Here is a 144,179-nt window from a genome sequence, read left to right on the forward strand (position 1 = left end):
AATATGTTCCAAGACTCTTACTTTAAATGATCTCTTTGTTTTCCCTATATACTCAAGGTTACAGGGACATGTGGCCATATAGATCACACCCATAGTGTTGCAGTTGGCAAAGCTGCGGACGTGAAATGTTTTCTCGTTCGAGCTATTCTGAAATGTATTGCCTGGAGACAGAAAACTACAGGCCTTACATTTCCCACACCTGAAGGTGCCCACTTGTCTATTTGTAAGCCATGTATTTAATACTGGGGGGTCAAAATGACTATGTACCAGAGTGTCCCCTATACTGCGTCCTCGTCTGAATGTAATAGACGGATTCTCTGGCAGGACATGTGTCAAATCTGGGTCCGTTTTGATTAAAGACCAATAGCGACTCAGAATGTTCCGGACCTGTTGGGACTCGGAGTCGAACGTACCAATGATTCTGATCGGTCCTGGAGTGTTCGTCATTTCTTTTTTTGTTGTTGGAGTTTGTAAGAGGGAGGGGCGATCCCTCGATTTGGCCCAGTTCCAGGCCTCATAAAGGCAATGGTCGGGGTACCCCCTTTCTTTAAAACGGTGGAATAGTTTTGAGGATTCCCTCACAAAGGTTTCCGGGTCCGAACAATTACGTCGCACCCTCAGGAATTGACCTTTGGGGATGCCCTTTTTGAGGGACCTTGGGTGGAAGCTCTCCCACCGGAGAAGACTATTGGTGGAAGTCTTTTTTCTGAACAACGTTGTTTTAATATAATTATTTATGTCCCGTTCGAGGGTCACATCTAAAAACGTAATTCGACTATGATGTATTTCTGACGTGAAAAATAGTCCTATCTGATTAGAGTTCAATGTATCCATAAATAGATGAAATTCCTGTTCTGTTCCAGACCATAGAAGCAGGATGTCATCTATGAATCTGGACCAAAGAGATATATGTTTGGTCCATTGATTCATAGTTTCAGAGAAGACTATCACGTCTTCCCACCAGCCCAGGAGCAAATTTGCATATGTCGGTGCACACGGGCTACCCATAGCGGTGCCCCTGAGCTGGTGGTAGAGGCGACCATCAAAAACAAAATAATTATGTGTTAAAACAAACTTAAGTAGTTCGAGAACAAAGTTATTGTGATGAACCATGTTATTGGATCGAGTCTCCAAAAAATATTTTGCTGATAGCAGACCTTTATCGTGGGGGATCGAAGTGTAGAGTGCCTCTACATCAATCGAGGCGAACCAGGTGTGCGGTTCCAGAGAGATGCCTTCTAGTCTTTTGAGCAAATCCGTGGTGTCGCGAAGATAGGAGGGTAGAGCGGATACAAATGGTCGTAGGATGTAATCAATGTAGGTCCCTACATGTTGGGTGAGGCTATCAATACCAGAGACAATAGGACGTCCCTTCAATGGAACTGTTCCCTTATGGATTTTTGGAAGTCCATAAAAGGTCGCTATTTTTGGATTAGTTGGTAGCAAAAATTCGGATTCTTTTTTGTCTATACATTTGTTGAGAAGGCCCCATTGTATGATTTCAGTCAGTTCAGCTAGATAGGTTGGTGTAGGGTCATTTTTCAAGCGTTCATAACTTTTTGTGTCTGATACAAGGGTATAGCACATGTCCCTATATTGTTGGAGGGAAAGAATAACAATGTTTCCCCCCTTATCTGACGGTTTCACAACAATGTTACTATTTTTATTAAGATTTTGTAGTGCTGTCATTTCAGAATAAGTATAGTTTTTATGTATATTCTGTTCTTCAAGCTTGTGTAGATCACGTGTTACTGATCTCAAAAAAGTTTCAATGTTGGCATCATTAAGGGTTTTCGGTGGCATTTTAGTGCTTCTGTTTTTAAGAGACGTGAACGGGCCTTGTCCACTGGGGCGTTCATTTTCATCTAGTAACTCAGTAAGATTGTTCAAACTGTCTAGATCTTCCCTATTGATCCCCAGTTCTAGGCATCTTTTTTGATCTGTTGTGGCAAAAATTTTATGCCAACGAAGTTTTCTAGTGAAGAGATTTAGATCCTTGATCCAATTGAAACAATTGTAACGTGTAGTTGGAACAAAGGTCAGGCCCCTTCTTAAAATGGACAATTCGTCTTTGGATAATGTAGTATCTGAGAGGTTAATAATAAACATGTCAGATGAAGTACAGCTTATTTCTTGTTTAGTTGATGAGGTAGAGGGCGATCCCTCAGTCCATAGATGTTTCCCTGTGGTGGGCCTAAAAAAGGCAAGGAGTTGGAAGTTGATGTACCAGAGTGTGTAGAGGGCCCCAATGTACAGCCATCTGAAGTGTATTCCTGCCTTCTGTCGTCTCGTGTTCTGTCTCCTCTCTCCTCCATATTTTGTGACTCCCATTGTCTCTGATATTGAAAGCCTGTTGATTGTTCCCCCCTACCGGTGGGTCTGGGTCCCAAATATCTGCTCCGTCCCCTCCTGCGACCTCTCCCTCTCCAATTAGTTTTTGGGTGGGTGTAAGTCTGACGGTATGTAGTGGACTCTGGATCAGAACTCTCTGCCTCAGAGGCAGATGTGTCAGTGACGAAACCCCTTTGGTCTGTTCTTATATTCGTGTAGGCTGTGTTGCTTCTAAATTCTGTCAGGTCTTTGGTAAATTGGCGGTGTTTCCTTTCTACCAAATTATTCCTAAATTTTTCGATGTTGTTTTGAAGTTCAAGTTCTTTTTTGGGGAATTCAGTATGGTCTTTGAATTTAAGGGCTTGCTCGGTTAGGTTTTGTTTACGTTTCTCTAGTTGTTCAATATTGTTTTTTTCTTGATCTAGTAATAAACGCATAAACCTGACTGAGCTCGCTGTGGCCTCAGCCTCCCATTTCATCAGTAGTTCAGCGTTACTGATGCGTGCGGCTGGGCGTATGAAAATTCGAAGGCCCCTTGGTACAATTGAATTTTTAATATAGTTGTCTAGTGATTGAATCTCCCACCAAGTTTTGATGTATTCTTTATGAGTCTCGTATAGATCTTTAAATGCAGTTTTTATAGATGGAGTCGCTATTGAAGGTAAACTGAGTTCCTTCTCTGAAAAAATCTCTGTCGCTTCTAATAGCCATCTATCCTCATTGCTTTGCGTACTAAGAAAACCGGCCATATCAAGTCAAATAATTGATAATAGATATAGGTTTAAGTTAAAATTCGTTCTAAAGACGGGATTCACAGACTGAACATACAACCCTGTTCACGGGATTATAGTAGAATTAGGTCAAATTTACAAACGGGTGTCACAGAGGAACCATTTAATTCTAAAGCTTCACTTTTAATATTTATATTTAAAATTAACGACCCATAGTGTATAAGAAATATATAAACAAAAAGAAAATAAAGCAAACATAAATCTATCTCACTTGACTTCTTGGATGTAGGAGATCAAGTGATTGATGAATGTGGGGCAATATCCCTAATGGATTCCCCTACAATTAAGGCCCTGCCTGAAAACGGAATGGCCGCCCCGATAGGGGCGATCCCGTATCTCGTACCTCCTGTAATGCCCTGGAGGACCCTGATACAGGTGACCGAAAAAATGATCCTATGGGGAGACCAGTACTAGTCTACAGGTGTGCCAAAAATAAGAAATGCTTTATTTATACAAATAACACCCCAACCCCCATATAGTAGAGGTAAAATATGACAAAGACAAAGTGCAATTGTGATGTGTTTGTATAAAGCGTCCCTACGCGTTTCGCCCTGTTGATATTGGGCTCCTCAGGGGACAAAAACCAGAATAGCACACGGGGTGTGTCACATAGAATTACAATTACAAGGACAGCAAAGCAGCCACCAAAAATAATACTAATCAAGTGACTGAATATAGTATGATAGACTAGTCACTTAATTATGAATAATTATTAGAGAATAAGATACATATAACTCCAGTAGTGCAGTGAGGCAAGAGGTATGCCAGACAACACAACTGGAGGGTGATGATATATCCCTGATCACAAAATAATGGAAAAACAATCACAGTAGTGACATATGTCCTATCTTTTGTTAATAATATGGATGGACAATTGTGTAGATATAACAAGTGATCGCGGTTAATTCCAACTATAGTTATAGCTGAGAAATTGAGTATAATGATATTATTATTAGTAGAAGGTCTGTTAGTATATCACAATGGTCTATACTGAATGTATATAGAGCTATTGATATATAGGGATTATATATCCCCTTTAGCTGTATCGACAGTCAGACCCCAATATTTGCATTATGGCGGCATGTTAAGACTAAAACAGACCGATCAGCTATTATGTAGTGGCAATACACATGGAAACTTGCGTGTCCGGGAGATGATAAAGATTATTCCATTGATGTCTGGCCCACACCGGTAGGTAAAGATGTCCTGATGGTGGAGGGCTGCAAGGAATGGTGTCACGGAGTCTCGGCGTGACCGCTCGCCCAGATGAAGACGCGGCCGCGACTGGAGAGCGGCGTCTGTGCTTAAATCAGCGCCACTTCCGGGTATGACGCGCGGACATGTGATCGCAAGGCAGCGGTCACGTGACTTATCAGTGACGTCATGAGGACAAGGCCCGCATACTGCAACGGCAGCTAGGTGAAGACGACTCTTGCGATGCGAAAAATCGATCGCTGAGCTGTTAAAGCTTGTAGTCTATAGAATGTTGAGTGTTAGTATGCGGAGGCCCCATGTACAGATATAATTACATAAGGTCGCAGAGGGGACATCAGTATCTATATCTATATCAGTTTATATTAACAAATATATATGATTTTGATCCAAACACAATCTGGTATCTGATCTTATTTATTTAATATTAAGCAAAATATTATATCAAATCCTGTAAGGGACATATATATACTGTGATTTAGATACAAAATATATAATGTAATGCAGTAATTAATCTGATAAATGCCGGTAAATACAAGGCAGATAGATGAGGTTATCAGATTATAGTGTCATATATGATAATCATCACCTACGTCCTACTCATGTTATATAGTCGGCTAGTGCTCCATAATATAATTGGAGACTGTTGTTTAAATTAATGGGTCCAAAATAATAAATAAACAGTATTTGGATAAAAATGGAGAAAATTATCCTCTATTTGATATGTTGGTATAATACCACTGGTCTCCAGATTACCAGTATTAAGATCTCTATATGTTTGACTTGTGACCTCTTTATAAAAAGCACGCATAATCGATGTGTTCGTTTAGTCCAGCCGGTGTAGTGGTATTGAGTCTAAAGATCCATTTAGATTCTTTTTGTTTTAGGAGTTTATCTATGTCTCCTTTTCTGGTTGTGAGTTTCAGTACCTCAATCACTGAGAATCGAACACCTTCAGGATTCCCGGCGTGATTAGACCAAACATGGCGGGAAATTGGTTTATCACGTCTTTTACGGATATCTCCAATATGTTCCAAGACTCTTACTTTAAATGATCTCTTTGTTTTCCCTATATACTTAAGGTTACAGGGACATGTGGCCATATAGATCACACCCATAGTGTTGCAGTTGGCAAAGCTGCGGACGTGAAATGTTTTCTCGTTCGAGCTATTCTGAAATGTATTGCCTGGAGACAGAAAAATACAGGCCTTACATTTCCCACACCTGAAGGTGCCCACTTGTCTATTTGTAAGCCATGTATTTAATACTGGGGGGTCAAAATGACTATGTACCAGAGTGTCCCCTATACTGCGTCCTCGTCTGAATGTAATAGACGGATTCTCTGGCAGGACATGTGTCAAATCTGGGTCCGTTTTGATTAAAGACCAATAGCGACTCAGAATGTTCCGGACCTGTTGGGACTCGGAGTCGAACGTACCAATGATTCTGATCGGTCCTGGAGTGTTCGTCATTTCTTTTTTTGTTGTTGGAGTTTGTAAGAGGGAGGGGCGATCCCTCGATTTGGCCCAGTTCCAGGCCTCATAAAGGCAATGGTCGGGGTACCCCCTTTCTTTAAAACGGTGGAATAGTTTTGAGGATTCCCTCACAAAGGTTTCCGGGTCCGAACAATTACGTCGCACCCTCAGGAATTGACCTTTGGGGATGCCCTTTTTGAGGGACCTTGGGTGGAAGCTCTCCCACCGGAGAAGACTATTGGTGGAAGTCTTTTTTCTGAACAACGTTGTTTTAATATAATTATTTATGTCCCGTTCGAGGGTCACATCTAAAAACGTAATTCGACTATGATGTATTTCTGACGTGAAAAATAGTCCTATCTGATTAGAGTTCAATGTATCCATAAATAGATGAAATTCCTGTTCTGTTCCAGACCATAGAAGCAGGATGTCATCTATGAATCTGGACCAAAGAGATATATGTTTGGTCCATTGATTCATAGTTTCAGAGAAGACTATCACGTCTTCCCACCAGCCCAGGAGCAAATTTGCATATGTCGGTGCACACGGGCTACCCATAGCGGTGCCCCTGAGCTGGTGGTAGAGGCGACCATCAAAAACAAAATAATTATGTGTTAAAACAAACTTAAGTAGTTCGAGAACAAAGTTATTGTGATGAACCATGTTATTGGATCGAGTCTCCAAAAAATATTTTGCTGATAGCAGACCTTTATCGTGGGGGATCGAAGTGTAGAGTGCCTCTACATCAATCGAGGCGAACCAGGTGTGCGGTTCCAGAGAGATGCCTTCTAGTCTTTTGAGCAAATCCGTGGTGTCGCGAAGATAGGAGGGTAGAGCGGATACAAATGGTCGTAGGATGTAATCAATGTAGGTCCCTACATGTTGGGTGAGGCTATCAATACCAGAGACAATAGGACGTCCCTTCAATGGAACTGTTCCCTTATGGATTTTTGGAAGTCCATAAAAGGTCGCTATTTTTGGATTAGTTGGTAGCAAAAATTCGGATTCTTTTTTGTCTATACATTTGTTGAGAAGGCCCCATTGTATGATTTCAGTCAGTTCAGCTAGATAGGTTGGTGTAGGGTCATTTTTCAAGCGTTCATAACTTTTTGTGTCTGATACAAGGGTATAGCACATGTCCCTATATTGTTGGAGGGAAAGAATAACAATGTTTCCCCCCTTATCTGACGGTTTCACAACAATGTTACTATTTTTATTAAGATTTTGTAGTGCTGTCATTTCAGAATAAGTATAGTTTTTATGTATATTCTGTTCTTCAAGCTTGTGTAGATCACGTGTTACTGATCTCAAAAAAGTTTCAATGTTGGCATCATTAAGGGTTTTCGGTGGCATTTTAGTGCTTCTGTTTTTAAGAGACGTGAACGGGCCTTGTCCACTGGGGCGTTCATTTTCATCTAGTAACTCAGTAAGATTGTTCAAACTGTCTAGATCTTCCCTATTGATCCCCAGTTCTAGGCATCTTTTTTGATCTGTTGTGGCAAAAATTTTATGCCAACGAAGTTTTCTAGTGAAGAGATTTAGATCCTTGATCCAATTGAAACAATTGTAACGTGTAGTTGGAACAAAGGTCAGGCCCCTTCTTAAAATGGACAATTCGTCTTTGGATAATGTAGTATCTGAGAGGTTAATAATAAACATGTCAGATGAAGTACAGCTTATTTCTTGTTTAGTTGATGAGGTAGAGGGCGATCCCTCAGTCCATAGATGTTTCCCTGTGGTGGGCCTAAAAAAGGCAAGGAGTTGGAAGTTGATGTACCAGAGTGTGTAGAGGGCCCCAATGTACAGCCATCTGAAGTGTATTCCTGCCTTCTGTCGTCTCGTGTTCTGTCTCCTCTCTCCTCCATATTTTGTGACTCCCATTGTCTCTGATATTGAAAGCCTGTTGATTGTTCCCCCCTACCGGTGGGTCTGGGTCCCAAATATCTGCTCCGTCCCCTCCTGCGACCTCTCCCTCTCCAATTAGTTTTTGGGTGGGTGTAAGTCTGACGGTATGTAGTGGACTCTGGATCAGAACTCTCTGCCTCAGAGGCAGATGTGTCAGTGACGAAACCCCTTTGGTCTGTTCTTATATTCGTGTAGGCTGTGTTGCTTCTAAATTCTGTCAGGTCTTTGGTAAATTGGCGGTGTTTCCTTTCTACCAAATTATTCCTAAATTTTTCGATGTTGTTTTGAAGTTCAAGTTCTTTTTTGGGGAATTCAGTATGGTCTTTGAATTTAAGGGCTTGCTCGGTTAGGTTTTGTTTACGTTTCTCTAGTTGTTCAATATTGTTTTTTTCTTGATCTAGTAATAAACGCATAAACCTGACTGAGCTCGCTGTGGCCTCAGCCTCCCATTTCATCAGTAGTTCAGCGTTACTGATGCGTGCGGCTGGGCGTATGAAAATTCGAAGGCCCCTTGGTACAATTGAATTTTTAATATAGTTGTCTAGTGATTGAATCTCCCACCAAGTTTTGATGTATTCTTTATGAGTCTCGTATAGATCTTTAAATGCAGTTTTTATAGATGGAGTCGCTATTGAAGGTAAACTGAGTTCCTTCTCTGAAAAAATCTCTGTCGCTTCTAATAGCCATCTATCCTCATTGCTTTGCGTACTAAGAAAACCGGCCATATCAAGTCAAATAATTGATAATAGATATAGGTTTAAGTTAAAATTCGTTCTAAAGACGGGATTCACAGACTGAACATACAACCCTGTTCACGGGATTATAGTAGAATTAGGTCAAATTTACAAACGGGTGTCACAGAGGAACCATTTAATTCTAAAGCTTCACTTTTAATATTTATATTTAAAATTAACGACCCATAGTGTATAAGAAATATATAAACAAAAAGAAAATAAAGCAAACATAAATCTATCTCACTTGACTTCTTGGATGTAGGAGATCAAGTGATTGATGATTAACATGAGTAGGACGTAGGTGATGATTATCATATATGACACTATAATCTGATAACCTCATCTATCTGCCTTGTATTTACCGGCATTTATCAGATTAATTACTGCATTACATTATATATTTTGTATCTAAATCACAGTATATATATGTCCCTTACAGGATTTGATATAATATTTTGCTTAATATTAAATAAATAAGATCAGATACCAGATTGTGTTTGGATCAAAATCATATATATTTGTTAATATAAACTGATATAGATATAGATACTGATGTCCCCTCTGCGACCTTATGTAATTATATCTGTACATGGGGCCTCCGCATACTAACACTCAACATTCTATAGACTACAAGCTTTAACAGCTCAGCGATCGATTTTTCGCATCGCAAGAGTCGTCTTCACCTAGCTGCCGTTGCAGTATGCGGGCCTTGTCCTCATGACGTCACTGATAAGTCACGTGACCGCTGCCTTGCGATCACATGTCCGCGCGTCATACCCGGAAGTGGCGCTGATTTAAGCACAGACGCCGCTCTCCAGTCGCGGCCGCGTCTTCATCTGGGCGAGCGGTCACGCCGAGACTCCGTGACACCATTCCTTGCAGCCCTCCACCATCAGGACATCTTTACCTACCGGTGTGGGCCAGACATCAATGGAATAATCTTTATCATCTCCCGGACACGCAAGTTTCCATGTGTATTGCCACTACATAATAGCTGATCGGTCTGTTTTAGTCTTAACATGCCGCCATAATGCAAATATTGGGGTCTGACTGTCGATACAGCTAAAGGGGATATATAATCCCTATATATCAATAGCTCTATATACATTCAGTATAGACCATTGTGATATACTAACAGACCTTCTACTAATAATAATATCATTATACTCAATTTCTCAGCTATAACTATAGTTGGAATTAACCGCGATCACTTGTTATATCTACACAATTGTCCATCCATATTATTAACAAAAGATAGGACATATGTCACTACTGTGATTGTTTTTCCATTATTTTGTGATCAGGGATATATCATCACCCTCCAGTTGTGTTGTCTGGCATACCTCTTGCCTCACTGCACTACTGGAGTTATATGTATCTTATTCTCTAATAATTATTCATAATTAAGTGACTAGTCTATCATACTATATTCAGTCACTTGATTAGTATTATTTTTGGTGGCTGCTTTGCTGTCCTTGTAATTGTAATTCTATGTGACACACCCCGTGTGCTATTCTGGTTTTTGTCCCCTGAGGAGCCCAATATCAACAGGGCGAAACGCGTAGGGACGCTTTATACAAACACATCACAATTGCACTTTGTCTTTGTCATATTTTACCTCTACTATATGGGGGTTGGGGTGTTATTTGTATAAATAAAGCATTTCTTATTTTTGGCACACCTGTAGACTAGTACTGGTCTCCCCATAGGATCATTTTTTCGGTCACCTGTATCAGGGTCCTCCAGGGCATTACAGGAGGTACGAGATACGGGATCGCCCCTATCGGGGCGGCCATTCCGTTTTCAGGCAGGGCCTTAATTGTAGGGGAATCCATTAGGGATATTGCCCCACATTCATCAATCACTTGATCTCCTACATCCAAGAAGTCAAGTGAGATAGATTTATGTTTGCTTTATTTTCTTTTTGTTTATATATTTCTTATACACTATGGGTCGTTAATTTTAAATATAAATATTAAAAGTGAAGCTTTAGAATTAAATGGTTCCTCTGTGACACCCGTTTGTAAATTTGACCTAATTCTACTATAATCCCGTGAACAGGGTTGTATGTTCAGTCTGTGAATCCCGTCTTTAGAACGAATTTTAACTTAAACCTATATCTATTATCAATTATTTGACTTGATATGGCCGGTTTTCTTAGTACGCAAAGCAATGAGGATAGATGGCTATTAGAAGCGACAGAGATTTTTTCAGAGAAGGAACTCAGTTTACCTTCAATAGCGACTCCATCTATAAAAACTGCATTTAAAGATCTATACGAGACTCATAAAGAATACATCAAAACTTGGTGGGAGATTCAATCACTAGACAACTATATTAAAAATTCAATTGTACCAAGGGGCCTTCGAATTTTCATACGCCCAGCCGCACGCATCAGTAACGCTGAACTACTGATGAAATGGGAGGCTGAGGCCACAGCGAGCTCAGTCAGGTTTATGCGTTTATTACTAGATCAAGAAAAAAACAATATTGAACAACTAGAGAAACGTAAACAAAACCTAACCGAGCAAGCCCTTAAATTCAAAGACCATACTGAATTCCCCAAAAAAGAACTTGAACTTCAAAACAACATCGAAAAATTTAGGAATAATTTGGTAGAAAGGAAACACCGCCAATTTACCAAAGACCTGACAGAATTTAGAAGCAACACAGCCTACACGAATATAAGAACAGACCAAAGGGGTTTCGTCACTGACACATCTGCCTCTGAGGCAGAGAGTTCTGATCCAGAGTCCACTACATACCGTCAGACTTACACCCACCCAAAAACTAATTGGAGAGGGAGAGGTCGCAGGAGGGGACGGAGCAGATATTTGGGACCCAGACCCACCGGTAGGGGGGAACAATCAACAGGCTTTCAATATCAGAGACAATGGGAGTCACAAAATATGGAGGAGAGAGGAGACAGAACACGAGACGACAGAAGGCAGGAATACACTTCAGATGGCTGTACATTGGGGCCCTCTACACACTCTGGTACATCAACTTCCAACTCCTTGCCTTTTTTAGGCCCACCACAGGGAAACATCTATGGACTGAGGGATCGCCCTCTACCTCATCAACTAAACAAGAAATAAGCTGTACTTCATCTGACATGTTTATTATTAACCTCTCAGATACTACATTATCCAAAGACGAATTGTCCATTTTAAGAAGGGGCCTGACCTTTGTTCCAACTACACGTTACAATTGTTTCAATTGGATCAAGGATCTAAATCTCTTCACTAGAAAACTTCGTTGGCATAAAATTTTTGCCACAACAGATCAAAAAAGATGCCTAGAACTGGGGATCAATAGGGAAGATCTAGACAGTTTGAACAATCTTACTGAGTTACTAGATGAAAATGAACGCCCCAGTGGACAAGGCCCGTTCACGTCTCTTAAAAACAGAAGCACTAAAATGCCACCGAAAACCCTTAATGATGCCAACATTGAAACTTTTTTGAGATCAGTAACACGTGATCTACACAAGCTTGAAGAACAGAATATACATAAAAACTATACTTATTCTGAAATGACAGCACTACAAAATCTTAATAAAAATAGTAACATTGTTGTGAAACCGTCAGATAAGGGGGGAAACATTGTTATTCTTTCCCTCCAACAATATAGGGACATGTGCTATACCCTTGTATCAGACACAAAAAGTTATGAACGCTTGAAAAATGACCCTACACCAACCTATCTAGCTGAACTGACTGAAATCATACAATGGGGCCTTCTCAACAAATGTATAGACAAAAAAGAATCCGAATTTTTGCTACCAACTAATCCAAAAATAGCGACCTTTTATGGACTTCCAAAAATCCATAAGGGAACAGTTCCATTGAAGGGACGTCCTATTGTCTCTGGTATTGATAGCCTCACCCAACATGTAGGGACCTACATTGATTACATCCTACGACCATTTGTATCCGCTCTACCCTCCTATCTTCGCGACACCACGGATTTGCTCAAAAGACTAGAAGGCATCTCTCTGGAACCGCACACCTGGTTCGCCTCGATTGATGTAGAGGCACTCTACACTTCGATCCCCCACGATAAAGGTCTGCTATCAGCAAAATATTTTTTGGAGACTCGATCCAATAACATGGTTCATCACAATAACTTTGTTCTCGAACTACTTAAGTTTGTTTTAACACATAATTATTTTGTTTTTGATGGTCGCCTCTACCACCAGCTCAGGGGCACCGCTATGGGTAGCCCGTGTGCACCGACATATGCAAATTTGCTCCTGGGCTGGTGGGAAGACGTGATAGTCTTCTCTGAAACTATGAATCAATGGACCAAACATATATCTCTTTGGTCCAGATTCATAGATGACATCCTGCTTCTATGGTCTGGAACAGAACAGGAATTTCATCTATTTATGGATACATTGAACTCTAATCAGATAGGACTATTTTTCACGTCAGAAATACATCATAGTCGAATTACGTTTTTAGATGTGACCCTCGAACGGGACATAAATAATTATATTAAAACAACGTTGTTCAGAAAAAAGACTTCCACCAATAGTCTTCTCCGGTGGGAGAGCTTCCACCCAAGGTCCCTCAAAAAGGGCATCCCCAAAGGTCAATTCCTGAGGGTGCGACGTAATTGTTCGGACCCGGAAACCTTTGTGAGGGAATCCTCAAAACTATTCCACCGTTTTAAAGAAAGGGGGTACCCCGACCATTGCCTTTATGAGGCCTGGAACTGGGCCAAATCGAGGGATCGCCCCTCCCTCTTACAAACTCCAACAACAAAAAAAGAAATGACGAACACTCCAGGACCGATCAGAATCATTGGTACGTTCGACTCCGAGTCCCAACAGGTCCGGAACATTCTGAGTCGCTATTGGTCTTTAATCAAAACGGACCCAGATTTGACACATGTCCTGCCAGAGAATCCGTCTATTACATTCAGACGAGGACGCAGTATAGGGGACACTCTGGTACATAGTCATTTTGACCCCCCAGTATTAAATACATGGCTTACAAATAGACAAGTGGGCACCTTCAGGTGTGGGAAATGTAAGGCCTGTAGTTTTCTGTCTCCAGGCAATACATTTCAGAATAGCTCGAACGAGAAAACATTTCACGTCCGCAGCTTTGCCAACTGCAACACTATGGGTGTGATCTATATGGCCACATGTCCCTGTAACCTTAAGTATATAGGGAAAACAAAGAGATCATTTAAAGTAAGAGTCTTGGAACATATTGGAGATATCCGTAAAAGACGTGATAAACCAATTTCCCGCCATGTTTGGTCTAATCACGCCGGGAATCCTGAAGGTGTTCGATTCTCAGTGATTGAGGTACTGAAACTCACAACCAGAAAAGGAGACATAGATAAACTCCTAAAACAAAAAGAATCTAAATGGATCTTTAGACTCAATACCACTACACCGGCTGGACTAAACGAACACATCGATTATGCGTGCTTTTTATAAAGAGGTCACAAGTCAAACATATAGAGATCTTAATACTGGTAATCTGGAGACCAGTGGTATTATACCAACATATCAAATAGAGGATAATTTTCTCCATTTTTATCCAAATACTGTTTATTTATTATTTTGGACCCATTAATTTAAACAACAGTCTCCAATTATATTATGGAGCACTAGCCGACTATATAACATGAGTAGGACGTAGGTGATGATTATCATATATGACACTATAATCTGATAACCTCATCTATCTGCCTTGTATTTACCGGCATTTATCAGATTAATTACTGCATTACATTATATATTTTGTATCTAAATCACAGTATATATATGTCCCTTACAGGATTTGATATAATATTTTGCTTAATATTAAATAAATAAGATCAGATACCAGATTGTGTTTGGATCAAAATCATATATATTTGTTAATATAAACTGATATAGATATAGATACTGATGTCCCCTCTGCGACCTTATGTAATTATATCTGTACATGGGGCCTCCGCATACTAACACTCAACATTCTATAGACTACAAGCTTTAACAGCTCAGCGATCGATTTTTCGCATCGCAAGAGTCGTCTTCACCTAGCTGCCGTTGCAGTATGCGGGCCTTGTCCTCATGACGTCACTGATAAGTCACGTGACCGCTGCCTTGCGATCACATGTCCGCGCGTCATACCCGGAAGTGGCGCTGATTTAAGCACAGACGCCGCTCTCCAGTCGCGGCCGCGTCTTCATCTGGGCGAGCGGTCACGCCGAGACTCCGTGACACCATTCCTTGCAGCCCTCCACCATCAGGACATCTTTACCTACCGGTGTGGGCCAGACATCAATGGAATAATCTTTATCATCTCCCGGACACGCAAGTTTCCATGTGTATTGCCACTACATAATAGCTGATCGGTCTGTTTTAGTCTTAACATGCCGCCATAATGCAAATATTGGGGTCTGACTGTCGATACAGCTAAAGGGGATATATAATCCCTATATATCAATAGCTCTATATACATTCAGTATAGACCATTGTGATATACTAACAGACCTTCTACTAATAATAATATCATTATACTCAATTTCTCAGCTATAACTATAGTTGGAATTAACCGCGATCACTTGTTATATCTACACAATTGTCCATCCATATTATTAACAAAAGATAGGACATATGTCACTACTGTGATTGTTTTTCCATTATTTTGTGATCAGGGATATATCATCACCCTCCAGTTGTGTTGTCTGGCATACCTCTTGCCTCACTGCACTACTGGAGTTATATGTATCTTATTCTCTAATAATTATTCATAATTAAGTGACTAGTCTATCATACTATATTCAGTCACTTGATTAGTATTATTTTTGGTGGCTGCTTTGCTGTCCTTGTAATTGTAATTCTATGTGACACACCCCGTGTGCTATTCTGGTTTTTGTCCCCTGAGGAGCCCAATATCAACAGGGCGAAACGCGTAGGGACGCTTTATACAAACACATCACAATTGCACTTTGTCTTTGTCATATTTTACCTCTACTATATGGGGGTTGGGGTGTTATTTGTATAAATAAAGCATTTCTTATTTTTGGCACACCTGTAGACTAGTACTGGTCTCCCCATAGGATCATTTTTTCGGTCACCTGTATCAGGGTCCTCCAGGGCATTACAGGAGGTACGAGATACGGGATCGCCCCTATCGGGGCGGCCATTCCGTTTTCAGGCAGGGCCTTAATTGTAGGGGAATCCATTAGGGATATTGCCCCACATTCATCAATCACTTGATCTCCTACATCCAAGAAGTCAAGTGAGATAGATTTATGTTTGCTTTATTTTCTTTTTGTTTATATATTTCTTATACACTATGGGTCGTTAATTTTAAATATAAATATTAAAAGTGAAGCTTTAGAATTAAATGGTTCCTCTGTGACACCCCTGTGTAGGATCTTTACCTGATTTAGGTAAGACTTTAATATATGCCGTGTTAGAATGTAGTGGCATGTCTGTTCCTTCCATGTATCGCCCATATACCTGTTGCAGTAAAGCTTAGGTTTGTTTATTTAGGATTTTAAAGAATTCGCCAGTATAGCCATCTGGACCTTACCCAGAGCCAGGTTTTTAATAGTTATCTGAACATCTTCTACAGTTATAGGAACATTTAGGTATCACCTCAGATGGTTAGACAATGTAGGTAGAGGTATGGAGTGTAACCACTCCCTGGCACCCCCTGAAGATGTTATAAAACCGGAATATAGTTGTTTATCATAGTCTATGAGAATATTATTTATTTTCCGTGGTTCATGGTATAATGTACCTCCTTTTGATTTTAGTGCCAGAATTGGTGTAGGAGTAAAGGGGCCATGCACAAGTGTGGCAAACATCGCCACTTATAGAATGTCTTTCTTGTCTGTACCTCTTCCCCTCCCCCCTCATCCTCCCATCAGCCCTTGCTATTGTCTGACCCCACCTCTCCTTGTACCATAGTAATCTATGTATTGTATGTAAATGAGGCTGTTGGAGGTTTGAAAGCAGGTGCACATGCCTAGTAAAGTCAGTTGACTCCCAAACTGTGTGTCGTCCAGTCACTGGGGAAATTGTCTCTTGAATATTGACCTGTTTCTTCAGCTACAAGGGGATTTAAGTGAAGATATTGAGGGTATATCTTCAAGCTCCGCAACAATTGGTGGCAGCGGTGGGATTCAAACCGCACAGCAAAGCAGCAGTTCGTTGAAACAGCCATTCGGATATACCGGAGTTCAAGAATATGTGCAGTCATTCGAACGAACAGTGAATGGAGACGAATTATGCAACATTGAAACGAACTACGTTAAAGGAATTATTGGAAGCAAGGGGAAGAAAAGCCAGCAACAAAACCAAAGCTACTCTTGTGGCCGAACTCATGGAGGGGGACAGAGCGACCACTGCGGCAACTCCACAGGAGACAGAGCCAACGGAATTTGCAAGAGAGCTCAATAGCAGGTTAGCTTTTTACCCAAACACCCCCTCCGTGGAGACACTAGAAAGACTGATAGCAGATGTACACGAGTACATTGTAGCTAAGCAAAACGCTATTCAGCGAGTTGGGGAAAGAGCCCCAGCGCCCACCAGCACTACCCAGGGAAAAGCTAAGATTCCCTACCAAGCTTTTAAAAATTACACAGAAGGAGAAAGTGATATTGACGAATACCTACAGGATTTCGAAAGGTTGTGCCAGCTACACGACATCAGCCCAGCCGACCAAGTACCCCTGCTGGCAGGTAGATTGTCAGGCCGCGCCGCAGAGGCATACCGAACCGTCCCAGACGAAGACATCAGGAATTATCACAAAGTCAAACAAGCCATCCTAGCACGGTATGCCATTACCTCTGAGGCATACCGACTCAAATTCCGGGACATCAAGAAACAAACAAAAGACTCACACACTGAATGGGCACACCAACTACAACGAGCCGCCAAGGGGTGGATGGAAGCGACACGGGTCACCACTATGGAAGAGATGTTCCAGTTAATAGTAATGGAGCAGTTTTTTAATGGACTAACCACAGAACTGCAAAATTGGGTACGAGATCGCAAACCCCGTACCCTACCAGAGGCAGCCAAGCTAGCTGACGAGTTCCAAGACACCAGACGAGACCAACGCACACCACACCGGACCACGTATGGATCTACCACCCCTCTGCCAGCAGTGACTACCTTGGCTCACCCACGACCAGCCGCGAGCCACAACCAGTACCCTCCTAGGTACAATACCCGACCACCGATCCGCTGCCACACCTGCAACCAACAGGGGCACATCCAGAGAGACTGCCCACGTAACCGACCTCGCCAGAACTGGAACTACCAGGGTCCTTCTCCCCCCAATCGGGCTGCAGTACACTGCTGCCAAAGAGAATCTGTGCTCCCAACATCCACAATCACCTAAATAGAAGAGCCTCTGGGGATCCTACACGAGGTAAACCCCATACAAGCCGCCTCAGACAACCGTCAGGGGCACTGCCAGGTGGTACACATGGAGGGGAAGAGTATACAAGGATTACGTGACTCTGGGGCCACGTTAACCCTGGTCCGAAATCATTTGGTGCCTAAGCACACCCTCACCGGAGACTGTGTAGCTGTACGGGTGGCAGGGGGAGCAATTTACAAAGTTCCCACTGCCAAGGTGCATTTGAATTGGGGGGCAGGGCATGGAAACGTGGAGGTGGGAATTATGCAGGATTTGCCCGCTGATGTTATTTTGGGCAACGACTTGGGGGAGCTCACCTCTGCTTTTGTCCCTCAACCAACTATCCAAGAGGCCTACCCGGTTGTTACCCGGCAGCAAGCACGCACCACGGCTCCATCCGATCACTCTAAGGCTCAGGTAAACAATATGCCACACACCCCTCCTATTCTCCCCTGGGATGCCCCCCTGGAATTTGGCAGTGAGGTGGCCCTAGATCCCTCCCTGCAGGTATATAAAGATAGGATTAACAAGGACCAAGGAGGGTTGGAGGGAGAGAGATATGCTTGGGATAAAGGTCTCATATACCGCTATGCAGAGAAGGTAGTAGCAGGGTCCATACCCGTGCCCACTAAGCAGTTAGTGGTACCCCGAAAGTATAGACAAGAGTTGCTGCGCATCGCGCACGATATACCATTATCAGGACATTTAGGAATCAGCCGAACGAAACATCGGCTGACACAGAACTTCTTCTGGCCAGGTATCTCAAAGGATATTAGACAATACTGTCAAACGTGCGATACCTGCCAGAGGGTAGGGAAGAGAGGGGATCGCTATAAAGCCAAACTCAGATCCCTGCCCATAATTGAAGAACCCTTCAGTCGAGTAGCCGTAGACATAATAGGACCCCTAGCGAAACCCAGTCCCTCCGGTAGGAAATACATCTTGACCGTGGTGGACTACGCCACTAGATACCCAGAGGCAGTGGCGTTGACCAATGTACATGCAGAGACTATAGCCGATGCCCTTATGCAAATATTCTCCCGTATGGGATTTCCCCGGGAGATTATATCGGATAGGGGCACCCAGTTCACTGCAGAGGTCGCCCACCAACTATGGAAAGTGTGTGGGGTGAAACCGATCTTAAACTCCGCCTACCACCCCCAGTCCAACGGGCTCTGTGAACGGTTTAACGGAACACTTAAACAGATGATCCGCACGTTCATAGACACTCAAAAAGACTGGGAACGGTTTTTGCCCCACTTGCTCTTTGCCTATAGGGAAGTACCCCAAGAATCCACGGGATTCTCCCCTTTTGAATTATTGTTCGGGAGGAGAGTGAGGGGTCCCTTAGACCTTATCAGAGAACACTGGGAGGGAGGGGTAACTACGAATGGTACCCCTATTGTTCCATACGTGCTGGAGTTTAGGGAACGCTTGGAGGCTCTGACCCAGGCGGTACGTACTAACCTCCAAGCGGCCCAACAACGACAGCGCAGATGGTATGATAAGGGGGCCAGGGACCGCAGCTTTCAGGTCGGGCAGAAGGTGTTAATCCTACGGCCAGTCCCTAATGACAAGCTGCAGGCCTCCTGGCAGGGCCCATACAAGGTGGTGGAGCAAATCTGTGATACCACCTATGTGATCGGCCCGTGCGCTGGAGCAGGGGGCAGACGCATGCTCCATGTGAACATGCTGAAGCCCTACTACGAGCGCATAGAAGAGGTGACTGCTATTTGCGCCTCTGCCGCAGAGGACTTTGACAATTTACCTCTCCCAGACCTCCTAGAGAAAGAGGGCCAGAAAGAGGACCTGGAAGAGGTTCAGTTAGGTGAACGGCTGAGTCCCCAGGAAAGGGCGCAGGTTCATAGTCTAATAAGGGAAAAAGGAACCACTTTTTCTAATATCCCCGGGTACACCCCGTTAGCCACCCACAGAGTAGAAACACCAGGGCAGACCCCTCTCCGCCAACCTCCTTACCGCATACCTGAATCTGTAAAGGATAATATGCGCAAGGAAATTGAAGAAATGCTAAAACTAGGAGTTATAGAGCACTCTGAAAGCCCTTGGGCCTCCCCAGTAGTTCTGGTGCCGAAGCGGGATGGGACTACCCGCTTCTGTGTAGACTACCGGAGGCTTAATGATAAGACCATATCCGATACCTACCCTATGCCCCGGATAGACGAGCTCCTGGACAAAATGGCCAGGGGCCAATACCTCACCACAATAGATCTTTGTAAGGGGTATTGGCAGATTCCCCTAGCCGAAGACGCCATCCCTAAGTCGGCGTTTGTCACCCCGTTTGGCCTGTACCAGTTTAAGGTCATGCCATTCGGGATGAAAAACGCTCCGGCTACTTTTCAGAGGATGGTGGATCGGCTATTGGATGGGTTCCAGGAGTACGCTTGCGCCTATCTAGATGATATAGCGATCTTCAGCAAGTCCTGGACTGAACACCTGACCCACATAGGAGCCGTACTAGACCGTATTAGGGAGGCAGGATTAACTCTGAAACCCAGTAAGTGCCATATAGGGATGGCAGAAGTCCAATACCTAGGACACCGGGTAGGGAGTGGCCAACAAAAACCTGAACCGGCTAAGGTAGAGGCTGTAGCCAAATGGCCAACCCCTCGGACCAAAACTCAAGTACTGGCATTCCTAGGTACCGCAGGATACTACCGTAAATTTGTACCCAACTACAGTACCCTGGCCAAACCCCTCACCGATTTGACCCGCAAGAATCTTCCTAAGATAGTAGTCTGGACCCCAGAGTGTGAGCAGGCATTCCAGCAACTAAAAACGGCTCTTGTGAATGCACCTGTACTTGCCGCCCCTGATCCAACTAAACGCTTTCTTGTCCACACAGACGCTTCTATGTTTGGATTGGGGGCAGTACTGAGCCAAGTCGGAGAAGATGGCGGCGAGCATCCAGTGGCTTACTTAAGCAGAAAACTTTTACCCCGGGAAGTAAGCTACGCCGCCATAGAAAAAGAATGCCTGGCCGTGGTATGGGCCCTTAAAAAGCTGCAGCCCTATTTGTATGGACAACCCTTTTCCTTATTCACAGATCACAACCCGCTGGTGTGGCTGAACAGGGTGTCAGGAGACAATGCCAGGCTGCTGCGCTGGAGTTTGGCGCTGCAGCCTTTTGACTTTACCATCCACTACCGCCCTGGGAAGCAAAATGGCAACGCCGACGGGTTATCCAGACAAACTGAACTTGAAAAGTGATCTGTGAGCGCTCCTCCGGACATCCCCAAGCCGATCCATTGGGATCAGACTGTGTATGCCGGCTTGGTTCTGGGGGAGCATTGTGGCAAACATCGCCACTTATAGAATGTCTTTCTTGTCTGTACCTCTTCCCCTCCCCCCTCATCCTCCCATCAGCCCTTGCTATTGTCTGACCCCACCTCTCCTTGTACCATAGTAATCTATGTATTGTATGTAAATGAGGCTGTTGGAGGTTTGAAAGCAGGTGCACATGCCTAGTAAAGTCAGTTGACTCCCAAACTGTGTGTCGTCCAGTCACTGGGGAAATTGTCTCTTGAATATTGACCTGTTTCTTCAGCTACAAGGGGATTTAAGTGAAGATATTGAGGGTATATCTTCAAGCTCCGCAACAACAAGTCTAGATAACAATTTTCAAGCCTTATTTCTGTATCTGTATAATTAGGCCCCCCCATTGGGTACGGTAAAGGTCTTCTTTTTTTTGTAACCAATTTTTTCATATTGAGATTTGGCTTCTTGCCATGCCTTTTTGTTTGGCGGTGTTGGTGTAGAGATAAAAGCTACATATGCCTATCTCAGTTTTAGGCTGTGTTGGGCTAGTTGAGTAGATGTATATTTTTTCCTATGTGACATATAGGAGAGCAGTTATCCCCCTATCACCGCTTTGCCCGCATCCCATAGTACATGGGGATCTGTTATGGTGGATGGTGTTATTGTCAAAAAATTATTGCCACCTTCCCTTCAGTTTAGAACAGAATCCTTTGTCTTCATAAAGCTGAGTTGGGAATCGTCAGATGTAATCAGCTCCCTTAGGAACATGATCCTGTTGTTCAGTGTCAGAGGAGCATGGTCTGATATTACCATGTCCTCAATATTAGTTGCTAGACTACGGGTTGCTAGAAGAGGTGACACAAGGATGTAATCTATCCTGGACCAGGAGGAATGGATGTGTGAGAAATGTGTATATTCTCTAACTTCTGGATGTAAAGTTCTCCATGGATCTATGTTTTGTGAATCAGTCATTAGTTTCTATTGTACCTGTTCTCTCCTTTTCAGACCCCCTCTAGTGTCCCCATTTTGCCTTCTATCTTCCGCTGGATTAACCACTGTGTTCATGTCCCCTGCAATCGCCTTGCATGATATCGGGTCTTCTAGAACACGCTGTGTGAGGCTTTGGAAGAAGGAGTCATTGGACTTGTTTGGGCCGTACACATTGTAAATACTAATTTCATCTGTCAGGGAACAAAGTAGTAAATAATGTAGTCTGCCCATGTCATCTGAGTGTTTAGACTTTTTTGTGAATGGCAAGTTTTTTCGTATCAGTGTGATCCAACTGCTGATGAGCCATATACCTCACCCACCCACAGTCTTCACATTCTAAAGAAGTCCTGCTGTGTCAGGTGTGTCTCCTGGAGCAGCGCTACATCCGCCTTCATCTTCCTCAAGTGGCGCAGCACCATAAGACGCTTGTTAGGGGACCTCAGCCCCTTAACATTACATGAAACTACCCTCATAGACCAAACATATTAGAGCCATTTTCTGTCCAAAAGACTTGTCTCTGTTCTGTGTCTACATGAGAAAGGTCCCCTTAACAGTAATTTCCTATATATAAATTCAAACAGAAATATTAACATATAACTAAAAAAAACAGACATCCCAGAGGGTTAAAAAGTCAAAATGCACCTCTAGGATTAGATGTCTAAGGACTTCACTTTTTTCCATCACAAATAGCAAAACTATGATAACAGATATGGGATCAATAGCACTATTACATCTCCTCTGACAGTTAAAGGGTACAATTAAGTTATAACTGCAGGCGCGTGTCCATTTAAACACATATTTTATCAAGGTCCTCCACCACTCTTTTCTTTCGTGCATTTTTCCTTTGGGGCCTGTGACACAGTGAGAGATTTGGTTTGGGAAAACAGGTATTTTCCTCCCAGCATGTGAGGTGAGGTCAAATACCAGACCGGATTTTGGCAGAACCTGGCTGTCCTCAAATAGGCAGTTGGGCTCAGAAGCCAGGTCTCTGTATTGGGATCTGGGAGCCTTCTTTTGATGATTGAAATGCTTTCTTTTTGTCAGTTATTGCTCCCTTTACATTCCCAGTTGTTTTTTTTTTTTTTTCTTGTTCCTCGCCCTTTTATTCCCATATGTTTTGTATCTCTCACAATTACAGTTTAGGATTGGTCACTATTGCCCAGGTGTCTCCCAACCTGCACGTCTGTTGTTCTGTCAGGTCTATTGGGTAATACTAAGTCCAGTATGGCTTTCCCTCCAGTTGGATCTTGAACCAGTTGGAAAAGGTCATTGTCTTTTGTTATTGCCAAGAACCTGTTTCCTTTATGAGATATATAGGTTTCAGTTTCCCAGTCTATATCTGGTTAGTCGAAGTCCCCCATAATAAAAACCTCATTATGATTTGCCACATCATCTATTTCCCTTTGTAGTAGTTTCTGTGGACTCTGCTTTATTAGGTGGCTTATAACAAATTCCTATCAGTATTGTATTATTGTTTTAAAAGGTATCATAGGATAATACTTCAGTCTCTATAGAAACAGCTATATACAGTTGCAAGAAAAAGTATGTGAACCCTTTGGAATGACATGGATTTCTGCACAAATTGATCATAAAATGTGATCTGATCTTCATCTAAGTCACAACAATAGACAATCACAGTCTGCTTAAACTAATAACACACAAATAATTAAATGTTACCATGTTTTTATTGAACACACCATGTAAACATTAATAGAGCCGGTGGGAAAATGTATGTGAATCCTTGGATTTAATAACTGGTTGAACTTTTTTTGGCCTCAATAACTTCAACCAAACGTTTCCTGTAGTTGCAGATCAGACGTGCACAACGGTCAGGAGTAATTCTTGAGCATTCCTCTTTACAGAACTGTTTCAGTTCAGCAATATTCTTGGGATGTCTGGTGTGAATCTTGAGGTCATGCCACAGCATCTCAATCGGCTTGAGGTCAGGACTCTGACTGGGCCACTCCAGAAGGCATATTTTCTTCTGTTTAAGCCATTCTGTTGCTGATTTACTTCTATGCTTTGGGTCTTTGTCCTGTTGCAACACCCATCTTCTGTTGAACTTCAGCTGGTGGACAGATGGCCTTAAGTTCTCTTGCAAAATGTCTTGATAAACTTGGGAATTAATTTTTCCTTGGATTATAGCAATCCGTCCAGGCCCTGACAGAGCAAAGCAGCCCCAAACCATGATGTCCCCACCAACATACTTCACAGACGGGATGAGGTTTTGATGTTGGTGTTCTGTGCCTCTTTTTCTCCACACCTAGTGTTGTGTGTTTCTTCCAAACAACTCAACTTTGGTTTCATCTGTCCACAGAATATTTTGCCAGTACTGCTGTGGAACATCCAGGTGCTCTTGTGCAAACTGTAAACGTGCAGCAATGTTTTTTGGGGGGACAGCAGTGGCTTACTCTGTGGTATGCTCCCATGAAATCCATTCTTGTTTAGTGTTTTACGTATCGTAGATTCGCTAACAGGGATGTTAGCATATGCCAGAGACTTTTCTAAGTCTTTAGCTGACACTCTAGAATTCTTCTTCACCTCATTGAGCATTCTGTGCTGTGCTCTTGTAGTCATCTTTACAGGACGGCCACTCCTAGGGAGAGTAGCAGCAGTGCTGAACTTTCTCCATTTAGAGACAATTTGTCTTACTGTGGACTGATGAACACAAAGGCTTTTGGAGATACATTTATAACCCTTTCCAGCTTTATGCAAGTCAACAATTCTTAATCGTAGGTCTTATGAGAGCTCTTTTGTGCGAGGCATCATTCACATCAAGCAATGCTTCTTGTGGAAAGCAAACCCTGAACTGGTGTGTCTTTTTTTTATAGGGCAGGGCAGCTGTAACCAACACCTCCAATCTCATCTCATTGATTGGACTCCAGTTGGCTGACACCTCACTCCAATTATCTCTTGGACATGTCATTAGTCTAGGGGTTCACATACTTTTTCCACCTACACTGTGAATGTTTACATGGTGTGTTCAATAAAAACATGTTAACATTGAATTCTTTGTGTGTTATTAGTTTAAAGTATAACTGTCATTTTTTTTTTGAGTATTGGATTGTGGTGATTAATATCTCCCTAGTTCAACTTTTCACTGTGTATTCAATTACCCCTTAATTCCACAGTTTTGTTCCTTGTACTGACTATTTTTACTGGTGCTTAAAATCAGGTTGCTATGCAGGTCCTCTATGTGTTGAAGGATGGAGGACTCAGAAGCAGGCTGCCTGCAAGGTCACATTACTGACAGCCAGGGACTGTAAGTAAATGATTAAAGCCAGGTCCTTCCCAGCAGCTGATAACAGTGCCTGGGCTGTGTGCACTTCTCCCTGTCCCTGCGCTTGGCAGACGCTCCCTCACTCAGCAGACTGGGACAATGCAGAGCCGAAGCAGCGCAGAGCAGGGAAGGGAGATCTGCCGTCTGCTCAGTGTATAAATGAAAGCAACATGTGGTAAGAGGACCCCTTTGTGCTGCAGGAGATTAACCCTTTAGGGAGGAGGGCTCTGGTTACTGACACTTTTGGGGGGCTATTGTTACTGGCTAATGAGGGCAGGCGGGATTAGCCTCAGGGTGAGGGCAGTGGCGGCCATCTTAACTGAATAGTGAAATTGCAGTTTTATGCAGACTGGTTGCTAAGGGCTGAATCCTATTAAATATGGGGTAAGTCAGTCTAATAGTAACTGATTCTGGAATATCATGTTATTAGTAACTACATATTTGAAAATTGAAATTAGGGTCTAAGTGTGACAGTTATCCTTTAAGCAGACTGTGATTGTCTATTGTTGTGACTTAGATGTAGATCAGATCACATTTTATGACCAATTTGTGCAGAAATCCATATCATTCCAAAGGGTTCTTGCAACTGTGTGTGTATATATATATATATATATATATATATATACACAAAGGACAAAAAAAAGGAAGGCAGCACTCCAACTAGTGAAGAATGGTGGACGCTTTATTCACCCAACCAGCAGCAACGTTTCAGCTCTCACAATGGAGCCTTTATCCAACTGAGTAACATGTGCATGATAACATATATAAATAGTGGCAGTGATTAACACAACATACATTCATTCATAATACAATAAAGTGCAAATGCTTGAACAGTACAATCACAGTAATAGTATAATCCATCCATAGTCGTGGTATAAGTCTGTTCATACATGGGTAACATCATATCAATTCCATAATAAATTCATACAGTGTAAAACACTCGATAACTTCCATAATTAGTGATCAGTGTGAAGTGGATACAAGTGATAACAATATAAATAATTGAAAATTCATGTTAAAAACCTTTGAATGGATCGATGTTGGTTGAAGAGACATAATGGAGACTGGTGGCGTCCGGAAGAGACAACAGCGGATGCGCCGCTGGATCTATCATCGCGAGAATCACTGCTTCTGAATAACCACAACAAAGATGGCCACTATGGAGGCATTACCTCAGGGCGCATGCGCAATCAGCGCGGCTGCCCACACAACATCAGCAACATCAATTATGTCAAAAGAAACACTGCAGTACATAGCAGAAAGAGCTGGTCCATAGATCGGGGACCAGCAAATCAATGCCAGTCACCGAAAAGGATGTCTGTATGTGCAGGGGGGCGTGGTTGTCACGCCACCGTCACCCTGCATCCCAGACCTGCCAGCAAATCCGCTCCGTGTCACCTCACCACGTACCGCGTGGAATCCACATGTGAATAAACCACACAGACACAGGTGGGAGGTGCCCGGATAGTCTGCATCAGTGAACAGTATCGAAGTAGATAAATAGATTTGTCAGACACCCGTAAGTCAGATGCTACCCGAGTCCCAAAGGGGGCTGGAGTCGCACCAGATTCAGACAAGGAGGTTGGCAAAAGTGGCTCATCGAAATGTGGAAGTATAACTATATATATATAAATAGAAAAAAAGAAAAAGGATCGCCGACACAGTTCCTCCATTCTTCACCATATGGATCCATTCACAGTACAAATTCTTAATATTGTCCTATACAGGAAAAGGAACAAAGATAAAAAACAATTAGTATATGGCACATGCTGTTTTCCTATACACAATCCACAGAGAAGAGGACATACATGAACGGTAGTTAGACAACCCTAAATTCCACATTTAATCCCCGTGGCTTCAAAGTACCAAGGGTATAGATCCAGTAGAGTTCACGTCTCTTTAATAATTTGACTCGGTCACCACCTCGTCTAGGGGGGGAAATTTGTTCCAGAATTCTGAATCTTAAGTCATTTTGTGTATGCTTCGCCTCTGTAAAGTGTTTCGACACCGGGAGATCCATTTTTTGTTTCCTGATGGAATAACGATGTTGGTTGAGACGGGTTTTGGCGTCCCATGTGGTCTCACCGATGTAGAAAAGATTACAGGGGCAAACCAGCAGGTAGACAATGTACGAAGAATCGCACGTTAAGTATTGTCTAATGTTAACCCTCTGTCCTGACGACGGATGGACAAATGAATCACCTCTCAACATCAATTTACAATTGACGCAATTGTAGCAAGGGTAACAACCCTTCCTAGTCGACCCAAAATAGGTCTCACATGTCTCTCTAGCTGTAGCTATATCCGACTTGACTAATCTATCACCGAGATTACGGCTACGTCTATATGAACAGAGGGGTGGGGATTTAAATTCCTCAACTTTTTCAAAGCTACTGGTTAAAACTCGCCAGTGTTTTTTGATTATGGCTGCAATATTCGCACTGTTGGTACTGAATTCTGAGACAAATGGAATCCGAGGCTGAGATCGTTTCAAATCGCCTAGTCCCCCTTTAATAATCTCTTTAGTAAGAGGTTTAACACGATTAGTGTGCTCTCGGATCAGATTTTTAGGATATCCTCGTGTCTGGAATTTAGTACCCATTTCTTGTAATCTGTCATCTATCTTTGCTGGGTCTTGTACAATTTTCTTTACTCTAAGGAGCTGGCTGAAAGGAAGTGAACTTACCATAGGTTTTGGATGATGACTCTCATAACGTAATAACGTGTTTTTATCTGTGGGTTTCACATATAAATCCGTTATTAGTTTGTCATTTTGAATGCTAACCTGGGTGTCCAGAAATTGTACCATTTTATCAGTGTGTGTAAGTGTGAACTTAACACTGGGATCAATGGTATTAAGAAAACAGTGGAAGGCGATGAGGTCCTCAGTGGCGCCGACCCAAACCAGGAAAATGTCGTCGATGTATCGCCACCACCCCAGCACATGCTTGAAGTGGTGGCACACATAGATGACAGACTCCTCAAGATGGGACATGTACAGATTTGCATAAGTCGGCGCCACATTGGACCCCATCGCGGTCCCACGTAATTGCAAGAAAAAGTCATCCTGGAAAAGGAAATAATTCCGAGTCAGGAAGAACCTTAACAAGAAGCTCAGGAATTTCTGGCATTCAACACTATATTGTTTCGTATATAAAACTTGTTCAATGAATTGTATGCCTAATTCATGTTCTTTTGTTCTTTGTCTACATTTGGGACCTTGGTCTCTGGTCCCCCAGGAGGATTTTTGCACCGCCATATCATTGTCACGACCCCTGGTCATGGTCGTGACTCCTTGGGTGCCGCATGCTGTTGCCCGCGGTTTGGGAGTTCGTCAACCGCAGCTGGGGCACTTAGTTGTTTGCCTCAGGTGCGGTTGCCGCGGACAACAAGTGTGCGTGCGGTTGCCCTTGGCAACGTGTTTTATGTGCACTCCCTTTGTCGTTTTGTGGTGCACGAGGTTATGTGTTGTATGCACGTAGACACCTCCCTTCACCTGTGGTTGTCCGCGGCAACGTCTGTTGTTGTATGCATGTGGTGGCAGGGTTTCGGCCTGCGGGCTGTTCCCCAGAACATGGTGGCCACGCATGCCGTTGCTGGCGGTAACAGGTGAGTGGGTTGGTGTGGGTTATGTATTATGTGCACTTCCCCTTATATGTGTGTTTTCCCTTCTGTGTGCTGGAAGGGTTAACTTCCTTCCCAGTGTGTGTGATGTCACTGGGTGTGGTTGATCGTTGGGTGGGGCCTCTTGGCCTATAAAGCCTCAGTCCCTGGCTGGGCTCAGTAGGTTGCTCTCAGCCATGCTGGCTGGAGCAGCCTCCTGTCTCCTCCATCTGCCTGGTGAGGACCATCCTTCTGGTCATAAAACCTGTGTTGGGAATTTCTATGTTTCTTGGTGTTATCTAGGTGTGTGTGGGGTTATCTTGTTAGTGCAGCTTATGGTTTCCTGGTTTCCCTTGTATGTCTGGTGTGTGCTGTGTCCTTTATGTTGCTGTGGACATCAGCACTTGTTCATGGGTTCCAGGTTTGTGTGTCTGTGGCAGGTAAGTGCAGGACTAGTCTCACTTACCTGTCATTTCCATATGTCTGTTGATGTTTCCCCTGTGTTGCTTGGCCGTTGAGACTCCTGCTCCCCCGTGCCTAGGAGAAGCAGGTCGTCTCACTCTGTCCCCTAGTACAGGGCCGACTTGAGGGCTCGTAGGGACTTTAAGGTTCCGGCGTATGAGTCCTCCTACCACCAAGGTCGGCTCATACAGATAGGAGACAGGGTCAGCGTTAGGGATGCAATAGGAGGTGACCTGCTCCCTAACTCTGTGGTCCCGGCCAAGGGGTAACCCTACCATCTCCTGGCACCGCACGGCTGGGGGTTTTCCCCACCGCCAGCCGTGACAATCATTTTTTGTGTGCTGCTTCTTTTCTTTTCTTTTCTCTCTCTCTCTCTCTCTCTCTCTATCTATCTATCTATCTATATATATATATATATATATATATATACACACACACACATACATAGATACTATAGATTTTGTGAGGGAACTTAAAAGGTTTCTCTAGGAATTAAGAAAATGAAAATATTACTTTATAATAAATTTATTCCCAAATACATTTCATTAGTTATAATGTCTTGCTTTGTCTAGGGATCAATCATTAATGGAAATAAAATCGCCGCTGTCCTATTACGCACACAAAACCTGAGCTAATCACACAGCAGGACAAGTTACTTCACAACATTGTGGTAAAGAGCTGCCTCAGGGATTATGATCCTAAATACAGCTAATAAGAACTTTCGCTGAATCTCTGGGGAATTTAGTTTATGAGGAGACATGAAGTACAGAGAAGACAGACAGGACAGGCTGTGGTGATATGGAGCTCTGGAAATGGAGACTGCATACAAGTGCTGCTGCTCATTAGCCACATTCCCAACCTCCTTTCATGTCTCATTATCTCAATGCCCACAGAGATTCATCTGTATTCAGGATGATAATCCCTGACAAGTTGAGCAGAGAGAATGACGAGCCAGCTCTTTGGCTCAGTGTTGTGAAGTAACTTCTCTTTCTGTGTGATTAGGACAGGTTTTGTGTGTACTAATAGAACGGCTGTGAGATGGGGAAACAGCTCTCCTTGTCTGAACACTGTTTGTGTAGATTAAATTAAAATGATCTGGACTGACATTCTGCGGTTTGGCCTAAACACAGCTACACACTGCATAGATGTCCATATTCAAGAATGGTGGGGTTACACAGAGCCTGGAGAGGAAGAGAAAGAGAGCAGTTATCTTAGAGGGAGCTGAGACTGAGGAACTGTGTATGCAGAGGAATCTGAGAGCATCCCTCAGTGACCAGAGCTGCAGGTAAGTGAAGCAGATTGTGTCCAAGACCCTGATCCTGTCTAGAGGAATGAGGATTGCTTCCAGGAATGCTGACGAGAGCTGAGGAGAAAAGCTACATACACTGTATCACCGCATGCTTGTTGGCGAGGCATTTGTTCAGCTCCGAGTCACCAGCGGAGGCAGAGTAGACCCAGGTCGGTAATATCGTGCATGCACCTCATCACAGTGTTGTCGTCTAGAGATTGAGACAGGGCCTGTAGTTAGTTAGGGTCTCTGTTTGTGTCAGGCCACAAGTGTTGTTATTGTTCATTGCAAGGACTCCATAACTTAAAGTGACATTTCACACTGGAGAGCTGATAAACTTCCCACAAACTGAAACCAGGCTGGCGTTTTGCTCAGAAGGAATACTCAGTCACGTGCTATAGGACCAGTTATGGAAGGGGGAATTCTATAGAGTTTTGTAAGATTGTAAGCTGTTGTGCTGCACCGCAGGCTAGCCCGCACCACACGTCCATACAGTTATTCTTGTTTTTTAGAGTAATAACAGGTAAGGTGTGGTTTTCGTCATGCCCGCCAGTAGGTAAATTAACCCACTATCCTCCTGAATCTATTGGAGGGCGTCGTGAGGTGCAGCACAAGGGTCTTCATCTTTGGGCTGGGTGTATGTAAATTTATTGTTTGTTCCCAGCATTTGTGGTTGTGTTCATTACCACTTTTAAGTAAAATTCTGTTTTGGCAAAAGCTGGTAGTGTGGTTGTTTTCCTCGTCCACAACTTTGCTGTATCCTGAGGAGCCCACTACGGTGAACGGCTTACACGGCGGCCACTTTATTTCTCCTAATGATTGCTCCCTAGACAAAACTAGCCATTATAAATAATGAATGGCATTTGGGAATATATTTATCATAAAGTATAATATTTTAAGTATTTTCATTTTCTTAATTCCCGGAGAACCCCTTTAAAAAAGATCTTTCACCAAAAAATTTAATGCAATCTGACAGCACCATGTTATAGAGAAGCTGAGCAGATTGATATATAGTTTTGTGGGAAAAGATTTAGGCGCTATTGGTACAGGGAGGTGGAGTTATCAGTGATTGATAGCATTGTGTGTATGAGTGTGCATAGAGAGATAGCTGTCAGTCACTAATAACACCTCCTCCCTGTACCGATAGCACTTATTAAAAATTACAAGTTTTACTGACTCTTTTCCAACAAATATATATATATCAGTTTCTCCTCCTTTATAACATGGTGCTTTCATATTGCATTGCATTTTTTGGTGACAGGTTCTCTTTAAGGAACAGCAAAAAGACTTAGGTGGGTGAAGTTAGGCAAAGTCAGACCCAGGGAGGATGGACAGTGGAAGGTATGGTAGAACTCAGAATCCAAACACCACGACGTGTGTTTGGATCCTGATAGCGAGGGTTCCAGAAGAAACAAAAAAATGGATGGAAAAGAAAGGGGTTGAGAAGAAGGTGATGACTAGGGTTAAGACGGTGTACTGTGATTATATAAGCATTTCACAGCAGAATTGGAATTCCTATAAGTCTGATACGCGCATCTCAACCACAGGTGCCGCAGCCCACTTTCGCTCCCTTTGTATAACTTTCTCCTCTCGCTGTCACACCACAGCCACCGATGGGCTAAAATAACCCATTTGAACGCCAATTGCTCCAATCTACCCTCTCCCCCTTCCCCGTTACAGAGGGAAAATGTAAGGGAACGATAGGAGATCTTACTACTCAAACCAACAGAGGATGTAAGGCCAAGAGCTAGATGCTAGGGCCCTGAAAAGTGTAGTCAATCGCATAATCAATCTAATATCACCAGATCACCCCCTAATCAGGATATTTAGTTAGGGATCTGTACAGAAAACAAATAACACCCATCAGAAGAGAGGTTTTGCCTCTCCTCTGGTGAACAATGCCCACACAGAGGTCCCATAAAATGTTTGACAGCACAGGAATTGAACTCTCTCCCCACAGTACCTCCCAGCTAGTTAGAGGTATCCCAAGCTGCCATTCCCACTGCCCTGCATCCTCCAACCCCCACTAGCCCTTCTCTGTACCTGTGTTGTGTGCCCCACCCCTCACCTGTGCAATATGTCTCTATAGATCTGCCAGGTCTGGTCTTCTTGATCCTGTCAAATAGATAAATCTATTTTTCTGTCTCTGTACCAAGTCTGTCTGTCTGACCTGACTTTTGCCTGTGACCCTAATCTGTTCTTCTGCCTGTTGGCTGGATTCTTACCTAGTCCCATCTTCCCTAGCCCTGTCCTTTGAATGTATTCTGCCTGCCTGACCTCAGCCTGTATGTGTTGTCTGTTCTTCTGGTGCCTTGCACAGGTGTCGTCTCGGACCTCCCTGATTTAGCTGCCAACTAAACCGGGACTATTCCAAGTAGTGGCTGTCTGGTGGCTTCCCTGCAGCTAAGACCGGATCCCTGTATAGGGGTTAAACAGTGAAAACCAAGGGACTGCCAGGACAATGCCCTCAGGAATAGCCAGGTAGTTGGCACAGAGGTTCCACAACCGTTGTTTGTAATACAAGGTTCTAGAACCTTGCTCCCTTCCAATTTCAACTGCCTACTTCTTACCTTGTTGATGGGGCATTTATGTTGAGCATCACTGTCTTAACTGATTTACTTGTTTTATAGATGTGTTTTGTGAATTATCTACAAAATTACCTTAACTGATCATGTTCATGTCTTTTCCTCAAGGCCCATAAGTGATCACATGGAAACAGGTCTGGAGGATCTACAGCTCACTCAACCTAGGCACAAGTCGATCATCCCCACTCCCTTTTCCCAGGACAACAGCAGGAGATGCCCGGTGTGTGATGGATTGAACCCAAACATTGATATTTCTGTATATTGCGGAAACCCCTCATTATCATCCTCCAGCTAGTGGTGGGGATAATTAGGGCACGACAAGGTTCCAGAGGACTCAGAGACCTACCATCATGGGTTGCTGGGATCATAGGCAGGGGCCTAGCTCATGACCCTAAAATAGTACCAACAAAACTGCCACCTTATCCTGTAGTTTCCAAGATGGGGTCACTTTTTTGAAGTCTCTACTCTAGGGGTGTATCAGGGGGTCTTTAAATGTGACATGGCAGCTTAAAATTATTCCAGTGAAATCTGCTTTCCAAAAACCATATGGTGTTCCTTTCCTTCTGCGCAATGCCATGTGCCCGTACAGCAGTTTACAACCACATCTGGGGTGTTTCTGTAAACTACAGAATCAGGGCAATAAATATTGAGTTTTGTTTGGCTGTACACCCTTGCTTTGTTACTAGAAAAAAATATAGATTAAAATTGAAAATCCACCTAAAAAGTGAAATTCAGAAATTTAATCTAATTTGGGCCCCTTTGCGCATCTTGGCTGCAAAAAAGTGTCACACATGTGGTATCGCCGTACTCAGGAGAAGTAGGGCAATGTGTTTTGGGGTGTATTTTTACATATACCCATGCTGGGTGAGAGAAATATCTCTGTAAAATGACAACTTTGTATAAAAAAATGGGAAAAGTTGTCTTTTACAGAGATATTTCTCTCACCCAGCATGGGTATATGTAAAAATACACCCCAAAACACATTGCCCTACTTCTTCTGAGTACGGCGATACCACATGTGTGACACTTTTTTGCAGCCTAGGTGCGCAAAGGGGCCCAAATTCCAATGAGTATCTTTACGATTTCACAGGGCATTTTCTACGCATTTGGATTCCAAACTACTTCTCACGCTTTAGGTCCCCTAAAATGCCAGGGCAGTATAAATACCCCACAAGTGACCCCATTTTGGAAAGAAGACACCCCAAAGTATTCTGGAAGGGGTATGGTGAGTTCATGTAAAATTAAATTTTTTGTCACAAGTTAGTGGAATATGAGACTTTGTAAGAAAAAAAAAAAATATATATATAATTTTACGCTAACTTGTGACAAAAAATAAAAACTTCCAGCAACTCACTATGCCCATCAGCAAATACCTTAGGGTGTCTACTTTCCGAAATGGGGTCATTTGTAGGGTGTTTCTACTGTCTGGGCATTGTAGAACCTCAGGAAACATGACAGGTGCTCAGAAAGTCAAAGTGCGTAAATTCAAATTTTTGCACCATAGTTTGAAAACGCTATAACTTTTACCCAAACCAATAAATATACACTTATTGCATTCTTTTTTTTATCAAAGACATGTAGAACAATAAATTTAGAGAAAAATTTATATAGAAATGTAGTTTTAATTGAAAAAAATTTAACAAAGTGAAAAATGTCATTTTTTGCAAAAATTTCAGTAAATTTTGATTAATATCCAAAAAAGTAAAAATGTCAGCAGCAATGAAATACCCCCAAATGAAAGCTCTATTAGTGAGAAGAAAAGGAGGTAAAATTCATTTGGGTGGTAAGTTGTATGACCGAGCAATAAACCGTGAAAGTAGTGTAGTGCAGAATTGTAAAAAGTGGTCTGGTCATTAAGGGAGTTTAAGCTAGGGGGGCTGAGCTGGTTAAGGGGTTAAAATGCATCCTAGCATTCCCCATAAGTCTTTCCTCTTGAGGAAGCATCACGCGAAATGCGAGTCGGAGGGGTGTGCCATCTCCACTCACTAAATGGTATGTAGTTACATATAGCGATATTATTTATCATTGCCCATATCTCCTAAAACTCCGTTGTTAGTTTTTTTTTTGTTACATTACGATACTAGGGCTCATTAGTACAGAAGCACCGCTTTTTTTTTCCCCTAGTGGTCCTGTTTACACACTTCCATATCTGAGGTTTTAAGGATAAGGTGCAATATTGGTATTCCAGTATTTTGGGGTTTATAAAGTAAATTTGAGTGTTGAAGATTGTGCTATTTATTTGATTCGGCAAGTAATTTTATAGATTATTATAATAAATGTTGATGATTTTAAATGGGAACAGAGTTGTACTCAGTTATTTAGTTGGCTTAACGTCAGTAGTAAAAAGCAGACCTTTAACGTACAGACTCCATTCAAACTGTGTTTCAAAGCTCTCCGCACTGAGAGGTGTGCTATGTATATTTGGAGTCAATCAGATTTGTGGTTTATTATAGAAATGAATGGAATGTTCAGGGGTTCAAATTTTAACTGCCATGGATGATGTCCCAAGCAGTCTAACTACCAAACTATCTCACATATACAGCACATTCCCTCTTCGCTCTCACACTCACACACACTTTCAGCTCTTTTCAAACAATAATGTATTTCCTTTAAGAAATGCAAATCTATTTTATCTCTTTATTCCAAATATATGAGTAACATTTTCAAGTTTGCTTAAAGAATAAGACCACATCTCAGCTTGTTGGAAAAAGTTTTTTGTTTTATTTTTTTTTCATTTTCCAGCAAATAGTTTTCATTTTTTATATGAAATTTAAATTAATCATTTCATTCATACAATTATACCATTAATATTCAGTAGTTTAAAACCCCCAAATCATTCTATATTTTTAAATTCTTAGGGCTCATATTAGCCAGCTTTTAGTATGCAGTATTGTTTGGGACTGAACGCAGCTTAAAAATACAATACCTCTGGTTTACCTCTGGTAAACATTTAATCAGCTTGCATTCAAGCCTCAAAAAAAAGAAAACCATTTTACTTTTGATCTATCCCTTAGTTGAGTGAAAAACACTTGTTTCAATAGGGATCAATGAAATGCAGGTAAAAGCTGGAGAATTTAGAGCTCTAACATTATTCACACTAAGATGAATTAAAAACTAAGGGGAGATTTATCAAAAGTGCTGTAAATAAAAACGGGCTTAGTTGCCAACAGCAACAGATTTCACTTTTCTTTTTCCAAAAGAGCTCTGAAAAATGAAAGGAGGAATCTGATTAGTTGCTATGGGAAACTAAGACAGTTTTCCTTTAGACCAGTTTTGATAAATCTCCCGCTAAATCCTTTAGCATCAGATTTTCCAGAAACCTGTGCCTAATATAAATCTGCATTCACCCATACCTGGTTGCATAGAAAGCTGGTAATTTTAAATATACAGTATGTAAATGGAACCTGACTATCTTTAGAATGCCTACCCCACCCCACCACCAACCCCTTTCAGCTACTACAGCAAAAGATGTGAAAGGGAGTTATCCAAACGGTTTCCGAAGTCTTAACCACTGTGTCAAGGATAGATGGGACCTTGTTCTAGAGATCAGTGAGGATCACACAGGTGGGATGGGAATAGCCATATAAATCGTACCGATTACAAACCTCTTTTCTCAAATCAACATTACACACAGTAAAATTTCAACCAAAGGAGAAAAAAAAATGTGAAAAAATCATAGATGTATGAGCCTATGGCAAGCTGTGGCTGAAAAGGAATGGTCACATCGATATACATCATTTTATTTCTGTGTTTTTAATTGCAACCCCCTTCGACAATAGCAATGGAAAGATATCCCTTATTTTTTGCTCTTCATTGGGACACCTTCCCTCTTTAAAGTGTAAGTCCACACCATAGGACAGAAATGCTGAAGATTTTGTGGAAAATAAAGTGAGGCTTTAAAAAAATCTCATCCACATGCTGTATAAAATATCTGCAGCAGATTCCTCGGCCTGCAGTGTGGGTTTTAAATCAGCGGCATGTCATTTTATGTTGCGTAATTTCACTGTGCTTTTCACCAATTCAGAGAGTGAAATCAGCGGCAAAGCCACAGTATTTACACTATGAATTCCACAACCTTTTGCTGACCCGCAGCGGACCCATCCAATGTGGACATAGCATTAGACCAAAGGGCAGGAAAACCCAGGTCAGTTACGGAAAACAGACAAGAATGCATGCTGTGGGTTTCTGTGTGTTGGAAAACTGGAGTTTGAATTTATCATAAGTCATTGTGCAGCGGCTTTCTCTCCTCTCCAGTTCACAACACATTCATGCCCAGCTGAGCATGCATGTGCATGGGGGGGATATCTGGAGAGCAAGCTATCGAATGAACAAATGTGCAGCCGACAGTTATCTGGTGTCTGTGGCCTCCTTAAGCTCAATATATTTATCTAGAAAATGATGTTACATGATTTCATTATGCCATTCCCTCAGTACATCCATAGTACTGACGTATAGTACTAGAAATAATGCACTCCTGGATTTCCACTAGGAATTAAAGGAAATGTCTATAGATCGTAGGACACCTCCTGTCAAGTGTAATTCTAGCAGTAAGTGATCTTTAGGACACGCTGATGTCTGCTTGAACACATGGTCCTTTTAGGGCTCGTCTTCGTAATGGTGTCAGAACCTGAGCCCACCGGTGGATTCTCTTGTTCTCCGACAGGCCACTTTGACCTTGGTTCTGTCATTTAAAAATACTTGCAGGCCCATGCACATCTTCTGACTCTACAATGACTACTGTTTTTGTTCTTCCACATAAGCAACGTACAAACATACAATAAACCAATATTTTTTCTGTAAGGACCAATCACTGTTGCTTTTATACATGGTGCAAAATACATCTTAAAGGGAATCTGTGACCAACGACCTTCCCTATCCAACTGTTTGAAGAGACACATTGATGTGGTTCACCTAATTACTACTCTGTATTTCATTTGATGATCCAAGGCCCGTTCTCAAGTTCTGTTGTAACTTTTGCTTAATACGCAAATTAGCCCTTTGGTACAATGAGGGCGTTACCATTGCTCTTGTTTTACCAAAGCTCTATTCTGCTATGTCAATCAAAGCAGCGAGGGAGGGGCTGGCCACAGAAAGGAGCGGAGCTTGGGTGCAACAAGAGGACCGGTGACACCCTTATTGCACCAATGGCCTAATTTGCATATTAAGGGTAAAAAGTATCATAACTTAGGAATGGAGCCTCAGATCAATAAAAGAAAAACAGTTTTAATCAGGTGAACCACAGCTATGTGTGTATGCAAACAGCTGGATACGGAGGTTGCTGGTCACACATTGCATTGCTCAAGTGTCTGGCATTGGCTGTATAACTGCATGTTATATAATACCCTTTCATATGATATGAACATGTGTGACTGAAGAAAACTGAGCGCAGATCTCCTCCTTCTAATATCCTGAAATATTTTCTAAAATTGAACATTACACACAAATCACATACTAATAAATAAACATGTCAACAGCCATGTAGAAATCTGTACCGTTGTGTACAAAGGCACTTTTGAATATGGAGAGTAATGGTAAATGCTGGCAAGGCTTTCTGATCAGACGCAGTCTAACAGTTCATTCAAGTTAACCTGCCTCTGTGAAACACATCTTCCTTGCTTGGAGTTTTTTTTTTTGTAAACTTAAGAAAGTTGGATTCAGCCCCTTGTGCATATTTGTGGTTTTCAGACATTTTCTTCTACCTTTCGAACTTCCAAAGTTGATTTTTATCCAAGGCATTACAAAGTTGCATCTGCACATCTCCACGACCTTCTGATGTGCGATACGAACTAAGACATTTATCTGAATTAGGATGATATATTGTTCCATCCTGTACAGAAACAGAAGAGTAATTGTGTATAAGTTTAGTATTCAGGCACAAATATGTAGTGTTACATAAATATAAAACTACTATGCACTCCCTATAACCTTCCTCTCGGCATTAAAGGGGTTAACTATCCTCAGGTAAGCCACACTCAACAATGGAATTTTTTTTGTATTGCCCTCCCAATTCTAAGAATTAATCAATAAATTATATATTCCAAAAGTCAACCCTTTCTGAAAAACAAAAAATCATATAGCTATGCCGGTGTAAGATAAAAGTTATGGCTCTTAAAATATGGATGCAAGATAGCTATCCTAAAAGTCAATGTTAAATAGGCCTTGAGACATGACGTGGATAATAAATAAGCCAGCACCTCATCTGCAGACAGCTGTTTCGGGTCGATTGCCCCTCATCAGTGCAGAGCAGAGAGTACTGGGTGAAAAAGCTAGGTCAGGATTTAGGGGCAGTCTGCTAAAATGTAAAAAAATACAGTACTTATTTGGTATCACTTTATTCAGACTGTTAACTTATTATTACCACATAGTAATAATCCACCAAAAAGTGGAATTTCTGCCCCATCTTCCAAACTGCAGCACAGCTAAAAGGAAAAAAGCATGTCTGCTGCTGACTTCCAAAGCAGCAGGAGCCTACAGTAGTGCAGTTTGGAAGTTTTAGGTTTAAGCGCTCTGTTTAGAAAAATAATGATGCTGCTTCAAAAAGATTACTCAGACACAGTTTACTGAAATTTTGCACTCGTCCCATAAAAAAAGCTATTAAAGACAACTTTAAAACATGGATAAAACAATAAAATGTAATGCTATTTAAAGGGGTTGTCTCACTTCAGCAAATAGTATGTATCATGTAGAGAAAGTTAGTACAAGGCACTTAATAATGTATTTTTAGCGTCCATATTGCCTTCTTTGCTGGCTTAATTTATTTTCCACCACATTAGACACGGCTTGTTTCTATGGTTATGACCACCCTACAATCAAGCAGGGGTGGTCGTGTTTGCACGCTGTAGGAAAAATCTCCGGTCTATGCTTACTGGCGCCTTTTCCATTTGTGTGCAAGCACGGCCACTGCTGCAAGATTGCAGGGTGGTCATAACCATAGAAATAAAAAATGTACAACACAAGCCAACAAAGGAAGCAATATGGATAATAACAATACATTAGAAAGTATCTTGTAGTAACTTTCTCTACATGATAAATGCCACTTGCTGAAGTGAGACAACCCCTTTAACAAGAACCGGCTTAAAACCCAACAGCTGTGTACTCACATTAACAGTAACACTACAGATAAATAGCATACAAAATTATTTATTTCAGTACTTACAAGTCGAAACTCCCAAATAATGTTTGGAGGGACTGGACTATCATCTTTAGGGCAATGCCTCATCCCTATGTATGTCTGGTGTTCTGGGACTTCTGCACACAGTTCAGTGACTGAATTAAAGCGAATCTCACGTTTTGTTGTGTATTCAAAAAACTGAAACAAAGTGTACAAATAGTTATGAAGACTGCTGCACTATATAAAAGAAAATTATATCTAATAGTCATTTAAATATTGAGGGGGTAATATTTCTGAGGCTGTGGAGTACGACTATCCAACCAACATCCGCAGATTACAAGCAACCCCTCTACAATGTATTTATGTCAATCATTAACAATTAAATACATTCCTATGCATATCACGAAATAGCACCCCCTAAATAAAAAATCTTATGCAAGTCTATACATCTGCAACTTCAAAGCCTTTTTCTAACAAATGAGATCATTTTATAGTCCTCCAAAAAAGTGGTGACATTCTTTTCAATGCAATTACATTTGAAAACTGTCGCAATTGCTTTGATAAATCTAGCCTAGTCTGTAAAAGAGTAAAATGCGAAAGAAATCCAAGTACTGCTGGTTTTTGCATTTAATTTTCCGTTATTTTATTTGCAGAAGTTTTGTTCATTTTGTCTGTGTCTTCCCTTCTCCTACCGTGTCTTTCCCTCCTTCTTCCACGCTTGATTGGTCTACCACTGATGACATGCAACGTACCCAACCACCGCCAGGAGATGGCTGAAGTCATAGTTTCCTCTTTCAACGTGAGAGGTCTGAATGAGCCATGTAAGAGGTCGCAAATCCTATCTCTACTGCAGAAAGATAAAGTCTCCATAGCATTCTTCCAAGAGACCCACTTCCGGTCGGGTAAGATACCTAATCTTCCACCCAAAAAATTCTCACAATGGTACCACAGCACACATGGTTCGGCTAGCAGAGGTGTTAGCATCGCCATTCACAAGCAACTACCCTTCGTAGTCTCAGCTTCTTCCTCAGACCCAGATGGTCGGTACTTGTTTGTGAAGGGCGTAATTGCTGACACTCAGATCACACTAGCTAATGTCTACGCTCCTAATAGGGGACAGGTCCAATGGCTGATTCAGACCCTCACGCTCCTATCCTCCTTCAAGGAGGGCATTGTAATTTTAGGGGGAGATTTTAATGTATCCCTTGATCCTAGCTTAGACTCCTCCTCCGGGAAGTCAGCTATTACGCACATACGTTTGAGGCGTTTGAAATTGGCCCTGAAAAAATTAGGTGTGTTTGACACATGGCGCACTCTAAACCCCTCTGGTAGGGATTATACCTTCTTTTCCCATGCCAAGTCCTCATACCATAGACTGGATCACCTCTTCTTATCCTCCAAACATGCCCAACTGCTCCTACACGCCAAAATAGGTAATATTACTTTGTCAGATCACTCCCCAATTTTTATACATTTCACCTTGACCTCTCTTCCAAAAAGGGAATGGAATTGGCGCCTCAATGACACCCTCATCTTAGATCAAGCCAACTCCCAGAAGCTAGCTTCCTCTCTGACAGAGTTCTTCCAGCGGAATAACGCAGGTCCCACACCTCCCTCGCCACCGATTGTATGGGAGACCCATAAAGCGGTGATCCGAGGTGAACTTATCGCCCTCGGCTCCCATGTTAAAAAACAACGTTCTCAAGCCATTGCCACCCTTATGTCCCAAATTGAGTCGCTCGAACTTACGCACAAACAATCACAGGCACTTAGTTGTGCCACTGAACTTAGTGATGCTAGAACTAAGCTTAAGAACTTACTAAATGTTACATCAGCCAAACTGCTCTTACGCTCTAGATTTAAATCGTACGCTCATGGCGATAAGGGGAACAAACTTATGGCAGCGCTGGTTAAAAAACAACATTCTGATTCTTTTATCTCTGCTATCAAAGATGCTAAAGGAACTCACCTGAAGTCCACCCCTGACATTGCGATGGCCTTTAGCACCTTTTATACGGAGCTTTACAATCTTCCTCCCCCCTCGAATCAGTCGCTCAATACCCTCACGGACGCCACGGAAAAATTTCTTTCCTCCCTACATCTCCCTAATATCACCCAATCCCAGTCAACTCAACTAGTAGCCCCAATAACAGATGCTGAAGCGCGGAAAGTACTGGCCTCTATTCCTTCAGGGAAGAGCCCTGGACCTGATGGCTTCTCCATTACGTACTATAAAAATTTTCAAGAGGTCCTAGTCCCCCACTTCCGCTCCATGTGTAACCACCTACTGAACGGTGGCCACCTCCCCCCCCAATCGCTTTCGGCCCACATTACGATTATTCATAAAGAGAACAAAGATCCTCTAAATTGTGGTAGTTATCGCCCAATCTCCCTCCTTAACACGGACGTAAAGTGGTGGGCTAAGATATTGGCTCAGCGAATTCAGCGGATTCTCCCCGATATCATCCATAGGGAGCAGGTTGGGTTTGTCTCTGGCAGACAGGGGAACGAAAATACCGTTCGCCTCCTTCACCTCATGAATTGGGCACGGAGCACTTCAACTCCACTGGCCTTGCTCAGTACAGACGCGGAAAAGGCCTTTGACAGGGTCAGTTGGCAGTACATGTCTGCGGCACTGTCAAAATTTGGCTTCCCTGATCAGTTTATCGCGGCTATTTTCTCTTTATACTCGTCCCCCTCTGCCAGAGTCAAAGTCAACGGCACTCTTTCCCCTGCCTTTGCCATATCCAATGGCACTAGACAGGGATGCCCCCTCTCCCCGTCCCTTTTTGTCATAGTTATGGAAACGCTGCTATGCAAGATTAGACAGGACCCCGCAATTGAAGGCATCAAGATGGGCTCTTGTATGCATACCACCGCGGCATTTGCCGATGATCTATTGATTATGACCACCAACCCCACGATTTCTTTCCCACGGCTCCATTATTTGTTCGAAGAGTTCGGGTGGATATCTAACTTCAAGATTAATTATAGCAAATCCATGGCCCTGAATGTTTCATGCAAATCATATGTAGTCAAGGACCTTAAACGCGCCACCTCCTTTGCTTGGGCCCCCCGTGATATTAAGTTTCTAGGGATACGAATCTCGGCTAACCAAGATGACCTATTCAGTCTGAACTATGGCCCCCTACTCAAAGATATTAGAACACATCTACAGTCCCTTAAACTCCCCTTCATCTCCTGGATGGGAAGGAAGAACTTCCTTAAAGCCTTCATTGTACCCAAACTTCTATATTTAATTCAGACACTACCAATTTGGCTACCCCGCTCCTTTTTTATGGAAATACGCCGTGTGTTCTCTTTGTTCATGTGGGCAGGCAAGTCCTCCAGGATAGCGTACTCAATATTGACAAGAGAAAAGAGATTTGGGGGCTTTGGTATGCCCGACATCCAAACTTATTACACAGCGTCGCTCCTGAACAGGTGCTTTTCTCTCCTCTCACGCCAACCCCCGAATCTTTGCGTACAACTGGAACGTGCTCTTCTCACCTACAAAGAAGGACTTATCCTATGGGGAATCCGCACATGCACCCCGAATAACGCGTTTGCCTCTCCCATTTGGAAAGGTATGCTGGTGGAATGGGCCAAACTGTATAAATCCCGAGACATCAGATTCCCTAATATCCACCTCCCCCTACATCTACTACAGAACTATATCCACCCCGATATACTCAGACCCTCCGGAGTCTGGAGCATACTATCTGACCTTACCTTACAAGATATAGCTTCCACGTCTGGGGACTTGGCATGGGACAAGATTCAGGTTCTGCCAAAGGTTAAAGCCCTCTCCTTCCTTTCTATTGGGGCCTTTAGCCGAGATGTTAAAGCCCTCCAGCTACCTTCCCCCGCTGATGATACACCTACTTGGCTAGAAAAGAAGCTTTGTGTTCCCGAGTTACCGAAAAAGCCCCTCTCGACACTCTACAGGGAGCTGCTCTCTTCTGCTCCTCCAGCACTGCACTTTATGTCTGCCTGGGAAAAGGAGCTCACAATCCAATTGACTGAGCCGGAGAAGGCCTTTATCTTAGCCCATTCACATGGCTTCAACCGATGCATCAAAATTCAGGAGAATTCCTACAAGTTACTGACCCGCTGGTACAAAACGCCAGAATTCCTACATAGGCTCAACCCTGACATTCCATCGCAGTGCTGGAGGTGTGGAACAGAAGTTGGCTCTTTGTCACATATATGGTGGTCTTGTAGTAAAATTCGCCCCTTTTGGTCTCAAATAGAGAACACAATTAACCGGATATGCGCCTCTAAGGTACGTCTGGATGCAAAACTAGTACTCCTCTGGTGTCCCAACGATTCCCTTACTCCTGCCAAAGCTGACCTCCCGACCATGCTTCTTACTGCAGCGCGTTTGTTGGTACCCCTCCTCTGGAAGAATGACTCACCACCCTCAATGTTAATGTGGACCGAGAAAACAGATCAACTGTTTAGATTTGAGGAATTGGCCCATTGGGAAACTCGCACACGTTCCAAGTTTCTCAAACTGTGGCGACCATGGGAGAAATACCGCAACCCCGAGTGAATTGGAAGAACTCCCTCTCCTCCTCTACCCACCCAATTCTACCCCTTCTCCCAACCCCCCACCCTCCAATCTTGTCTGTGTCTTTTCTTTCGTTGTTACTAAATTGTTTATACTCACTATGTTAGTAGATCTGACATGGTCTGTGAGAATATTGGCACCCATTATGCTGCTGCCATCTGCGAATGGCTTTATATTGATGCATGATTTTTTGTCCAGACCATATGCACTCTCAATAAAAAGAGTTTTGGTTAAGAAATCCAAGTACTTGAATTAGATGGGTAAATAGAGTTCTTTCATGTAATCACGCTTCATATGTGACATAAACACACATACACACGTGAAAGGCTTCACTATACATTAGCATAAAGATGACAATACACCAGTCTGCAAATGTTTGCAGGTTAGAAAACAAACATTACAGCGCGATACCTAATGCAAATCTACCTGATTGCCACCTTGTCCATGACACCCAAATAGTGAGAGATGAGCTCCAGTAGGGTTATGATCTGGTGCATTATAATCTAAGCACTCAGATGTTATGCCCAAGCTGCGGACCTGAAAAATATATATAATTCAATTAAATTTTATATTATGTTATTACACTTTACAATTACAAGTGAACGTGGGCAGCAGTGCTGTGATGGCATGGGACTGAACAATTTATCAACTTTCCTGCTCTCAGCAAAAAGTTTTTTAATTTCAAGAAACCCTTTACATAGCAAAATAAATGTAACTTTCGCAACCAGTGCCAGCCAGACAAATAAAATCATAGGATGTATTAAAAAGTGCATCAAGCGCACATGCAGAGTACAGAAATACTGTAGTTTTGCCTCTATTAAAGTCACTGGCTATACTGGCATAAAATGTGCAACGTTTTGTGGAGAATTTAAAATCTTGTGATCGATGTCCAGCAAAAGCCAAAGCAAGGTTAAAACTGGAATATCCTAAATCATATTAAAATACAGATGCACACCCTAAAAATAAGCTTTTTAGGGTGTATGTCTGTATTTTAACATGGCTCCATAAATGATAGTTTTAACCTTACCTTTGTTTCTGCTGGGTACCAATCGAATGATTTTTAATTCTTTTATTAGAGCGGAAGTTTATTGGGGGAAACTGTATAATTGAAAGGAGGCTCTAGAACCCTGTTGGGCCACCTCCAGCCTGGAGTCAAGAAGAGATATGGTTGTCCATAGAGGCATACAGGTTCTGCATGGCATTCTGGGGCATATTTGCCCACCGATGTTGCAGATGGGCCTGAGGATCCTGCACACTTATAGATTGCTCTAGTTGGCATCCCAGCTTTCATTGGAGATGAATCTGGAGACTGGGCAGGACAAAGAAGTGTTGCAGTTAGGCGGAGACATTCCTGGGAAACCCTTGCTGTGTGTGGAGCAGTGTGTCACTTCACAGCAAAGGTAGGATTGAAGCTCTCACCACCAGGCCTCTCTATTTGAACCCAACCATCGTGGGATCCCATACAGAACTGGATTCTTCACTAAAGTCAAGTCCTCAGCAGTCCAGGTTTCCCATTCACAACACCACTCCAAATGAAGGTGAAAGTGGCTGGCTGTCAACATCAGGGCATATGATGGGCACCTTGACACCAAATGTCCTTTGCCAAATGCCTGGAAATAATATGGGAAGAGATAGGGGTGTGTAATGAAGACGCCAATTGTGTCTAGATGGTGGATAAAAAAAACTGTGGGAGCTGTTCATAACTGTCTACAGATTAAATGATCCCCCTTTTGTGGTGGTCTGTCTGGGCCATCCAGAACCTGTTCACAGTGTCAGAAGGCTGAGATAGTGGGCAATCCATCAAAATGCCCACCCTGCTTCACTCTGTTTACTGATGCACCCCCCTTTCAAAATCTGTCAAATGGGGAAAATGTCTTTGAGTGTGTTGTAAAGGTATGTCTAGTAGCCAACAATCTCTCAAAAGAGGTACACTAATTAAAAGTAAGTTATAAGAACTTTTTTTATAAGGCAGAGGGAGAAACATTTTATACCCTCTTGGGGCAAGGTCAGTGTCTTTACATCTGTAATAAGAATCTGCCTGAGATATAACTGCATGCAGAATTTTACAGCAATTTGACATTTGTGGCTGGGTGAATTTTTGTCATTGAGTTTATATGAAGGGACAGTACAGAGACCTTTGTAACAATCTTTTTATACACAGACCCTTACAAAGGGGCAATGCTGTACATCTAGGGGAAATAAGGTTTAAAAAATAAAGTGGTTTTATGGAACGCAAAGCCACCTTAACATGCATGGCGGAAGTCCGGTCTTTAAAAATTATGCCCGCTTGCAAGTGCAGAAGGCTTCATAGCTGCTGGGTTTCTTCTGTTTGGACACTGTCATTTGCTCCACACGTTCCTTCTTGGCGCAGTCCTGGCTTTTACCTGCCAGGCCACGAACTGAAGCTCTGTCTCCCATTAAAAACAAAATTCTGCTGTGTCTCCCTGCCCCTAAGAGCAGAGAGAAGTTCAAGTGGTCCTAGATTCCTTCCTTGAAAGATAGTATCACAAGATGGTAGTCACTGAGGTGGTGGAAATTTGAATTTGGCACCAGTATATTATAAATGTAAATTATAAATTAATAAAGCCCTTAGTTGGTAGTCAATTTATAATTTACATTTATAATATACTAGTGTCAAATTTACGGGGTCAGAACAGTGGAGCGCGGGCCCCATCAAAGAAGGCCAGGGAGATTGAGTATTGGGAGCGCTTGCTGTGCTTCTTCCACGCTCCTGGCAACCGATGCAAACTAGTGCGCGCTTCCATAATGGAATCGCTAACTAGTATTCGCTTTATACGCATTATCGGTATATCGGCAAGGTTAGATGCCGATACCGGTAATGTACAAAAGCCTTAATATCGGACGATAATATCGGTACTTCCGATAATTGGTCGATCCCTAATTAGTACTACATTTTTTGGTATAGGTAATTGATTTAGTAAGGATTTTTCTCATAAGAGGCATCTGGCATCTCGCTTCATGAGGGGTTTTGTCTTCTAGAACAAAACTGTAGGATTATATTTTGGGCTTGATGGACCTGTGTCTTTTTCAATGATTAGAGCACAAATAGCCATAGTTATTATATGAATAAGTGTAACAAATACATATGCTCCACAACTGGTCACATTCCCAGTATATTGCCACAGTATCTTACACATACATCTGTTTTCTGTCATTTTCTCAACCAAAACAAACAAAAGTTGCCTTTTAAAAAAAAGTTACAAAAAACAACATAAAAATATAATTGCCGACATAAATTCTATGAATGGCATATATCAGAGCATCATAATCAGTATACTTGCCGCTCCATGCCAACCAGGACGATCTTCTGGGACATGTAGATCTGGAAAAACATTTCTCAAGTACCAATCAAAATTCTTGCACTGTAGTCGTTCTCTAATTATTTTCCGATCAGAAATATCTCCATATTTTTCCTAGTATAAAATATTAAACTGTAAGTAAAAGATCCTGTAAATTAATTTCATATAGCGTGCTATCATTATTATTTTTTACTATTTATTAATACACTATGAATAGGAGTTTTTTTATGGGTCAAGATCAGATACGCTTGCATGATAACAGAATAGTATGATGCGACTGAGCTTTTTGGCATCTACCGCATTTAAGAGTTTTTTTTTCCACACATACCTAGTACTGCTCTGGCCCCTTTGTTTACATGCAGTTTCAGTGCTGTAGGGGCATCTAACAACATTCTGTGAAGTTATTCTTGTGGGTGTCAGTCAAGATTGGCTTCCCCCTCCCCTGGCTTGGTTCTCTTTGCTGACAGATCTATCTTCTCGTGCTGCAGCTCTTCCCAGTAGACATTCTTTCTTCTGGTAGCTCTCCTTGCCAATTAAATCTAGCCGTTTCTTCCATTTCACCTGTTCCAGTCCAGTAAACCAACCTCCATCCTGTTATCTTTCACTGTGACTGTAATTCCTCTTCTGCTTATTGGGTTATAAAAGCTAATGCTAAGCCATTCTGCCTCCTGTAACGTGCAGGGGGGTTGTTACCTCCCCTCTATACCCTTATTGCAGACTACTACCAATTAATTTATAACTTCTAGTAGAAATAACACAGGAAAGGTACAATATAGAGCCATAAGAATAGATGCTCTATAAGTGTTATTACATGGCGAATACGTGAAGCTATTAAAACAAGCATGTCAGGAGTGGCGACAGGTCCTCTTTAATAAGGTGGCAGCCCACTACCAACTTTCTCATGGTAGAAGGGCTTTAGAGCTTCCTTTTAGCATTTTTATTTTATCATATGCAATGAATAGGGCATTTTAATGAAGTATTATTGCAATGTACATCCAATAAAAATATTCTTTGTTTTCTTATGTACATTTTTCTGCTGTTTATTCTTTTGGTCTAACTTCTCCTGCATTCTAACATGCTGAGTAGCTTACCTGTTCTTTCCCTCCCCTCAGAGCTGGAGAAGTGATTTCACAGTGAAGCAGGCCATACAACTCACTCACTCACCTACTACTTACTAGAGAGTAGAGATGGAAATTGTGGGGCATTACATACCATATGCATCTTTGGGGCTATATGTGCAGGACTATTTTGTATGCAGGGGAGGAAGGAATTAACAAGAGCTAATGCATCTTTAGTGATGCATGTGCTTAATGTCCTGCTGGCCACCCAGAGAAAGTAAAGAATCTCCTCCAGATAAACGAGTAAAAAACTTTCAAAAAGTTTTAAATCTGTGGGATAATCCCTTTAATTGATTCTGTGTACTTCTGGCTAAATGTTTCTTGTAGTATATGACAATCCTTATGATGGGCGTTTTAAATCCCTGTGTTTTACATAAAGTGTAGTAATATTTAATCAATCACTAAGGTATTTGATCACTGAGCCACCCTACTATTGCATGGCATAGGTTTATAATACCTTCAAACTTAATATTTGTTTTATATATGTGATGTCCTCTATACCTTTCTAGCCGGTGGGTTTCTGTTGTAGAAATGTTCCTTATAATCATCCATCCACACTTCAGCAGCACGAGCAGTATTCTGCAGGAAATTTGGTCTAGCATAAGGGGCCTTCTTGGGAAAAACATGCCCAACATGAGAACAAGGGTGGATCTCAAGAGTCCCACCACACTGCCAAACCTGTAAATGTTAAAGAATATGTGAAATAAATATAAATAAGGCCATACAGTGACATACTCAAACAGAATCCCCGGCACGCCCTGTCTTTCCTGTTAATCATCTTTATTTCAGTTTACAGCATACATTAGGACATGATTTGGCCCATCCCAACCTTCCTTAACTATATATATAGCAGCTGAGGAAGGCTGGGATGGACCGAAATGCGTCCCTACGTAGCCTCTCTAGGATCGGAGTGCTGGCTTCTTACCATTTCCTGTATACAATGGCATACATTGACACCGTTATAAAATGTATATATTTGCTTTGTCAGTGGCCTCATGTATATAAAAAAAAAATGCAGCATGCAACTCTTTTCTGTACATAGGGACATAGATTGAAAAAACAAAACAAAAAAGTCTTCCTCAAATTTAACCCTTAAATTTACATTTACAAAAGGCAGATACGCTGTGAAGGGTATTAGCGATTGTGCAACAATCAGCCCGTGTGGCTGTACCCTTCCAGTATACCTACCCAAGGAATGCTAAATGCATACTCTCGCCATCCACTGGCTGTATAGGACTGTGGATATGTATACTATATTTACAAGGAGTGCCTTCCAATACATACGCTGAATGTACAATCTAATCTATAAAAGTGTCCTGACATATGTATCAACTAATTAAAAAAAATCTAATGAAAAGAACTGTACTCTTTCAATCAGGCTGGATTCACACGTTTTGAGTCTTACATCAGAGGTGTACGTCTGGAGGACTTAAAATGCATATGGCTCAAACGTATACCACTTTATAGGCGTACAATGGGATACGTCCCCACACAGTCCCTCACTACTTTCCCTTCCCACTAAATTCTTTTGCAGAATTTAACCTATTGCAGAGCCTCCAGCTGCACTGCTTATGGTAGAAGGGCTTAAACTGTCACAGAAGCTCTCTGAGGCATCAGTTGATTGGAGGCTGGTGAGGGATGCCATACAGAGGTATCCTTCACCCATAAGCCAGTATGGCCACCATTAAACAGATTTGTTATACAGGACCCTGCAGGATGGGATAGTGCGGTCTACTACACTATTCCATCCTGCTTTTTTGCATTATACTGAAGTATAGCAGCTGGAAGGGGTCAAATAGATACTCTTTTGACCTCCGTCTGACTAATGGAGCCCTATGGAAATGTTTAATGTGTACGTCTGGAGGTTCCCGATGTACATGCTAATTGTGAGGGGAAAACGTAATGTGAACCCAGCCTTAAATTGACTTGTGCTCACAGTATAAAGCAGGATAAAAAATGGCCTTCATCCCTAATGAAGCATGGTTGAGGAATGAAAAACGGGTGGGGTGAAAAACAATGAAGGTAGATACCACTGTGAGACAATTATTGCTCATTGTCGGCATTGTCACATTTTGATGCAAACCACTTAGAAAACACCTGCCGTATCCTGTTTTACTCGACCAACCTGTTAACATAATGCAGACTACTGTTTAAAACAAGCCTTTGTATCACATCTCATTTTCTTAGCTGCCTGTGCTAAATGAGAAAAGTTATCAAACAGGAAAGGACACTACTTTCCACAAGTCCGTTCCACTTATCTGCTGGTATTCAGTGTTTGCATAGGCCAACAGAAGAGAATATGAGGACTACATATAAAATGTTCCTAAACCTAATAGGTATACGCTGATACATACTCTGAATGAAAGCTCCAAGTTTTCACCACCCCAGACTTCCATGCCCATGTCGTAAGTTCCAAGGTATTCAAAGTATTTCTTGCTTACAGCAAACAATCCACCGGCCATAGTTGGAGACCTGAAAACATAAAAGTAAGTAAACATCCAGAGAAGGAATATAAAGAACATACTCCAATCACAAATGTAAAACTATACTGTCAGTCCTCAAACATTCCCACTAAAAGCAGAACAATGTTATACCGTACAGTAATGCTATCTGCAGTCAGCGCCTGCTGTCTACGCCACATTCAAAGTTTAGGTTTAGTTACCGTTTAACTAAACAGGCAGAGCTTCTAATACCTGAACCACTTCACCAGTTCAATGGTGTCCTGGTCTTGAAATCTGAATTTTACATGGCTTTGTCATCAATACTGCATAGGATTATAAACCATGTTATTTGAGCACCTTGTTGTATTTCTTCAAGTAAAAACAAAAACAATAAAACAACAGGCAGTGGAGGTTGTGAAATGTATTTTCTGACTGACATGCTAGAAATGCCATACATGGGGGATATAAAGCCCATGAGCTCCACTAATTGCTAAAGCAAACGGGCAACAGTTCTCCTCCAATTAATGTTTTTCAAATTGCTGAGTCTCTCATTGAAACTTACCATTTAGTTCTAGGAGTCTATAAATGTACTCTACACAAATTAAATTTACAAATGGCTGTAAAAAAAAATACTAAATGAATGGCATGTGGCCAAAGAGCAAAAAAAGCCCAAGCATCTTTAAATCCTATATATAAATGCTAAAAACCAATGTCCGAGCAGGTACAGTAGGCCCCCTCAACAATGCTAATAGGCATAGATCTGCATACACAAAAGAAAAGAACTGATGTAGATGTGCTAGGGTGTTACTACATCATGTAATGTACTAAGCTGGCTGCATGTAGATATGGTGAATGAATCTGCACAGGCAGGGCGCCATAGGTACGTACTGCTGTGGTAGCCTTGAGCCTAAGAATCAAGGCTTTCAAAGTGAATTAACGGCTCCCTTGATTTCTCCACGGGAGAGCCATTCATCGAGCCTTGGGAACACAGAAATCCTAGGGTTTCACTGCTCAGATAAATTATCAAAATTGACAGCAGGCTCCCAGCAGCAATGGCGCCTGCTCATCTTTTGGAAGTACAGTTATGGACATTTGCGGGAATGGGTTTAAAGAACTCAGTTGAGTTATTTTTAGAGATTCTCTAGTGAATGGTACAGAGCCATGCCACTGGCGCAAGCTCAATGTGGTGCCCATTTTCAAAAACGGCTCTAGATCTTTCTGAGGAAACTGTAAACCAGTTAGCTTAACTTCCATTGTGAGAAAAATGTTTGATGGACTTATGGCATTATATACAGGAGCACATGACCATAAATAATATCCTAAGTGACAACCAGCATGGGTTTACCAAGGACAGAAGTTGTCAGACTCAGGCTACTTTCACATTAGCGCTCGGGGCTCCGCTTGTGAGTTCCGTTTGAAGGCTCTCACAAGCGGCCCAAATGGATCCGTCCAGCCCTAATGCATTCTGAGTGGACGCGGATCCGCTCAGAATGCATCAGTTTGGCAGCGTTTGGCCTCCGCTCTGCTCAGCAGGCGGACACCCGAACGCTGCTTGCAGCGTTCGGGTGTCCGTCTGGCCGTGCGGATCCGTCCAGACTTACAATGTAAGTCAATGGGGACGGATCCGTTTGAATTTGACACAATATGGCTCAATTTTCAATGTAAAGTCTGGACGGATCCGTCTAAAGCTACTTTCACACTTCACACAATTTTTTCTACAATATAATACAGACGGATCTGTTCTGAACGGATCCCATCGTCTGCATTATATGAGTGGATCCGCTCTGAACGCAAGTGTGAAAGTAGCCTAACCAGACTTGTTTTTATGAGGAGCTGAGTAGAAGACTGGATAGGGGGGCAGCTGTGGATATAGGGGGGATTTAGTTGACCATAGCAACCAGATTTCACCTTTCATTTTTCACAGCTCCTTTAGAAAATGAAAGGTGCAATCTGATTGGTTGTGATGGGCAACTTAGCCAGTTCTACTTTACACCAGTTTGATAAATCTCCCCCATAGAGTTCTTGGACTTTGAAATAGCACTTGGCACTGTCCCCCATAGATGTTTAATAGGTAAAACAAGGTCTATAGACCTATAAAGTATAGCTTGTAATTGGATTGAAAACTGCCTGAAAGTCCGCTTCCAGGGAGTTGTGGTCAATGATTCCTATTCAGAATGGTCCCTGGTTATAAGTGGTGTAACCCCAAGGTTCACTGCTGGGTCCACCATTATAGGTGTAGGGGGGCAATATCCTACAGCACTTAGTTGTGGAACTGTAACTCCCAGCATGGTCTACTCCTGTCTAAGAAAGTTCTTAGAATATCCAAGCAAGTGTTTATGCTGAGAGTTGCAGTTTCCCCACAGCTGGAGTTCCCGGATATAGAGCAGGGGATTTATAGCACTATTTCTATTTTTGCAGATGACACTAAGCTATGTAGTACTGACTAGTCTATGGAAGATGTCCATGAACTACAAGCTGACTTGAACACTCGGAGTGATTGGGCATCAACTTGGCAAATGAGGTTCAATGTGGATAACTGTAAAGTTATGCATCTTGGTAGTAATAATCTCCGTGCTTCATATGTCCTAGGGGATGTAACACTGGGAGTCACTTATAGAGAAGGATTTGAGAGTCCTTGTAGAGGGTAGATCAAATAACAGCATACAATGTCAATCAGCTGCTTCTAAGGCCATCAGGATATTGTCATGCATTAAACGAGGCATGCACTCGTGGGCAGGAATGCAATAATATTACTTTATAAAGCTTTGGTGCGGCCTCATTTGGAATATGCAGTTTGCGCATTAAAAATTCTTCATTGATAGACTTTTATGGCGTATCCACTATATGTTCGAAAAGTACTCTTGTTGGGGGTCTGACCACTGTGTGAGTGTTCAGCTGTTTCTGTATACACCATCGACTTTAACTGAGCGCAAACAAGATTTACTGCAGACACACATTAAAAATCTGCAATAAAAAAGTGACATTTTTGGGAAGGTTTTTCCAATGTTAAAGGGGCGATCCAATACTATAAACTGCCCCCCCCCCCCTATATGCTGGGCCCCTCACAGGGAATATACTTACCCTGCTCCATGCGCCGCTCCTGGTCCCCGCACCGCCACTGCTGCTTCTCCCCGTGCACAGATGAAAACATCCAGTGTTGGGGTGAGGGAGCAGCCGATGGCAGGCGGGGACGGTGACTAGCCTTCCTAGCATTGCGGGTGTCACTAGTGAGGCTTGTCCCTGTCCTCGCCTGCCATTGGCTGCTCACCCCCCCCCCCCCCAAACCCTGGATGTTTTCATCGGCGTACGGGGAGAAGCAACAGTCATGGTGCAGGTACCAGGAGCGGCACAGGGAACAGGGTAAGTATACTACCTGTGAGGGGCCCAGCATCTGGAGGGGGGGCAGTTTATAGTATTGGATAGCCCCTTTAACATTGGAAAAACCTTCCCAAAAATGTCACTTTTTTATTGCAGATTTTTAATGTGTGTCTGCAGTAAATCTTGTTTGCGCTTTAGTGGACACGACTCCATTTTTAACCCCTCAGTGACATCATTTTAGCCTTAAGACCCAATAAGTTTTTCTCCCTTTGTGTTCTAACAGTAATACAATTATTTCTTCTAAGTTTTTTTATTTTGCGGAATTTGTTGTAGTTTTTTTTTTAGGAACCATTTGGGGTTTCTATATATTTTTTACTAGATTTCCTTTCCTCCTGCAGCCTGTCAGCTCTGCAATCGCTCCCCCTCCTCCTCTAGTCTGAAGGGGAGGGGCAGCTGCGTTAGCTGCTCATAGCTCTAGTTTGGTAGCTTTGTATTGTTTGAAAGCTGGCATTCCAAGCTTTCAAACAATACCAGAATGACAGCATTATTTTCAGTACAGGGGAAGACATCACGGTTATAAAACCGGGATGCAATTAATACAGCTGAAAGTAAAAGCAGGTTTTACCCCCAATTATTCCCGACTTGATTTCTAACAGTGATCTCTCCTATTGAGCTTGGGCTAATTCTGTAATTTTGGAATGCCAGCTTTCAAACAAGATGAGTACCATGCTTGTAGCTGCTAACATTCAGTAGATAGCAGCAGCTAAAGCACCCCCCCCCCCCTTCTGCCCGAGCCCAGCTCCGGCAAAACAGTTAAAGGGGTATTCTCATCTGAGACAATAAGAGCATATCGCTAGGATATGCCCCCATTGTCTCATAGGTGCGGGTCCCAGCGGTCTAAACGGAGCAGGCAAAGTGGTGGCTGAAGGACCACGGTCCGGCCACCACCAAGCGCTCTCCCCATAGAAGTGAATGGGAGAGCACCACACTGTCACAGACGTTCCTGCGACAGGTGGCAGGACATCTGTGAGACTGGCAACACGTGGTTTGATCGGACATGTTTTCCTTTTGGATCAAATTGCAGTTGTGTTGTTCCTGGTGCTTGCCACGCCTTCTATCCCCAGGTGTTGCTATTGTAGTCATTTTACCTTCTCAATTTATTGTTGTTTCTCCCACTATGTTGTGCGGTTTATAGCTTCTGTTGAACTTGTGGTTAGCTTGTGTTTGGTTCTCGGCTGAGTTCCTGGTGCTACCAAAGCTTCATTGAAGATAAGTGTTTCCGTTCCCTTTTGTATTTTGTTTTGATATATATGTGTGTGTTGCCTTTCCCTGTTGTTTGTCATTAGGTGGAAGGGAGAGTCCTGATCGTCCTTCCCTTTGGAGGAAAATGTAGACTCAGTCCTGACATTAGTTCCAGGGTCCTACAGGGTGAGATAGGATTCTAGGTATCCGGTGAATGAACTTGCCTACCTTTGGGGCCTGTTCATACTGGTAGTCTGTCAGGACTAGAGTTAGGGTTTTCTCTAGGAGGTGTCCATCTTCCTTCCCTAGTTTCCAGGCCTTATTCCAGTGTCCACTTTCCCTTCTATGCTCTGTGTGGTGTTTTCCTCCCACACACGAGCGGGACATACGTATGACCGGCCACCGCTCCCATTCACTATGGGCCTGATGGAAATAGCCAAGCCAGTACTCTGCTATTTTTGGTGGCCCCATGGAAATAAATGGAGGGTGGCTGCGCATGCACAGTGCGCACTCCTCCACTTTCGGGGTTCCGTTTAGGGGATAGGTGCAGGCCCCAGCAGTGGGACCCGCACCTATCAGATAATGGGGGCATATCCTAGCAATATGCCCCCATTGTATCAGATGAGACAACCCCTTTAAGTACTTTAATACACTGTCATATCTGTGCACTTTTGGGAACCATATCCTGTGTATCCAAGTACTCTGTTTATATTTGTATATTATATATACCTGCTAAGTTGTAGTAGCAGGTGAATCTTCAGCCAGATTCAGAAGCTGGCTGCAGAAGGTGTTGTTCCAGTTTGACATGTTAAGATGCCAATCTGACACTAGCGCTAACCAAAGATATCTGAGCTGCTCATTGACAGATTTGCAACTCACTGATATCCAAGCACTACAGAGCTCTCCATTGCCTGGTTTTATTCATTTGATGAGTAATAGATGTGGTATTCGCTTAATTATATTGTGAGTGCAGAATATTTGTGTCACCGTTTTTTTTTCTAATTAATATTTGCCTCCAGAAATAGACTACCAGGCCTGAGTTTATCATTGGTATCATGCCTGTAGTTGTGCAACAGTTTTAATGTTTCCTATTGGTAGTGTTATTCTATGGTGCCCAGCATGTGTTACCTGTAGAACAGCTACTCGTCTAATATACTTTAAATTACAGTATCCATTTCTGAAACCGTTCAGTTAAAGCGGACCTGTCACTAGGGATGAGCGAATCGACTTTGGATGAAACATCTGAAACGTCAATTTGCATAAAACTTTATTCTAATAGTGTGCGTAGCAGGAGCTCCATACAGTATTAGAATGTATTGGCTTTGGCGAGCCGAAATGATTGCTTTGTGAAGTCTCACGAGACTTCACGCAATAACTTCATAAGTTATTTCTACTGTAAAAAACTATTTCCCAAACTCGGGTTCGGTTCCAAGGTACAAATTAATTTATGAAGTTATTGCGCAAAGTCTTGTGAGACTTTGCGAAGCAATAACTTCGGCTCATCAGAGCCAATACATTCTAATACTGTACGGAGCGCCTGCTCCATACAATATTAGAACAAAGTTCATGTTTCATCCAAAGTTGATTTGCTCATCCCTCAGGGGTGTGGAATAAAAAAAAAAACAACAACTACTTGTCGAAGGACTAAAGTGGGAGCTCGATGTACTTGTACCTCATGACAATCTACTTGTCCCGATACAAAAAATAATTTTAAATCAAAACCATATTTCAATGCACCGCCACTCTTCCTTATGCAGGGAGGTGGCTGGCTTGCGTTCCAGTCTTTGTGGTGTGAAATGACTCTAAGTTTAGTCCTCGTTCACACCAGATGATTCTGTCCAGAATGCACTACATCGTGGCTGGCTCACTATGTTGTGGGGCAGGAGGGGGTGTGACGATCCATTGAATGGTCAGTTACTCAGCAGCATTATACTTACATGCGCTGTGGCTGCCCGGCGCTACTTCTTTTTGTAACTGACAGGTCTCTGCGGCACATTGCTATAAAGCATAAGCCATGCGCCGCACAGACTTGTGAGTTACAAGAAGAAGGAGCGCCGGGTGGCCACAGCGCATGCAAGTATAATGCTGCTGAGTAACTGACCATGGCAGACAGCACTTCAGTAGCATCCTGGCTGCCATGGTAACTGATCGGAGACCCAGCATTACATTTCTGGGACTCCGATCGGAATGGTCGCTGCCACCAATGGTGGAGGGGGAGGGCGCCCTGCCCAACAATGATTTTAATACTGGGGAGGGCGCCCTGCCCAACAATGATTTTAATACTGGGGGGGGGGGGGGGGGGGGGCGCACTGCCCACCAATAATTTTAATACTGGGAAGGGGGGGGGGGGGCACACTGCCCACCAATGATTTTAATACCAGGGCGTCGGGCGATACGATTTCCACACCCTTGTCCCTACCCGTCACCTTTTCTTACGTCTGTTTTAGTAAATACTTGCATTCTCCCCATCCCCCACAATAATTCTGGATAATCTCAAACTGGTGTAAAGTAGAACTGGCTTTGTTGCCTATAGCAACCAGATTCCACATTTCATTTTTGACTGCTAGTTTGGAAAATGAAAGGTGGAATCTGATTGGTTGCTATGGGCAACTAAGCCAGTTCTACTTTACACCATTATGATAAATAACCCGATATGAGCCATTTCTCCCTTTATTATTATTAGCCTGCAATAGCGATCCATTTGGGTGTTACCAGATGAGGGTGTGTCCCTGCACACTCAAACTGGCAGCACTAATTGGATAGTATCAGTCTGTACAGGGACACACCCTCAATTAGGAACAGCCAGTTGGACCTTTATTGCAGAATGCTAGCAATGCATTCATAAACTTATAGCAATAATGGGAATAATAGTGGAACGGCACAACATTGAGTCATAAGAAAGATGCTCTAGAATTATTATTACATGAGGATTGCAAATAGTTACTAAAACAGACATGTTTTACTCCACTATAAGCATTTTGGTTCTGCCAGTGCCAAAACCCCAATCCAGAGGGCACATTTTCAAAGGAGTTGGCACACATGCACAATCACTCTCCATTAAAGGGAACCTGTCACCATAAAAATATAAAGTAAATCAGCAGGTTAAAGGGAATCAGTTACCATGCATGCACCATCGGTTCGGAAATTGCAGCAAGCAGCAGGGCTGTACTGCCCATGCGCAGAACAGCAAAGCGATGGCACATGTGCAGTAACATGGGTCCGGACAAGACTACATCACTGCTGGGGCAGCCAAGAGTAAGTAGTGTGGATTACAGTGCAACAGTGAAACCCTTGTTGCACCAAGCTGAACATTTGCATATGAAAAAATATGAATTTCTCTGAAAATGCAGGAAACAATCTGGATGGGAGAAAAAACATTTTATTCAGGGGACCTGGGCACACCTAGAAATTCATTTGGTTGGATATCAAGATATGAGGTAATAGACTGCCTTTAAAAAGGATTAATATCTAGTCAATGACAGGTCAGCATTCTTTTATCATTCATCACCTGTAATTTTCACAAAATGAGAGAATTATTAGAGGACCGGTCACCGCTCGAGACAAATCTACTTTGGTAATTAATTGTATTACCTGTTCTATAACAATCCAGGAACATCTGTCGTGATAGCTCTGAATTGTGCCGCTCTCTACACATTCTCACAATGTCTAATTAGAGATAATTGTGTAAGGACACACCCTGTCAAAAGGGGAACGGTAACACCTAGTTGATAGTGTATATTCATAAATGTCTAGAATGACAGAGTTCCAAGAAACAACGCTCCACCACTGCCTTTTTTTATTCTATAGGGAACATATATAGTTACTGTCAGAGGCATCTCAGCGAGATGGTGGATTTACATGTGCCAAGGAGCTGCCAGTTATTGGGAAGGAAGCGTTCCTTCAGTTTGAGAACGAGCAATCACTATATCGCTGGTCCTCATACAGCTGCGTTGTTTCTGGGCAGCAGAGCCAGAAGTCCAGAAAAGATAATTTCCTGCATGAGCAGCTTGACCCGATGAGCGAGTGTTTCACTTGTTCATCAGGTGATCGGCTGGATCTTTAGGGCAGATTATTGGGAACGATAGTTCACAGGAACGTCCATCCCCGATAATCTGCCCGACTATCAGGACGTGTGAACCCGCCACAAGATATCAGAGAAACAATGTTCAGTAGGCAAGTTGTCATTATACTTGTGCATTTGCTATGGGTACTCCCCAGGATTTGCTCCAACACTCCACAGGAATTCAGTCACATTGTCAGCATGTTTTATATTTTTATTTTATCTTGGATAGGGGGTATTCACGCATCCTTTTGTATTTCGACTTCCGCAAAATATGGATGACATCTGTGTTGCATCATATTTTTTGCTAACCTATTAAAATCAATGAGTCTGTGGTCCGAGAATAGGACATGTTCTATTTTTGGCAGAATGGACTTATGGATAGAAGTCAGCCCCTGCCCCATTCACTTCAATGGGACTGAGCGTGATATTTATATACAGCGCTGTGCTTGGTAAGCATGGAGAAGACCGAGGGGCTCACAGGAGCGCTGCTGCCTTCTCAAACAGCTGATCAGCAGGGGTCCCAGGTGTCAGACCCCTACCGATCAGAGTATAGGTCATCAGTATCAAAATCCCAGAAAACCCCTTCAATACCTGGTGGTCAGTCTTTATAAATCACAGGAACAAGCTCCTAATCTGCATCCTCCATCACTGGATACATAACACTCAGCAAGTACAAGGGATAATTAGCCACAAGAAATCTGATGCGTCTCAAAGAAAACAAGCAGAATTGTAGAAATCTAACCTGTCTGATCTAGGCTTGTCATAATACTAACATTTTACACTGTCCCTGCTGCCCTGTGCTTTGTGCACACAGCAGAAGGAAGCTTACCATGGCAGCCATGGATGGCTGCCATGGTAACCGATTAGAGCCCTACGATTTCCCTGCTGGAGCTCTGGTTGGAAGCTGCCGCTGCCACCAATGGATATATTGAGGAGGGGAGGGGATCCTGTCACCACTGCGCCACCAATGAATATAATTAACCCATTAAAACAAACGTAGGCTGCCGGTGCCGGCCATATCACACAGCCATCACCCGGCCTCAATGACAGGGAACCTGAGGGGTTAATTGACGTGGATCGCCAGCCCTATCATTGAGGCCGGGTGCCGGCTGAGTGATACAGCCTACATTTGTATTTAGGGGTAAATTATATTCATTGGTGGTGCAGTGGCCACAGCCCCTCCCCCCTCCTCAGTATTACATTTTCATTGGTGGCCAGCGGCAGCCGTGTCACAGTGGGGAGGGAGGACGGGACTGCCTCCTTCTCCACTGTGCTGCCGAGAACATGGTGTGCGCCCATGACAACGTGCACCATGTTTTTCTAAGGCTACTTTCACACTGGCATTTCTGTGTCCGCCTGTGAGATCCGTTCAGGGCTCTCACAAGCGGTCCAAAACGGATCAGTTCAGCCCCAATGCATTCTGAATGGATAAGGATCCGTTCAGAAGGCATCAGTTTGGCTCCGTTCCGCTCTGGGGGCGGACACCAAAACGCTGCTTGCAGCCTTTTGGTGTCCGCCAGACGATGCAGAGCCAAACGGATACGTCCTGACTTACAATTTAAGTCAATGGAGACGGATCCGTTTTCACTGACACAATATGGCGGAATTGAAAACAGATCCGTCCCCCATTGACTTTCAATGTAAGTCAGGACGGATCTGTTTTAACGGTATACTTTTTTTTTTTTTTTTAAGAATAATGCAAACGGATCCGTTCTGAATGGATACAAGCGTTTGCATTATCGGTACAGATCCATCTGTGCAGATACAAGACGGATCCGCAAAGAACGCAGTAGCGATACTAGGCTGTGCAGTAGCGCAGCCCAGTATTGGAAAACAGCAATTCCTGGTATCGTATCGATCCGGGTACAAAAGTATTAATTGGGAATCAACAATTCAATACCCGGCGCATCCCTAGTCTTATCACAGTTTCCCTTGATAAAAGATGGTGCACAAATCCTATGACCTGACATACATGAAATACTGTAGTGGGATCCACCAACAAAAATCTCACATTTTGGTCTCATAATGAATACAGTCCATATATGCTGTACTGCTTTCAAAGCTCCAGAATTATTACATGGGGAATGCATGTAGCTATTAAAACAGACATGTCAGGAGTGGTGACAGGTCCTCTTAACCCCTTAGTGACCAGCCTGTTTTGGACCTTACTGACCAAGCGTTTTTCTTCCTTTTTTAATCGACGCGTTCCAAGAGCAATACATTTTTATTTTTCCATCTATATAGCTTTATGAGGGCTTGTTTCTTGTGGGACAAGTTTTATTAACTCTTTCTGGGAGGGAGATGAGAAAAACAGCAATACTGCCACAGAATTTTTACGGCGTTAATTTTTTTCTATAAATAACATTATATCTTTATTCTCTGGGTCAGTACGATTACAGCGATACCAAATACATATAGTTTTTTAACGTTTTACAATTTTTTTGCAATAAACCCTTTATTTTTTTTATAGAAAAAAATGTATTTGCATTGCCACTTCCCAAGAGACAAAATATTATTTTTTTTTTATACGGAGCTGTGTGAGGGCTTGATTTTTGGGGAACGACTTATATTTTTCATTGGTATCATTTTGGAGTAAATGGCGCTTTTTCATCGCTTGTTATTATGTTTTTTTGGTGACAACTAAGAATAAATTTGCAATTCTGTCTTTTTTTTTTTACAGTGTTTACCGTAGGAAATAATTTACATGATATTTATGTAGTCCGGGTCGTTACAGACGCGGCAATACCAAACATATGGAGGAGATTTTTTATTTGTATTTTGCATTGAAAAGCGCATTTTGAATAACAATTGAATAAATTTGTTTTTGTTTTTTTTACTACTTAATAGTCCCACACGGGGACTATAACAGACAGCTTTTTGATTGCTTTTAAAATGCAATGCACTATCCCAATGCTATTGTGACATTGACCAGCAGGCTGCACCAGAGAGGTGCAGCCTTCTGGAAATTACTCAAGGCTGGTCTGGGGCCTACATCAGACCCCAAGGCAGCCTTCACACACATCGGCACCCCGCAACCGCATTTTCAATGTTTATTTTAATTTTGGGGTGCAATTAAAATTTTTATACTTTTAAAACTTTTTTTCCACTTTTTTTTCACTCTTTAATTAAACGTTCCCCTAGGGAACTTGAACATGCAATCATTAGATCGCTTCTGTCGTAGACTCCAAAGCATTAGCATTGAAGTCTATGGGAAATTTGCCATGTTCCTATGGAGCCCCGGCATGGGCAGGGTCTCCATAGGAACATATCTGTGGCAGCCTTGGATCCTTCAGAGGGACCAAGCCTGCCACAAGGAACAAACGTCTCCCCGATCACCACTAGGGGTAGCCGTTCCAGGCCTGGGAGTGCAGTGGTCCCACGTTTTCAGCACAAAGATGCCATGGTCACATTCCACAATGCCATCTGAGAGGTTAAACATCTGCGATCATCATTATCTCCCCGGTGTCTTCTATAATACACAGCAGGCACCTGGTGGCTATGACACTTGTTCTGCTCTGGAGTGGGCGCCATTTTAAAAAGACAACATTCACCATATGGCCATTACAATGTCATCAAGGTGTTAAAACCGTATCTAAAAACCTGATCAAAACCTGAGTACTGGCAGCCTAGTAGCACCGTTACAATGGATTCAGAGGTCACCGATTAGCCATGTATGGTACCAGCAAAGTGAATGAGAATATCTGAATTTCCATGTACATCCTGTGTAAAAAAATAAATAAATAAACCACACGACGCAAACTAATCTTTGAAACCTGAAGTATGTCAATTTACCCTACCGATATAACCTTTTGCAATGGAGAGGGTGAAATCTGCTGGCTTTTTCACAGCAAAAACCACATGTAATGCATGTGGTTTTTGCTGCAGAAACACAGCCCAAAAAAAAATAATGCAGATTTTTCTGCTGTATTTTCATTCACAGGTGAACCGAGCCTTAGGCCTATTGCACACGAACGTATGCCCTCCGAGACATATGGTCTGCGAGCGGGCCATATGTCCCAGAGAAGCATTGATCGTGCGCATGGGAGCGCACAGCATCATAGATTACAATAGATCATAAGATAATATAAGTGCAGGACAATAGCCCTGTGGGCAGGGCCGGTGCAAGGATTTTTGCTGCCCCAGGCAAGATAAAAATTGCCGCCCCCCCCTTTATCAGATGATCTGCCCATATCATGACATCACATATGTTCCACCCCTTTCTCAGCATTTAAATTAAAAGAACTGCTATGTCTCCCTTAGAGTTAATCAAGCTTCTTGTAGCCATGTCCCTGACAGCCGCTAGAGGTGCTTCCGCGATTCTCACTGTGAAAATTACAGTGGGAAGACGCGGAACATAGTTTTGAATGCGTGCGCATGCGCATTCGCAGCTGAGAGGAGGATCGGGGAGAGGAGTTCCCAGTGCCGGTGCTGGAACTGGGTAAGTGGCTGAAGGGGTTTTAACCCCTTCAGCCCAGTGGGAGGGGGACACGAGGGTGCCCCACTCCTAACAACTATATAGTGCCAGGAAAATGAGTTTGTTTTCCTGGCACTATAGTTCTCCTTTACCACCAGTACTGCACAGTGTCTTTTCTCTGCAGGAACAGGCTATAGACACCAGTACCACTACATTAAACTGTACTGGTTCTGGGACTATATTGTCCTTTTAATGTGAGGTAAATTAGTTTCCAATGTAGTATTAATAACTAAACAATTAAATAATAAACATATTGCATTGTCTACTTACAACCAGGACAATAAGATGATCTGGTCTCTGGCTGCAGTCTGGCTCTGGGGACTCCCTCGTCACTCATTCTCCCCCCTCCCTCCCTCGTCACTCTCATTCTCCCCCCTCCCTCCCTCGTCACTCTCATTCTCCCCCCTCCCTCCCTCGTCATTCTCATTCCCCCCCTCCCTCCCTCGTCATTCTCATTCCCCCCCCACTCCCTTGTCACTCTCATCATTTCCTCCCCCCCTCCCTTGTCACTCATCATTTCCTCCCCCCCCTCCCTTGTCACTCTCTTCTCCCCCCGCCCCTTGTCACTCTCATTCCATTCCCCCCTCCCACCTCTAGTCTAGCGTGGCCGAGCTCTGTTTGGTCCGCGGTACAGGAGCATTTGTTTCCTGTACCCGGCCGGACTGAAAGGAAGTGCACACTAAGTGAGCACTTCCTGTCAGTCTGGCCGGGTACAGGAAACAAAAGCTCCTGTACCGCGAACCGAACAGAGCTCGGCCACGCTACATTAGAGGCGCTTACCTCCTGTCAGTCCCTCTCTCTGGGCAGTCCGGCAGCCGCCCGATGTGGGGGAGGGCCCGATGCGGTAATCTATGATGCTGTGCACTCCCGTGCGCACGATCAATGCCGCTCATGGACCGTATGTCTCGAATGGCATAAGGTTGTGTGCAAAAGGCCTCAAGGTTATGTTGGTACGGCTAAAATCTATGGCAGAAAACACTGTAGCACACCTGTAGCAGAATCAGAAGCTGAAAACAAGTCAGATGGTGGCAGATTTGTAATTTTGTAAAGAGTATGTAGAGGTTGAGGGTATGTTCACACTGGAAAAATCCATAGCAGAATTAGTAACCAGGTTGTTCTGGTGGCAGATGTGTAATTTGGTGGCTTTTTGGTTGAGGTTTCTCTGCTGCCCCATTGACTTCTATGGAATCCACAATCAAATCTTCTTCTTAAACATGAACATGTCACTTGTCAAGTGCTTTTCCAATCAGCTACTAAAAAAGTAAAATTTCTACACTACTCAAAAAAGTAGGGATATTTGGAAACGTAAAAAGTTCACACTACAGTGATACTATATCATAAAAGTAGGGCATTTAAGCAGAATCATGCAATGGTGATTTCCTCATATCAAACAATTTATTGGAACGAATGCCAACAACAACGGTAGCTATACCCCCACAAAAAAAAGTAAGACGTCTCATGCTGTTCACAAGTCGACTTAATGCCTTCTGAGGCATGGAATCCCACTCTTCGTTATAAGCCTCTATACAGCGAGTGAGCTGATCCCATAGGTTTTCAATGGGATTCAGGTCTGGAGAAAGTGCAGGCCACTCCATTTGAGGTAGCTCAGGCGGGAGAATCTGTCCACAGGACAACTATTAGTCTTGTACTCCACGAATCAGGCATTTATGGAAGCCATTTTTAAAAGCAAGCTAGAAGGCTATTTTAACACTTCCGGTGTGAAACTCTGGCATGGCCGTTTTGGCAGACAACAAGCAGGGGGATGGGCTGGGCACAAACCGCAGCATGCAGCGGTTTACATCTGGCCGATTCTCCACTTATCTGCCAGAATGAGTACAGATCCGGAGTTCACCACAAGATGTAAACCATTGGTGAGGCTCAAAAACATGAGGGCCAGATTAGAGAGTTTGCCAAACGACATCTAAAAAAACCTTCACAGTTCTGGAACAACATCCTATGGACAGATGAGACCAAGATCAACTTGTATCAGAGTGATGGGAAGAGAAGAGTATGGAGAAGGAAAGGAACTGCTCATGATCCTAAGCATACTACCTCATCAGTGAAGCATGGTGGTGGTAGTAGTGTCATGGTGTGGGCATGTGTGGGCTGCCAATGGAACTGGTTCTCTTGTATTTATTGATGATGTGACTGCTGACAAAAGCAGCAGGATGAATTCTGAAGTGTTTCAGGCAATATTATCTGCTCATATTCAGCCAAATGCTTCAGAACTCGTTGGACGGCGCTTCACAGTGCAGATGGACAATGACCCAAAGCATACTGCAAAAGCAACCAAAGCGCTTTTTAAGGGAAATAAGTGGAATGTTATGCAATGACCAAGTCAATCACCTGACCTGAATCTGATTGAGCGTGCATTTCACTTGCTGAAGACAAAACTGAAGGGAAAATGCCCCAAGAACAAGCAGGAACTGAAGACAGTTGCAGTAGAGGCCTGGCAGAGCATCACCAGGGATGAAACCCAGCGTCTGGTGGTGTCTATGAGTTCCAGACTTCAGGCTGTAATTGGCTGCAAAGGATTTGCAACCAAGTATTAAAAAGTGAAAGTTTGGTTTATGATTATTATTCTGTCCCATTACTTTTGGTGCCCTAACAAGTGGGAGGCACATATGCAAACTGTTTTAATTCCTACACCGTTCACCTGATTTGGATGTAAATACCCTCAAATTAAAGCTGACTCTGCAGTTGAAGCACGTCTTGTTAGTTTCATTTCAAATCCATTGTGGTGGTGTATAGAGCCAAAAATTTTAGAATTGTGTCGAGGTACCAATATTTATGGACCTGCCTGTATATAGCTATCCATTGTATGGACATGTCCTATCCCTTGTGAACTAGATTAGACATTAATCCCATGACTGCATCAGACAAGAGAGGATAGGTGGGTCACTAGGACTGCTTTACAGGAGAGTTCACACTCACAGATGCACCTGTCATGTGCTTTTTAAAACAGACATGCTAAAGCTAGTTAACATATTTGCATAAAATGTCAACCAACATGTCTAAGTGAATATGACAGCCTTGATCTGCAGCTATTTTCCACTCTCCTACACAGAGAGTCAGAGAATTCACAGTTTGGGTGGAGTGATGATTACATGACTGCTAGAGTATGACGACATTGACCATGCACTGTGAAAAAATGTCTAGACAACAAAACGTAATGTATGTATTCCCTTAAAATGAGTCATGGAAAATATGTGAGGATCCCAAAAATGACAGAATTTTTTTTTATATATATATATATATATATACATATACACACACACATATATATATACACCAATAAGTGAAGGCTATATCCTCCTCTGCAACTATTTTCCTTTCGATCTTCCCAGTGCTTCTAAAATGAAGCAGTTTTGCAAATAGGAGTGATGAAAGTACTGTCTCTCCTTGTGGAGACCAGCTTTATGTGGAGATTTTGTGGCAGTGCTCCATTGGAAAAGGATGGATATCTCCCAGAGAAAGAGAACAGTCTCACTATTGCCACCTTCTGAAGTGCCCCTGTATAAGGTTACTTTCACAACTGCATTTTTAATTCAGGTATTGAGATCCGGCAGAGGAACTTAAAACCTGAATTAAAAGGATCCATTCCATTTAATACATCCTGATGGCTCCATTTCGGCCGGATCTGGTTGTATTAAATCAAAACTGAACAAACCTGATCAAGCATGAAAATCATTGTAAGTCAATGGGCGTCTGTACAGTTGCACTGTTTCTGGGCAACAAATCACTGTTTAGACAGCATGACCTGCTGCCCAGAAACAATTATTTAGCTGTCGGTAAAAACATTACCTCCAGATGTTGCCGAATAACTATATGAAATATTACACACAAAGAATACAAGCATTTTTTTTTTGTTGCTACTGGCATTTTTTGTTACTTAGGTGGTGTTTTTTGTGTCTCTGGAATTTGTTTAAAGAGGTTATCCTGGAATTGATAATGATGACCTCTGGGGTGCACAGCTTTCCAAACACAGCGCCATACATGTACAGTGGCTGTGCTTGGTATTGCAGCTCAGCTCCATTGACTTGAATGGGTCTGAGCTGCAACCAGGCCATGTGACCGGTGTACTGAAATGTCACATGGCATAGGAAGCGACAGTGGAGCTCATGGAATGCTGGCCTCTTCTAACAGTTGATCGGCAGGGGTCCTGGGTGTTGGACTCCCACCGATCTGATATTGATGACCTATCCAGAGGAAAGGTCATAATTATAAGATAACCCCTTTAAGAATGCTGCATGTTGGGGGGAAAAAGTGTCAAAGATGCTTAGAAAAAGTATATATAAACATGAAAGAGTCTTTATTTAACATACATTAATTTAACATATATAAAAAAATATACTTTGTAAAAACAGCAGCAAGGAAAGGGGAAACCTTCAGTGAGGAAAACCAACCCTAGAGGAGGCTGAGGGTCAACACACAAGGGTATATACAGTGGCGGAAATAATTATTTGACCCCTCACTGATTTTGTAAGTTTGTCCAATGACAAAGAAATGAAAAGTCTCAGAACAGTATCATTTCAATGGTAGGTTTATTGTAACAGTGGCAGATAGCACATCAAAAGGAAAATCGAAAAAATAACTTTAAATAAAAGATAGCAACTGATTTGCATTTCATTGAGTGAAATAAGTATTTGAACCCCTACCAACCATTAAGAGTTCTGGCTCCCACAGAGTGGTTAGACACTTCTACTCAATTAGTCACCCTCATTAAGGACACCTGTCTTAACTAGTCAGAGTTGCACAGAGACAGCCTCGAAACCTTAGGGATTTAGAGATGATCTGCAAAGAGGAGTGGACCAACATTCCTCCTAAAATGTGCGCAAACTTGGTCATCAATTACAAGAAACGTTTGACCTCTGTGTTTGCAAACAAGGGTTTTTCCACCAAGTATTAAGTCTTTTTTTGTTAGAGGGTTCAAATACTTATTTCACTCAATGAAATGCAAATCAGTTGCTATCTTTTATTTAAAGTTATTTTTTCGATTTTCCTTTTGATGTGCTATCTGCCACTGTTACAATAAACCTACCATTGAAATGATACTGTTCTGAGACTTTTCATTTCTTTGTCATTGGACAAACTTACAAAATCAGTGAGGGTCAAATATTTATTTCCTCCACTGTAGATTGCAGAGAGAAGCCACACACAGGCAGGCCAATGAGACATAAAAATCCTAAGTAAGGCATAAACAGACCTATGTGTGGAAAGGATAAGCAACTACCCAAGAATGTGTGTGGAACCCTCAGCCGCCTCCTCCAGACGTCGTTTTTTTTAGTTTTTTTTTTTAGATATGTTAAATTAATGTATGTTAAATAAAGACTTTAATGTTTATATATACACATGTGCTTGGTGCTAATTTGTTGGTGTATTTAGTACATTGAATTGTTTGGGCTGCTCTCAGCACTATATATTCATTATAACCTGGTGATCAAATCTAGTGGGTAGTGCTTAGAAAAATGGTTTCAATGTCAGTCCTAAAAGTGTTTCTCATTGCTCCCCCAATGAAAAACACGCTACAGTGTTTGGGGTTTGAGCAGTTCCCCCATATTTGCCACTATATTTCTGTGATTTTGTTTTATATGTATTGAATGTGCCTTTACCTGGCAGTTAAACATTCTTTTGCACCTGGTAGCCTCCATCACACGGTCTGATATGGCTGTGGCTTACAGTCTGGCTTTATTCACATTGCAATAGTTGTCCTGCTATGCGGTTGTGTGGAAGCTTGGCTGTGAGCTGGGTTACATCACCTTCAGACCGTGTTCACACCATAGTTAGCGTAGTGGTCGGACCCTTGCCATGCTGAGAGACCGTGACGTGGTGCATGATGGGCTCCGATATGTTCCTGACAGGAATATATTGGCAAAAGTCTCAGCTTTTAATATCTGCTTGTATGACTAGCTAGTATAGTCAGTGGCATATCCGTTTGGTGCATTTTTTCTGTAATTAATTTAAAAGGAGAAGTGTAATTCTGACTTGCTTGGCTCGACTGAGAGGGGAGCCTTCGTGCAAGAACAAAGGAGCGAGCACCCCGAAATCCCAAATGCCCAATCACTCTTTCTCCTGAAACCTGCTGCTGGGGGGAAGTTTGGATCCTCCTATATTCATTTGTTTGTTACTCAGGACCACTGAAATCAGCAGATTAGGCTGATGATCATCTAATGTGTCACCAGGATCTCAGACTATTTTTTGCAGTAATATATGAGCCATTATCAGCACTCAAGGCTGCGCTAAAATACACTGCTGGGACTGCTGTGCGCTTGCATAGGAGTCCTCTCCATTATGTTAACACAGCAGACTACTCATGCAATAGTGCAAATAATAGTCCAAGATCATAGTGACAGATTCCCTTTAAGAAGTTACTTGTATGGCCCTTCACATTAACACGGTAGCGATGTGTGTTCAGAATAGGGCGTTCAGGATTCGTTGTGGAACAATTTGTTATAAACCCACAATATAATCCAAAAAGCATACAATTAGACTAGCCACAAAAGACTGCAGTGTTGCAGGTTACCTTATAGGATCTATCCGAGACCTCCTTCTTTGACGCTCTTGTTCTGGTACAGCGTGCCACTGAAAAGTCAAACGCCAGTCAAATCCACCGATCATAGGTTCACCAGTCTGCATGTAAAATTCAAAGGTGTTCCAGTCAATGGTGTCAATGACAGGACAAACCACTGCAGTTTCATTTTCTCCAATCCTGCAAGAAAATATCAGAACTAGCAGTTAACAATCATCCACTGATGGATTGTGGGTTGAGGATTTTATAATCGTAACAGTAATTACAGCTTTTATTATCACATAAGTAAATGGAACAACTGATGCCAGATGTAAAACCATTTCTTCTCTATGCAGAATGTGAAGTGAACCCAGGTGAAAATCGGGATATCCTGCATAGAACCCTAACTAGGAGGGTCCAGAATGTGGTCGGTTAAGGTACAATATGCTTGTCTAAAGGAGGCTGTTTGACACACATACCTCTCAAGCAGTGGTTCCAGCCAGCCGTTGACACATTCACAATGGCAGTCCAGGAATGTCAGCACATCTCCAATTGCATAGGTTGCACCAATTAACCGCGCCCGTACAAGTCCTTCACGTTTTGTTGTCCGGACTAAACGCACTCTCTCCAGTGAACTAATGTAATCTGCAAGCTGGGACTTTAGAAAAACTATGAAAAAAATGTCTACAGTGAGAATCATACTTTATAATGCATCTCAATAAACATTTCTATAGATCATTTTTGCAAACAAGCTTTCATAATTTCTAATTATAAAAGGTCTACAAAAGGGCACCTTAAAAGTGGGTTTTCTGAGATTTTTATACTGATGACCTATCCTCTGAATAGGTCCTACAACCCTGCCGATCAGCCATTTGCGAAGGCACCAGCGCTTGCAGTAGCGCCGCGGCCTTCTCGCAGCTTACCAAGCACAACGCTGTACATTGTATAGTGGCTGTGCTTGGTGTCGCACTCAGCCCCATTCATGTAACAGATAAACATTTTATCACTAGGCCTAGGGAAAGCAGAGGGAAGGCTGTGGTGCTACTGCAAGTGCCATTGCCTTCTCAAACAGCTAATCGGCATGGGTTCTGGGTGTCGGACCCCCACTGATCAGATACCGATGACCAATTCAGAGGATATTTACGGTAAATCTCGGGGAAACCCATTTAACTGCCCCCACCCCCAATAATAAAAAATATCACGCATCTTATATTCATAACTTGATTGATATTTATATACTTTATACTGAAGTGACTGCATACAGAACAATCATAACTTAAAGGGGTTGTCCAGGTTCAGAGCTGAACCTGGACATCCCTCCATTTTCACCCCGGCAGCCCCCCTGACATGAGCATCGGAGCAGTTCATGCTCCGATGCTCTCCTTTGCCCTGCGCTAAATCGCGCAGGGCAAAGGCATTTTTCTGAGTTCCGGTGACATACCGGGCTCTCTATGGGGCTGACAGGCAGCCCGGTGACGTCACCGGCACTGATGGGCGGGATTTGGCTCTGCCCTAGCCAGTAAAACGGCTAGGGCAGAGCTAAAGCCCGCCCCTCAGAGCCGGTGACGTCACCGAACACACTGCTGGGCGGAAGTTACCGCCCGGCAGTGTGTTATTGAAAACACAAGAGCCTGTGCCCTGCGCGATCTAGCGCAGGGCACGGGAGCGCATCGGAGCATGAGATGCTCCGATGCCAGGCTCAGGAGGGCTGCCGGGGTGAAAATAAGGGTATGTCCGGGTTCAGCTCTGAACCCGGACAACCCCTTTAAACAGACAACCCTCATAAATATGCTGGACTGTTCCAATTGCCTTTTTTTTTTATGGATTACAGCCTTATATAAAAAATAATAATAATTTATGACTTGGCTTGCAGCGTCTTCAATTATCCACATGAGTCGTGTGTAGGGTTGAGCGAACCCGAACTCTAAAGTAAACTTTTGGATTTTTGGACCCCGGACCCGAACTTTTCAGTAAAAGTCTGGGTTCGAGTTTGGCGTTAGGCGATTTAATGGAGATTTCTGAACGGCTGCAGAGCAGCCAATCAACAAACATTTTACTAATGGCATAGCTGTGATTGGCCAGTGCAGCATGTGACCCAGTCTCTATACAAGCTGGAGTCACGTAGCGCTGCACGTCACTCTGCTCTGATTAGTGTAGGGAGAGGATGCTGTTGCTGTGAGGGAGAGAATAGGACAGAATCTTTAATCTGAACTCCAATTGAACTCAGTGATCTACATAGATTTTGTTTTGTGGGTGCAGTGCACAATCTCTTTACCCTGCCCTGAGCCCAGTGCCACAGAAAAATAACTTTTATCCTTCTGTTAGTTAGGTGGGCAGCGGCTGCCATCTTATGCAAGCTCAGTGCACCAGCACTGCATATGTGCATTTGTGACAGTCAAATACAAGCATGAAATACTGCAATTTTCTGGGTTTAAAAAACACCCAGAAAATTGCAGTATTTCTGCATTTGTTAGTGTGAAATACAAGCTTTAAAATACTGCAATAATATTCTAAGAAAATAAAAAAAAACACAAATTTTTGGCAATACCCTACATGCTGCCTTTGCAGCATTTGTTAGTGTGAAAGACAAGCTTGAAATACACCCATTTTGTGCAAAATACTAAATTTGCGGCCTTTGCTGCATCTGTCAGTGTGAAATACACGCGCTAGATACTGGTGTTATATTCTGTTTTTAAAAAAAACGAAATTTGCAGAGAATGAGGAGAGCGTTGAATAAGGGACGTGGCCCGGTCGTGGTGCTGGTGGAGCTCCTGTTGCAGGGAGAGGAAGTGGTCGATCTGAGCCAGCTACACGCACAAGTGAAACACCTTCCTCAGGTGCGAGTAGGCGACAGAACCTTCAGCGGTATTTGGTCGGGCCTAATGCGGCTCTACGAATGGCAAGGCCAGAATAAGTACAGGCGATATTAGATTGGGTTGCTGACAGTGGATCCAGTTCCTTCACATTGTCTCCCACCCAGTCTCCTGCTGAAAGATCAGAGTTGGCACCTGCAGCCGATATCCATAAGTCTTTCACCTCACCCCCTTGCAAATCAGCCAAGCAGTCTGAGTCCCAAGTCATACAGCAGTCTCTTCTGCTTTTTGATGACTCTGCTAGCAGGGTTTCCCAGGGCCATCCACATAGCCCTGCCCCAGAAGTGGAAGAGTGCACCGATGCCCACTGCAGCACGTCTCGGATGATGACGAAACACAGGTGCCAACGCTGTGGCTTTCTGCAGTGTGCAGACCGACAAGGAGTGCAGGGGTTTAGACTGGGTGGAAGATTATGTGGAGGACGATGAGGTCCTCGATCCCACATGGAATTAAGGTCACGCGAGTGACCTGTGTAGTTCGGAGGAACAGGCGGTAGTCGCACAGAGCCACCAGAACAGCAGAAGAGGGAGCAGGGTGCAAAAGCGAAGCGGCCATACCCTAGACAGTACGCCTGCTACTGCCCAACGCAGCATGGGGCCGAGCACACCAAAGCCAGCTCCAAGGAGTTCCCTGGCGTGGCAGTTCAGACAATGTGCTGACGACAAGACACGAGTGGTTTGCATGCTGTGCAATCAGAGCCTGAAGCGAGGCATAAACGTTCTCAACCTGAGCACAACCTGCATGACCAGGCATCTAAGTGCAAAACACGAGCTGCAATGGAGTAGACACCTCAAAAACAAAGAAAGGTCTCTGGCTCCTCCTGCTTCCTCTTCTGCTGCAGTCTCGGCCTCTTCATCCACCTCTGGGGTGACAGTGGCAGCTGCCACCCCGCAAACAGAGGATCTGCCAGCAACACAACCACCTGGGTCACCAAGCATCTCCACAACGTCCCACGGAAGCGTTCAGCTCTCCATTCCCAAACACTGGAGCGGAAGAGGAAATACCCCCCTACCCACCTGCGATCCCTGGCCCTGAATGCCAGCATTTCAAAATTACTGGCCTTTGAAATGCGGCCATTCCGTCCCACAGTACGTCGTGCCCAGCCGCCACTACTTTTCCAGGCAAGCCATCCCTTCCCTGCACAACCAAGTGGGCGACAAAAATCTGATGTGTACTGCGCAACGCCATCTGTGGCAAGGTCCACCTAACTACGGATATGTGGACCAGTAAGCACGGTCAGGGACGTTATATCTCCCTAACAGCACATTGGGTAAATGCAGTGGTGGCTGGGCCTGAGGAGGATAGCAGTTTGGCGCATGTCCTTCCACCACCGAGGATTGCAGGGCGCTTCAGTTTGCCTCCTGTTGCTTCCTCCTCCTACTCCGCTTCCTCATCCTCTACCGCCTCCTCATCCGGTCAGTGTAACACCTTCACCACCAACTTCAGCACAGCTGGGGGTAAATGACAGCAGGCAGTTTTAAAACGTATCTGGGGGAGAAACCAGACACTGTGCAGGAGCTGTGGACGGGCATGGAACAACAAACCAATGAGTTGTTGGTGCCAGTGAGCCTCAAGCCCGACCTGGTGGTGTGCGATAATGGGCAAAGTCTCGTAGCAGCTCGTGGACTAGCCGATTTGACGCACATCCCTTGCCTGGAGGATGTGCTGAATTTGGTGGTGCAGAGGTTCCTTAAAAATTACCCCGATATGTCAGAGCTGCTGCAGAAAGTGCGGGCCGTCTGTGCGCGCTTTCGGCGTTCTCACCCTGCTGCTGCTCGCCTATCAGCGCTGCAGCATAACTTCGACCTTCCAGCTCAACGCCTCATATGAGACGTGCCCACAAGGTGGAACTCCACCTTGCATATGCTGGCCAGACTGTGCGAGCAGCAGCAGCAGGCGATAGTGGAGTTTCAGCTGCAGCATGCACAGGTGAGTCGCTCTGCGGAACAGCACCACTTCACCACCAATGACTGGGCCTCCATGCGAGACCTGTGTTTCTTGTTGAGCTGCTTCGAGTACTCCTCCAACATGGCCAGTGCCGATAACGCTGTTCTCAGCATTACTATCCCAATTCTATGCCTCCTTGAAAAAACGCTTCTGGCGATGATGGAAGAGAATGTGGCACAGGAGGAGGAGGGATCATTTCATAGGGTTTCAGGCCAGTCATTCACAAGTGGTTCCGGGGTACACAATTGTCCAGCCAGGTAACAGTTCTGGAGGATGACGAGGTGGAGGATGAGGAGGAGATGGAGGAGTAACCGTGTTCACAGCAGGGTGGCACCCAAACCAGCTCATGGTCATCACTGGTGCGTAGCTGGGGGGGGGGGGAACAGACAATACACCTCCCACAGAGGACAGCTTGTCGTTACCTCTGGGCAGCCTGGCACACATGAGCGATTACATGCTGCAGTGTCTCCTCAACGACCGCCGAGCTGCCCACATTCTAACTTCTGCTGATTACTGGGTGGCCACGCTGCTGGATCCCCGTTACATGGACAACGTACAGTCCTTAATTCTGTCACTGGAGCGTGTTCGTAGGATGCGCGAGTACAAGCGCAAGCTGGTAGACGCGCTGCTGGTGGCATTCCCACCTGACAGCGGGGGCACAGTGGTAGCACAAGAAGGCAGAGGAAGAGGAAGTGGTCGCCAACGCAGCTGGGGCACCATCAGCACCTCGGAAGGCAGGGTTAGCATGGCCGAAATGTGGAAAAGCTTTGTCGGGAGTTGGTAATTGCCGCGCGCCCCCTCCTTTACTTGAAAGCTTTGGCTTCAATAATTTGTCTCACATTGCAGCCAATTACCTCCCTTGGAAGTGGTCTTCCTTTCTCACGCTCCCTCTTCGCCTCTAACCGTGATCAACATGGTAGGCGCAGAAAAGAACATTGAAAGTTGATAGAGCAGATATCCAATTGGATTGTGGACATCACGGGGACGTGCAACATGGTGGAGCAGTATATGTGCACACGCTTACACTTACTGACTGATGGGTCTGCCCCCTTCAAATTGGGCATATGTTCTGAGCTTGCCATTTACGCCTTGGAGGTACTGGCCTGCCCTGCATCCAGTGTATTGTCTGAATGTTTGTTTAGCACGGCTGGAGGGGGTTATCACAGGTTATATTTTCCAATGTTTTGGGTGTACCCTAATTTAAACAAAAAAATAAATAAAATAAAACCAAAAAGCAGGCTAGGCTACCTCCTCATCCTCCAACGCCGCTTCCACCGCCTCCTCAACCTCCTACTCCATATGGACCTCGTCCTCCAAATTCAAGATTATAATTTTATATTTTTACGTATTTTATGCTATTTTAAGTTATTTCCCTATCCACGTTTGTTTGCAGCGCATTTGCCATGCTCTTAACCACATTTTGCTGCCATTTGCAGCCCTCTAGCCCATTCCATGTCTTTTTTAGAGCCATTTTAGTGCTCCAAAGTTCGGGTCCTCATTGACTTCAATGGGGTTCGGGTTCAAGTTCGAGTCCCGAACTCTAAGTTTTTTTGTGAAGATCAGCCGAACCTGTACATCCAGGTGTCCGCTCAACTCTACTCGTGTGTGTGTGTAGAAAATTGTATTTACATTATTTACAAGGATGATAAAATGGTTACACATTAAACATTGTGATCCAAGCTTAAAGGGTTTTTGTCACCAGAATTATCCCTATTAAACTGGCTGACATTAGCGACGTGCTAATGTATGCAGACCCTAACTCTCGTAATCTAATGCTTATGGATGCCCCCATTACTGCACAATTTTAACTTTGATGATATGCTAATTAGCCTCTAGGAGAAGGAGGTGGCGTTTCTCCTGCTCCTAGAGGCTCTGTTCTCTCGCCTCAAGTCACGCCCTGCCGTCCTTGATTGACAGGGCCAGCGTTCGTCTCCTCTGCTGGCCCTGTACTGGGACTGCGCAGGCACGAGATCTATCAAGCACACATGGCCGGCAGGAGAAGACAAACGCTGGCCCCATCAATCAAGGATGGCAGAGTGACTTGAGGTTTTTAGAACCTCAAGTCACCCCCCCCCCCCCCGTTCCTAAAGGCCAACGCCCCCCTGCTCCTATTAGCACATTGCTAATGTCAGCCAGTTTAGTAGGGATAATTCTGGTGACAGAAACCCTTTAACATATAATTCTATAAGTACCTTTATCGCTGAAGTCATCGACTAATATGATTTCTCTTAAGAGTACTGCTGGAGACGTTTCTAAGACGCTGTGTATTGTGCGGAGTAAAGTTGACATTGCCTCATTATAAAATGCAATTATAACAGACGTGGTTGGAAGTTTCCTGTGATTGTAAGTTTTGGACCTACACCTGAAACATAAGATAATAGTGTTAACTGTTATGGACATCTTGTAGAAAATATTGGAAGTCAATGCTGTATCTTTAGAATTCACACAACCAAATGAAACGCATGATCGATACATTTATGGTTTCCATAGATAATACATGACAGCCAAATCTGAAATACCCAGTATAGAAGAATGTCTGATCCTAGAAAAAGGAAATACAATCCTACTAGTAATTGGAACACGGTAAAAGAACCCTTGGAGAGAAAAAGCTAAAGCAAATAAAAGATAATCAAACAAAAAGGCAGACGATACTGTAAGGGATAAATAAGACATTTCTTCATGCGCTTGCACTTAGCACTGGAATGATGCCACCTTCTGCGTAATGCTTCAGGGCAAGGTTTTTCTATGTCACGGCGTTGATGTGTATAGCATTTTCAATGGAACATATGAGAAACTGGCAGAGAGCACAGAGTGCTTAGATAATGTAGTCTTTGTGCAAACCGGTCACACTGAAAGGTAATCGTTAAAAGCTTAGGCATCTGCAGAAGACCTCCTGCTCCCCGAGGCATCACGTAATGTACCAGTTCCACATAAAAGAATAATATGATCCAGAAGTGTATGGTCTGATGTTAATGGAAAACTCCAAACTTTAAACTATTTGTACATTTAATCCTGTTCCTAGGAATATTACAATTCATACTACAAGGGCAATAAGCCAGCCATAATAAACAGGCGGCTTTAGTGCAACAGGATGGGAGATGCTCTCTCAGAGCAGCTCTCCAATTTGGCTCATATAGGGGGGTCCTTCCTATATGACGTCCATATGAGTTCAGTATAGCATACATAAACAGTATGACTTTGAGACATTTTCCTTTTCATATTCTTTTCCATATGCACGATTGTCAAAACTGGTCAAAAACTCTTGATAATAGACTTTAGGTAAACCAAAAAATCTGCCACATTTTCCAGTGAAAAATTGTCATACATGCCTTACACCAACATTTATGACCGTATTTTTCGCTTTATAAGATGCACCCGATGATAAGACGCACCCCAGGTTTTAGAGGAGAAAAATAAGTTGTTTTTTTTCATCAGACCTCATATCAGATCCTGAAATCAGACCCCCATAAATATCAGGACATCGGATCAGACCCCCATAAATATCAGGACATCGGATCAGACCCCCAAATCAGGACATCGGCTCAGACCCCCAAATCAGGACATCGGATCAGACCCCCAAATCAGGACATCGGATCAGACCCCCATAAGACCTCGGATCAGCCCTTTATTTCAGACCCCCCAGAGTTCCTTGCCAGACCATCAGACCTCAGATCACAATAAAATAAACTCCTCTTACATCTCCTGCACAGTGGCTCCTCTCCATCTCCGGTAGCGCTCCTATGTCTTCTCTGGCCCGCCCTGCACTGTCACCTGACTGCGTGCAGCATCAGGTCATAGTGCGCGCACTACGTCCTGACGCTGTATGGGGTTGAGACAGTGCAGCACCAGCCCCAGGAAGGAAGACCAGGGAGGGTGAGTACCGGAAGCACTTGCAGTGCTTCGCGCCCCGCTCCCGGCACCTAATGCATACTAGTGAGCGCTTCCATAAGGGAAGCGCTCACTAGTATTCGCTTTATAAGACGCACAGTCATTTTACCCCCACTTTTGGAGGGAAAAAGGTGCTTCATATAAAGAGAAAAATGCGGTATATATAGACATTATTTGCCACGGTAGAGAAGAGAGCATGGCTTAGTGGAAAATGTGTGCGAGTGAAAGTGTGCCAAAATTACAGCACAAAGTAAGCTAACCTATAGGTAGTGTAAGGTTAGACAAATGAGGCAATTGACTAACAAAATACATACAGTGTAAACTACTGTGATGAATCTGGTGCACTTCCTGCCTAAGTTTACCCTGTCTAAATATTGGTAAGAATTAGCAAATCTGCATAAACTGAAGCCCCCTGATGTCACACACTAGTGGATTAGCATGAGAGGTGAAAGATGCATTATGAGGAAACACCTCCTCTACCTTCCCTACCTAGAAACGGGAGTCCCCTCAGGCCTGGTCATGACACTCTATGGTCAGCCAGTAAGTACACAGTCTGACCAAAGAATTTCCACCACAGATACAATACATAGAGATGGCAATAAATATTTTTCAGCCCACAGTACTTAGTATTAAATTCCTTTACCACAAATACTTAAACTACTTAAAAATGCTAAGAGGACTTGTCTTCGGATACGACCACATGGCACGGTCATTGTACTCTGTGTGCAGTGACCTAATTAATGAAGACTGCTCTGTTGAGTCGGTCTGCATGGTTAATTGCTGCATGGCACTAAGCTCTGGGATAGACACCCCACTGATATGTACCTTGTTGGCAGAGGTGATACTCTTTATGCCAGGCATGCTCAACCTGCGGCCATCCAGCTGTTGTAGAACTACAACTCCCACAATGCCCTGCTGTAGGCTGATAGCTGTTCGGGCATGCTGGGAGTTGTAGTTTTACAACAGATGGAGGGCCGCAGGTTGAGGATGCCTGCTTTATGCCATGGAAATCCATGGAAATCCAGGTTGGATTAAAAAAAATACAGGCTAGAGGGACTTGAGACACCAGAATTGCATTAAAATCTGGTCACATTGGATTGCTTTTCCTGGGTTTCCAGATTCCACAAAAGGAGATATAAGCCAGTCATTTAATAATCCTCTACAGTACTCTCATAATAAATCTTTTAGAATTGTCTTATGTTTTTGAACACTTTGATCCCTTAAAGCAAAAATGTTTTTGTTTTTCCCTCCCTGCCTTCAAAGAGTCATAACATTTTATTTTTCCATTGACAGAGCCATAATAGAGGTTTGTTTTATGCAGGATGCTTTATACTTTTCAACTGAACCAATTTAAGGGGTTGTTCAGCCTGTTTGTATTGCTGACCTATCCTCAGGATAGGTCATGAATATTCGATATCTGACAACCCTGCACCTCCACTAATCAGCTGTTTGAAAGGGGGGGGGGCGCTCCATGCAAGCGCTGCTTCCTCTTCATTACACTGCTCGTCGTCTCACTTGAATGGAGCAACATTTGTAATAGTGTAATAAAGAGGAAGCAGCACTCGCATGGAGACCACCTCCTCTTCAAACAGCTGATCGTGGGAGTTCCGGTTGTCACGACCATGTTAATGGTTTACATAATTTATTGAGAACCTGTAAAAAAATATATATATTTGTGGGATAAAAAGGTCAAAAAAATGTATTCCACCTTTGTTTGGGTTTTGTGTTTACAGCGCTGTGCATATGTGACCGGTTTTTACTCTTTGGGTCAATACAACTGCATGTGGAAAAAGTGTGGAAAAAAATGTGAAGGGGATATTCTGCTCCACCATATCCACAGCAGGCATTTCATTTCAGTGAAGGCGCATTCTTGGGATGCCCATGTAATTTTAATAGCTTATTCTAATGCATTGCAACACAAGTCACTTTTGGATAACTTCAGTAAAGCACTGCCAAGGTCAGTCATCTACAAAAGATAGCCGTTTGTTCAAAAGCTATCACTCCTAATCTCATCATACACATTCCAGCTTACCTCTGCTGAGCAAGCATGTGTTCTCAGAAGAAAGAAGTAGCCCTCTAAAAAACTCCTCTGGCCTATCTCTCCAAGAAAAAAAAAAAAAAAAGGACTAGGCAGTTGAAATTTAACTTGCCCGATCCTTATGGCCCCCAGTATCTGCCCTATATACACATTCATTGAAAACAGTAGTACAGATAATCTATAACCAGTCTTCCTAGTATACTTGTGTTGCTCTCTACAAGGCTATCAGTTTACTGAGCAAAGTACCCAATGCACAGCTTGCCAAAACTATTCCAGAATAGTAAAAAGGAAGAACAATATACTCAGTGCTGCCCTAAGGCTCACTTACAACCATTGGATGTAAACCACAAAAACAACCTTTTTATTGTCTAATCAATTAAGGGCTAAATGATGATCATCGGCCTATACGGCAGCGTGTTTCAGTTCCTGCCAATATACAGCAACTTCGCACAGCTATTGAAGAGGAGTGGACCAACATTCCACAGGCCACAATTAACTCTATGCGAAGGAGATGTGTTGCACTGCGTGAGGCAAATTATGGCCACACCAGTTACTGACTGGTTTTCTGACCCCCCACCCCGTAGGGCAAAACTGTGCACATTTCAGAGTGGTCTTTTATTGTGGGCAGTCTAAGGCACACCTGTGCAATATTCATGCTGTCTAATCAGCACCTTGATATGCGACACCTGTGAGGTGGGATGGATTATCTCGGAAAAGGAGAAGTGCTCACTAACGCAGATTTAGACAGATTTGTGAACAATATTTGAGAGTGATGGGTCTCTTGTGTATGTAGAAAATGTTTCAGATCTTTTAGTTCAGCTCATGCAAAACGGGAGCAAAACCAAAAGTGTTGCGTTTATATTTTTGTTCAGTAAATATAAAATATTATATATATATATATATATATATATATATATATATATATATTTATATACACATTACAGACCAAAAGTTTGGACACACCTTCTCATTCAAAGAGTTTTCTTTATTTTCATGACTATGAAAATTGTAGATTCACACTGAAGGCATCAAAACTATGAATTAACACATGTGGAATTATATACATAACAAAAAAGTGTGAAACAACTGAAAATATGTCATATTCTAGGTTCTTCAAAGTAGCCACCTTTTGCTTTAATTACTGCTTTGCACACTCTTGGCATTCTCTTGATGAGCTTCAAGAGGTAGTCACCTGAAATGGTTTTCACTTCACAGGTGTGCCCTGTCAGGTTTAATAAGTGGGATTTCTTGCCATATAAATGGGGTTGGGACCATCAGTTGCGTTGTGGAGAAGTCAGGTGGATACACAGCTGATAGTCCTACTGAATAGACTGTTAGAATTTGTATTATGGCAAGAAAAAAGCAGCCAAGTAAAGAAAAACGAGTGGCCATCATTACTTTAAGAAATTAAGGTCAGTTAGTCCGAAAAATTGGGAAAATTTTGAAAATGTCCCCAAGTGCAGTCACAAAAACTATCAAGTGCTACAAAAAAACTGGCTCACATGCGAACCGCCCCAGCTGCAGAGGATAAGTTCATCCGAGTCACCAGCCTCAGAAATCGCAGGTTAACAGCAGCTCAGATTAGAGACCAGGTCAATGCCACACAGAGTTCTAGCAGCAGACACATCTCTAGAACAACTGTTAAGAGGAGACTGTGTGAATCAGGCCTTCATGGTAGAATATCTGCTAGGAAACCACTGCTAAGGACAGGCAGGAGAGACTTGTTTGGGCTAAAGAACACAAGGAATGGACATTAGACCAGTGGAAATCTGTGCTTTGGTCTGATGAGTCCAAATTTGAGATCTTTGGTTCCAACCACTGTGTCTTTGTGTGACGCAGAAAAGGTGAACGGATGGACTCTACAAATGCCTGGTTCCCACCGTGAAGCATGGAGGAGGAGGTGTGATGGTGCTTTGCTGGTGACACTGTTGGGGATTTATTCAAAATTGAAGGCATACTGAACCAGCATCTTGCAGCGGCATGCTATTCCATCCAGTTTGCATTTAGTTGGACCATCATTTACAATGACCCCAAACACACCTTCAGGCTGTGTAAGGGCTATTTGACCATGAAGGAGAGTGATGGGGTGCTGCGCCAGATGACCTGGCCTCCACAGTCACCGGACCTGAACCCAATCGAGATGGTTTGGGGTGAGCTGGACCGCAGAGTGAAGGCAAAAGGGCCAACAAGTGCTAAGCATCTCTGGGAAATCCTTCAAGACTGTTGGAAGACCATTTCAGGTCACTACCTCTTGAAGCTCATCAAGATAATGCCAAGAGTGTGCAAAGCAGTAATCAAAGCAAAAGGTGGCTACTTTGAAGAACCTAGAATATGACATATTTTCAGTTGTTTCACACTTTTTTGTTATGTATATAATTCCACATGTGTTAATTCATAGTTTTGATGCCTTCAGTGTGAATCTACAATTTTCATAGTCATGAAAAAAAAGAAAACTCTTTGAATGAGGTGTGTCCAAACTTTTGGTCTGTACTGTATATATATATGTCTGTGTATATATGTCACCTGACTTGAGAAAGGTTCTGTGAGAGAACTGAAACGTTGTCACTTGATATGTGTGGAAAAAAAGAGCACATTTTATCTTTCAAGGAGTGCTGCGGACTTTCTTTGCTGTATATATATATTACACTCACCGGTAATCCGGTTTCCTAGAAGTCTCCATGACAGCACACACTGAGATTGACTTCCTCTGATAGGACAGGAAAAAGCACAGAGAGGTTAAAAACCCCACCCCTTCCCCTCATCGCCAGTGTATTTTAACAGAGACCAGGATAAAGGGTAGAACCCAAAGAAATTTATCGAAAACAAAATAGGGCGGTGATATATGTGCTGTAATGGAGACTTCCAGGAAAATGGATTACCGGTGAGTGTAATACTCATTTCCCCAGTCGTCTCCATGACAGCACAACCAGAGAACTATCAAAGTGAAAACTCAGGGGGAAGGGGGACTACAGCACCCAGGACCTTGCGTCCAAAGGCCATATCCTCATTGGCAAATACATCAAGTCTATAATGTATGGTAAAAGTATGGGCCCTCATCCAAGCAAATCTGCTCTAGGGGGGGCAGAGGCCCTTTTGCCTCAGGAGGTAGACACTGCTCTCACTGAATGGGCTCTGAGAGACGGAGGAGGCTCTTTACCAGAGGCTGTATAGGCTTCAGTAATAGCACTCCTTATCTACCGGGATATGGATCTCTTAGCTGCTTTCCTACCTTTATTAGGGCCAAAAAAACTGCTCAAATATAACGAAGAACTGCCCTTCTTACATCTAAGTTATGGAATTTTGCTTCCTGCTCATTCTTGGGATTGGCACAGAATGAGGGAATGACAATATATTTTGACCTGTGAAAGGTGGATACTACCTTTGGGAGGAAATTGGGGTCCAACTTAAAAATTAACTTATCCTCTAAGACCCTAATGAAAGGCTCCTGGATGGATAGGGTCTGAAGCTCGTAAACTCCTAGCAGAAAACAGTCTTAAGAGTAAGCCACTTCCTCTCTGGATGTTCCTTCCCTGGCAGGACAGGAAAAAACACTGGTGATGAGGGGAAGGGGTGGGGTTTTTAACCTCTCTGTGCTTTTTCCGATGCCATCAGAAGAAGTCAATCTCAGTGTGTGCCGTCATGGAGACGACTGGGGTTATTTATATTTATATATATGCTCGGCATGTACAGTCGTGGCCAAAAGTTTTGAGAATTACATAAATATTGGAAATTGGAAAAGTTGCTGCTTAAGTTTTTATAATAGCAATTTGCATATACTCCAGAATGTTATGAAGAGTGATCAGATGAATTGCATAGTCCTTCTTTGCCATGAAAATTAACTTAATGCCAAAAAAACCTTTCTATTAAAGGACCTGCTGAGATCATTTCAGTAATCGTCTTATTAACTCAGGTGAGAATGTTGACGAGCACAAGGCTGGAGATCATTATGTCAGGCTGATTGGGTTAAAATGGCAGACTTGACCTGTTAAAAGGAGGGTGATGCTTGAAATCATTGTTCTTCCATTGTTAACCAGGGTGACCTGCAAAGAAACGCGTGCAGCCATCATTGTGTTGCATAAAAATGGCTTCACAGGCAAGGATATTGTGGCTACTAAGATTGCACCTCAATCAACAATTTATAGGATCATCAAGAACTTCAAGGAAAGAGGTTCAATTCTTGTTAAAAAGGCTTCAGGGCGTCCAAGAAAGTCCAGCAAGCACCAGGATCGTCTCCTAAAGAGGATTCAGCTGCGGGATTGGAGTGCCACCAGTGCAGAGCTTGCTCAGGAATGGCAGCAGGCAGGTGTGAGCGCATCTGCACGCACAGTGAGGCAAAGACTTTTGGAAGATGGCCTGGTGTCAAGAAGGGCAGCAAAGAAGCCACTTCTCTCCAAAAAAAACATCAGGGACAGATTGATCTTTTGCAGAAAATATGGTGAATGGACTGCTGAGGACTGGGGAAAAGTCATATTCTCTGATGAAGCCTCTTTCCGATTGTTTGGGGCATCAGGAAAAAGGCTTGTCCGGAGAAGAAAAGGTGAGCGCTACCATCAGTCCTGTGTCATGCCAACAGTAAAGCATCTTGAGACCATTCATGTGTGGGGTTGCTTCTCATACAAGGGAGTGGGCTCACTCACAATTTTGCCCCAAAACACAGCCATGAATAAAGAATGGTACCAAAACACCCTCCAACAGCAACTATTTCAAAAATCCAAATAACAGTTTGGTGAAGAACAATGCATTTTCCAGCACGATGGAGCACCATAAGGCAAAAGTGATAACCAAGTGGCTCGGCGACCAAAACATTGACATTTTGGGTCCATGGCCTGGAAACTCCCCAGATCTTAATCCCATTGAGAACTTGTGGTCAATCCTCAAGAGGCGTGTGGAGAAACAAAAACCCACTAATTCTGACAAACTCCAAGAAGTGATTATGAAAGAATGGGTTGCTATCGGTCAGGAATTGGCCCAGAAGTTGATTGAGAGCATGCCCAGTCGAATTGCAGAGGTCCTGAAAAAGGAGGGCCAACACTGCAAATACTGACTCTTTGCATAAATGTCATGTAATTGTCGATAAAAGCCTTTGAAACGTATGAAGTGCGTGTAATTATATTTCACTACATCACAGAAACAACTGAAACAAAGATCTAAAAGCAGTTTAGCAGCAAACTTTGTGAAAACTTATATTTGTGTCATTCTCAAAACTTTTGGCCACGACAGTATATGTATTCAATACAGAGACAGGAGTACGTCGCTGGTAGATGGATTGTCTTACTTGAGAACAATAGGATCAGGCAAGTTATAATCCAGTAGCCTAATCCTTCTTTCCCCAACTTCTACCGTCGGGGAAAGTCAGAATGCACATTAAATAGTCATCCGCTCCCGCTAACATTAGTGGCCATGCACATTAGATTTAGGCCTCCTGCACACGAACGTGTCCACCCAGTGGCCGTGCTGCGGGCCGCAATGCACGAACACTGACCGTGGGGCAGCCGCAGCAGATCGCGGACCCATTCAGCAGCAGGCCTCATCTGCGATCACCTCCGGCAAAAGACAATACATCTAGTGGAAGGGTGTAGACTGGCACATCCTACTACCAAACCTATCTCCCAGGCCACATGAAATCCAGCCCAGAACAACATCTAGACAAAACTATCTCAGCAAATTACACTTTGCTGAAACCACTGCTGTTTTCTGGATTTCAGTTATCTGACCTAGCTGAGGTATCTGGGTGGGATATACATGCCTCGCAGCACTTATACTGTACACATCACCACAAAACAGAAAAGTTAATTTGCCCTGTTGGATGTTGTAACGGATCTCCTGGCACCCCGACCGGGTACCTCCGTCGATAGATGCTCCTAGTGCTTTCCGAGGACTCCAAGCACTCCACTTGACATCGTACGCACTGCAGACCCCACGAACCGCCGAAGCTTGGTTGAGGTCTCATCGTCTCCTACCCACCCTGGACCTACGACAAGGCTCCAGTGGGTGAACCTCTCCTAAAACCAGAGAGCAGGAACAGCTCTTACAAGAGCTAGTAGTTATGCCAGGGGAGTATAGCAAATCTTCAGCGTATAGCAATCCCCCAGTGTCGATCAGTTACCCAAACACCAGCCTCAACATGGTAAAGGGTAATAACAGGAACTCTTTATTTGAACACACAGCATTGATTTATACACATCTCCCAACAAGGTTACCACCCACAGGGTTTTGTAAAAACAGCCAATAACCACGTACAATACACTCAGACACTCCCACACAAAATCCTCCCCTCTGCCTGTGATACAATTATCTCACACTTGCTTGATGCAATTATCACAGGCAGGAGAATATACAATATCTTCTGTCCTGGAGACAACCAAGACGTAATTCAATTATCTCTCAGGACAAAGGGACATCGCCAATACACACAGAGAGACAATGGAACAGACCTCACTACTCAACGTATACAATGTCCCACCCTTTACAATACACAGACATTTAACATCCCAAAATGGCACCAATTAGACCAGGGGTTCAAGTTAGTACAAGTCCTTTGTTAACAAAGGAGGCCTGGCTGATGAGAGGGCCCATAATCCTGGGGCAAGAGGCTGGTAGCCAGGCCCCTCCAAAACCCAGTGGCGAGGTTGGTTTTGCCACAGATGTTTTTGGGCATTATTGGGTGTAGTTGGAATGTCAATTATTTCACATGGGCGATAAGCACCCTGTCAATAGAGGGCCAAACCAGGACACAGATTATGGCAGAGATCAATTTCATGTCAAAATGGCAACCTTCACAAACCAACCAAAAACAAGAAGATTTATTTTTGGTAATTTCTTACATATAGTAGTACTAATACCAGTACCCTGGTTACTATAAAAACAATATAGGCATAACAGTAGATGTTATTAGTAGATGTCATTACTTACTCATACATCCGGTTATCCTGGATATGCCGATGCAATGATATCTGGTCACTCAGATAAATATTAATAGCATACTTTTCAATGCTTTCCTCCTGCATCTTCTTTTCAGCAGAATTAAGCTGCAGATGAGCTGCCTTTCCCCACTCTCCAGGTGCATTTGGATTTGGGGGAGGTTTAATGTATAGCGGACGGCTTAAGTCCTCTACTTTCTCCTCAGTTGCATGCAAATCTCTCTCCCACCTATTTCTTGTGTGGTCCTCTTTCTCTAAAGAAGAGAAAGAAGACACAGAAAGTTCTACCACCATATAGGTGATCATGAAGAGTCCAACCAATATAAAGGTCTTTACAATAAATGAGCATTTCCTTAGGCGGATCCTCATGGCATGAGACTTCTGATCTGGCTCCGCACCAGTTCAACTAACACTGAAAGTCTGAAAGAAGAAAGATCATGTTAGAAAATGTTTAATTTATTTACTACTTATTTATATAGCGCCAACATATTCCACTGTGCTCTACAGACATTGTCATCATTCACTTTCCCAAGTTGGGCTGTTATCCTGCAAAATTGATCCAGAGGAAGGCAAGAAAAACAAAATAAAACACCTCACCAGGTATAAGCCCATCAGAATAACTCCCTGGATCAACGACCCTTCTCCAGAAATCTAATAATTATAACCTGTAATATTATTACACTCCAGAAATACATCCAGGCGCCTCTTGAACTCTTTTAGTGAAATCACCATCAGCACCTCTTCTTGTACAGAGTTCCACAGTCTCACTGCTCTCACAGTAAAGAATCCTCTTCTATGTTTGTGTAGAAACCTTCTTTCCTCCAGATGCAGAGGATGTCCCCTCATCACGGTAAAAGTACTGGGGATAAATAGATGATGGGAGAGATCTCTGTACTGACCCCTGATATATTTATATATAGTTATTAGATCTCCTCTTAGTCGTCTTTTAAATAACCCTAATTTTGATATCCTTTATGGGTACTGTAGTTGCCCCATTCCAGTTATTACTTTAGTTGCCCTTCTCTGAACCCTCTCCAGCTCGGATATGTCTGTCTTGTTTACAGGAGCCCAGAACTGTACACAGTACTCCATGTGTGGTCTGACTAGTGATTTGTAAAGTGGTAGAACTATGTTCTCATCACGGGTATCTATGCCCCTTTTGATGCAGCCCATTATCTTCTTGACCTTGGCAGCAACTGCCTGAAAATGGTTACAGTTTAGTTTGCTGTTTATTAAAATTCCTAAGTCCTTTTCCATGTCAGTGTTACCAAGTGTTTAACCATTTAGTATGTACTGGTGACTTGCATTATTCCTTCCCATGTGCATAACGTTACATTTGTCAGTGTTAAACCTCATCTGCCACTTATCTGCCCAAGCCTCCAAACTATCCAGATCCATCTGGAGCCGTATTCTCTCCTCTTCCATGTTAATTTCTTTACACAGTTTAGTGTCATCTGCAAAAAATGATATTTTACTGTGCAAGACTTCTACAAGATCATTAATAAATATATTGAAGAGAATAGGGCCCGATACTGATCCTTTAGGAACTCCACTAGTGACAGTGACCCAATCTGAGGGAGTACCCTTAATAACCACCCTCTGTTTTCCATTACTGAGCCAGTTACTTACCCACATACACACATTTTATCCCAGTCCAATCATTCTCATTTGATATACTAACTTTTTATGTGGTACCGTATCGTATGCTTTGAAAAAGTTAAGATACAGTATATGACATCCATTCACCTTCTCATAGAAACTGATTAGATTAGTTTGACATGACCGATTCCTAATAAACCTGTGCTGATATGGAGTTATACACTTATTTTCACTGAGATATTCCAGGATAGCATCTATTAGAAACCGGGCTATAGTTTCTGGGCTCTGTTTTTAACCCCTTTTTAAATATTTGCACCACATTTGCTAAAGCCAATTCTGTGGAGCAAACCCTGTCAAAACCCTTTAATATCAGAAATAAGGGTCTATTACATTACATAAATCTCTTAGGCTACCGGGTTGTATGCCATCTGGATCCAGTGATTTGTCTATTTCATCTGCCATTTTATTTTGTTCAGTAAATACAGTGGAGAAAAAAAAATTATGTAATAAATTTAATAAAGTCATCACTCTCTACAACATCACTCTTCACACTTTCAGGCTTAAAATTTTTACCGTCTATATAACTGACGAACATTTTCAAGTTACCGTATTTTTCTCCCCATAAGATGTACTCTACCCCCACCCCCCCACCCCAAAAAAAAGTGGGGGGGGGGGGGAATGGCAGTGCGTCCTATGGGCCGGAGACTCGCGGTGGGGCCCGGTCACTGTACTCTTAAACCGGGCCCCGCCACTCACAGCAGTATACATATCTAAACGGTAATCCTTAACCTTGAGTAACTTTAACTTTAAAGCAGCGCTATCCTGTTTACTACCTTACAATCAAGCTCCGGTAACAGGCAGAGTGGGTGTTGGCTTAACGTCACACGCTTGCTCCTCCCACTTTATGAATGAAGCAGGCGTTGCAGGCGCATGACGTGAGTGAGTGACGTTACGGGCCGCTCTGCCTGCTACGGGAGCTTGATTGTAAGGTAGTAAACAAGATAGTGCTGCTTTAAAGTTAAAGATGCCGTTCTCGAGGTTAAGAATTACTGTTTAGATATGAATCCTGCTGTGAACAGCGAGGCATGGTGTATTTGGGGACACTGTTATGGGAGGGAAATATGTGGATGACACATATAGCATAAGATCCACAGATCCCCCTCCCCATAGCATGGTCATCCACAGATGCCCCTCCCCATAACAGTGCCATCCACAGATCCCCCTTCCATAACAGTGGGTCATCCACAGATCCCCCTTCCATAACAGTGGGTCATCCACAGATCCCCCTTCCATAACAGTGGGTCATCCACAGATCCCCCTTCCATAACAGTGGGTCATCCACAGATCCCCCTTCCATAACAGTGGGTCATCCACAGATCCCCCTTCCATAACAGTGGGTCATCCACAGATCCCCCTTCCATAACAGTGGGTCATCCACAGATCCCCCTTCCATAACAGTGGCTCATCCACAGATCCCCCTTCCATAACAGTGGCTCATCCACAGATCCCCCCCATAACAGTGGCTCATCCACAGATCCCCTCATAACAGTGGCTCATCCACAGATCCCCCCATAACAGTGGCTCATCCACAGATGCCCCCCATAACAGTGGCTCATCCACAGATGCCCCTATAACAGTGGGTCATCCACAGATGCCCCTATAACAGTGGGTCATCCACAGATGCCCCCATAACAGATTCCCCCATAACAGTGGGTCATCCACAGATGCCCCCATAACAGTGTCATCCACAGATGCCCCCATAACAGTGTCATCCACAGATGCCCCCATAACAGTGTCATCCACAGATGCCCCCATAACAGTGTCATCCACAGACCACCATTAGTTCAAAACCCACCAAAAGCACACCTTTTGGTTAAAACATTTTTTTTCTTATTTTCCTCCTCAAAAACCTAGGTGCGTCTTATGGGCAGGTGAGTCTTATAGGTCAAAAAATACGGTAGTTTTATTCTCTTGGCTTCTCTGTCCCCAGCTTTTCTGCATTTAATTCATTTTTTTGTTATTCTATTATGTTTTTTTCCCTATAGTTTTTAGTGCTTCTTCACTACCTTTCTGTTTTAGGGTACTTTCACACTTGCGGCAGGACGGATCCGACAGGCTGTTCACCATGTCGGATCCATCCTGTGGCTATTTCGCTGTGCCGCCGGACCGCCGCTCCGTCCCCATTGACTATAAAGGGGACGGGGGCGGAGCTCCGGCGCAGCACGGCGGTGCACAGCGAAAGCCGCAGGACAAAAAAGCCTGACATGCAGAAATTTTAGTCCGGCGGCCTTTCGCCATGCTGCGCTGGAGCTCCGCCCCCATCCCCATTATAGTCAATGGGGATGGAGCGGCGGTCCTGCGGCACGGCGAAATAGCCGCAGGACGGATCCGACATGGTGAACAGCCTGTCGGATCCGTCCTGCCGCAAGTGTGAAAGTACCCTAAGTAATTTAAAGGGAGTCTTTCACCTATACTGACCATTACAGAACACTAACACCATTATCAGAATTATAGTCCCCATATTGGAATGCTACTTACTGTTTAGCTGTTCGTCGCTTATTTTCTTTAAAAAACACTTTTATTCAATATGCAAATTAGGTCTAAAGGTGGCCAGGGGCGGCGTTCAAGTGGCCGGTGCCCAGGCCCCTTCTATTTATCCACAACAGTTTTTTTTTTCCCTGTTCCTGACCCTTTTATTCCCACAAGGTATGTACCTCTCACAATGAAAGTTTAGGATGCTTTTAAAAATATCCCATTTGGTGGCTGCATTTTTTATTTTTAAGGATACTGTACCAGTTAGTGAGACTAATAGCCTCTCTATACAGTCAAATTTAGTGTTTTGGAAGTTCAGCGTTTTTGTGCCTCCCTGAAAAAAAAATATATTTTGAATGACAACTGGAAATGTATATTATTAGTCTACTGGTTAATACTAAGTGGAGTATGGCTGTCCCTCTATTTTTATCCTGAACCAGTTAGTAAAAGTAGTTTGTCTTTAATTATTGACAAGAACCTGTTTCCCTTAGTAGATCCACAGGATTCAGTTTCTGTCTATATCTGGGTAGTTTAAGACCTCCATAATCACAACCTCATTACAATAAACTGCCTGATCTATTTTCTTTAATAGATTTTCAGAGGTCTCTACATGTATCTCTACCCACAGTGACTGCAAATGTTTATTTCCCTCACCTATATCTTCCTGGAGTGTGGGCTTCAGACAAGAATTTACATAAAGGCAATCCACTTTCCCTTTCCATTTTTTATGCTCCTTTCTAACCCGACTGTAACCCTGTACGTTAACTGCCCAGTCATAGCCATCATCCAGCCATGTCTCAGTTATTCCCACTAGGTCATAGTCCTCACACATCACTAATTCCAGTTCACTCATTTTACTGGTCAGTCTTTGAGAGCCGTTCCATTTAATACATCCTAATTGCTCAGTTTTAGCCGAATCCGGTTGTATTAAAATGGAAAAAAAAAAAAACGGATCAGGCGCCCATTGGAGTTGCCAATTGTTCTTATGCCTGATCAGGTTTGTTCAGTTTTGATTTAATACAACCAGATCCAGCCAAAGTGGAGCCATCAGGATGTATTAAAAGGAAAGGATCCTTTTAAGGGTACTTTCACACTAGCGTTAGAAGAATCCGGTAGGCAGTTCCATTGCCGGAACTGCCTGCCGGATCTGGAAATCCATATGCAAACGGATATCATTTGTTTTCGGATCCGTCTGATAAATGCATTGAAATACCAGATCCGTCTCTCCGGTGTCATCCGGAAAAACTGATCCGTTATTTATTTTCCCATTTTAAAGGTATGCGCATGCGCAGACGGAAAAAACTGATCCGTCAACGCAGCAATCTTATGAACACTTGGTACCGGATGCAGCATTAATACATTTCAATGGAAATTAATGCTGGATTTGGCTATCCGGCAAGTGTTTCGGAATTTTGGCCGGAGAAAATACAGCAGCGTGCTGCAGTATTTTCTCCGGCCAAATACCGTAAAAGGGACGGAACGGAAGACATCCTGATGCATACTGAACTGATTGCTTTCCATTCAGAATGCATTGGGATAAAACTGATGCGTTTTTTTTTTTCCCGGCATTGAGCCCCTATGACGGCACTCAATACCAGAAAATGTTAATGCTAGTGTGAAAGTAGCCTTATTCAGGTTCCGAGATCCTCTGCCGGTAAAATGTCACATTTTTGTGTTCAAATGGAGCACATTCAAAGGCTAGGGCAACCTGGAAACCTACGGCTGGATGAATCCGAATTGAAACACGGCAAAAATTTTAGCAACTACTTGCAAAATGATTGTTCTATGTTCTAAAGCTAATATTTAACTTGAAACCTGACTCCAGGCAACATTGTTTAAATGTAATAAACTATAAAAGGAAATACAAAGAAAGAATATGACTAAACGGACACGTCAGCAAAGTGTCAAGGCAGATGTTTCTTACATAAGGTTGTTGGACACAGTAACAGACATACCTATGTGATGTAAAGTCTGTAAAAATCTACGCTGGAGATTTATCAATAGTGTCATAAGATGCAGAATTTCTCTTTATTAAAATGGCGCACACTGCCATAAATGTCTAATAATAGGGAGCCTCACCTCTTGTGACATGAACCCACTAAATCTCCTGCCACTATATAGGGTGGATGTACGTGACCAAAGCTCTCTACATTCATGTGCATGGGAATTATGGAAATAGCTGAACAAGCTCAGCTTGGCAGTTTCCATAAGTCATACGGACTTAAAATAAAAGAAGCAGGCACACACATATATATGTAACCCTTTCCTGATGGTACCTACCTACAGTACCAAATCTGACATGTGTCAATTTATGTGGTAATATTGTAATGCTTTTATATATCCAACTGATTCTGAGACCGTTTCCTCATGTCACATCGTACTTCATGAGGGCTTACATAATAGAAACCACCCACAAATGACCCAATTTTAGAAACACGCCTCAAAGTATTCAAAACTGATTTTACAAACTTTGTTAAAGGGGTTGTCCGGGTTCAGAGCTGAACCCGGACATACCCTTATTTTCACCCCGGCAGCCCTCCTGAGCCTGGCATCGGAGCATCTCATGCTCCGATGCGCTCCAGTGCCCTGCGCTAGATCGCGCAGGGCACGGGCTCTTGTGTTTACAATAACACACTGCCGGGCGGTAACTTCCGCCCAGCAGTGTGTTCGGTGACGTCACCGGCTCTGAGGGGCGGGCTTTAGCTCTGCCCTAGCCGTTTTACTGGCTAGGGCAGAGCCAAATCCCGCCCATCAGTGCCGGTGACGTCACCGGGGTTCCTGTCAGCCCCATAGAGAGCCCCGGTACGTCACCGGAACTCAGAAAAATGCCTTTGCCCTGCGCGATTTAGCGCAGGGCAAAGGAGAGCATCGGAGCATGAACTGCTCCGATGCTCATGTCAGGGGGGCTGCCGGGGTGAAAATGGAGGGATGTCCAGGTTCAGCTCTGAACCTGGACAACCCCTTTAAACATTTAGTTGTTCAACAGGAATTAGCGCAACATCGAGATGAAACTTAAAATAAATCCTTTTTTGCTGAATTTCCATTTCAATCTATTTTTCCTGTAACATAGCAAGGGTTAACAGGAAAACAAACCTCAATATTTATTTCCCCGATTCTGCAGTTTACAGAAACACCCTATAAGTGGTCATAAACTGCTGTATAGGTACGCCAAAGGGCTCAGAAGCAAAAGGAGCACCATATGGTTTTTAGAGGGTAGATTTTGCTAGAATTGTTTTTGTATACTATGTAACCCCCAAAAGGCGACCTCATTTTAGAAAGTAGACCACTTGAGGAATTAATCGAAGGGTGTAGTGAGCACTTTGATAGCACAGGCGTTTCAAAGAAACACTTGACTGTGAAAATGAGAAATTGAATTTCTTCCAGTAAAATGTTGCATAAGCATGAAATATTTCATTTTCACTAGGTATAACAGAAGAAAATGCACCCCATAATTTGCTACTAGAGATGAGCAAATTTCTAAAAAGTTTGATTCAGCAGGTTCGACGAATTTACCGAAATTATTTGATCCGAATTTATACGTGGCGAATTGTGTTAAAAAAACTGGTATTTCCGGGCTGCAGAGAGCCTCTATAGTGGTGTAGAACACGGTGCCTTGCAGTAACACACATAGGGAATCTTCTGTGGTAGTGAAACGATACTGTGAGTCAGTATGACATGCACATGACAGGCGTCGCTCTTAGAATCACTGCAAAGTTAACTTATTTGGGCAGTTACAGGGCCTCAAGTATGAACTCAGCCTTACAGGTCGATGTTAGTGCCAGGTATAAAGAACCATGCAGAGGCCCAAGATCCAATTGTAGTGTGAAAGAGCGCACTCCTTTAACACCTTTGTCAGCTGATTCCACATAGATATCTACAGAACCTGTTCTATTAAACGCTTATACAAGTAGAACCCCTCTGACAGAGTGGAGAGGGTGTCAGCAGTAAGTTTGTGTTGACGTCACTGATTATGTTGCCCTTCCTCTGATCCATCAGAACAATAACCCCCCCAAAAAACGGATCCTGTCTGTTAAGCATCGGCCTTCACTCAGTCAATAATCCATTAGTATTGCTAAAGCCCTAACACCAAAAACAACAGGAGTGGATCCAAAACAGAGATGACACGTGAATGGAATATTTGCATGTCTTTTGTACCCACTCCTGCTTTTGGCTACCAAATGATAACCCAATTCAGATGGGACCATACAGGCCTTACAGCTGCTACACAGACAGGATATGTTGTGTGTCTCATTTTTTCTTCCTTCTGACAGATCAGAAGAAGGGTCAAATAAATGATGATGTCAACCAGGCCAAAAAGGCAAAATAGTGGCCCAGTCATGGAGTGGGGAAGGTGGGAGAACAGCTTGAGAAGTTCACAGAGTGGCCCAATGACATAGTGTTGAGGTAGCAGCAGCATGAGGAGACCACAGAGTGACCTGGTGACAGAGTGAAGAAGTGGGTAGCAATAACAGTACCCGCTAACGATGGTGGGTCCAAGAAGGAGCACTAGGCATCACATGTCTGGCATCAGGCGGGTGGCAGCATCAGAATAGTAGCTGAGGCAGGAAGCCAGAATAAACCAGTCTCTTTTATCAAGGTTTGGGTGAGGCAGCATGGATGATCTAATCTGCTGCATCAGGCATTAGTGGGTGGAAATCCTGGCTGACCATGCCTGATTCATCTTGACAAAGGTCAGTCTCTCCACATTTTGGGTGGACAGGCGAGTTCTCCTTGGAGTGAGTATGGCCCCCCGCACTAAACACCCGCTCTGATGCCACACTACTGGCCGGGCAGGACAGCTTTTCCAGGGCAAACTCGGCCAGTTGAGGCCACAAATCCAGTTTGGCTGCCCAGTAGTCCAGCGGATCTTCAATATGTGGGGTGGAAGGGTGCTGTCGAAGAATGCCACCACCTGCTGGTTCAGGTTCTGCTCCAGGTCTAGCTACTGCTGCTGGTGAGTAGTTTGTACTAGGCGGATTAAGAAAGCTGCTCATCATCGACTCTAGACTCAAGCTGCTGCTGATGGAGCTGGTACTGCTCCTACGCCCCCACCCCCACAGCAGCCATAGCAGTCGAACGAGAGCGCAGAGGGCCCCCCTGGTCAGAACTGAGAGAGGATGGATGATGGCGTAGATAGGCAGCGGCCAACTGACTACATAGGATGTCTCTATAGTAGTTCAGTTTGTCCTCCCTCTCAGCGTGTTTAAAAAGGCCCCCATTTTGGACCAGTAGCGAGGAACCAACGAGGTGGAAAGCAAGAAGTCATCCCTCTACCGAATGCTGACAATTAGGCGGTCACTACCCAAGCAAGTGAGCATGCAGCGGGCTATTTGTGAAAGTAACTCGGGAGGGACTCCCTGCCTCCATCTCCACTGCATACTGCCACGGTGTGCCTGGGTCATCTGTCTCGTCTTCTTCATCTCCCTCTTGCTCCTCGAGCTGCTCCTGCTCCTGCTCCTCCTCTCCTATCACCTATGTATAAAAACCACCCATTTCTCTACACATTGCTTGTGCTCCAATGTCCTCCTCCTCCTCCAGTTTAGCCCCCCACAGGGCTTATGTGGCCGTGAGATGTAGGCGCCACGTCTCCAGTCCCCTGACCAGCCAGATTTACCAGCATATGAGGCAGTAGAATGACGTTGTTCATCCCATAGTACTGGCGACTGACAAATAACGTGGCATCCTCAAAGTACCTGAGCAAACGGCAGATGTCATGCATGAGCTGCCACTGGCTGACATCAAAGTTACACAGGCCTTTCTCTGTTCGTATAGTCGGTCTAACATATGGAGGGTGGAAACGCCGCATATCAGCCTATGTTGGGGGACGCTCAAGGAGGGTGTGCTTGGTGGTGTATGAGCGGCTGAAGTGTATGCAAAGTTTCCTGGATATTTTTAGGATATCTTGCAGATGGGTGGAAGACTTCAGGAACCGCTTAACAACCAGATTGAACACGTGTGGCTCATCTCTCCTTGATGCAGCGCCGACACCATGTTCTTCCTGCTGTCGGTCACCATGGTTCCGATTTTGAGTTGTCACTGAGATTTCTTGATGAAGGACACAGAGCATTTCCTCCCCTGTGCGACTCCGTTTGCCCAGGCAAAAGAGGTGTAGAACAGCATGACACCGCCATGCCCTGCACATGTGGTATGCTTGAGAAGTACTGCAAATTATCCCAGCAGAGAAGGCTGAGGACACGGTGGAGGATTAGCAGACAGAGGCGGACATTATCGTGGAGGCGGAAGCGGCGTCACCTGGCCAAGTTGCTGGTTTGGCTGGGCAGGAACCACATACATTTACCCAGTGGGCCGTAAAGTAAATAGTTACAGCTCCACACGTGGGCGCTGCCGTGCACTTTGGCAGACACAGACAGGCTTAAGGACTGGCCCACCTTCTGTTCTACATATTGGTACAGGACTGGTACTGCCTTTTTGGCAAAGAAATGATGGCTTGGCTCGGCACAAACCATCAGTTCTCTGAAAGGTGCAGAGTCCACGTTCAGCTTCTGCGCCGTTGGATGAGTGCACGCATACTGTTGTCTCTTGGCAATCGCTTCGTTGATCGATTGCTGACGGAATGACTGACTAGGAGTAGGAGGGCGAGGAGTAGGAGCATCAGGACCGGTAGACGATGGGAAGGACAGACAGCTCCTTCGACTGAGGTGGTGGAGACTTGACTGCCTGAAATTGGGTGCGTGCCACTGGGTGATATAGCGATTGCTGCGACAGGCTGGACCACCACATTGGAGCCACAGTCCTCCCAGGCCACTTTATAGTGTCGCTGCATATGTTGATTCAGGGCCGTGGTGCCAACATTGGCACCCTGGCCACACTTCACCTTCTGAGCACAGATTCGCCAAATGCCCATGTTCACCTCCTCCAGCGGCTTAACAAAAAATAAAAAATAAAAAATGCCACACCGCCGAGTAGGTGATTTTACCCCAACACTATGCACTGACTGACTGCTACCGCCGCACCACTACTTTCCGGGCAGGTAGGCTACATTATCATCAAGTACTGCCTGCAAGCCAGGAGCCTGACCGCTCGCAACACAAGCTTCCACTCCACTCTACTCATCACTTCTTGCCTGCCTACCAGAATAAGCGGCGGATGTCTCCTCCAGATCTTGGCTGGGCAGTAGCTGCTGACTGTGCTCTAGTAGCTTGTCCTCGCTGTATAGTGAAGCTGAGCCCACAGCATATACTTCTTCTCTGGCTAAGGGAACAGAAAAGGACAGAGGCAGGTTGAGAACAGGTGAGGGCACAGGTCCCGTTCCCAAGCCCTGCCAACTAAGGGTTGTACAGCAAATGATGGCCAGAGGGTAGAGAGAGGTGCTCATAGGGTGAGTGTGTTCAATAAGTGGAGAATCCACTAGAAGACATTTTTTATGTATGCTCACCTATTAGGGTTGCACCTAATTGGGTGCAACCCCAGTAGAGGTTGTATGTAGACAGCCCAGGTATATCAGAATCCCTTGGGTGGGAGCCACCCCACCACTCGGGTTAGACAGTGGGAACGAGAAGAAAGGACGCTTGACTGTTTCGGTCGAACGTATGGACAGTAGGAGGCGCACTATCACAACTGGATCCAGTGCACCTCCTACTGTCCATACGTTCGACTGAAACAGTCAAGCGTCCTTTCTTCTCGTTCCAACTATGGGGTTGTGCCTGACGAACCCACTGACTCTTGGCTGGGGGTGTCTGATGTCACTTGGGATAAACGAGTCAACCATTGAAGAACCGCTTGGTTGCTGATCAAGACACGACCGCTAGATGACACCAGGAGCTCAGGCCTCTGAAAGTGACCCCTGCTGCCACTCCCTCTTAAGCCTCATGGAGACGTCCTTGGGACACGGTCCATGAGATACCAATGAGGCCGTGCGCTCCTGCAATGCCAGTCCGGTATCTCACGGACCATGTTCCACGGACGTTTGCATGAGGCTATACTCTGCGAGTTTCAACATTGAGAAGAGTTGACAATTTGGAAAAGAGTTTGCTGATCATTGAGCAAGCACTCTATGGGGTGGATGTGGGGGAGGGTGGCAGCAAGGAGGCTCAGGAAAGTGAGGTAGCTATCTGGATAACAGTTGGAAAGCAGGGTAGAGGGAAGAGTGTCAGGGAGGCTAGCCCTGATCTGACACACCCCAACAAGTTTGCATGGTTGGCAGATGAGGGGGATGTCCGTTCAGAGAGATTACTGCTGCAGCCAAACCCTTCCTCTGCCAGTCAGGGGAATGTCAGCTCCAGTAAGCAGGGGACCAGGAGAGCAGGGCAGGCCAGACAGGTGCTGGTAGTGGTAGACTCAATTATTAGGGGTACAGATAGGGCAATCTGTCACAAAGACGAGGATCGTTAAACAGTGTATTGTCTTCCTGGCACTCGAGTTTGACACATCGCGGATCGGGTTGACAGATTACTGGGAGGGGCTGGAGAAGATCCAGCAGTCATGGTCCATATCGCAACCAAAGACAAAGTTAAAGGTAGGTGGAGGGTCCTTAAAAATGATTTTAGGGATTTAGGTCACAAGCTTAGGGCAAGGACCATAAAGGTAGCGTTTTCCAAAATACTCACTGTACCACGAGCCACACAAGAAAGGCAGCGGTAGATTACCCTGGGTTCACACCTGAGCGTTCTGAAAGGAGCGCTCTGTATGCGCGATTGTACCGGCGTTTACAATCGCGCATACAGAGACAAGCGAACGCCCATTGTCGCGCATTCCCGAAAGTCTATTTACGGGAACGCGCGACAAAACGCCCCAAAGAAGCTCAAGAACTTTTTTGAGCGTAGGGCGTTTTACAGCGCGTAAAACGCGCTGTAAAACGCTCAAATGTGAACCAGGGCCATAGGGAAGCATTGGTTTTCATGTGTTGAGCGTTTTACAGCGCGTTTGAACGCGCTGTAAAACGCTCAGGTGTGAACCCAGCGTTAGGGAGGTTAACAAGTTGCTCAAGAACTGGTGTAGGAAGGAGGGGTTTGGGTTCCTGGAGAACTGAGCCGACTTCACTGTCGGCTACAGGCTCTATCGTAGTGATGGGCTGCACCTCAATAGGGAAGGAGCAGCTGTGTTGGGGGAGAAGATGACTAGAAGGTTGGAGGAGTTTTTAAACTAGGGACTGGGGGGGTTAATTACGTTATAGGATGGGAAGATAGTGCAGAGTAATGAGACGGGGGGGGGGGGAGGAATGGAAGGAGGGACTAGAACAGTTCAGAAGGAAAGGTGTAGGGTAAAAAATATACATAAACCTCTTAATTGTATGTATACTAATGCCAGAAGCCTGACAAATAAAACATGGCTGGATGATAGCTATGACTGGGCAGTTAATGTACAGGGTTACAGTCTGTTTAGAAAGCATCGCAAAAACCAGAGAGGGGCCTGCCTTTATGTAAAGTCCTGTCTAAAGCCCACAGTCCAAAAAGATATGTGTCACAAAACAACGAGGTGTGGGAGGGAACACCATACCAAACACAAGAGGGAGGGGCTTGAGAAGATATCTGGTCGCCTAGAAGCTAGGGAGAGGAAAATTGTTACCGCCTAATGAATCCTAACCCTAGCCCTGACTGCTAACCCAATGAATGGAACTCAGTGGTAGGACCGTTCATTCACTGGAACCTAAAGCCTGACTACCTTGTAATGCCCTAAGGTAGTGATAGGGCCCAAAGACGAACCGGTGCTTAAGCTGAAGGAAAAGGGGTCTTGACTCAGACTAGATACCAGAAGGTAGGGGAAACAACACAAAACAAATACAAAGGAATGAGACACTTAAAGGGTTTCTACCACTTGCATATCACATATTTGGTGATCAGACACTAGCGATCCGCTAGTGTCTGATGTAGCTTACAAGCTAATTATTACCTTAATCCGTTCGGCCCATACCTCAAAAAAAGCACTTATATCTTTATGCAAATGAGCCTCTAGGTGCTATGCAGGCGTTTTTCCAGCACCTAGAGGCTCCGTCTACCTTGCAGTTTGCCGCCCATCGCCTCGCTCCAGCACGCCCATCTCTTACCGTATTCGATCCTCCCCCTGCTTCAGCCTTCAGAAATCCCGCGCCTGCGCCGTTCGTCGCGGCATTCGGAGGCATTCGGCGCAGGCGCAGTCAATGTCTGACCGCTCCGTGCTCAGACATTTCCACTGCGCCTGCGCCGATGTCATCGGCGCAGGCGCAGTGGAAATGTCTGAGCACGGAGCGGTCAGACATTGACTGCGCCTGCGCCGAATGCCGCGACGAACGGCACAGGCGCGAGATTTCGGAAGGCAGAAGCAGGGGGAGGATCGAATAGAGTTGAAGATGGGCGTGCTGGAGCGAGGCGCTGGGCGGCAAACTGCAAGGTAGACGGAGCCTCTAGGTGCTGGAAAAACGCCTGCATAGCACCTAGAGGCTCATTTGCATAAAGATATAAGTGCTTTTTTTGAGGTATGGGCCGAACGGATTAAGGTAATAATTAGCTTGTAAGCTACATCAGACACTAGCGGATCGCTAGTGTCTGATCACCAAATATGTGATCTGCAAGTGGTAGAAACCCTTTAACTCCTAAAGTAGAAGAAAGAGTAGGAACCCCAGAGGAGACAACACACACCACTTGCAAATGAAGCTATACACCGCAAGGAGAGAAGGCAGTAGCCAGACTTAAATAGTAATGACTACTATGCTGCAACTGACTAGAGGTGTGGTCATTACCATCAACAACCAAGTGAAATTAAAGATGCTGTCAGGTGACATCATGTGCAGACAGCCTCTCCGACCTTCTAACAGCTAGCCTGAAAGTGACTGTGATAATAAGTGAGGGACATGAACATGTGGAGTCACTGTGGGTAGAAATACATGGAGGCAAAAACAATAATAAAATACTAATAGGAGTTGATTATAAACCACCTAATATACCAGAGTCCACAGAAAATCTGCTACTAAACGAGATAGACGAGGCGGCAGATCATAATGAGGTCGTTATTATGGGGGATTTCAACTACCCAGATATAGACTGGGAAACTGAAACTTGTACATCTCATGAAGGAAACAGGTTCTTGGCAATAACCAAAGACCAATTACCTTTCCCAACTGGTTCAGGGCCCGATGTGGATAAATAGAACTGTAAAGAAAGCAATAAATGACAAAAAGAAAGCATTTAAATCACTAAAACAGGAGGGTAGCGAGGAAGCACTAAAAACTATAGAATGGAGAAGGAAAAAAAATAGAATATGTAAAAAAAACTAATAAAAGCAGCCAAACTAGAAACAGAGAGATTAATTGCCAAAGAGAGCAAAAGTAACCCTGAAAGGTTCTTCAATTCTATAAATGGTAAAAAGTATAAAGGGCTTGTTCACACGACCGTGCCATGTTTTGTGGTCCGCAAATTGCGGATTCGCAAAACACGGATGCTGCCCGTGTGCCTTCCGTAATTTGTGGAACGGAATGGACAGCCATTTATAGAATTGACTATTCTTGTCCGCAAAACAGAGAAGAATAGGACATGACTCTTTTGTGGACAATTTTTGTGGGGCCACGGGGTGCTATCTGTACCTTTTTACGGCCCCATTGAAGTGAATGGGACCGCACTGGAGCTGCAAAAAGATGCAGCTCGGATGCAGAACCAAATCACGGTTGTGTGAATGTGCAATAAATCTGAAGGTGTCGGCCCTCTACATAGTAATGAGGGGGGAGTTGCAGAGAGCCATGAGGAGAAAGCAAAGCTATTAAATATTTTTTTCTCCACTGTATTTACTAAGGAAAATAAACTTTCAGACGAAATGCAAAGTAAAGTCCCCATTAAAAGTGTCCTGTCTGACCCAGGAAGTAGTACAGCAGCGTCTTAAACAGATTAAAATAGATAAATCCCCGGGAGCAGATGGCATACACTCCTGTATCCTAAGAGAATTAAGTAATGTCATAGCCAGACCCTTATTTCTGATATTTAAAGGGTTTCTGTCACCTGAAAAATGGGTATTAAGCTGGCTGACATTAGCGATGTGCTAATGTCAGCTGAACATAACTATATTAGTGCTATCTCACTGCCTGCCACCGTTTTTGAGAAAAACAAACTTTTAAAATATGCTAATTAGCCTCTAGGAGCGGGGGGGGGGGCCTTGCCCCTGCTCCTAGAGGCTCCGTTCTCCCACCTCTAGCCACACCCTGCTACACTAGATTGACAAGGCAAGTCAGCGTAAGTCTCCTACCTCCGGCCCTCCTACCCATTTTTCAGGTGACAGAAACCCTTTAAGGACTCTATACTGACAGGGAGGGTTCCACAGGATTGGCACATAGCAAATGTGGTGCCAATATTCAAAAAGGGTCCAAAAACAGAGCCCGGAAACTATAGGCCGGTAAGTTTAACATCTGTTGTGGGTAAACTGTTTGAAGGTTTTCTAAGAGATGCTATCTTGGAGAACCTCAATTAAAATAAGCAAATATGGCTTCATGAGGGATCAGTCATGTGAAACTAATGTAATCAGTTTCTATGAGGAGGTAAGTTCTAGACTTGACAGTGGCGAATCAATGGATGTCGTATATCTGGACTTCTCCAAAGCATTTGACACTGTACCACATAAAAGGTTAGTATATAAAATGAGAATGCTTGGACTGGGGGAAAATGTCTGTATGTGGGTAAGTAACTGACTCAGTGACAAAAAACAGAGGGTGGTTATTAATGGTACACACTCAGATTGGGTCACTGTCACTAGTGGGGTACCTCAGGGGTCAGTATTGGGCCCAATTCTCTTCAATGTATTTATTACATTGCAACTAAAGTAATAACAGGAATGGGGGGGGGGGGGGGGGGGACACTACGGCACCCTGAAAGATTATCAAGATTAGGGTTATTCACTTTAGAAAAAAAGACAACTGAGGGGAGATCTAATAGCTATGAATAAATACAGGGAGTGCAGAATTATTAGGCAAGTTGTATTTTTGAGGATTAATTTTATTATTGAACAACAACCATGTTCTCAATGAACCCAAAAAACTCATTAATATCAAAGCTGAATATTTTTGGAAGTAGTTTTTAGTTTGTTTTTAGTTTTAGCTATTTTAGGGGGATATCTGTGTGTGCAGGTGACTATTACTGTACATAATTATTAGGCAACTTAACAAAAAACTAATATATACCCATTTCAATTATTTATTTTTACCAGTGAAACCAATATAACATCTCAACATTCACAAATATACATTTCTGACATTCAAAAACAAAACAAAAACAAATCAGTGACCAATATAGCCAACTTTCTTTGCAAGGACACTCAAAAGCCTGCCATCCATGGATTCTGTCAGTGTTTTGATCTGTTCACCATCAACATTGCGTTCAGCAGCAACCACAGCCTCCCAGACACTGTTCAGAGAGGTGTACTGTTTTCCCTCCTTGTAAATCTCACATTTGATGATGGACCACAGGTTCTCAATGGGGTTCAGATCAGGTGAACAAGGAGGCCATGTCATTAGATTTTCTTCTTTTATACCCTTTCTTGCCAGCCACGTTGTGGAGTACTTGGACGCGTGTTATGGAGCATTGTCCTGCATGAAAATCATGTTTTTCTTACCTTGCAGACTTCTTCCTGTACCACTGCTTGAAGAAGGTGTCTTCCAGAAACTGGCAGTATGACTGGGAGTTGAGCTTGACTCCATCCTCAACCCAAAAAGGCCCCACAAGCTCATCTTTGATGATACCAGCCCAAACCAGTACTCCACCTCCACCTTGCTGGCGTCTGAGTCGGACCGGAGCTCTCTGCCCTTTACCAATCCAGCCATCTGGCCCATCAAGACTCACTCTCATTTCATCAGTCCATAAAACCTTAGAAAAATCAGTCTTGAGATATTTCTTGGCCCAGTCTTGACGTTTCAGCTTGTGTGTCTTGTTCAGTGGTGGTCGTCTTTCAGCCTTTCTTACCTTGGCCATGTCTCTGAGTATTGCACTCCTTGTGCTTTTGGGCACTCCAGTGATGTTGCAGCTCTGAAATATGGCCAAACTGGTGGCAAGTGGAATCTTGGCAGCTGCACGCTTGACTTTTCTCAGTTCATGGGCAGTTATTTTGCGCCTTGGTTTTTCCACACGCTTCTTGCGACCCTGTTGACTATTTTGAATGAAACGCTTGATTGTTCAATGATCACGCTTCAGAAGCTTTGCAATTTTAAGAGTGCTGCATCCCTCTGCAAGATATCTCACTATTTTTGACTTTTCTGAGCCTGTCAAGTCCTTCTTTTGACCCATTTTGCCAAAGGAAAGGAAGTTGCCTAATAATTGTGCACACCTGATATAGGGTGTTGATGTCATTAGACCACACCCCTTCTCATTACAGAGATGCACATCACCTAATATGCTTAATTGGTAGTAGGCTTTCGAGCCTATACAGCTTGGAGTAAGACAACATGCATAAAGAGAGAAAGGAGTGAGCACTCACACTATCTGGACCATGGGGAATAAATATTATTTAATTCTTATTTAATAATTCATAACACCACTCAGATACAATAAAATCACATAAAATAATAGGTGGTACCAACATAAAATCACACTGGCGGGTGATAGTTGCGCAAGCCTTGTATAGTAATCAATTCACACTTGCCACCAACTGGGATTATATGGTGGCAATAAAACCGCAGACCGCAAATATAATGTCCCAATACAAATTCGTGTGGCTCCGGATTAAAGTGTCCACGTGCATAAAGATGTCTCTCAATCAGGCAGTCTCTCCACAACTGGTACAGTGTGTCCGCAAGGGGCTATAGGTATTATATGCCCAATTCAGGTTCCTACCTTAATCCAAAGTTTTACCAGACTGTTCTCCGCTGAGCCGTCCTGCCACGAGCAGCAAGTGTGCCGGCCGCTTCGGCGTCTCACGTCACAGATCTCGAGCCGCTGACGTCACAGTATCGCGGGAACACAGGATTTGGCTGGTATGGATGGTAGGCAATTGTTGGGACCTGTATTCAGCTCCTATGTCTTAGTGGAGTATTAATAGGATTCCTTATCGCATGGCCATGCAATGTATTTTATCAGAATCCAGTAGATTGGGTGGGCGCTTCTTCCAGTCACCAGACGCGTTTCGGGGCGTTCTACACCCCTTCCTCAGTGGTAAGCTCGTAATTATCGCCCGTAATTATCTAAGTGTGAGCCAACCACCAATTTATTCTATGCATAAAGAGGATGATGTGGTCAAAATACTAATTTGCCTAATAATTCTGCACGTAGTGTATATCAGGGGTCAGTACAGAGTTCTATCACATCATCTATTTGTCCCCAGGACTGTGACTGTGACGAGGGGACATCCTCTGCGTCTGGAGGAAAGAAGGTTTGTACACAAACATAGAAAAGGATTCTTTACGGTAAGAGCAGTGAGACTATGGAACTCTCTGCCTAAGGAGGTGGTAATGGCGAGTACAATAAAGGAATTCAAGAGGGGCCTGGATGTATTTCTGGAGCGTAATAATATTACAAGCTATAGCTACTAGAGAGGGGTCGTTGATCCAGGGAGTTAGTCTGATTGCCTGATTGGAGTAGGGAAGGAATTTCCATTCCCCTAAAGTGGGGAAAATTGGCTTCTACCTCACTTTTTTTTTTTGCCTTCCTCTGGATCAAATTGCAGGATAACAGGCCGAACTGGATGGACAAATGTCTATTTTCGGCCTTATGTACTATGTTACTAATACAGTTTAATTTTAGGGGTTTTTAAAAAAAAAAATACTAAATTTTAAAGCCCTTGCTGCATTTGTACGTGTGAAATTCAAGCGCTATATACTGCTGTCATATTCTGTTAGTAAAAAAAAACAAAAAAAAACAGGGGGCAAAATACTTAATATTGAAGAGTTTGCTGCATCTGCGATTGTTAAAAACAAGCTTGAAATACTTCAATAATTTTCTGGCTTTGAAAAAACACCAGTTTTTGGCAATACTCTCCATCTGGGGCCTCTGCCGGATTAGTCAGTGTGCAATTTAAGCTAGAAATACAGCTATCATTTTCTGGGTTTTCAAAAACACCCATTTATGGCAAAATACTTAATATGCTGCCTTGTCTGCATCTGTACGTGTGAAATTCAAGCATTATATACTGCTGTCATTCTGGTATTAAAAAAATACCCATTTAGGCAAAAATCTTAATTTTGCAGCCTTTGCTGCATGTGTCATTATGAGATACACCCTTTACATACTGCTGTGCTATTCTGGTATTAAATAAACACCCATTTTGGGCAAGATCCTAAATTTGAGAAATATGAGGAGAGCGTCAAATAAGGGGTGTGGCCCCAGTCGTGGAGCTGCTGGCGGAGCTCCTGTTGCAGGGAGAGGACGTGGTCGATCTGTGCCAGCTACATGCACAAGTGAAACACCTTCCTCAGGTGCAAGTAGGTGCAGAACCTTCAGCGGTATTTGGTCGGGCCTAATGCAGCTCTACGAATGGTGAGGCCTGAACAAGTACAGGCGATAGTAGATTGGGTTGCTGACAGTGCCTCCAGTTCCTTCACATTGTCTCCCACCCAGTCTCCTGCTGAACGATCAGAGTTAGCACCTGCAGCCGATGTCCATAAGTCTTTCACCTCATCCCCTTGCAAATCAGCCAAGCAGTCTGAGCCCCAAGTCATGCAGCAGTCTCTTCTGCTTTTTGATGACTCTGTTAGCAGGGTTTCCCAGGGCCATCCACCTAGCCCTGCCCCAGAAGTGGAAGAGATTGAGTGCACCGATGCCCAACCACTTATGTTTCAAGATGAGTACATAGGAGTACCATCACAGCACATCTCGGATGAAGACAAAACACAGGTGCCAACTGCTGTGGCTTTCGAAAGTGTGCAGACTGACAGACAAGGAGGTCAGGGGTGAAGACTGGGTGGAAGATGATGTGGAGGACGATGAGGTCCTCGACCCCACATGGAATCAAGGTCATGCGAGTGACCTGTGTAGTTCGGAGAAAGAGGCGGTGGTCTCACGGAGCCACCAGCACAGCAGAAGAGGGAGCAGGGTGCAGAAGAGGGAGCAGGGTGCAAAAGCCGAGCGGCCATCCCCTAGACCAGGGATGGCCAACCTGAGGCTCTCTAGCTGCTGCTAAACTACAACTCCCATCATGCCCGGACAGCTCTCCCTCTCCCAAACACTGGAGTGGAAGAGGAAGTACCCCCCTACCCACCCACGATCACGATCCCTGGCCCTGAAAGCCAGCATTTCAAAATCACTGGCCTTTGAAATACTGTCATTTTATCTAGTGGAGACGGAGAGCTTTAAAAGCCTTATGGCGGTGGTTGTCCGACAGTACGTCATGCCCAGCCGCCACTACTTTTCAAGGCGTGCCATCCCTTCCATGCACAACCAAGTGGGGGACAAAATCAGGAGTGCATTGCGCAATACCATCTGTGGCAAGGTGCACCTCACTACGGATATGTAGACCAGTAACCACTGTCAGGGACGTTATATCTCCCTAACAGCACACTGGGTAAATGCAGTGGCGGCTGGGCCTGAGGCGGATAGCAGTTTGGCACATGGTCCTTCCACCACCGAGGATTGCAGGGCGCTTCAGTTTGCATCCTGTTGCTTCCTCGTCCTACTCCGCTTCCTCATCCCCTACTGGCTCCTCATCCGGTCAGCGTAACAGCTTCACCACCAACTTCAGCACAGCCGGGGTAAACGACAGCAAGCAGTTTTAAAAATTATGTTTGGGGGACAAACCTCACACCGTGCAGGAGCTGTGGACGGGCCTTGAAGAACAGACCAATGAGTGGTTGGTGCCAGTGAGCCTCAAGCCTGGCCTGGTGGTGTGCGATAATGGAAGAAATCTCGTAGCAGCTCTGGGACTAGCCGGTTTGTGGCACATCCCTTGCCTGGTGCATGTGCTGAATTTGGTGGTGCAGAGATTCCTTAAAACTTACCCCGATATGTCAGAGCTGCTGCAGAAAGTGCGGGCCGTCTGTGCGCGTTTTCGGCGTTCTCATCCTGCTGCTGCTCGCCTGTCAGCGCTGCAGCATAACTTCAGCCTTCCCGCTCACCGCCTCATATGCGACATGCCCACAAGGTGGAACTCATGCTGTCCAAACTGTGCGAGCACGATAGTGGAGTTTCAGCTGTAGTACACACAGGTGAGCCGCTCTGCGGAACAGCACCACTTTACCACCAATGACTGGGCCTCCATGCGAGACCTGTGTTCCTTGTTGAGCTGTTTCAAGTACTCCACCAACATGCTCAGTGCCGATAACGATGTTCTCAGCGTTACTATCCCACTTCTATGCCTCCTCGAAAAAACGCTGCTGGTGATGATGGAAGAGGATGTGGCACAGGAAGAGGGATCATTTCATAGGGTTTCAGGACAATCATTCCCAAGTGGCTCCGAGGGTGGGTTCCTGCCCCACAAACGCCAGGTACACAATTGTCCAGCCAGGGCACAGTTCTGGAGGATGACGAGGTGGAGGAGGAGAAACTATGTTCACAGCTGGGTGGCACCCAGACCAGCTCATGGCCATCACTGGTGCGTGGATGGGGGGGATACAGAGGACACAGATGATACACCTCCCACAGAGGACAGCTTTTCGTTGTCTCTGGGCAGCCTGGCACACATGAGCGATAACATGCTGCAGTGTCTCTGCAACGACCTCCGAGTTGCCCACATTCTAACTTGTGCTGATTACTGGGTGGCCACGCTGCTGGATTCCCGTTACAAGGACAACGTACCATCCTGAAATACAGGCAGCCTGCTGGCCACAGGTTGCCTGTTAATTTTGGTTCCTGGCAGTTATTGGATATCTGTATACTTACCTGATCCTGTTCCCTGACGATCCTTTGCCTGCTCCTCCTGTACTGCGCATCCTTCCTGGTATATTGACCTCGGCTTACACCTGACTATTCTTTGCGGACTCCTTTGGTACTTCTCGAATCTCCTGGTATTCATGACCCCGGCTTCTCCTGACCTTTCTTTGCTAAGTTAGGGACTGCCGTCCAGTTGTCCCCTGTCATCAGGACTCGTGAGGCAAATAGGCAGGGCCAGGGGTGAGGGTGGAGCGCAGTGGTCACTATCCTCCCCCCTGTGTGTGTGTCTGTGTGTACATGACCGTTACACCATGATCACCATGGTAGGCGCAGAAAAGAACATCGAAAGTTGATAGGGCGGATATCAAATTGGATCGTGAACATCACGCGGACTAGCGACATGGTGGGGCAGTAAGTGTGCACACGCCTACACGTACTGAATGATTGGTCTGCCCCCTGCAACTTCTGGGTCTCCAAATTGGCCTTGTAAAACAAAACATGCAATGCAACAGCTTTCTGCAAACCAAATAAAGTACAAAACTGCATAATAATTGCAAGTGCTGTACTTCTAACAAAATTATTTGAGCCCGTCTGCGATCTCTGTAAGACGGGTTCCAAAAACGAAATTCTACCTGTTATATGCCATGACAGCTACCATACGATTCAGCGAGTGTAGGTTCCACATGCATACTGGGCCTGCTTTAATTTCTGTCATTTTTGGTGCCAAAATGGCCTCCATTATATCCAAGGAATGCAGGTACCAACATGCATGCCGGGCCCACTCCACACCACTCCTGGAGCCAAATGGCCACCAAAGACTGCAATGAGAGTCCACAAACTATCTCACTCCTGGTGCCAAATGGCTTCCAGTGAGTGAGGGGGAGCAGGCCTGACTATATACTCACACTAATTAAAATCAGCCTATGGGGCAGACAAGCTGGTCAGGAGTGCACGACTGAGGTGTCAGCCACACCTCCAATACAAACTGCTAAGAAAAAGGGGGTCAGTCAGCACATTCCAAAGTGGCCTTAGCTTTCCCTTCACGCCTTGGAGGTGCTGGCCTGCCCTGCAGCCAGTGTACTGTCTAAAAGTGTATTTAGCACGACTGGAGGGGGTTATAACAGGTTATATTTCCCAATGTTTTGGGGTGTACCCTAATTACGGTAAAAAAAAAAACAAAAACTTAAAACCAAAAAGCAGCGTAGGCTACCACCTCCTCCACCGCCGCTTTCACCTACACCGCCACATCCACCGCCTACTCAACCTCCTACTTCATATGGACCTCGTCCTCCTAGATCAAGATTATTATTTTTTTATTTTTACGTATTTTGTGTTATTTAAAGTCATTTCCCTATCCACATTTGTTTGCAGAGCCCTTGCCATGCTCTTAACCACATATTGCTGGCATTTGCAGCCCTTTCCACGACATTTTTACAGCCATTTTAGTGCTAAAAAATTTGTTCGTGTTCGGGTCCTAAACACAAACTTTTTTGTGAAGTTCGGCCGAACCCGTCGAACCCGAACATCCAGGTGTCCGCTCAACTCTACTGATAAGCCCTTTTTTTTGCCACTAATAAACGCCAGAAAAAGGCTTTAGATTAGAACATATAACTGCACAGCATAAGGGCTAACAAGACATGGAAATATTTCCTAGTAATACACCCTGTTAATATCTGTATCACACAGCACTTGCAACCCAATAAAAAGAATGGTTTGCTGGAATTAGAGGTATCATCTTTTGCAAACCTGAAAGCAGCAGTATAATTGCAATTTGGATCCCCAGTCAGTGCAGCAAGGTGTAATAGGATTGTTCCCATTACCCAGGCTGTAACCTCCCCTATTGAACCCTGTTCTGATTCAATACTGTGTAATGATTCCTCCCTATCCTTTCCCTACACTTTTAATGCTCTTTCCCTGAACTTCTATTCAGCAAAATAAAAGTTTTCAAGTCTTTCCGAGCACTGTTCCTAGTGCCTGCTGATGTCTCTCTCTGAACTAAGTACACTAGAAAATGGCTGAATCCAAGATGGCTGAGGCTATTTAAAGGTCTGTGACATCACAGGGCTGGCTGGGTGCTGATTGGCTGCATGCATGGCATTGTGGGTGATCCCTCGTTCCCAGTGTTCTTTGTTATATGTCCTAACATATGCACCAGCTTTTTTAGGTAAAAATTTGATTCTTTACCACAAAGCGTGAGCTAATTCGGAGCGAATCAAATTTTTCCTGAAATTCTGATCAAATTCCACTTCGTCAACTTCGATTCGCTCATCTCTATTTTTTACCAATTTTTGACTAAACAAAGCAACACCCCATATACGTTCATAAACTGCTGTATGGACATAAGGCAAGGCTCAGAGAGGAAGGAGAATGGTGTTCTGGCGTTATGCCACGTCTGAAAAGACCCTGAGGTACCCCTAGAGAGAAAATCCTCAAAAAGTTGACTCATTTTGGAAAATAAACCCCTCAAGGAATTTATTGAATGGTTTAATTAGTGCCTTGACCCCATAGGTGATTCATAGAATAATAACAGTAAAATGTTGATTTAACAACCACAGCCCTAAGCATTTTGACCCTACAGGGGTTTACAAAAATTATTTCACAGCAGATGGTGCAAAGTTAATATTGCAATTTTTCCACATATATGGCATTTCAGTGACCAATATGTTGTGCCCACGTAGCGCTCAGAAGGGAAGGAGCGCTACTTGAGTTTTGGAGCATGGATTTAGCGGGAATGGTTTTTGACTACTACATCATATATGCAGACCTATACAGTGGGAATGACCCCTTTTTGGAAACTACACCCCTAAAGTTATTCATTAAGGGTAGACTGAGCATTTTGACATCACAGGTGTTGTGCGGAAATTAATGATCAGGACGCTGTGCAAAAAGAAAATTTCAATTTAAATGCCCAATATGCTGTGCTCAGCTAGTGCCATCTAAAACACATCACACCCTTTAAAAATTGTTAGGCGGGTTCTATTGGGCACGGAAATGCCTTAAATGTGTATGTAAACTGCTGTTTGGGTACGCAGCAGGGTTCAGCAGGAACAGACCACTTTTGGCTTTACAGCGCAGATTTTGATGGTTTAAAGCAGGCATGCTCAACCTGCGGCCCTCCAGCTATTGTAAAACTACAACTCCCAGCATGCCTGAACAGCCTACAGCAGGGCATTGTGGGAGTTGTAGTTCTACAACAGCTGGAGGGCCGCAGGTTGAGCATACCTGGTTTAAAGGCTACATATTGCATTTTCACAGTTTTTATTTTCTCGACGGAGCTGTGTGGGGGATTATTTTTTGTGTGGGATAATCTGCCTAATTTGGGGTACATACAGTGAGTGATATAGGCACCACATACACAGACATCAGAGCGGATGTATGGAGTCACATAGGCACCACATACACAGACATCAGAGTGGATGTATGGAGTCACATAGGCACCACACACAGTACAGACATCAGAGTGGATGTATGGAGTCACATAGGCACCACACACAGTACAGACATCAGAGTGGATGTATGGAGTCACATAGGCACCACACACAGTACAGACATCAGAGTGGATGTATGGAGTCACATAGGCACCACATACACAGACATCAGAGCGGATGTATGGAGTCACATAGGCACCACATACACAGACATCAGAGCGGATGTATGGAGTCACATAGGCACCACATACAGTACAGACATCAGAGTGGATGTATGGAGTCACATAGGCACCACACACACAGACGTCAGAGTGGATGTATGGAGTCACATAAGCACCACATACACAGACATCAGAGTGGATGTATGGAGTCACATAGGCACCACATACACAGACATCAGAGTGGATGTATGGAGTCACATAGGCACCACATACACAGACATCAGAGCGGATGTATGGAGTCACATAGGCACCACACACAGTACAGACATCAGAGTGGATGTATGGAGTCACATAAGCACCATATACACAGACATCAGAGTGGATGTATGGAGTCACATAGGCACCACATACAGTACAGACATCAGAGTGGATGTATGGAGTCACATAGGCACCACATACAGTACAGACATCAGAGTGGATGTATGGAGTCACATAGGCACCACATACACAGACATCAGAGTGGATGTATGGAGTCACATAGGCACCACACACAGTACAGACATCAGAGTGGATGTATGGAGTCACATAGGCACCACATACAGTACAGACATCAGAGTGGATGTATGGAGTCACATAGGCACCACACACAGTACAGACATCAGAGCGGATGTATGGAGTCACATAGGCACCACACACACACAGACATCAGAGTGGATGTATGGAGTCACATAGGCACCACATACAGTACAGACATCAGAGTGGATGTATGGAGTCACATAGGCACCACATACACAGACATCAGAGTGGATGTATGGAGTCACATAGGCACCACATACAGTACAGACATCAGAGTGGATGTATGGAGTCACATAGGCACCACATACACAGACATCAGAGTGGATGTATGGAGTCACATAGGCACCACACACACACAGACATCAGAGTGGATGTATGGAGTCACATAGGCACCACATACAGTACAGACATCAGAGTGGATGTATGGAGTCACATAGGCACCACATACAGTACAGACATCAGAGTGGATGTATGGAGTCACATAGGCACCACATACAGTACAGACATCAGAGTGGATGTATGGAGTCACATAGGCACCACACACAGTACAGACATCAGAGCGGATGTATGGAGTCACATAGGCACCACACACACACAGACATCAGAGTGGATGTATGGAGTCACATAGGCACCACATACACAGACATCAGAGTGGATGTATGGAGTCACATAGGCACCACATACAGTACAGACATCAGAGTGGATGTATGGAGTCACATAGGCACCACATACAGTACAGACATCAGAGTGGATGTATGGAGTCACATAGGCACCACACACACACACAGACGTCAGAGTGGATGTATGGAGTCACATAAGCACCACATACACAGACATCAGAGTGGATGTATGGAGTCACATAGGCACCACATACACAGACATCAGAGTGGATGTATGGAGTCACATAGGCACCACATACACAGACATCAGAGCGGATGTATGGAGTCACATAGGCACCACACACAGTACAGACATCAGAGTGGATGTATGGAGTCACATAAGCACCATATACACAGACATCAGAGTGGATGTATGGAGTCACATAGGCACCACATACAGTACAGACATCAGAGTGGATGTATGGCGTCACATAGGCACCACATACACAGACATCAGAGTGGATGTATGGAGTCACATAGGCACCACACACACAGACGTCAGAGTGGATGTATGGAGTCACATAAGCACCACATACACAGACATCAGAGCGGATGTATGGAGTCACATAGGCACCACAGACATCAGAGTGGATGTATGGAGTCACATAGGCACCACATACACAGACATCAGAGTGGATGTATGGAGTCACATAGGCACCACACACAGTACAGACATCAGAGTGGATGTATGGAGTCACATAGGCACCACATACAGTACAGACATCAGAGTGGATGTATGGAGTCACATAGGCACCACACACAGTACAGACATCAGAGCGGATGTATGGAGTCACATAGGCACCACACACAGTACAGACATCAGAGTGGATGTATGGAGTCACATAGGCACCACACACACACAGACATCAGAGTGGATGTATGGAGTCACATAGGCACCACACACAGTACAGACATCAGAGTGGATGTATGGAGTCACATAGGCACCACATACAGTACAGACATCAGAGTGGATGTATGGAGTCACATAGGCACCACACACAGTACAGACATCAGAGCGGATGTATGGAGTCACATAGGCACCACACACACACAGACATCAGAGTGGATGTATGGAGTCACATAGGCACCACATACAGTACAGACATCAGAGTGGATGTATGGAGTCACATAGGCACCACATACACAGACATCAGAGTGGATGTATGGAGTCACATAGGCACCACATACAGTACAGACATCAGAGTGGATGTATGGAGTCACATAGGCACCACATACACAGACATCAGAGTGGATGTATGGAGTCACATAGGCACCACACACACACAGACATCAGAGTGGATGTATGGAGTCACATAGGCACCACATACAGTACAGACATCAGAGTGGATGTATGGAGTCACATAGGCACCACATACAGTACAGACATCAGAGTGGATGTATGGAGTCACATAGGCACCACATACAGTACAGACATCAGAGTGGATGTATGGAGTCACATAGGCACCACATACAGTACAGACATCAGAGTGGATGTATGGAGTCACATAGGCACCACATACAGTACAGACATCAGAGTGGATGTATGGAGTCACATAGGCACCACACACAGTACAGACATCAGAGTGGATGTATGGAGTCACATAAGCACCACATACAGTACAGACATCAGAGTGGATGTATGGAGTCACATAGGCACCACACACAGTACAGACATCAGAGTGGATGTATGTAGTCACATAGGCACCACATACACAGACATCAGAGTGGATGTATGGAGTCACATAGGCACCACACACACAGACGTCAGAGTGGATGTATGGAGTCACATAAGCACCACATACAGTACAGACATCAGAGTGGATGTATGGAGTCACATAGGCACCACACACAGTACAGACATCAGAGTGGATGTATGGAGTCACATAGGCACCACATACACAGACATCAGAGTGGATGTATGGAGTCACATAGGCACCACACACACAGACGTCAGAGTGGATGTATGGAGTCACATAAGCACCACATACAGTACAGACATCAGAGTGGATGTATGGAGTCACATAGGCACCACACACAGTACAGACATCAGAGTGGATGTATGGAGTCACATAGGCACCACATACACAGACATCAGAGCGGATGTATGGAGTCACATAAGCACCACATACAGTACAGACATCAGAGTGGATGTATGGAGTCACATAGGCACCACATACACAGACATCAGAGCGGATGTATGGAGTCACATAGGCACCACACACAGTACAGACATCAGAGTGGATGTATGGAGTCACATAGGCACCACACACAGTACAGACATCAGAGTGGATGTATGGAGTCACATAGGCACCACATACACAGACATCAGAGTGGATGTATGGAGTCACATAGGCACCACACACACAGACGTCAGAGTGGATGTATGGAGTCACATAAGCACCACATACAGTACAGACATCAGAGTGGATGTATGGAGTCACATAGGCACCACACACAGTACAGACATCAGAGTGGATGTATGGAGTCACATAGGCACCACATACACAGACATCAGAGTGGATGTATGGAGTCACATAGGCACCACACACACAGACGTCAGAGTGGATGTATGGAGTCACATAAGCACCACATACAGTACAGACATCAGAGTGGATGTATGGAGTCACATAGGCACCACACACAGTACAGACATCAGAGTGGATGTATGGAGTCACATAGGCACCACACACAGTACATACACAGACATCAGTCTTTCCAGTGTCAGGGCTGGTGACACCTGTGCACCTTGCTCTACCTATGTACGCTGTAGATAAGCACAGGGAGCAGTCGGTCCTCCCCATTATGTGGCAGTGACGGCTGCCAGTGGTAAGTGTGCCCCCCACCCCAGGATACTCACAGTGTAGGCTGACCACCAGGGACACATCCCCGCCGTTATGGGGAGCTCTATGGGCACTTAGCACGGCCGGTCCAGGGGAAGTGCACTGCTCCTGTCCCCGTGTAGCCGCTTCCTTTCACTTTCTCGGAGCCCTCCTGACGTGTCTGTGGCCGCCCCTCCTCTCTAACCACAGTGGACCCTCCCTCCTCCGCTTTCCTCCAGATCATGTGGCTGGCTGGGAGCTCTGACCCTCACAGAATGAGGACAGGGCGGTGATTCTTGTGGGGAGCGCTCCTCTCCGGACTAGAAACAGGCGGTAGGCAGACACGAGAACAACTCCAGTTACCAGAGCGACATTTACCTCAGGCAAGAGCCGCACTGCCTCTGACCGGCGGTGAACAACAACCGCACTGCCTCTGACAGGCGGCGTACAACAACCGCACTGCCTCTGACCGGCGGCGTACAACAACCGCACTGCCTCTGACCGGCGGTGAACAACAACCGCACTGCCTCTGACCGGCGGCGTACAACAACCGCACTGCCTCTGACCGGCGGTGAACAACAACCGCACTGCCTCTGACAGGCGGCGTACAACAACTGCACTGCCTCTGACCGGCGGCGTACAACAACCGCACTGCCTCTGACCGGCGGTGAACAACAACCGCACTGCCTCTGACAGGCGGCGTACAACAACCGCACTGCCTCTGACCGGCGGCGTACAACAACCGCACTGCCTCTGACCGGCGGCGTACAACAACCGCACTGCCTCTGACCGGCGGCGTACTACAACCGCACTGCCTCTGACCGGCGGCGTACAACAACCGCACTGCCTCTGACAGGCGGCGTACAACAACCGCACTGCCTCTGACCGGCGGCGTACAACAACCGCACTGCCTCTGACCGGCGGTGAACATCAACCGCACTGCCTCTGACAGGCGGCATACAACAACCGCACTGCCTCTGACCGGCGGCGTACAACAACCGCACTGCCTCTGACCGGCGGTGAACAACAACCGCACTGCCTCTGACAGGCGGCGTACAACAACCGCACTGCCTCTGACCGGCGGCGTACAACAACCGCACTGCCTCTGACCGGCGGCGTACAACAACCGCACTGCCTCTGACCGGCGGCGTACAACAACCGCACTGCCTCTGACAGGCGGCGTACAACAACCGCACTGCCTCTGACCGGCGGCGTACAACAACCGCACTGCCTCTGACCGGCGGTGAACATCAACCGCACTGCCTCTGACAGGCGGCATACAACAACCGCACTGCCTCTGACCGGCGGCGTACAACAACCGCACTGCCTCTGACCGGCGGTGAACAACAACCGCACTGCCTCTGACAGGCGGCGTACAACAACCGCACTGCCTCTGACCGGCGGCGTACAACAACCGCACTGCCTCTGACCGGCGGCGTACAACAACCGCACTGCCTCTGACAGGCGGCGTACAACAACCGCACTGCCTCTGACCGGCGGCGTACAACAACCGCACTGCCTCTGACCGGCGGCGTACAACAACCGCACTGCCTCTGACCGGCGGCGTACAACAACCGCACTGCCTCTGACCGGCGGCGTACAACAACCGCACTGCCTCTGACCGGCGGCGTACAACAACCGCACTGCCTCTGACCGGCGGCGTACAACAACCGCACTGCCTCTGACCGGCGGCGTACAACAACCGTAGTGTCTCTGACCGGGGGCGTACAACAACTGCAGTGCCTCTGACTGGCGGCGTACAACAACCGCACTGCCTCTGACCGGCGGCGTACAGCAACCGTACTGCCTCTGACCGGCGGCGTACAACAACCGCACTGCCTCTGACCGGCGGCGTACAACAACCGCACTGCCTCTGACCGGCGGCGTACAACAACCGCACTGCCTCTGACAGGCGGCGTACAACAACCGCACTGCCTCTGACCGGCGGCGTACAACAACCGCACTGCCTCTGACCGGCGGTGAACATCAACCGCACTGCCTCTGACAGGCGGCATACAACAACCGCACTGCCTCTGACCGGCGGCGTACAACAACCGCACTGCCTCTGACCGGCGGTGAACAACAACCGCACTGCCTCTGACAGGCGGCGTACAACAACCGCACTGCCTCTGACCGGCGGCGTACAACAACCGCACTGCCTCTGACCGGCGGCGTACAACAACCGCACTGCCTCTGACCGGCGGCGTACAACAACCGCACTGCCTCTGACCGGCGGCGTACAACAACCGCACTGCCTCTGACCGGCGGCGTACAACAACCGCACTGCCTCTGACCGGCGGCGTACAACAACCGCACTGCCTCTGACCGGCGGCGTACAACAACCGTAGTGTCTCTGACCGGGGGCGTACAACAACTGCAGTGCCTCTGACTGGCGGCGTACAACAACCGCACTGCCTCTGACCGGCGGCGTACAGCAACCGTACTGCCTCTGACCGGCGGCGTACAGCAACCACACTGCCTCTGACCGGCGGCGTAGAACAACCACACTGCCTCTGACTGGCGGTGTACAGCAACCGCACTGCCTCTGACCGGCGGCGTACAGCAACCGCACTGCTTCGGACCGGCGGCATACAGCAACCGCACTGCCTCTGACCGGCGGCACAGCTCCGACTGCTATTCTGATCTCTGTATGTGGTCTTGATATATATGGCATTGGTGTGAATAGGGAGCCTCATGAACAATATAATATGGCATTTGTGGTTGCCAGGTTCACAGAGGATGGTAGTGTAGCACTCACTTCTAGATGTTCTCAATAATTGTGTTTGTCACATATATGCCTGTGACGCGTTTCAACACTCGTGGTGTCTTTGTCAAACAGTTTGACAAAGACACCACAAGTGTCGAAACGCGTCAGTCATATATGTGACAATAAAAACAATTATTGAGAACATCTAGAAGTGAGTGCCGGCCCTTCATTGCTACTATTACATGGTATGCCGATCCTAGGATGCGAGCACCACGAGGTTTATCTGCAGTGCCGACTTATTAGATAAAATACTTTGTAGTTTTCAGACCTCAGATTCTGGATATCGGCTGTATACATGCCGCATTTACCTCAGAGTACTGCCTAATATGAGGACAGCACGCCCATGACATTATTTGTGGCTCTGTAGAAATAAATGCGCATTAGACCCAGAATATGAGGCTTTATTACTGGCGAGGCAGTCCTCCTGTTCTTCGCTGTTGCTGCGCTGTCAGTACCCTCACATACTGTCTCTCTGCCACTGTACTAACCTGACAGAAAATTTACCTCCATATGTCTTCATATGGAATAGGGGTTACAGGCCAACGGCCTGCCCATCTCTGGGTGGTGGGGTCCCAGTGGTCGAATTCCCACAGATCAATTATCACTTAGCCAGTGGATGACTGTGGGTAACTTTTTAGCTTCTGGAATTTTAATTGTGGTTTTTGTATAGTTTTCATTTCTTGACAGCACATACCTGCCTACACAGGGCGATGTGCTGCCAACAAACGATGGCCATGTGAAAGGGTCCTAAAGGTAGTATTAAGCTGGATTTACATGGGGCGACTGAGCGGACAATTGTTGAGAAGGAAGCGTTCCTTTCCAACAGTCAGCTGCTCGTTCAGTGAAGGAGACTGCGCATTTACATGCAGAAATCTCCTTCACAGTATGAGGATGAGCGGTTACTATTATGATTAGAGAAGCGATTTTCCTATTTTGAAATTCGTTCACACTTGTGTAAGGGATTGCCCTCTCAAGCAGGGTGGCGGTGACAGATTCCTTCGCAGACAACAGGATTAAAACCCAAATTGATGCTTTATTTTATGACACTCTGGCAATTTACAGGCAAACCCAGTTATAATTCACTAGGTACGGTGAAGTTCCAGCACCACAAAACATAAACCAAACATAATAAGGGTACTTTCACACTAACGTTGTTAGAATCCGGCAAGCCATATACAAACGGAAAGCTATTTTTTTCCGGATCCGTTGGACCACTTTAGCTTTTCTGAATTTTACTTACATCACCCAGTTGAAGAACCTGGGTGAGATATACACCCCTTCCAAGACTTTTCCATACAGTTAACCACAGATTCCATTACCACGGACCATAACGCAATTCTATGATGGAATGCCTTTAGAGGCATTCCGTTATTTATTCCATCATAATAGAAGTCTATGGGCTGCAAAACTGATCCGTTCCATTATGCAGGGGAGGCTCCCCTGCATAACAGAAATGGGACAGATCCGTTTAGCAGTCCATAGACTTCTATTATGACACAATGCCTCTAAATGCATTCTGTTATGCATTCCGTCATAGAATTGCGTTTTGGTCCGTGGTAACAGAATCCATAACGCAATTCACCTTTAACCAACAAACGGTGTGAACGAATTTCATAAGCAGAAATTCTCTCATCTCTATGATCCCTCGTCCTCATGCAGAAACATGGCTTCTGAGTACCAGATCGCTGTTTAGACAGCGCAATCCAAAAGCCATCATAAGTGGTGCCTGCATGAATGACAGGATCACCAGATGAACGAGTGTTTCACTTGTTCATCAGGTGATTGGCAGCACATTTACATGGCCAGATTGTCGTGAACCACTGTTCGCAGGAACGGTTGTTCCCGATAATCTGCCTGATTCTTGGGCCGTGTTAATACACCTTTAGACAGCCTGATCTCCACATAGGATGAGTGCCCGGCGACAGGACTGTATAACAAAGTACTTGTTTACACAAGACATCACCATGCAACATCTCTATATCATGTGCCCTCGGACATACTTGTACTACACCTGCAGTTCTCTTCTTCCGGAGTTTCCTGCCTTATGCGCTAGCCTCCACATCCTAATCTTCGGCCGAATAACCCCCTGGCTCGCTGGGGCAGGAGATCAGCAGTGATGGCATCCATCTCTATATCGGTTTCTGCTATATATGCTGATGTAAGATCAATTACACAATAATCTTCCCAATGTCGACACTCTTCCCTCTGTAAAGTTCTTAATATGGAATGTGGCAAGCCTTAAAGGGGTTATCCAAACCTGAAAAACTCACCCACAATGCCCGGGCCCCTCATACAGAGAATACTTACCTGATCCCCAACGCCTTTGTCCTTCCGGATCCCTGCACTGCTGTCACTGCATAACCCCAGTGTGCAGATCACAACATCCATCAACATGGGGGGGGGGGGGGGAGTGCTGCAGCCAATAGTAGGCTGCGCCGCTAACCTGCTCCCCTTGTGTCACATGGAGGTCCTACCGCTGGGACCCCAACTGATCACGAGGATTGGTGACCCATACCCCCCGAAATGAACAGAGCATCCAGTCATGTCTATGGGGGTTATGGAGATAGCTGGAATACCCTGTTAACCTATACTGGCTCAACAGAGGAGAGAGAGGGTATCCCCCAAAATATTGGGACATATAACAAAATAAAACAAAGAATAAGTGCACTTGAGTACAAGAATGGATGGTTGAGGCTGGTATAAATGTCTATTCTGCACAAGGTACGGACAATTCCTGTGGGATCCATGCCTGGTTCATTTTAATAAACGTAAGCTGGTCCACATTGGCTGTGGCCTGTGATAATGCTCTCTACCGTGCTAAACACACGTTCACACTATACACTGGCTGCAGGGCAGGCTCAGCGCCTCCAAGGCTAACAAAGCTTTTCCACATTTGGGCCATGCTAACCCTGCCTTCTCAGGTGCTGGCGGTGCCCCAGCTGCGTTGGCGACCTCTTCCTCCTCCTCTGCCTTCGCCTTGTGCTTCCACTGTGCCCCCGCTGTCAGTGGGAATGCCATCATCAGCGTGCGCTTGTAGTCACGCATCTTCCGATCAGTAACAGATGTTTTCACTAAATTTAGTTCCCTGTCAGCAATGCAGAGCAGGGGTTAATTCACGGCAAAAGGGGGTTCATGTCACCCAGCAATAGAATAGAAGATTTTGAGAGATTTAGGCCCCTGTCACCCAGGCACACCAGGGGTTCATAAGTGGTAAAATGTCACCCGACAATTGAAAATAAGATTTTATTTAATTTAGGGCACTGAAATTGGCACTTTTTTTGCATTAAAATGGCTCTAAACTAGTCCTTGAAAAGGCTAGAGGGATGTAAAAGGCAGTAAAATGTGCTTAAGAGCATGGCAACTGCTCTGCAAACAGATGTGGATAGGGAAATAACTAAAAATTACAAATTCTTAACCTGCAACTCAGAGAAGGAGTCGGAGGTTGAGGAGGCAGTGAATGTGGTGTTGTAGGTGGAGGCAGCAATGGAGGAGGAACAGGTAGCCAACAATGTTTTTTATATATTTTTTATTGGGTTAGGTAGCCCCCAAAATAGTGGGACAAATAAAAAGAAAACAAAGAATCATTGCACTTGACTTGAGTACAATAATGTATGTTTGGTGGTAAAAATGTCTATTCTGCACAAGGTACAGACAAGTCTTGTATGATCCAAGCCTGGTTTATTTTAATGAACGTGAGCTTGTCTACGTTGGCTGTGGACAGGCGGGTGCACTTGTCTGTGATGACGCCCCCTGCTGTGCTAAACACACGTTCAGACAATACACTGGCTGCAGGGCAGGTCAGCACCTCCAAGGCGTAAAGGGCAAGCTCAGGCCATGTGCCCAATTTGGAGACCCGGAGGTTGCAGGGGCTGATACCTGTCAGTCAGTTCGTGTAGGCGTGTGCACACATACTGCTCCACCATGTTGGTGAAATGCTGCCTCCTGCTAAGACGTTCCATATCAGCTGGTGGTGCTGGTTGCTGTGGCGTGCTGACAAAGCTTTTCCACATTTCGGCCATGCTAACCCTGCCTTCTGAGGTGCTGGCGGTGCCCCAGCTGCGTTGGCGACCTCTTCCTCGTCCTCTGCCTTCACCTTGTGCTTCCACTGTGCCCCAGCTGTCAGGTGGGAATGCCACCAGCAGCGCGTCTACCAGCGTACGCTTGTACTCGCGTATCTTACGATCCCGCTCCAGTGACGGAATTAAGGACAGTAAGTTGTCCTTGTAACGGGGATCCAGCAGCGTGGCCACCCAATAATCAGCACGTTAGAATGTGGGCAACTCGGCGGTCGTTGCGGAGACACTGCAGCATGTAATCGCTCATGTGTGCCAGGCTGCCCAGAGGCAAAGAAAAGCTGTCTTCTGTGGGGGGTATATCTTCTGTGTCCTCTGTATCCCCCCCATCCATGCACCAGTGATGGCCATGAGCTGGTCTGGGTGCCACCCTACTGTGAATATGGTTCCTCCTCCTGCATCGCATCCTCCAGAACTGTGCCCTGGATGTATGTAGGGGCTTGTGCCCCCTTATAATGTAGGGGCTTGTGCCCCCTTATATGGTCAACTGTGCCCCCTTATCATCTATAATCCCCCTTAGAATATGATTAATGTATACATGTGTATGGATGTGCCCCAAACATCCATACACATGTATATTATACAATGTCCCCCCCCCCCCTACACCTGAAACCAGGTGCATCGGTGTGAATGTGCCCCAAGCATTCACACCGATGCAATCTGGCTAATTGCATCAGAATGACCGGACAAGGGTCCGGTCATCCTGATGGATACAAAGAGCTCAGATTCAACAGAATCTGAGCCCTTTGTTGTAATTACCTCCAGCTCTGCTGGAGATAATTACGCATGATAGAAGAAGGGGAGAAGCCTCCCCTCCTTCTATTATGCGCATTCCGACAGTGCGATTACTATCGCACTGTCCGGAATGCTAGGTGCTGCAGGCCCCCTGGTGCGGGAGTGCGGGCCGCCGGGGATAAATATCCGGCGGCCCCGGCACTCAGAAGTTAGGGTCAGGGCCCCCACATGGAGAGGAGGATCGGGACCCCCCCCCCCGACCATGAAGCAGAGCGCGTCCTGCACTCCGGACAAGAGAGGCCGGACCTCCACCCTGATCGGTTCCCCCCCTCCAGCTGAGGACCCCTACCGACCCACCCGCAATCGGCGCTCAGGAACGAGCAGGACCCCTGGAGCAAATAAACCCTAAGTATCACCCCCTTATCCCTACCACTATCCTGACCCCCCCCCTACTGCAATATTAACCCTTTTCCCTGGTGGCCCTGATTAACCCCTGGTGGTTACCCTGGTTCCTGCCTTGATAACCCTTATACCTGATTCCCCTGGTTAACCCCTGCATCCCCTGGTTAACCCCGGCATCCCCTGGTTAACCCCTGATCCCCTGGTTACTACATTTGCAGGGTATTAACCTTTGCATTACTGTGTAGCTGTATTTCTGTCGGTGGCCTGCATACACCCCTGCAGTGCCACCGTTAACCCTTGTCGTACCTAAGGGATAGAATTAGGTGGGGTGGGTTATTATATACTTGTATGTATGAACTGTATAGTTAGTTTATGGGTGGAATTTGGGAACTTGTAGTGTAGTTTAGGATTGTATATTTAGTGCTGTATTGTTAGTATATTGTGTGCGTCAGGTGTTAATAAATACCGTTATATTTGTACCCTTTGTGTAGCGTGTACTTGTTAGTGGTAGTGAGTTAGTTAGGCGCATGCAGCTAGAATAGTGATTAGTGTAAAGCATAGCGAAGGTATTGTGTAATTATTATATAAAGGCATAAATAGGCGGAGTCATCACTAGACGGCTCCTCCTATTTAGGAATATTAATTATCGATATTAGCATAATATTGGTGACTAATATTCCCCCTTTACAACCGCTACAGGTTTTGTCGCCTACTCGCACCTGAGGAAGGGGTTTCACTTGTGCGTGTAGCTGGCACAGATCAACCACGTCCTCTCCTTGCAACAGGAGCTCCACCAGCAGCACCACGACCTGGGCCACGTCCCTTATTTGACGCTCTCCTCATATTTTTTAAATTTAGGATCTTGCCCTAAATTGGTGTTATTAATAATAATAGTAGAATAGAACCACAGTATGTAAAGGGTGTATCTCACACGGCCTGAACCAGACTAGGCCTCAATAAAATATGTTTTTGCCCAAAATGGCTGTATTTCAAATGCCTAATTCAAACCCCTGTATGTAGAGGTAGTATCTCAGAGGGCCTGAACCTCTGTAGGCCTGCAGTAGATATCTTTGCCCAAAATGGCTGTATTTCAAATGCCTAATTCAAACCCCTGTATGTAGAGGTGGTATCTCAGAGGGCCTGAACCTCTGTAGGCCTGAAGTAAATATATCTTTGCCCAAAATGGCTGTATTTCAAATGCCTAATTCAAACCCCTGTATGTAGAGGTAGTATCTCAGAGGGCCTGAACCTCTGTAGGCCTGCAGTAGATATCTTTGCCCAAAATGGCTGTATTTCAAATGCCTAATTCAAACCCCTGTATGTAGAGGTGGTATCTCAGAGGGCCTGAACCTCTGTAGGCCTGAAGTAAATATATCTTTGCCCAAAATGGCTGTATTTCAAATGCCTAATTCAAACCCCTGTATGTAGAGGTGGTATCTCAGAGGGCCTGAACCTCTGTAGGCCTGAAGTAAATATATCTTTGCACAAAATGGCTGTATTTCAAATGCCTAATTCAAACCCCTGTGTATATATAAGGGGGATCACACATGCCCTGAATCAGTGTAGGCCTGAAGTAAAGATTTATTTGCACAAATAGGCTGTATTTCAAATGGTTGTATTTCAAATGCCTAATTCAAACCCCTGTGTATATATAGGGGAGATCACACACGCCCTGAACCTCTGTAGGCCTGAAGTAAATATATCTTTGCACAAAATGGCTGTATTTCAAATGCCTAATTCAAACCCCTGTATGTAGAGGAGGTATCTCACAGGGCCTGAATTCAATATTGGTGCACCAAATGACAGTATTTAAAATCTCTGAATGTAACCCAAATGTATTAAGGGTGTATCTCACAATGACATCTGCATCATAGGCTGCCAACAACATTTTTTGTGCCCAAATGAGTGTTTGTTTAAAAACTGAATTTGACAGCAGTATATAAGCCTGTAACTTCACACGTGCTGATGCTGCAAGGCCTGAAAATAGTGGGTGTATTTCTACCTTAAATTGCACACTGACTAATGCAGATGTTGTAGATTGCCCAAAAAGTATTTTTTTGCTAACAGAATATGAACGCTGTAGATATTAAACTTGAATTTAACACTCGCAGATCTGGAAAACACAGTTTTTTTTTTAAAAAAATAGTGTTTTTAAAACCCCAGAAAATGATGGGTATATTTCTACCTTAAATTGCACACTGACTTATACAGATGTTGTAGTTTGCCCCCCAAAAATGGTGATTTGCAATGTCCCAAAAGCTCAGATGCAGTGCTGGTGCACTGAGCATGCATAAAATGGCCGCCGCCACCCACCTAACTAACAGAATCTTAAAAGTTAGTATTTTTTTATCAATGAGCTCAGGGCAGGGTAAAACGATTGTGCCCTGCACCCACACAACTATTTGTCTGTAGATCGCTGAGTTAGATTCTCTCCTATGCTCTCCCTGAAATCACAAGTCTAGCAGCATCATCTCCCTACACTTGTAACAGCAGAGTGACATGCAGCGCTATGTGACTCAAGCTTATATAGAGCCTGGGTCACATGCTGCTCTGGCCAATCACAGCCATGCCATTAGTAGGCATGACTGTGATGGCCTTTTGGGGCAAGTAGTATGACGCTTGTTGATTGGCTGCTGCGCAGCCTTTCAAAAAGCGTCATGAAAGCGGCGAACACCGAACCCGAACTTTACAGTTCCGGTTCGCTCAACCCTAGTTAAAAGCTATTAAAAATCCACACAGTACATGAAGGGGAAAGGAGGCTAGCTAGAATTTATATCCATTGTGTATATTGGACATCAGTATCTAAATTTATAACGTGGCAACGGCATTACAGTGCGTGCCAGTACCTCCCTGCACATTTATTGTCTGCCTGCGGGGAGGAGACTCAAGCACATGCAGTACTCGGCCGAGTACCGCCATGTGCCGAGCATAGCGATGCTCAAGCCAAACTAGAATTCGGTTGAGCATGATCCCGGCAAGCAGCGAACCAAGAGCTGCAAGGGAGCCTGCAAATAAGGAGGTGAGACAACCCCTTTAATGGGACCTTTTGAAAACTTTTGAATGCACATGTCCAACTGTTCAATGTTTAAGTACTTTTTGCAAAACTTGCTGTTTTCTAACAAGGAGCTTAACAGCAAAATTCACAACAGGTATTTGATCCATTAATTGCCTAATAAATTAGAATTGGTATATAAACAGTCCTCCTCATCATGCTGTTAACATTTTGACATCATGAGACCAAGACGACAACTAACAATTGATCAACAGTACCTTGCCATTGTGAGGCTTCAAACAGGGTGTTCTCAGATGGAAGTGGCTACTGAGCTTAGAGTGTCACAGAGTGTTATCAGCAGGTTGCAACAAAGAGACTGGAAGAGTCACAGAAAGGCACAGAAGTGGACATCTTTTGGCCATATCCCACACTGATGACCGCATCATTGTGAACAATACCCTGTGGAACCAGATGATGAATGCCACACAACTCCAGGCACATTTAAGGGAGGTGGTAGGTCCCCAAGTGTCATGTCAGACCATTCGAAACCGTTTACATCAGCGTGGCCTGCGTGTTAGATGACCTGCAGTGGTACCTGACCACAGGCGTCATCGTCTTCTATGGGCCAGGGAGCATCTACACTGGACGAGAGAGCAGTGGGCCTTATTGCTATTCACTGATGAAAGTTGATTCATGCTGAGCAGAAATTATGCCGTCAATAATGTGGGAGACGTCAAGGAGAGCACTATGCTTCAGCCACTGTTGTCACCAGACGAGCCTTTGGTGGTGGTGTTAGTGTGGGTAGGTGTATCTAGTCAGTACAGAACTGCCCTACACTGTGCCTCTGCAAGAACACAGGCCTAATTTCATCTTCATGGACGACAATGCGCCAGACCATCGAGGTTGCATCATTAGGCAACGGCTGATACAGACTGGGGTACCTCAATGTCACGAGGGTGTCAAGAGCTACATCTGACTCCGTTATACCCGGGGCCAGGAAGTCGCAGCGGGTGGCTGCGCGCTCTATGTCTAAAGGTCACGCTGTTTCTTAATGATAGTTTTCTGTGTTTGCCTTACTATCCTTTTTGTCTCACTCAGGGATCCGTAGCTTCTCCTCCTCAGCTGTTTCTTGTCTGTCACTCCCAATCTCTTTATATTCTCCTCTCTCACTTCTCTGGTTGCCAGATATAGAGCTTCCTGCCTGGACTTCTATACTGACCCACTGTAGCTGTGAATCCTGGTTGTTGTTCCAGAGTGTTACCCTCCGGATCCCTGTTGGGCTTTTTGTTGTCTTCTGTTGTCGCCCACCTGGCCCCTCTCTATTTAGAATCCAGTATGGATCCTATTGCTGCTTTGGCAAAACAACTTCAAGGCCTGTCTTTGGAGGTGGCAGGATTGAAGGCGTCGGTCCTCCAGCAACAGCAGCAAATGTAGCAGACCGCAAGCCCAGTGGTTGCTATGGGTAACCAGGTTGTTGCAGAACCCAAGGTTGTTCTTCCTGACAGATTTTCTGGGGGAAGGGACAAGTTTGTGACGTTCCATGAGGCCTGTAAATTATATTTTAAGCTGCGCCCTTACTCCTGTGGTAATGAAGAACAGCGGGTGGGGATTGTTATTTCCCTGCTTCAGGGGGACCCGCAATCCTGGGCGTTCTCTTTACCCCCTGGTTCCCAGGCTCTCCGGTCAGTGGATGAATTTTTGGGGCCTTGGGTCTCATATATGATGACCCTGACCGAGTCGCCCTGGCTAAGTCGAAGTTATGGAGACTCCTACAGGGAGATCGGCCAGCAGAGGAATTTTGCTCAGAGTTCCGTAGGTGGGCTACGGATAGCCAGTGGAATGACCCGGCTCTCAGGAGTCAGTTCTGCTCTGGGTTATCCAAAAGGGTTAAGGATGCGCTTGCGCTGTATGAGACCCCCCTTTCCCTTGATGCTGTTATGTCCCTCTCTATCAGAATAGATAGACTTCTTAGGGAGAGATTGAAAATTACTGAGCAATTGGTAACCTCTCCCAAGCAGCAGTTAGTCTGTACTGACCTAGACGAGCCAATGCAGCTAGGAGGAACTACTCATCAGGTCCATCCTCCTGAGGCTCGCCGTAGGCGTGGGGCTTGTTTTTTCTGTGGGGAAAGGGGTCATTTCATTAATGTCTGTCCTTCCTTTCTCAAAAACAAAACACCGTCGGAACCACTGACCCCAGGCTGTGTGGAGGATGTCAGCCGGGGGGTATACGTTTCCTCCATACGAACATCTCAATTTGTGTTGCCAGCGGTTATTGTTTTTGGTGTTAAGACAGAGACTATTTCTTTCTTTTTAGACAGTGGAGCAGGGGTAAATTTGATTGATGCCCATTTTGCCCGCACTATGGGTTTGTCTCTCTGTACGCTGCAGAGACCTATTCCCATATTTGCTATTGATTCTGCTCCTCTGTCTCAGAGAAACCTCACTCACATTGTCCATAACTTACACCTTCGGGTAGGGGACCATCATAATGAGTGTCTTTCATGTTACGTTCTGGAGGGCCTTCCCTCTCCTGTGGTATTGGGTGTTCCCTGGTTGGTAGCGCACAATCCTTTGGTGGATTGGCAGGCCAGGGAGATATTGGAGTGGAGTGAACATTGCAGAGAAAATTGCTTAAATAGCAATTGCTTAGTCGCCTCCATAGCTACCCTACCTACATTTATTTCGCACTTTGAAGACATTTTTTCTGAAAAGGGTGTTCAGAAGTTACCACCGCACCGTCCTTATGATTGCCTGGTTAACCTGATTCCCGGTGCAAAATTACCCAAGACCAGGTTATATAATCTTTCGGGTCCCGAGAGACAAGCCATGAAAGATTATATCTCCGAGAGTCTGGCTAAGGGACACATCAGACCCTCTTCTTCACCCGTGGCTGCAGGGTTTTTCTTTGTTAAAAAGAAAGATGGGGGCCTGCGTCCTTGCCTTGATTTCCGCGAGCTAAACCGGATAACCATCCGAGACCCATACCCTCTTCCTCTCATTCCTGACCTTTTTAATCAGATTGCGGGTGCTAAGTGGTTCTCCAAACTTGATCTTAGGGGGGCCTACAATCTGATTCGTATCAAGGAAGGGGATGAGTGGAAGACAGCTTTTAACACCCCTGAGGGGCATTATGAAAATTTAGTCATGCCTTTCGGTCTGACCAATGCTCCTGCTGTCTTCCAACATTTCGTTAATGATATTTTTAGTCATCTTATCGGCAGGTTTGTGGTGATATACCTAGATGATATCTTAATTTATTCGGCTGATCTGAAAACACATGAAGTACATGTCAGACAGGTACTGCAGGTCATACGAACGAATAAATTATATGCGGAAATTTAAAAGTGTGTCTTTGCCGTTCAGGAAATACAGTTCCTAGGATATCTATTATCTGCTTCAGGTTTCCGTATGGATCCTAGGAAGGTCCAGGCAATTTTAGATTGGGATCTTCCTGAAAACCTTAAAGCTCTACAACGGTTTTTGGGTTTCGCAAATTTCTATAGAAAGTTCATTAAAATTTATTCAGTGATCGTCAAACCCCTTACTGACATGACTAGGAAGGGGACTGATTTTTCTAAATGGTCTGACGCAGCTAAAATTGCATTTTCCTCTCTAAAAGAGAGATTTACTTCGGCACCTGTTCTAATTCAACCCGATGTCTCCCAGCCTTTTATTGTTGAAGTAGATGCGTCAGAGGTGGGAGTGGGGGCTGTACTGTCTCAGGGTCCGTCTCCTGGCAAATGGCGTCCTTGCGCTTTCTTTTCCAAAAAATTATCTACAGCTGAGAAAAACGATGATATTGGAAATAGGGAACTATTAGCGATTAAACGAGCGTTTGAAGAATGGCGTCACTTCTTAGAGGGAGCAATCCACCCCGTCACGGTGATTACGGATCACAAAAACCTTCTGTACCTCGAATCGGCTAAGCGTCTCACCCCTAGACAAGCTAGGTGGTCGCTATTTTTTACCAGGTTTAACTTTGTCATCACCTATCGTCCTGCGGCAAAAAATACCAAGGCAGACGCATTATCTCGTAGTTTCCCTGGAGGGGGTAATGTTAGTGATCCGGTACCCATTTTACAAAGAGGAGTGGTTGTCTCTGCTGTACACTCTGTTCTGGAGGGGAAGGTGTTAGAGGCCCAGGGGGACGCCCCGGTCTCTTGCCCCTCAGAGAAATTGTTTGTACCGTTAAACCTACGTCTCGAATTATTAAAGGAACATCATAATTCGGCACTTGCTGGGCACCCGGGTAGTAAAGCAACCTTGGAGCTATTGTCTCGTCGTTTTTGGTGGCCAAGGTTGCATCAGGATGTAATGGATTTTGTGTCTACTTGTTCTACTTGTGCACGGGTGAAAGTCTCTCATACACGTCCTGCAGGGTCTGCCACTTGTCATTCCCAATAGGCCATGGACACATCTGTCAATGGATTTCATCACTGACTTACCTTTGTCTGCAGGTAAAACAGTAATCTTGGTTGTAGTAGGCAGGTTTAGCAAAATGGTACACTTCATTGCGTTACCCGCACTTCCTAATGCTAAGACTCTTGCTCAGGTGTTCATCAGTGAAATCGTGAAGCTTCACGGGGTCCCTTCCAATGTGGTTTCGGATCGGAGAACCCAATTTATTTCTAAGTTTTGGAAAGCTTTTTGTTCCCGTTTGGGGGTACACTTATCTTTTTCCTAAGCTTTCCATCCTCAGTCGAATGGACAGACTGAGCGTACCAACCAAAACCTTGAGACATATCTAAGGTGTTTTGTGTCTGAAAATCAAATATTTACCGTTAGCCGAGTTTGCCATAAATAATCGCCGTCAGGAATCCACTGGCAAGTCACCATTTCTTGGTGCATATGGTTTTCATCCCCAATTCTGTACTTTCAAAGAGGGGGGGTCTTCTGGGGTTCCCGAAGAGGAACGGTTTTCTTCATCTCTTTCATCTGTATGGCAGAAGGTGCAAGCTAACTTGAAAAATATGGGAGGTAAATATAAATGCATGGCTGATAAGAAACGGTCGCCAGGTCCGGACCTAGGAGTGAATGACTATGTGTGGTTATCTACTAGGAATATTAAGTTGACGGTTCCCTCTTGGAAACTGGGTCCTAGGTTCATTGGTCCTTACAAAATAGTAGCCGTCATTAACCCTGTGGCTTTTCGCCTGGAGCTACCTCAGACTTTTAAGATCCATAACATCTTCCATAAGTCGTTACTTAAGAAGTATGTTTCACCTCTAGAACCATCACCACTGCCACCCCCTCCTGTTATTGTGGATGGTAATCTGGAGTTTCAAATATCCAAAATTGTTGATTCTCGTCTGGTCCGCCGCTCTCTTCAGTATCTGGTGCATTGGAGGGGTTACGGCCCTGAGGAAAGAATGTGGGTTCCAGCGTCAGAGGTAAACGCCAACAGGTTAGTTTAGGCTTTCCATACCTCTCTTCTTGAGAGACCTGGTCCTGAGTGTCCGGAGGCCCCTCGTAGAAAGGGGGGTATTGTCACGAGGGTGTCAAGAGCCACGTCTGACTCCGTTATACCCGGGGTCAGGAAGTCGCAGCGGGTGGCTGTGCGCTCTATGTCTAAAGATCACGCTGTTTCTTAATGATAGTTTTCTGTGTTTGCCTTACTATCCTTTTTGTCCCACTCAGGGATCCGTAGCTTCTCCTCCTCAGCTGTTTCATGTCTGTCACTCCCAATCTCCTTATATTCTCCTCTCTCACTTCTCTGGTTGCCAGATATAGAGCTTCCTGCCTGGACTTCTATACTGACCCACTGGAGCTGTGAATTCTGGTTGTTGTTCCAGAGTTTTTTGTTGTCTTCTGTTGTCGCCCACCTGGGATTATATGTTGTCTGTATTGTCTGTCCTCCCCTTGGTGTTTTTCCTTAGTTAGTGGTGCGGACTAGTGTTCCCACCGCCCTATTCACTATCTAGGGCTCATCTTAGGGAAAGCCAGGGTTTTAGGCACGCGATCGGCATACGGGTGAGGAACCCGTCTAGGAACGTCAGGGCAGTCAAGTGCCAGCCTCAAGGTGAGATAGGGGTCACCACCTTTCCCTCTCCCTTGGACAGAGCCTTCCCTTTTCCCTCCCTTTGTGTCACGTATGTGATAGGCACGCCGGTCGTGATACTCAAATGGAGTGGCCTGCACTTTCTCCAGACCTAAATCCCATTGAAAACCTATGGTATCAGCTGAGTCGCCGTGTAGAGGCTCGTAACTCTGTACTCCGGAACCTCAATGACCCAAGGGCCACACTTCAAGAAGAGTGGGATGCCATGCCTCAGCAGACAATAAGTTCACTTGTGAACAGCATGAGACATCGTCGTCAAGCTGTAATTGATGCTCAAGGCCACATGACAAGTTATTGAGACATTTTTATGGGGGTATCTCCACCACTGTTGGAATTTGTTTCAATAAGTTGTTTGAGATGAGGAAATCACCATTGCATGCTTCTACTTAAATGCCCTACTTCCATTATATAATATCACTGTAGCATGAATGTTTACTTTTTCCATAAATTTCACCCAAAAGCCAAATATGACTTTTTGGGAGTAGTGTATATACACATACTGCATCTATTATACAGTATTATACAGTACAATAGATGCAGGGGACACAGGTATATAGCATACTCAGCAATGTATATTATAGATGCAGTGTGTTAAGATATATAGTATATGTAATTTTTACCTCACATATCAGTGCGCTGCTGAATATACTGGCCAGGAACGGATCGTGGGAGGGGCTGTAAATGGGGAATGGGATCCCAATTTATATTCATGCTATGGAGCCCAGTAATTTCTATGTAGGCCCCTGCCTAACACCAGGTATTGTGAGACCGGAGAAAGAAAAGTATGGCTTCCATCACACCTTGCGTGATTGCGTAATTTCTCGCAAAAACACCCTTTATTGCTCTCAGAGCTACAAGTTAAATTCCCTGGAATTAATTTTCCCTTACTTTGCTACCTCTAATCTAGCTATGTGAGAGAAGTACTGTGTCATGTAACACCCCAGGAATGGACTTTCCAAATCAAATCTCTTATAGTAAAACCCAGTTCCAATTACACGTACTTATAAATTCCTTCACACTCCTATTATGACATGTCCCACAATACTAAAAGGTACTTAGATGATCCTAACGTGCTCCTTGATGCCCTGATCCATAGAAAAATTCCTCCACTTCCTCCCGCCCTCTAGTTATGTAGAGATGCTTCTGAAGTTAACTTACAGGGCATATATTACTCTTATCCGGGGATATAGAATGGGAATATTCTTCCCTAAATGCAGAATCTCTGAGGAAAACCTATATCATTGCATTTGGAATTGCCCGTATATACAACGATTCTGGATTGAACTACACAAATGTATTTTCCGACACTTAAACACTCCTGTGGATTCTGTTTGGGTGATTATGGGCTTTATAGATAAAACACAGCATAAAATACCCAAAAAAAGGACCTTACATTATTGCCTATGGTTTTCTCCGGCAAAGAAAGCTATTTTTCTGGAACAACCCCTCACTCCTTCATTTAACCTATTTTTAAGCCATTTTTTTATAGTGAAAATGGATTGGATAGACGAGTCCCATCATAAGACTAGAAAGGTTAGGTCCTTCTTCATAATGTGGGGTAATTATATTGTCTGGCTCCCCAGAGAGAGACACTCTAAGCCCTTAACCACACGACAGTAGCAGGTCTGTGCCCATATTGCGGTCTGCAAACAGCGGGTCTGCAATATACGGGCACCAGCCATGTGCACACCGTACCGAATGGGTCCACAATCCAGAAGGTCTGGTGCGGAACGGAGGTACGGATCGGCATGCACTACCTTTTTATACGGTGAGTACCATCGGATGCAGATCGCAGACCCCATTCAAGTGAATGGGTCCACGTCTGCAGACAGTGGGCACATGATTGGTGCCCGTGGATTCCGTACCGCATTTTGCAGTCAAGCATGGCGCGTCAAGCACACGGTTATGTACATGAGGCCTATGCTGCATTCATGTTTTTCTTTAAAGGGGTTTTGCTATCACAGACAATGGGGGCATATCACTAGGATATGACCTCATTGTCTGATAGGTGCAGATCCCACCTACACGGAGAACAGAGCGGGGAAAGTAGTGGAGGGTGCTCTGCGCATGCACAGCCTCCCTCCATTTATTTTTATGGGGACGCCGAAAATAGCCAAGCACTGGCTCAGCTATTTCCATTGGCCCCATAGAAATGAATGGGAGGGTGGGCCGCGCATGCACAGTGCGCTCCTATTCACTTGTATGGGGTCCTCCAGCCACAACTCTCCCTGCTCCATTCTCGTTGTAGGGGCAGGTCCCAGAGGGACGATAGAGGCAATATGCCCTCATTGTCTGTGATGGAAATACCCCTTTAATCAAATGATCCTCCAATCTCTGTTTCTTGATTTTTCACCTACAAGTTCTGATATTTTTAATTCTTTGTTCCTATTTTTCTTCTGCCTAGCAAAAGTGGGGGTGCATGCATTAATCTTGTGTCTACTGCTAATGGGCGCTATGATACTTGATGGGTCGGCAGGGTTATCTGAGCCCTCTAAGATCACTTTCTTAGGAGTCAGGAAGGAGGCACTAGATGGGTCACTGTTTAATTATTTCATAGGTTACAGAGTTGGATATTTACCTGAATGGCCATGCATTCCTGGCCCCCAAGAGTCCTGTTTCTATGGGTTCACCAGTCCTGATGGATAGTTCTACCATTTTATTTCACTTCATCATGATTGGGATACCCAACTCTTCCTAGACTCCTTTTTCTTATCCTATCCACTCCGGACGGAGATATTTTCACATCACGCAGGATGGTGAGGGTGACCTAATGGGGGTTGGGACAGTGAGTAAAACTTAGTATGTGTTCAGAATGATATTATCATGCACTGATCATGCATGTCTCGTGAATCTTCAGGGAGTGACACGACACCTTACATCTGGAGCTGTATCGTCTTACTTCTCAGTTGCTGACTGTGTTATTGCATCTTGAATGCTGATTACATCATGCTTCAGTTCTGCACTTGTTCACATGCTGTGCTATACCATATTCTTGACTATTATTTGTTAATAAAAACAATAAAAAAAAATTGACATCAGGAAAAATCTGATTTGTATTTGCCACAGAATCCGAGTTTGAGCCAGACCTCATGAGGAGTCTGTCCCAGGATTTTTTTTTCTAAATCTAATTCTTTCATCTATACTGGTTCAGCTCCAGCAGATACCATTTTACTTATTTATTAATTTTTCAGATTGGCCCCTCTGTTGCGTCGCTATACATCCCGCTATGTTCAGGGAAGCTGTCCGCAGTAATTGGACAGCATTATAGACAGGAAGAAGAACATGACCGCTGAGGAGAGCTGAAGTCTCCTTCTCCTTGTACTGTGTAGTATTTTAGCCGCCAGAACAGAGTGGAGGGAATTGTGGCACTACAGAAAAAAAACTGCACAATGGTATCTGCTGGAGGAGGACTACAGGTGAAGGTACAGTGGTCCTTCAAGATACAATATTAATTGCTTCCAGGACAACCATTGTATGTTGAAACCATTGTAAATTGAGTGATCTTGAGTAAGTTAATGTCATCAAAGATAAGAGAAAATTAAGATTTAAGAAAAATAAGCAGATAATTAAGACAGATAAAACAAGTCCTTACATATAACACTCAGGAAGAGCTGCTAATTAGCAACTAATACAACTACTTTATCAGAGAAGTGTCCTTGGATCGCAGTCTGAGACATTGTATGTTGAGTCTAGTTTCAACTTACGATGGGTCAGAAAAGACTATTATATGGTGAAAATATTGTATCCTGAGGCCATTGTATCTTGTGAGATCACTGTATTTGTTTTAGAAAAAACTGTGACAGGTCCTATTCAAATTGGCATGGAAAAAATAACTACAAATTTCCATTGGAAAAAGAGATGGAGATTTGTCATGGATGTGACGTGGATCTCTATCGAGATATTGCAGTTCGTCATTAACGTTTGTAGTTAAAACAATTTAAATCTGGGCCAGTAAGGAGTAAGATCACCTGTCTACATGCTCTATTAGCCTTTGAACTACAGGATACATTTGTTTAGTGACACTGCAGACCTTAGCAGCAGGTGAGTCTTAATGTCAGTGAACCGGTGCAGCGGCATTCCTGGCCGTGCAGGCGGCTGCAGCCCTGCCCACTTGATTTGGGTATTGCTGAAGTTCCCTTGACAGCCAGCTTGGGAAAACAATGAAGGGATAGGCAGAGCCTAATAAAGGTGCTGCTGCTTCTTCTCTGGATCAGTGGGGTTACAATATACATCACTTTTTGAGATGGGAATAACCCTGCAATAAAGCATAGCGAAGTAACATAGCTATAATTAAGAAGGAAATTGTGAGTAATTATATATGGGCACCAGGACCTTGTTCCTTAATTCTATAAGCCCCATAATCACTTTTAGTGCACCTTGTAAGCTTTTAACAGGATACGGATTTGGTTCAGGATTTGACTGAAACCATTCTTGAAAATTTGCCAGGACCGTACAAGTGTGAGTTTTGTACATATCTATAAATAAGCAGATCTGGATTAACAAGGCGGTTCATTTATATCAGATCCAAGCCCTCCAAATATTTAGTGCTATCTTTAGCTGCTCACACTTGTATTTTTAATGTAGCTTTTTTTCCCTCTTGGTCTGTTTTGCAGAAGAAGAACCTGTGTTTCTCCACAATGCCCACATATACTCATGTACTTGGCTTTGGTGTCTTCTTTCTGTCCATGAGGAAAGGTCTTTAGTTATAATGTCTTGGAAAACCCCTTTAATTGCCATCTTCCAGTTTTGTGGCTTTTATTCAGGAGTTTTTTGTACACAATAGGGTTAATTTTATTATGACCACTATGCCAGAAACTGGCATAAAAAGTCGCAGATACCTGGTTTGCAACTTTTTGAATGCCACTGTATATAAGTTTGGGTGCAAGTCACGTTTCTATGCTGTCCTCGCCACTGGGGATCAGTACATTTACTATTATTTATGCCACTTCCCTGACATAATTGACGGCTCAAAGGGGGCTAGAATAGAATTCAATCTAGGCATATGGGGGCTGCCCTCATCATAAATTCCATGCATCCTACGGTGGTGTAGGAGGTTCAAAAATGACCCTTAATGTGTCTTAACACTAATGTTTTCTTCATGGTGTTTTTTCCCTATAGGGAAGGTGCTGGAAAAATTCCAAAAGCTGCACTTTTGCAAAGAAGCAAAAAGATAAAAAATGTCACCTGATGAACAAAAATGAAATGCTTGTGTGTCCTGTTTTTCCTTTTCCACTGACCTTCAGCTAACATCAGGAGCAACCCTTCAACAGAAATGTGGCAAAAATGTAATTTAAAAAAGTGGGGGGGGAAATGAAAAAAACTGTGTGAAAATAGCCTCAATGCCAGTATGATACTACCCCCCATAATTCTTATTTTATAGTACCAGCCATACATAAATTCTACCAAGAGTAGTGATGTAGCAATACCAGTGTCTGGATGGATCTCTACAATATAGAACTTTGTGTTTTTAGCAGAAAAACTATGTGAATTTCCCATCTTGATCAGGCCTCACACATCATTGTTTTGGTCAGTGATTTCCATCAGTGATTGTTAGTCAAAACCAGGAATGGAGCCTCCACAGACATAAGGTATGAGGGAAAGCTCCTGTTCTGTGTTTTTGGCGCACAATCACCAATATAATCATTGACCAAACATTGAACTGTAAACGAGGCTTCAAGGGGTAAAAAATAGTGACAATCCAAAACCATAAGTATTCTAAGTAATTTTTACAAGTAATACAAAATATTATTATACATGTGTAGCATATATTATATTAAAGGCTGACACTACCCATAAAGAAAATAGTTTTCCAAGGTCCCTTTGAAAAGAGATCAATAACAAAAGAGTATCTGAGATATAGAAGACTGGTCAGACCGGTTTATAAAACCCTAATCTTACGAGCACCACCTTTAATCCTATGGATTGCAGGATTTACATCAATATCTGTTTAACAATTTATTTGCCAGGTATAACAGGAAATTGAGTTTATATAGCCTTGAAGGTAATCTGTCATCTTCAATTTAGCTATTAAACTTATCCTTTCTAAATCTTTATTGTGTTTCCCCAGTCATATAAATCACAATTAGAATTAAATCTGCTGCCAATTTAACTATCTATTCTTCACTTCCTGCCATCTATGCAAATGTGCATAAAAGAGTCATAGCTTGCATCTCTCAGCCGAGAAGAGTCATATCTTCCTGGAGTCAAGCTCCTCAGCTCCTCCTTAGAAACGCCCCATATGGATGTAATCTCGCGCATGCGTATTATTCTTGACATTGAAAACAAGGTTATGCCAGGATTGGAATGCAACCACGTGAGCTACGTAGTGCCCTGCGTAATGCTCAGTCCCTAATTCCTTCCGCAGATAAGAATAAGGAGCCATTTCCTCAACTATTAAGTAAGTTTGCCCTATCTCAAAGCGATTTACCCGTGGTCCTGATACCCAGTAACGTGTCCGCATGACTTTCCTTTATTTCCTATATTTCACTCAATCTGCTGGGCAAGGGCAATTGCGCATGCGTGCGATTTCAGACGTGATTTCGAGCGAAGATGCAGAATTTTAGCTGTCAATCAAAGTCTAGGGGGAGGAAAATAGGCGCTGATGGTGTGAGGGTAAGGAATTAATTATGCTAATGAGCATAACAGCGGGAAAGCTTTAGGGGGTTATATATTAGGATATGGGGGGCCAGAGAAGGTTGTGGATGGATCGCTTGAAACTCTCATGGTAGACAAGATTTAAGGTACCTTTAGTTTAATATGTAAAAACATGGTGACGGGTTCCCTTTAAAGGGTTTGTTTAATTAGGAAAAATTCTCTAGAAAATGGTCAAAGTGGGATAAAAACATTTAAAAAAGGATAGTCACCAATTCCCCACCACCTTGGTTTCCAACATTTATCAGGTCTCTGCTGGTCTCTACTTCCTGGTTATATCTCAACACATAAATGCACCTGCTCAGCCAATCACTGGGTGCAGTCATTGGCTGAGGAGGCATCATCAGACATTTCCTACATGTCGAAAGCAGAAAACAGAGAACAACTGGGACACGGTAAACATTAGAACAGGAGTGGCAGGGGATTGGTGAGGGTGAGTATCCCTTCTTATTTTTATTTCACATGAACCATTTCTAAACAAAACCACAGGGAACTTGTGGCCAACTTTATGCTGTCAATGTAACATGCGGTCAGAAAACCAAAAAATCCCTTTAGGGGTCTCTAATAATAAAATATATCTTTATTCATTCATTACTAAAATCGTGATACACAAATTCTATAAGAAAGATCTAGTGTTAAAATAATCAGAATACAGTGAGATGTTGGATATATTTTATCTTCTCATGTATTTAACTATCCACTGTTGCTTTTAACTGGCAACAACTCAGGGGTATAGTTACATTGAGTATGTGTTCATATAGATTCCTATCATGGTATTTGACCCATGAATCAGTTTGATGTCCTCATGTATATCCAGTTGGGCCAGAGATACATATGACATTGATATTACTGTCTTGTCATATCCC

General features: G+C 44.3%; 1 protein-coding gene across 1 annotated transcript; it reads right to left on the minus strand.

The window, feature by feature from the left end:
- Positions 1–36,021: 36,021 nt before the first annotated feature.
- On the minus strand, positions 36,022–119,842 carry LOC122938069 (polypeptide N-acetylgalactosaminyltransferase 4-like). Its single transcript, XM_044293351.1, has 11 exons — positions 119,672–119,842; positions 89,145–89,572; positions 78,499–78,668; positions 71,966–72,155; positions 71,502–71,687; positions 51,795–51,912; positions 49,942–50,118; positions 48,305–48,436; positions 45,429–45,539; positions 40,475–40,627; positions 36,022–39,145 (listed from the first exon to the last, which is right to left on the minus strand). Exons 2-11 carry the CDS (start codon positions 89,519–89,521, stop codon positions 39,014–39,016), a joined length of 1,746 nt encoding a protein of 581 aa, XP_044149286.1. The 5' UTR covers positions 89,522–89,572; positions 119,672–119,842; the 3' UTR covers positions 36,022–39,013.
- Between the last annotated feature and the right edge of the window lie 24,337 nt (positions 119,843–144,179).

The sequence above is a fragment of the Bufo gargarizans genome, chromosome 5, assembly GCF_014858855.1.
Source record: "Bufo gargarizans isolate SCDJY-AF-19 chromosome 5, ASM1485885v1, whole genome shotgun sequence".
NCBI lineage: Eukaryota > Metazoa > Chordata > Amphibia > Anura > Bufonidae > Bufo > Bufo gargarizans.

Bases quoted from the DNA above. Each gene is read 5' to 3' on its own strand.
- LOC122938069 (XM_044293351.1), bottom strand. From the start codon at position 89,521: ATGAGGATCCGCCTAAGGAAATGCTCATTTATTGTAAAGACCTTTATA. The intron at 50,119-51,794 runs GTATGTATCAGC...TAACATTTACAG, and splicing joins ACTTGGAGCTTTCATTCAGA to GTTTGGCAGTGTGGTGGGAC. The intron at 39,146-40,474 runs GTAAGTACTGAA...GTTTCTGTACAG, and splicing joins TTATTTGGGAGTTTCGACTT to GATGGAACAATATATCATCC.